Source organism: Gossypium hirsutum, chromosome A08 (assembly GCF_007990345.1).
Source record: "Gossypium hirsutum isolate 1008001.06 chromosome A08, Gossypium_hirsutum_v2.1, whole genome shotgun sequence".
NCBI lineage: Eukaryota > Viridiplantae > Streptophyta > Magnoliopsida > Malvales > Malvaceae > Gossypium > Gossypium hirsutum.
In genome coordinates, this window is record NC_053431.1 from 2,346,560 (window position 1) to 2,456,884 (window position 110,325).

The 110,325-nt window shown below is 29.2% G+C and overlaps 11 protein-coding genes and 1 long non-coding RNA gene across 18 annotated transcripts; 4 read left to right on the forward strand and 8 right to left on the reverse strand.

Annotated features, from left to right (window-relative positions):
- Window positions 1-2,176: 2,176 nt before the first annotated feature.
- On the reverse strand, window positions 2,177-3,674 carry LOC107926218 (defensin-like protein 181). Its single transcript, XM_016857005.2, has 2 exons — window positions 3,526-3,674; window positions 2,177-2,593 (listed from the first exon to the last, which is right to left on the reverse strand). Exons 1-2 carry the CDS (start codon window positions 3,578-3,580, stop codon window positions 2,229-2,231), a joined length of 420 nt encoding a protein of 139 aa, XP_016712494.1. The 5' UTR covers window positions 3,581-3,674; the 3' UTR covers window positions 2,177-2,228.
- Window positions 3,675-6,338: 2,664 nt separating this feature from the next.
- On the reverse strand, window positions 6,339-14,367 carry LOC107926160 (GDSL esterase/lipase At1g29660). Its single transcript, XM_016856961.2, has 5 exons — window positions 14,005-14,367; window positions 11,774-11,898; window positions 10,527-10,772; window positions 8,562-8,796; window positions 6,339-6,695 (listed from the first exon to the last, which is right to left on the reverse strand). The coding sequence occupies exons 1-5, from the start codon at window positions 14,252-14,254 to the stop codon at window positions 6,484-6,486; spliced, it is 1,068 nt and encodes a 355-aa protein (XP_016712450.1). The 5' UTR covers window positions 14,255-14,367; the 3' UTR covers window positions 6,339-6,483.
- Window positions 14,368-20,220: 5,853 nt separating this feature from the next.
- On the reverse strand, window positions 20,221-21,318 carry LOC121204876 (uncharacterized). Its single transcript, XR_005900025.1, has 2 exons — window positions 21,158-21,318; window positions 20,221-20,770 (listed from the first exon to the last, which is right to left on the reverse strand). It is a non-coding gene; the product is annotated as an uncharacterized lncRNA (long non-coding RNA).
- A 6,791-nt stretch (window positions 21,319-28,109) lies between these two features.
- On the forward strand, window positions 28,110-37,251 carry LOC107926230 (villin-4). Of its 2 annotated transcripts, XR_001692173.2 has the most exons (24): window positions 28,110-28,418; window positions 29,631-29,759; window positions 29,997-30,096; window positions 30,411-30,479; window positions 30,602-30,838; window positions 30,927-31,104; window positions 31,216-31,348; window positions 31,547-31,709; window positions 31,794-31,941; window positions 32,079-32,179; window positions 32,782-32,934; window positions 33,154-33,222; window positions 33,319-33,387; window positions 33,486-33,623; window positions 33,970-34,098; window positions 34,280-34,427; window positions 34,575-34,585; window positions 34,831-34,971; window positions 35,184-35,309; window positions 35,388-35,453; window positions 35,769-36,093; window positions 36,177-36,385; window positions 36,462-36,635; window positions 36,738-37,251. XR_001692173.2 is itself a non-coding variant. In XM_016857019.2 (23 exons), the coding sequence occupies exons 2-23, from the start codon at window positions 29,704-29,706 to the stop codon at window positions 36,573-36,575; spliced, it is 2,883 nt and encodes a 960-aa protein (XP_016712508.1). In that variant the 5' UTR covers window positions 28,110-28,418; window positions 29,631-29,703; the 3' UTR covers window positions 36,576-37,251. The 2 variants fall into 2 exon arrangements, 1 of the variants encoding a protein (XP_016712508.1); XM_016857019.2 differs by having other exon boundaries at window positions 36,462-37,251.
- A 1,037-nt stretch (window positions 37,252-38,288) lies between these two features.
- Window positions 38,289-40,223, reverse strand: LOC107926232 (uncharacterized). Its single transcript, XM_016857022.2, has 2 exons — window positions 40,032-40,223; window positions 38,289-39,127 (listed from the first exon to the last, which is right to left on the reverse strand). The coding sequence occupies exon 2, from the start codon at window positions 39,031-39,033 to the stop codon at window positions 38,434-38,436; it is 600 nt and encodes a 199-aa protein (XP_016712511.2). The 5' UTR covers window positions 39,034-39,127; window positions 40,032-40,223; the 3' UTR covers window positions 38,289-38,433.
- A 1,210-nt stretch (window positions 40,224-41,433) lies between these two features.
- On the forward strand, window positions 41,434-47,528 carry LOC107926231 (putative glucose-6-phosphate 1-epimerase). The gene is made up of 9 exons (XM_016857021.2): window positions 41,434-41,798; window positions 42,010-42,084; window positions 42,991-43,047; window positions 43,128-43,288; window positions 43,387-43,527; window positions 44,667-44,769; window positions 44,853-44,952; window positions 45,485-45,730; window positions 47,213-47,528. The coding sequence occupies exons 1-8, from the start codon at window positions 41,706-41,708 to the stop codon at window positions 45,697-45,699; spliced, it is 945 nt and encodes a 314-aa protein (XP_016712510.2). The 5' UTR covers window positions 41,434-41,705; the 3' UTR covers window positions 45,700-45,730; window positions 47,213-47,528.
- Window positions 47,529-50,426: 2,898 nt separating this feature from the next.
- LOC107926148 (uncharacterized) lies at window positions 50,427-54,815 on the reverse strand. Its single transcript, XM_016856951.2, has 3 exons — window positions 54,059-54,815; window positions 52,039-52,179; window positions 50,427-51,030 (listed from the first exon to the last, which is right to left on the reverse strand). Exons 2-3 carry the CDS (start codon window positions 52,174-52,176, stop codon window positions 50,524-50,526), a joined length of 645 nt encoding a protein of 214 aa, XP_016712440.1. The 5' UTR covers window positions 52,177-52,179; window positions 54,059-54,815; the 3' UTR covers window positions 50,427-50,523.
- A 5,824-nt stretch (window positions 54,816-60,639) lies between these two features.
- Window positions 60,640-62,928, reverse strand: LOC107926126 (uncharacterized). The gene is made up of 3 exons (XM_016856928.2): window positions 62,603-62,928; window positions 61,771-61,941; window positions 60,640-61,051 (listed from the first exon to the last, which is right to left on the reverse strand). Exons 1-3 carry the CDS (start codon window positions 62,743-62,745, stop codon window positions 60,805-60,807), a joined length of 561 nt encoding a protein of 186 aa, XP_016712417.1. The 5' UTR covers window positions 62,746-62,928; the 3' UTR covers window positions 60,640-60,804.
- A 1,804-nt stretch (window positions 62,929-64,732) lies between these two features.
- On the reverse strand, window positions 64,733-71,426 carry LOC107926312 (plasma membrane ATPase 4). The gene is made up of 16 exons (XM_016857146.2): window positions 71,058-71,426; window positions 69,591-69,710; window positions 69,260-69,496; window positions 67,789-68,550; window positions 67,590-67,712; window positions 67,402-67,506; window positions 67,168-67,312; window positions 66,905-67,069; window positions 66,572-66,810; window positions 66,445-66,477; window positions 66,261-66,342; window positions 65,999-66,159; window positions 65,721-65,894; window positions 65,458-65,640; window positions 65,203-65,384; window positions 64,733-65,105 (listed from the first exon to the last, which is right to left on the reverse strand). The coding sequence occupies exons 1-16, from the start codon at window positions 71,103-71,105 to the stop codon at window positions 65,009-65,011; spliced, it is 2,856 nt and encodes a 951-aa protein (XP_016712635.2). The 5' UTR covers window positions 71,106-71,426; the 3' UTR covers window positions 64,733-65,008.
- Window positions 71,427-86,408: 14,982 nt separating this feature from the next.
- Window positions 86,409-91,987, forward strand: LOC107926267 (adagio protein 1). The gene is made up of 2 exons (XM_016857068.2): window positions 86,409-86,919; window positions 89,776-91,987. Exons 1-2 carry the CDS (start codon window positions 86,696-86,698, stop codon window positions 91,382-91,384), a joined length of 1,833 nt encoding a protein of 610 aa, XP_016712557.1. The 5' UTR covers window positions 86,409-86,695; the 3' UTR covers window positions 91,385-91,987.
- A 1,103-nt stretch (window positions 91,988-93,090) lies between these two features.
- Window positions 93,091-95,220, forward strand: LOC107926101 (pectinesterase inhibitor 10). Its single transcript, XM_016856901.2, has 4 exons — window positions 93,091-93,494; window positions 93,604-93,701; window positions 94,798-94,868; window positions 94,958-95,220. Exons 1-3 carry the CDS (start codon window positions 93,218-93,220, stop codon window positions 94,849-94,851), a joined length of 429 nt encoding a protein of 142 aa, XP_016712390.2. The 5' UTR covers window positions 93,091-93,217; the 3' UTR covers window positions 94,852-94,868; window positions 94,958-95,220.
- Window positions 95,221-95,672: 452 nt separating this feature from the next.
- On the reverse strand, window positions 95,673-99,735 carry LOC107926269 (VIN3-like protein 2). 6 transcript variants are annotated; one of them, XM_016857072.2, is made up of 5 exons: window positions 99,550-99,735; window positions 99,361-99,441; window positions 97,553-98,231; window positions 97,178-97,482; window positions 95,673-97,106 (listed from the first exon to the last, which is right to left on the reverse strand). In XM_016857072.2, exons 2-5 carry the CDS (start codon window positions 99,377-99,379, stop codon window positions 95,914-95,916), a joined length of 2,196 nt encoding a protein of 731 aa, XP_016712561.2. In that variant the 5' UTR covers window positions 99,380-99,441; window positions 99,550-99,735; the 3' UTR covers window positions 95,673-95,913. The 6 variants fall into 6 exon arrangements, with proteins under 6 accessions (XP_016712561.2, XP_016712559.2, XP_040931535.1 ...); XM_016857070.2 differs by having other exon boundaries at window positions 95,673-97,109; window positions 99,597-99,715; XM_041075601.1 differs by having other exon boundaries at window positions 95,673-97,085; window positions 99,597-99,714.
- Between the last annotated feature and the right edge of the window lie 10,590 nt (window positions 99,736-110,325).

Sequence of the window (110,325 nt, forward strand, 5' to 3'; positions counted from 1 at the left end):
TTGGCCATTTGACTTGGTATGTTTTAAAGTGATCAATTGATGTGCTTAATATTAATATGTTGTATATGTGGGTATTACATGTTATAAACTTGATATTGGTTGGTTTGAATGTTTATTTAAGCCTTGGTTATATGTATATTGTGGAGCTTAGGTTGGTACCAACTTAGGTGAGAAATATGGCTTGGAAAATAGACTATTTTTGTCCACATGGGTAGAGACACGGGCGTGTGTGACACACGGCCAGGTGACACGGCTGTGTATCCCCTGATACTTCTATAGAAATCAAGTCAGTAGCTTCACACGACTTAGCACATGGGCGTGTGGCTTGGTCGTGTGGCTTAGCACATGAATGAATTTGAATGGTTATTAGTTTGAATGAAAATTGATTTTTGAGATGTATGATTGTTTGATCCATAAGTTCGGTAATGCTCCGTAACCATGTTCCAACGTCAAATATGGGTTAGGGGTGTTATATTAACATAATTTTTTTCTTGATTTTTTAAGCTATGAAATTTTAACTTATATTTAAAAAATTAAATTGCGTGACACGTGTTAACACAATAAATCTGGCATAATAAGATATTTTTGGAGAGAGAATAACTATCTTATTTTATAATTAATAAAAAATTACCCTATTTCTTTAAATAATTTTATTTTACAATATTTTTATAAAAAATCCAAAATGTTTACGGTCTTGGACTACTAATGCGAAGAAAGCACTCCACCGTACAATAATTGATGGAAATAATGGTAAAGCACGTGTACTAGGATTTGAATTATAATTTATCTTTTCTATTAATAAATAAGTAAATTAGTCTTTGTACATTAGATCAAAGAGTAAACTATTCATTCTATTAAAAATTTGGTCTATTTCTACTGTTAAGTGCTAATGTGGCTAACGGAGCAATCAGATAGTAACAAGATCAACCTATTAGCACTTTGGTCAAGGCAACTTTCAAAACTTGAACTCCAAGCCACGGCACGACGTGGAAATCCATCGTCGTGATAAGAAGGCCATTTGGTTAAGTCAATATGTTGCGTCGCAACGAGGAACCCCTTCATGTCACAACATCAACTCAAAATTTTGAAACTTCTACAAAATAGTTCTTATTTGATCTCAGGTTAATTTTAAAGCATTCGTATATTCATATAAAGCCTGAATAAGGTTGTATATGATATTAAAATGCATGTAATGTTGTTCTTTGCCCAGTATGATGATCTGTAATTATTATTTTATTGTGAATTTAACATAAGTTGCTCCAACAATAAATACGACATCTCATAACTTGGACTTGGTGATCATTTCAGATAATGGGGTGTTACATATATTCTTATTCATTGTCATTTAGCATAGATAAATAAAAATAAAAGTAAATTAGTTTTTGCACATAGATTCTTATTTCTACATCCAATTTTACAATTTACTCAGTTTGGTCTCTAATATATGAAATTATCAATTAAGCATTATAATTTAGTCCTTTTTCACATCCAAGCTTATAATCTATCAATTTAACACTTAAAACTTTCAATTCTTAACTAAGGCAACTTTCAAAATTTTAACAGTTTTACAAATTGATATACGAACTAGCTAGATTAAGCTCTCATTATCTCAGAAACATAAAAATTATAAGAAAATTACTAAATTGCACTAGCCAATTTTTTATTAAAAACTTTGAAACCCTCATTCAATGGCATCCAAGGTTTCTTCTTCTTCAATTTCGATTGGAAAAAAAGATGATAGTCTCTTTCCTTCCACCGAAAAATAATATATATACATATATTAATTTAGGTTTTTAACTTAATTAATTACGATTATCTATAGCGATTGGACTTTACAATTTAGTCCCTGAACATTAATTAACCACAATTTTGACTAAATTACTTATAAAAAATTTAATCCACCTACAACATAAGTACATTTATGGGCTCGATTTATAAAAAAAAGATCCCGAAATCACATTTTTTAGTATCACTAATTTTCATGTCATTACAATCTAAGATTTAGATATTATACCAAAAAAAAATTGAACAATGTATATTTAGTTCATTTTTTGTTCATATAAGAACTCAATATATCTTGTTCGAATTTTTTTTTGTAATAGCTTAATCTTAAATTCTCATTCATTGTCATTTTGCTTAGATAAATAAAAATAAATAAACACAAAGAAATCAATTTTTTTACTAATAATTGATCTAACACTTTTCTTTATTTCATTATAAATAGATGTTTAATGACAATGATAATAACAAACACAATTATATGCACTTGGTGTACCAATATCACCAATGCAAGTGCCATACCCATCATGGAACCTTTTTACACAATTATGGTTACAACAATCATCATTGCAAAACACACCGCATCGTCCAATTCCCATGTTGCATTCTGGATTTTTATGCTCTTCGTTATTGTCATCATTGTCGTTGTTGTTAACATTGCCATTACATTCATACAAACATTTGCATGTTCTGATACCATTTAGTGATGATTTCGCACATATTCCTTTCCCATTCTTTGATGCTTCACATTTTGAACTGCAGTTTTCATCACAAATTCCTATTTCTTCTTCACATTGTGCACCATTCACTTTAACTATTTTTACAATGGCAAAAATAAAATTATTATATGGACACATTCAAAAAAAATTATTTTAAAATATAGTGTAAAACTGTGCAACAAAACACGTATGAATGTAACATTTATGACATTTTTCAAATTCATAAATTCTTGAAAGCATCTTTCATTGTGAATTTGATATGCATATAAATATTTGTGAATTTAAAATCTATGCACTTGTACTTCTCAAATATCATATATATATATATATGTATATAATTACAATGCTCTATCTAATAAGTAATAACGTAAATAAATTGTCTTTTAAATTTTATTAAATAATTTATTTTAAGATTTACTTAATTATTATATGTATATTACAATTTATAAGACTCTGTTTTAAATTATTCTTATAGTTAATTGTACTAGACATTTCCAAAGTATGACCCTTATACTAATTGGTCCCCAAACATCAAAACATCTAATCACTTTCTAAACTATTGGTATTATATCAATCAAGTTCTTTTATTATTAAAACCATTAATTTAATCATTAAATGGTGCGCCATATCTTATATGGCTAAATTTAAAATAAAAATTTTAAGGAAATATATTTTTGTAGCATAACTTTTAAAAATTAAAATTAAAATAATTCAATTTGAAAGAGAGAGAGAGAAAACGATAAAATTTCTATAAAAATTTTGGGAACCTTAAAATAATTTATTTTTAAAAAAATCTATTTTTACAATATTCATATAAAATTTTGATTTTAAAGCATGTCATGTAAGATCCCTAATCACTAGAACTAAAAGATTGAATCATAACTATTTTATATATACTCTACACATTTCATTGTTAGAAATGAAATCTAAATCTAAATTTTTAATTAAGATATTTTTAAAAAGTTAATAGAGAATTAAATTTAAAAATTCAATAAAAAAATGCATAGTTAAAGTAGAAAAATAGTACCTGAAGTGAATACTAGGAGGGCCAAAATGAAAAATACTTTGAAGAATTTTATCATTTTCCAAGAAATTTCAATTTTCTTTTCTAGAATTTTATTCTTTTTCTTTTTTTTTTTAATTTTGGGTGGAGGATCTGTTTATATATGCAAAAAATACTGTGGACCAGTTTAAGAAATATAATTTTTATTTGGTATCTATTATTTTTGGTAAATTTTATCTAGCCTTGTTGTCAAATAGGACAAGGAGCACTTAATATTAACCATGTATAATAATGTAAAATATGTGGTAATAAATTTGTATTTTAATATTATTAAATACGCATTTAATTTTGGATTTTGGATTTTTAATTTTTAATTCTTTTATTTAAAGATGATATAAAAATATGAAAGAAGACAAAAAAATATCATAATTTAAAGGAAAGAATATTTTTGTAATTCTATTATTGAATTGGTGACCCAATTAAGGCCGTGTTTAAATAATAATATAAATATATAAAAATAATAATAAGTTGCCGATGAAGCTTTTAAACTTTACAAATATGATTCAAGATGTGACACGTGTCTCATTTAGGGTGTATGAAAAATATTAAAAATATTTAGTACAATGTTAGTGTAACTTTTAGACTCTAAAGTTGGGTTAAAGTGATGATGTGTGTCCAATTGAGTATAGTAAAATATTAAATATATAAATAAAATGTGACACGTACGTTACAAATTTTAACTTTGTTTGTGGAATTTAAAAAGTACATTGTCAATGTACCAAATATTAAAACTATTAATTTAATCATTAAATGACACACCATATATTATATAGTTAAATTTAAAATGAAAATTTTAAGGAAATATATGTTTTGTCCATAACTTTTAAAAGTAAAAATTAAAATAAAGTAAATTGAGAAAAAAAAAGAGTAACGATAAAATTTCTATATCTCAAAATAAATATTTTTTTTAAAAAATATATATTTTTACAATATTCATATAAAATTTTCATTTTAAAGTATGTCACATAAGTTCCGATGCGTCATTTAATAGTTTTAGTAACGAAAAGGACCTAATTAATATAACCTCGATAGTTTAGGGGTGTAGTTTGAATGATTTGAAATTAAAATTTCAATAAAAATTGCATAGTGAAGGTAGAAAAATAGTAACTGAAGTCAATACGAGGAGGGTAAAAGTGAAAAATACTTAGAAGAATTTAATCATTTTCCTAGAAATTTCAATTCTTCTTTTTTTTTTCTTTTTTTTTTTTGAAATTTTTGGGTGGAGGATCTGCTTATAAATGCAAAAAATACTGTGGTCCAATTTAATAAAATTAATTTTTAATTGGTATCTACTATTTTTGGTAAATTTTATCTAGCCTTGTTGTCAAATAGGACAAGGAGCATTTAATATTGGTGTATACAAGGAGAGTAATCTATATACCTTAATTATAATTCACTTTTTTTATATTCCGATTTAAAAGTTATGATGGTAGATTGAATCTTAACTCAATTAGTATAAATATTGTTGCCAATATAGGAGGACATAAGTTCGAGTACGCTGAAGCATATTATCCTCCTATTTATGGGTTGGGGAGGGGTTATGGATAGTTCTAGGTATTATTTTAAAAAGAGCAGATATGATCAGAACTTATAACTAAATTGTTAAAGAAAAAAGTTAAGATATGCATTTAGGGTGTATAAAAATACTTAGTACTCAAGTGAAATTTTTAGATTCCAAAAATTGGGCTAAAGTGAGGATAAGTGCCCAATTAGATATAATAAAATATTAAATATATAAAATGAAATGCAACACGTACGTAATAATTTTTAACTTTGTTTGTGGAATTTAAAAAGTAGACGGTCAATCTACTAAATATTAACCCAACCTATTTTGTGAAGCTAAAATATTCTAGTGTTAATATATCAAATACTAAATTAAATGGACAAGCTTTCGAAGGAAATTCAAAGGTACAAGCAATTTTGACTGTAACTAATGTTTTAAAAATTTGACCGATTCTTAATTTAACTGATTTGATGGATGATAATATTGATTGCTCTTTTGATTTGGTTTGTCTGGACGTTAATAACCTGTTGGTGTTAGGTTAATGTACTATATTTGGAACTTAAGTTTGGCTTCAATGCTTGTTCAATCTGGTATCGTAGTTTCTTTATCTCAATTTGGTACTTAAATTTGGTTTCAATGTTCAATTTAATACCTGAGTTTTTTCAATTTGTTACTTGAGTGGTTCTTTTTGTCCCAATTAAGCAAATAAATTTAGCTTCAATGTTCAATGTGATACATGAATTTCTCTTGTCCCAATTAAGTACCTATATTTTTTATTGGATTACATGTGTCAAATATTCATTGGACCACGCAATATCGTTTGATCTGGATATTAAATTAAGCATTGAAATCATGTTAGCATAAATAACGGTTTACAATATAGAGCAGCAGAAAAGATCGAACATAAATACTTTCAGCCATTGCCTATACCAAATGTCAAAATCCAAATGTTATGGCACCATTAACGAGTATGTCATACCACCAACGAGGATGTCAAATTTAATTGTACAAAAAACTAAAAACCGCCAAAGTCTTCTCAACACTCGAAAATCTTACTAGATGAATTTTTTTATTTTATTTTCTAGTGCTTAAGGACCTTAAGTTTAGTTCGTATTTGTAGTGATAGTTACCCGTAAAAAACCACCAACTATATGTCTCATTATCACAAAAAAAAAGGTGTGAAAGTAGTGGGCAACAAAACTGACCTACCATAAACCAAAAGCAAATCGAGCAAATTAAACTCGAATATAAATTAAAACAAAAAACTTAAATATCAAATCAAACATTAAATCTAGATTTCATTAAACAATATTATTACTACATTGATCCCTCCAAACAAAATAAGATTTTATTTTATCTCTTTCATTTTCAAAAAACTTTATTTGAATCATCATCTTCATTATTATTCTTATGAAGCTTTAGAGTTTTGCTAATTTATGAATGTTAAACGGATTAGCTTCGAGAGAAGATTCGGAGCTATAAGCCCTTTCGGCAACCTTCTCGTTCCAAGCCTCGGTAGGATGGAAACCGTCCCAAAATAGGAATCGCCCTCGATTACTGCATGGCTTCGAATTTTTGAGACAAAGCTCACCGCCGCCACCGCCAATTGTGCAACACGTACCATTCGTCACTATACAACAATAACACAACACATTTAAATTAGCTTTTCATTCAAACAACAATATTATACGCAAATCAAAGTTTATATATCGTATCTTAAAATCTTTGTAATAAATTCAAATTCGATAACACAGAATTTTATTAAGGAAACTATTTCGACAAAATTAAATTATTATTTTCCTCATGCTTTTTATAAAAAAAAATTAACCTTTGAATTATATCATAATTCTCGGATTGATACTTAAATTTTTTTAATTAAAAATAATACCTAAACTTTAAATTTGTCTTTATTCACCTAAAGAGCAATATTAATTAATAAGAATTTATTGGATGGTGTACACCTTTTGAATGAGAAAGGGATAAATTTATAATTTAAATATGAACTAGACGTACTCATGAGTTGAAACAGGTTCAAGTACATGTAAGATATTTAGACTAATTTTTTAACCATTAGCCCATCTCAACCTAAAAAATGAGCTTATTTTTTTACTCCCAAGCTCGATCCAATTTAAGAAAGGTAAACTCAGGCCCAAACCCGGCCCGCCCATATTTGATTTCTTTGAGATTTAATTTTTATTTAAAATATACTTTAAAAATATAATGCACTAAAAATGCTCAAATAAAAGTTTTTTAACATATTAAAAATACATTAGAAAGTATTTATATTAAACGACACTACCATAAATATAATAAATATTTTATTTTATTAAAAATTAAAAATTAAAAAAATAATAAATATTTTATTGTATTAAACATAATTTTAAAATATATATTATTTGGGTTGGGTTATTTAATTGGGTAAGGTTTTTTTAGGTTTTGAGTAATGAGTTAAATTATTACTAGGTTAGTGATTTAATATAAATATATATAATTATTACTTAACATACATAATTAATATAATATTTTTCATAACATAATATATTTCAGTCGGGTCAGACTCAAGCCAAAAGCATATTGCCCAAGGCTCAGCCCATATAGAAAATGGGTCTTAAATGTTACCCAAGCCCATTTTTTAGCATCGTATTTTGTCCAATCCCTCTTTTTTGGGGGGACTTCGAGCCTAGGCGGGTAACCTGACTCATGAGCAGGTCTAACCTAAACCTATCCATGTATCAACCCAATTCCAAAAACTTCATATACTATAAAATATTAAAAAAAATATTTTTATATATTTTTGTAATTAAATTCAAATTTAAAAATTATATTTAATTTGAATTATAGTTGAATCAATTCCAAATAAATGTCAATTTTTTTTCTAAACTCCATCAAAACTGAATAAATTGCCCAATTCATGAACAGATCTAAGGGTGTTCAAACGGTCGGTTCAGTTAATACCCAAATCAAATTACTATTAATTGAATTACCCGAAATATAAAAATCTTTAACCGTTAACCAAACTGAACTTTTTTTCAAATATATTAACCAAATCGAAATATTTAGGTTAATTCAGTTGGTTAGCCGAATTAACCGGAATTTATATATATTGTCTCTTGATTAAAATAAATATAAAACATATAAAAATATATTGCTAATGTTCATTTTCCCTTTTTTTTTAATAGTTCAAAAAATTTTGAATGGAGGTGAAAATAGAAAATAAGACATTAGAAACACCACATAAATATTAAAAGTCAACAACCAAACAAAAAGTTGACAATTATATATATTATTTCCGTTAATTGGTTAATTCAATTAATTATCCGATTTCGAACTAAATTAATCGATAACCGAAATTTCTAAAAAATCATTAATCGACCTCCGACCAAACTAAATTCAACTATTGATTGATTAACTGAATTAGATTAATTTGGTCAATTAGTTTTGTTTTAACAGAACTATGAACATTATTAAATGAACCTATATGAGATTAGTTATTTACCGAATGTCGTCGAATTTGGAGAAGGAGTAAGATAAGTAAATTTAGCATAGGGTAGATCATTGTTAAGTTGATGTATCAATGGCATAAGCATCTCGTTGAAAAGTGCAGCAGCGTTGTTTAATTTATCGACACAAAATGATCCATTGGTTCCGTACTCCGAAATTGCGAATGGGGCGCAACCAATAAGTGACAGTCCATACACCGCAAACTTCCTTGCGCCATTGTTGTACAAAGTCTGGTATGTTATTGTTATACAAGAATTAATTGAGAAAATACGGTTAGGTTAAATAAAAATATTAAATTTAAAAAATAATTTTAAATTAAATTTATTTAAAAAATAGGTGTTAACGTGCTAAATTAATTTAGATATAATCAGTGGTGGAGTTAAGGGGTTGGTAGGCACGTTGCCCCTAAAATGAAATTTTTTTTATTTATACTCTTTATAATTTATAAAATTTTAAATTAATAATAGTAAAATTATACTTTGACCCCTCAAAAAATAATAAAAATTTAATTTAATCTCTTAAAAATTATAAGATATAAACTATTAAAATAGTGAAATTACATTTTTACTGTTGTAAAAATATACAATTTAATTTCGACTCCCCAAAATAATTTTTTGGCTCCCCCATTGGGTATAATGATAAATTTAGTTTTTAATCTTTAAATATTTTTTTAGTTAAATTTGACCATCAACGTTTTAAAAGAAAGTTGAATTTGACTATAATCATTTCGAAAAGAGTTGAATTGTTATTTTTTTTACGAAAATACTTGCTAAAACATTAAATTTTTAAACACAGCTACTCAAATGGTAATCAACATGTACTTCATGTTAATTTTTGAATTTTTATGAATATTTTATAATTTTTAAATTATTTGTTGACGCCATATAAGACAAACAATGAAATGTCAACATAAAGTACATTGGACTCCCATGCAGATTGCCACACAAAAATCCTTAAAAAATAATGTTTTAGATAATATTTTTATTAAAAAAAGTGATTTGACTATTTTTAAAAAGTTAATGGCCACATTTAGCTCAAAATAAAAAGAATAAAGACGGCATTGACAAAAGATGTAAACATTGTGGGCTAATTTTATCATTATGCCATTAATTTATCAATCAATCATCTCAAAATAAATGATAACAAAATGGCAAATGATAAATTTAGCTGTCAACGTTTATATCTTTTGTCAATTTGGCCATTAATCTTTCCAAAAGAGTCAAATCGGTTTTTAACGAGAATATTAACTACAACATTAATTTTGTAATAATATTGGTATGAAAACCCGTGTGGCAACCCATGTTTGCTTCATGTTGACGTGACACTCTTTATCTTATATACTATATCGACAAATAATCTAAAATTACAAAATATTCAAAAAAATATATATTTAAAATTCAAAAAATATATAAAGTTCATAAATATTAAAAAAAGTGTGAAGTATACTAGGATTGTCATATGGTTTGCCATGTTAAAAAAATTTAACGTTTTAGTCAATATTTCCATTAAAAAATAGCAATTTGACTCTTTCTAAAAAGTTAATGATCAAATTCAACTTATTTTAAAATGTTGAGGGCCAATCTTAGCTTAAAAAATAATAATTAGGGTCAAATTAACAAAAAATACAAATGTTAAGGACTCAATTTATTATTATGCCAATAAAATTATAATATTTTGATGACTCTTAATTTAATTAGAAAAATAGTAGAAAATGGAATACTCCCTCATCCCAATAAAATTATAACATTTTGATTTTTAGTGGTAAAAATTTTCAACTTTGGCATATTATTATTTTAAATTTATTATTGAAAAATTTTATAATTTTTTTAAAAAAATATTTTTATTTTTATTTTTTACAAACATAATTGATTAAATTATTTAAAGTAATTCAAAAGTTCAAAAAAACTTGACAAAAAATCATTTATAACATTTTTATTGAGACAGAAGAAGTGTCGATCACCTTAAGTTGGTTCGAGAGTTGGTGAACGAGCAATGTAGCATATTGCATCTGAGTAAAGCGTCGACTAGTGTCATAGAACTCTGGCTTGAAATAATTGTTGATGTAGTCGTTGCTTCCGATTTGAATTGAATAAATACATCGGTTTAAGAGCAATATAGTCTCTATATTATTTCGCATTAACTTAGAAAGTCTCAATATTATAATTTTGTGATTTTGTATCTGCTTGTCCAAGGGTATTCGATCACCCTACACATCACATCAATAAGTGTATATCGTTATGTAATGTTGTGGGTTCGCACAAAAATGTGTTCAAGGGTTAGGTTGAACATGATTTAATATATAGTATTAAAGTTTTCATTGTCTGATTAAACGCTCGATATGGTTTAAGACTCCATGCATGCTTTGTTATATGAGAGATGTATCAATGTTGAATACGTATTTGACATTGAAACACCTTTTTATTATGCTCAAATTTAAGAGTTAGCTCATAATCTGATCTCTCTATTTTTATAATATTATTTATTACTCTCAATAGTTTATACTGTTACATATTTTGGTTAAAATGCTAGCACTGATTTTTCTTTAAAACACTTGGGGGCGGAATTAGAAAATTGTTTATCGGTCCAAAAATAATAAAAAAAATTGGGGGACAAAAATACAATTTTAATAGTATACTAACTTGTATTTTTCCTAAATATTAAAGGGACTAATAAAAAAATTCATTTTTTTGGGGGGTGCCATTGCTTGCCCCCCTCCCCTAAAAACATTTTTCCAACTTATCATGTTGACATGGATTTATTTGTGTCGGGGTGCTTAAAAAAAATTCCCTCTTCAGCCATTTAATTGAAATTGATTGTCGGTGCTAACTATTTGGACTAATTAATGTCTGATGGTATTATAAAAGTTAAATTTTGCTATTAGTCCCTATATTATGCATAAGTTATGAGTTTTATAAATGCACTCTGATTTGTTCATTTTGACCTGATAGATTCAATTACCACTACTTGGGCTAGGAATGAAATTCCAAAATTCAAATAGTACAAAGACTAAAATTAACCAAATGAGAGTATACAGATCAAATTCACAAATTACGCATAATATATTGACTGATAATAGAATTTGACCCGTTATGAAAAGTAGAGAAATCAAATTATGCAAAATAGTATAAGGACTAAATCCCCAATTTTAACATAATAGAAGGATCAAAATCAGAATTTGACATAAAAGAAAACAATTTTCATAATTACCAGATCTTTTCCAGTTTCGTCACGAATGCCGGCAGCACCAGACGCATAGTTCACACCATTCAAAATGTTTTCCCCTTTTGATTCGGCGAAAGGAGGCATAGAACGTGTGAACCCCAAATACTCAGCTAACATATAATATAAACAAATTAAATGTTAGTTACCGATGTCTTAGCTTACTGACAAAAGTATTATGCTGTAAGTATAAAAATTTGATATCGATCCTAAGCAATTTCAATACGGGTTGGACCCATACAAAATATTTAGATTAAATTTTTAAGTTTGGGTTTGACCCGAAAAATGAATTTATTTATTTTTATCCAAACTTAACTCAATTTAAGAAAGATAAACCCGACCCCGATGAGGCCTACCCATATTTCATTTCTTTTAGGTAGGTTTCATTTAAAAATAAAATTTTAAAAAATAGGAATAAATCCCAAAACTATACATTAATTATGGTTTAATGTGCAATTGTATACATGAAATTTCGATTTGATCCAATTATTGTAAATTATTAACATAATTATTGATATAACATTATTTTATGTTTATGTATTGCATACATAAATAATTATATTTTCTAATATAAAAATAGATTAATGTATTTATTTCTTTAAATGTGCATGATTAAATCAAAATTAAAGTTCATGTGTACAATTGCACATTAAATCAGAGTTCATGTATAATTTTGAGATTTATCTCTAAAAAGTATAATGTACTAAAAAACGCTAAAATAAAAGTTTTTTAACACATTAAAAATATATTAAAAAGTATTTTTATTAAAAAATTACCATAAATATAATAAATTTTTTATTATATTACAAAACACAAATAAAAAAATAAATATTTTATTGTATTAAATATAATTTTTTAAAATTTTAAATTTTTGGTTGGGTTATTAGTTGGGTAATTTTTTTTTTAAATTTTGGATAATGGGTTTAATTGTTGTTCTGTTAGTGATTTAATATAAATATAAATATATATAATAAAATATATATAATTAATATATTATTTTTTTATAACATAATATATTTTGGCTAGGCCTGGGCCAAATAAATATTGCCTAAGTTGGACCATGTAGAAAACGGGTCTTAAATTTTATCCAAACTTATTTTTCAAACCTCGTATTTTATCTAAACCCTCCTATTTTACTGACAGGCCTTCGGGCTTGGATGTGTGGTCTAGCCTATGAGCAGGTCTAGGTAACACTAGCGGCAGACAAGGAGATCCCCTCCCCAAAATTCTATTTACTTTAGTCCCTTTAAAAATTGAAAAAAAAAATTAAGCCAATACAATAGTAAAATTTCACTTTGCCCCTAAAATTTATAATTCAATTTTTACCCTTAAAAATAGAATATTTATATTTTAATCCTTTTAAAAACTATAAAAACTTTAAGCTAAGATAATTTTTACCCTTGAAAATTTATAATCTAACTTGCTCCCTCCCTCCTAAAAATAATTCTAACTTCACCTTTGGTTAGAATCAAGATGAGTAAAAAGCAACTTGCCTTACCCATCGTTATCCCTAATTTTGCTACACCAACAACAACGCTAAACGAGATCAATAAACCATTGAATGTAAACTATGAATATATATATATTTACACACACACGTGGTGCATGTGTACATGTTGAGGGGACCAAGTCTTTATGGATAAGTATTTAAAGTGTAGTTCACAGGGTAGTTGATCGATCCCTTAATAATAAATAGCATTGTCCCCATGGGATTTTGTCCCCAACCTTTGCAGAGAGCCGTGTACCTCAATTAGTGGTATCTACAAGACTCAAGAGAGATGTTAATATTGTGCATGAGAATAATTATGAAATTAGTTGAGTGCGAGGTGACTTGAACCACTAACCTAAGGCTTACACCCCCTTTTACGTGCAACCATAGTACCACTTGGACTACATAGTAAGTAAGGGTCATATAAGCCTCAGCTTAGTGATTTGAGCCGCCCCACACTTAGGTAGCTCCATAATTATTTTCACACACAATACTAACACCTCCGAATCTTGTAGTTACCATCAACTGAAGCACCCCTCTCTGTGAACCATACATAGCTCTCCCCATGAAAGTTGGGGACAAAACCTCGACACAAAGACAATATCTTCGGTTACTGAGAAACCAGACGACTACCTATTGAATAACACTTCAAAGACTCCTCCCAAAGCAGCTCCTCGATAATACATATATATAATATGAGCAAATGGAGAAGAGAGAGAGAAGGGCAAACCAATATAATCCTGCATGTTTTTGCCATTGCTGAACCTTCCTGTTGGTCCTTTGGGAAAATCAATGCCATAGGGTGAATAGTTGACTTTGGCCAAGGTGTTAAGGTTATTGTTGTTGCCATTATCGGATAAGGAGTCCCCAAAAATGAAATAGCATGGCACTTGGGGCTTTGCATTTGCCGAGTTTTGCAATATTACAAACAGCACTGAAATCGCCACCACCTCCAATGACTTAAGAAGCTTATATGCCATGGATGATATTTAAAAAGCAATGAAATTTAAAATAAATGACTACTTGAGGAGGGACTGGATTGGGAACTATATATATAGGGATGAAATGAGGGAGCAAGGGATTATGCCTTTTAGATATGAATGAGTGTTTGAAATAAATGTAAATTTAATGTGTAATATTTTTTAACCTTTTCTTTTTCTATAAATTGAAAAAAAAAATTTAACTCTTGTGTGTTAGATATAAATATCCAACATTAAAATTTTGGATAATATAAGAATTTTCAAAAGTCATGATCGAGTTTTATTTATAAAGTCGAAACATTAATTAGTATCTGGTAGTATTGATTAAAGTGTTATATATATATGGTTAAAATATATTATAAATTTATGTAATCTTTATAAATTTAGAATTTTTTTTTTAGATTCAAGTTTATTATAATTTTTTTTAGTTACATGGCTAGTAAGTCAGCATTAGTTTTTTTTTTCAAAATGTCAAATCAATAAATTGAAAAATAAAATAGTTGTATTAACGATCGAACTTGAATTTTGAATTATGTTATATGCATAAGATATTCGGTTCAATCCTAAACAACCCCATTCACCACCAACAATTATCAAAAGAAAAAGTTGAGGGATTAAATTCCTGAAAATAAAAGTATAGGGACTAATTTCTAAATTTTTGAAGAGTACATGGACTTACGATATATTTTAACCTATATATGGTTTTACACCCTTACGTATTTCTTGGATTAATATTTTAATAACTCAATTGTCATATTCCATATTCCCTTCTTATATAGATCATGCATGTCAAATTTATCGTAAATTAAAATTTTCCGACTACTTGTTTGAAGTAAAAAAAACCCAATTGTTCAATAAATATTAAGGTATACAATATTTCAAATATGATAGAGATATCTAATCAATTGAAAATCTTACATATATAAAAAATACAATTATATTAATAAATTAAATGGTTAGATCGTTAAAATATTAATCGTACAAAAATATACAAAATTGCGTAATATGTTATTTCTTTCTTCATTTGAGAAAAATAAAAAAAATAATTTAAATAACTTTTAAACGATGATTATAAATATCGATTAATGAGATCTGTAAAACAAAAATTCTAAAATGGTCAAATTAAGTTTTAGTCCTTCTACTATATTCAAATTTTAAATTTAATTTTTATATTTTAATTTGATATAATTTGATCCTCATATCAGAATTAATTAATCTGAATAATTAACACCATTAACTATTTTCAATTTTGATTTTTTAAACTCATTATGCTAATATGATTAATTAAAAATAAAAGAATTACATTACATCAAATTAAAGTAGAAGGACCAAATCATAAATTTAAGTATAGTAAACAGACCAAAATTATAATTTAACCTTGTAAATTTAAATCGTGCTATATAGGTTAGGGGCTCCAACTTAAATGTTTGGCAAGTAAATAAATAAATTAGGCACAAGATATTAATGCTTAACAAATAAGTAAACAAACCTTCCTTTATTTTTTTAGTAAAATATTTATTTTCAATATAATTTTATTGCATAAATTGATAAAATTCGACAATTTGAAGACTATTAAATTTGATAATTATTATTATTTTTTTATTTATCATGGTATGTATAGGAGCGAGCCAATAACTAATCTTTCACATTCTATAGGCACATTAAGGGGCAGATGCTGATCACAAGTTTTAAAATTGTTCCATACGTAAGACGAGGATCAACCCCTCGATTATCGATTAAGATAGGAGAGATCTTTACTATCTCACTTAACTCCAGTCATTAGATAATCATTTATTAATACACATATTGCATATTAATTGTTTATATGATTTTTTTATTATTAAATTGTTCACTTTTTTTTCATGTGAATGAAATTAGTTAAATGTTGGATTAGGTTGGAATACCTTAATCCAGGAACATCAATTTATGAATTGAGATTACTTCACAAGTCATCTGTAATTTAAATAATATATACAGAAGTTCGAGTTTAGAAAAAAAAATTAAATTGAAAAAAAAAGTATTATTTAGGTTTAAGAGTAAAAAAACTTAATAAAAATTAAAAAAATATATTTAAACTTAATTAATTTGCACCCAATTAATTCCTTATTAAACAAATTTAAATTTATTTAATTTCTCTTTTAATGCAAATTTTTGTTGACCGATTTAACTGTTAACTTTTAGTGATATTGTCACATGCCCAAATTAATGTCATGTGAGATGTTAATTATGCAAATATTAAAAAATAAAAATTCAAAAAATATAATACAAATTCTTAAATATTCAAAATATAAAAGACTAAAAAAATTAAAAGGAAATTGTTCCAAAATATTAAAAAAATATATAAAATGTTCCAAACAAGGAAAAAAATAGAAATTTAAAAGGAAATTATGTTGATCATAATTACTCTTTTTAATAGGGAGCTTAGAAATTACTATAGCTTCTCTTCAATTCATAAATAGGAGGACATTGTGTTTCAGCGCACTCGAACCTACGACTTTCTGCATTGGTAAGTGACAACAATACCCATATTAATTGAGCTAATGCTCAATCAGCAATATGTTAATATTTTTACACATCGATTACTTTTTATTACATATATTCTAATGTGTTTGTACATGTCTCTTACTTCATCTCATATTTCGCATAATTTATCATTATAATTCAATTTAATTTTTTATATTTTCATATCGTTTATTTATGCATTTAAATTTTTATTAATTTATTGAAAATTTTATACACTACTTAATAATTTGTTTTTTATATATTTTTTTATAAATCCAAGTAGTGATGCTATATTCATATGTTTTTGTGTGCTATGTGTTTTTTAATTATAAAATAATAACAATTACATATTAATCATAGTACTCTAAGCTAGAAGAAGAATTATCTCTTCGTAATTGATATATATCTTGAAAAATATGCGAGCCAATAGAAAATTGCTTCATCAATCCCACAATAGCATGTGCAATCGTATTAGCTCTAAATTCATTTACATGATGATCAAATTATTTAATTATATGTTAATACAAATATGTTTACAACTTATTATCTTTTTTAAGGACTAGAGGCGATTCTAGGGGGCTGTCATGTGCCCCGGCCCCCCTAAAATGAAGAATTTCCATTTAGGCCTTCTAAATTTTTTTAAAATTTTAAATTAGTAAAGATAAAATTGCACTTTGGCGCCCTTAAAATTGTAAAAATTTGATTTAATCCATTAAAAATTATAAAGATATAAACTATAAAAAATTAAAATTTCATTCGGCCCTAAAAAGTTGTTCTGGCTTTGTCCCTGTTAAGGACATTAACATTTATAAGGTTTTTATTAGAGAAACAGGGTCCTTGTCTAATAGAACAGTAAGCTAGGTCATTAATTACTTTTTAGCTTTAGGCTGTAATTAAATTATGTTTAACTTTAAAAGGTATGTTGGGTTTCGCTTAAATCATGATTATATGTTTAATTATGGAATTAATTTGCAGTCATTTTATAATTTTGGGTAAAAATATAATGGAGGCCCTTGTACTAATAGTCAAAGTTCATTTTATCCTATTTGCTCAAAATACAGGCAAATTAGTAAAAATACATTAGATCAAATAGCAAAATGATCATTCTATGAAAAATTCTATTTATTTCTACAATTTAAAACTGGTCCATATATGTTAGAGTAAGGTACACGTGACACACCACGTAACTGTTTGATTATTTTATTAGCCGCATAAGTTTTTAACAGTAGAAATGGATACAATTTTTAACAAAAATGGTCAGTTTGCTATTTGATCTAATATACAGAGGTTAATTTTCTCATTTTTTAAACAAATGGGCAAAATGCAATTTGACTCCTATTGCAAGAGCATATTAATATTATACCGTCCACTAATATAAATTTAATAGGGTCTAATTGCTATTTTGGACCTTTGATTAATTGCACTTTAAGTTCTCAATTCAATTTCTAATTAAAAATCTATAGCAATTGAACTTTATGATTTAGTCCCTAAACCTCAATTAAGCCCTAATTCGGCTAAATTATTTGTCCAACATTCAATTCATCTATAAAATAACTCCATAAATATTTACGGGCTCAGTTTACAGAAACAAGGTCCTGAAATCACCTTTTTCTGATACTATTAAAAATCGAGTCGTTACATGATGAATTAAAAAAAACATATAGCAAAAATAAATCTAGGAGGGTTATGTTTATTTCTTTTAAACATGTTGGATCGAAGCAATCTATTTTAATTTGATTCATGTGTTCTAAATATAATTAACTTCAAACCTAAGCTAATGGTTAAGTTGGTGGTTAGATTCATTGAAAGTTCTACAAGCAAGAAACAAAATGATGCTCCAAAGAGCTTGTATCGTAGGAAGATAAAGGAAATGAATGTGGCTCATTATAGTGTTGATAAATGATTAAAAATGATTTTTTAAATATATATTTTAAAATTGTTAGTACTAGAACTAAATTGATAAATTTTGTAAATTTTGAGGGCTGAATTTGTCGAATTTTTTTATATTTAAGATCAAATTGACAAAACGTGTAAACAATAGAGGCTAAATTTGCTATTAGACCAATAAAAAAAACTCATGTTAGATTTTCGTCACTCATATTACGACAACTAATGGGAGAGTGATTAAAATATTTAATTTCAAAAAATCTAATGACTAAGGGCCAGTTCTGCATTGCTTTTCAAAAGCACTTCTCGCTCCAAAAGCACTTCTGGAAGAAAAGCTGTGTAAAAGAAACTGCTTTTGGCTGAAATTTTTAGCTTTTCAGGAATGCTTTTGAAAAGCACTTCTGAAAAAGAGAAGCTAAAATTTTTAGCTTTTACTCTCCCAAAAACACTTTTAATGCTTAATTACATTTTCACCCCTCCAATAACATAGTACTTTCTCTTTTTTTTTTCTTGGTATTTAATTACAAATGTGTTAAAATCATTAATTAAAAACAAAAAAATATTTTTTAAAATACTAATTACAAATATTTAATAGTTATATTTAAATATTTAAAATATAGTTTATATAGTCTAATTAATTTTTATAAATAATTAATATTTATTGCTTAAAATATTTAAAATTTATATTTATATATTAAATATTAACAAGAAGTTATAATAATTTTTTTATATTCTTACTAAAATATAATAATATTAACTAATTTAAATATTATTTAAATGCATATTTGTTACTTTATAATAACATGTCTAAAATTTACATTTTATTTCTCAAAAGCACTTTTTAACAGCAATGCTAAACACTCAAATTTTAAACCAAACTTTTCAAAAGCACTTATCAAAAGCACTTTTTCACATCACTTTTCAAGAACACTTTTCAAAAGCATTGCCAAACTAGCCCTAAATAAAAGAAAATAATTGGGTGACCAAAATCGAAAGAAAGACATAGTTAAGTGACCATTTTTAAACTTTACCCTAAATTTTAATGATAATTATTAGTAACCATTAAAATTTATATGGATATAAAATAGATGATAAAATATAGAGACAATTATTTTATTTTTATTTTTTTTATCTTCCATGTTCTTTTTACGATCTATATGCAAAGTTTGTAACTACCATTCCCAACAACGTCTTCCCTAAGGTTTGAATAGATATCACAATTAGATACTTTTAGTGGGTTCGAATAGATAACACTATTAGTTGCTACCATTAAAATGATGTTCTTTTTTTTTATCTTTTACTATTATTAGTTCATGCAATTAGGAGTACCGACCACACGGAAATTCAATAAACCATATTCAACAAATAATAAATCCACATGTTAGCAGAATGCTTACCACTGTTTTAATTTTTACCTTTTTGCCATTTCAACACTTTAACAACAGCAACAACTAACAGTGTTATCAATTTGAATCTCCTAAATGAAAGCACCAATTTATGTCAAATTAAAAAAAAAAGTACTAAACTCAAAATTTAACATAATAAAATAATTAAAATTATAATTAGACCTAAATATATGGATTCAACACAAATATTTTTTTATTAAAGTTTCACTAATAATAAAGAACATAAAGTTACAAGTAGAAATATATGTCTGACAAGTTACAATATAGAATAAAACTAATATAATGCATAGCAAACAAAGAACCGAACATAACCCAAACAAGGCATATGTATAACGTAGGCCAGGGACTAACATGCACATTCAGGGATGGCACCAAGGGGGGAGGCAGGGACCCTAGCACCAAAATGAAAATTTGTTATTTTAGTCCCTTAAAGATTTTAAAATTATAAACTAGTTTACTTGGGTCCCATGTGTTAAAGGCCAATTTTGGGCCACCCTAAATTACTCAGCCCAATACATTAAATCTCAACAATTTTGAACCCAAACTAAACCTACCCATTACCCAAACCCAATACAAAACCCTTAGCCCAACTAAACACTAAGCCCAATACCACAAATCAGAAACAAAAAATACCTAAACCCTAATCCTAGCTTGTGACGCCGAATCCTCTAACATTCAGCCACCCACCGTTCACCCACTCTCTGCTCCACCGCCCCAGTACCTGCAAGAAGAGATAGAAACAATAAAAAAATGATTGAAAGAGGGTTATAAAACCCGAATCAAAATTGTAAAAAGGGAGGGGGAATATGGTTTAATACAAAAAACGAATGTAACGAAGGCATTTTTTTCTTTCTTTCTTTCAGAATATTCAAAAGAAAGAACAAAAACAATACAAGCACAAACAGATCGGAAACATATAAGGGGAAATACAAGAAATAAGATCGATCCAGCAACCAAATACCAACATCAAAACCTTAAGGAGAATATTTTTTTTTATCTCTGTTTTTACTTTCGAATTTATTCCTTGTACATTTATAAATACAAAAATATAAATAAACATAACAATTTTAAAAAACATAAATAAAAAGAAAAAAAATTATAAATTTACCTTCTCCGGCCACCGTGCGCTGTGGCTGGCGCCGGCGACAGACAGTGGCCGACGATCGGCCGGTGACCGGCCCCCAGGCTGAGAACCCCTTCCCCTCTCCCTCCCCTCTCTTCCTCTCCCTTCTTCTCTCATTTTTTTTTCTTCCTCCCCTTCCAAATAAATTTGTTTCAAAATTTTTTATCTTTTATAAGGGGGTCCCCCCCATTAAACGAAAAACAACATCGTTTTGGCCCCGGGTCGGGTCGACCCGACCCGCTCCTAACAAGACCCGCGTGTTTTTAAAAGCTGAAGGGCTAATTTCGCTTTTAGCCCTTCCTCTTTTCTGGGATTTTACAATCAAGTTTTTTTTTATTTTCAATTTGGCCCCATAATTTTCATCGCTTTTCAATTTGGTCCCCGTGCTGCGCTGTGTTTTGACCAAGGGGTTTATTGTGCTTTTAGCCCCTCCAGGTTAGGCGCGTTTTATAATTTCGTCCTATTCTTTTTATTTTTATTTCAAATCGGCCCTAACAACTAGTTTTTTCAATTCAATTTCGTCCTCTTTTTTTTACTTTTTCCGTTATTCTACTTTAATTTTATTATTGTTATAATTTTATTATTATTAGAGGTGATCATGGGCCGGTCCGGGCTGGGTTTAGGCCGGGCCCTGACAAAATTTTAGGCCCGTCTATTAGGCTCGGGCCCGGCCCGGCCCGAAATATGGGCCTAAAAATTTGTCCAAGCCCGGCCCGAAATAAAATTGCTAAGCCCGACCCCGGCCCGACCCGACCTATATTAATTTTTTTTACTTATTTCATTAAATAAAAAATTTTAAAAATATATAAATCAAATATATTTAAAAAACATAAAAACAAATATTAAAACAAATAAAAATAATACTAAAACAATTCTTAAAACAATACATAAATTGACAAAATAATAAAAAAAATGGTTATACTAAAAATTTAAAATGATTAAAAATAAAATAAAAATATATATTAATATATAATTTGGGCAGGGTCGGGCCGGGCCCGGGCCAAAAAACTCTTACCCGAGGCCCGGTCCGTTTTCTAAACGGGCCTCGTTTTTTTGCCCAAGCCTATTTTTCGGGCATATATTTTTACCCAAACCCTCTCATTTTTCGAGTGGGCCTTCGGGTCGGGCCGGGCCGCCCAACCCATGATCAGCTCTAATTATTATCATCATTATTATTTATTAGTGTATAGTTTATGTATATATGTATATATGTAGTAATGTTCTATTACTTTATTTTTATAATTTCATTATTATAGTAACTTTTTGTATCTCAATATTACTATCTATATTATTATTATTTTACCACATTATTATATTATTGCTGTTATCAATATACTATTATTATATTTATTAATAATATTATTAGTACTAATATATATTTTCACTTAATGTTTATGTATGTGTCTACGTGTATGTATTTATGTATTGTACTAATAGTTTTCTTTTTTCATATTATTATCTCTAATATATGTATATATTGTATATGTTTATATTATATATATTATTTCTTTACTATTCTATGTATATATTTTTATACCATATCGTGTATATATCTTCGTTACTCCTATCATCATTATTAATATTAGCATGTGCTTTATATATCAAATGTATGTATATATGTATCTCTAATGCTGTGTTTCTATTTTATTATATATGTATTGTAATACGCATATGTATGTATTTTAATTAATTGTATGTATTTCGCATACTATTTCATGTAGGTATTTTTATATAATCCTTATTATTGTTACCAATGTTAGTACATATATTTTATTATACGTATATATATTTTTATATACTATTATTTTCATATGTTATTATACTCATTAATTTACTTATTATTTTTCATATTGTCACTCATGATATTAATATTATTATATGTTATTTGGTGTACATATATCTTTTATTGTTACTATTTTTACTATTATTATTAGTACAGGTCTGTTATATATGTATATTGTATATATTCATTTTAAATATGTTATGTATATATATATATTATGTACCCATATTAGTATTATTATGTAAACCCTTTTCATTCCTATTTTACGTACACATTCTTAATGTCATTATTACGTATATACATTTATTGTTTCCATCTCATATTCAATTCTAGTATTACATTATATATTTATTGTTTATAATATTATTCTCACACTTATATTTGTTTCAATGTACTTTTAGATTTGTTGTTAATTTATTTTTATTTCATATCAATTCGCTTTACGTTCAAACGAAAATCTTTTTCTAATTAATTTCAATAATCAAGGCAACGCACCGATTTAACAATAAGTCATCAAATTTCATCGCTATGTTGGATGGAATTTGACGGCTCGTGTTAAAACTGTATATCCTTCTCAAAAACCAAAAAAACCAAAATTTATCATCTTTTCAATTGAATTACGACTAAATGTTACATTGAACTTGCATTTTTGAAAATCAAGATAACACGTGTTTATAATATACCAATTTTGGGCGTCGCGAGGGTGCTAATACCTTCATCGCGCGTAACCGACTCCCGAACCCTACTTTTTCTCTGGATTTGGACGTAGACCTAAACTCGGCCTTCCTTTTGTTTTAAAAATAAATTTATTAAGAGTCTGATCACACCTATAAAAAGGATCGGCGTTGACTCCCTTTCTTGTAAAATCAAACTTCAGTTTTCAAATTTTTAATAAATCGCCACAATTAGCGACCAAGCGAAACCAAAATTTTTACGTCGCTACACCATGAAAAAAAAAATCAGTTTAATCCTTTTAACACTCTAAAATAACAAATATATACAAAAATAAAATTATAATACTTAAATTTAGCTAAATGGGGACTAAAGAAACACCCAAATATTTTGCCTTTTGCCTTCGAGATATTAGAATCAAACTTTTTACTTAGCCACCCTGTCCAGGGTTGGCGGTGGTGGTCGGTGTTGACGGCGCTGGCGGTTGTGGTTGGCGCTGGACCAACAGAGTGACGGCAAAATTAGGATTTTGTATTTTTTCCATTTTCTTGTTCTATTGTCCACGTAATAGATTAGGGAAATTACGGTTGTACCCTTATGTTGCCTTTTAAGTAAGGTGAGAAAAAGGAATATTCCTTGGGAAAAGGGTATCACGAGATTACGACACCTAATAGAAGCCTTTTATTTTATTTTTTCTCTCGTAATAAAAATAAATAAAAACACTTGAATTTTGTTGGTGGTTCTTGAATTTGACGTTCACGATAAAATTAAACAAAATCCTCTCTTTTAAAAAAATTATATCTTATTTTTCGATTGAATTTTAGCTCGATTAGTACGAGTATTATTAATATAAAAAGATATAAATTCGACTGTGTTAAAACACATTATCTTCCTATTTATGGGTTGGAGAGAGATTATAGATAGTTCTAAATTTTATGTCAAAAAATAATAAATATGATTAGAATCTATAATAAAATTATTCAATATATATATTATTTTATTTTTTTAAATTAAAATTTGAAATTTTATACGAAGATTTGATTAATATAGTTTTTTCTTTAATTTCTTGTCTGTTAAATATAAAAAATTATATCATACATAATCAAAAGTTAGCCAACTTTGAAATTTTTGTTTAATTGAATTCTAGTTTGATTCAATTTAAAATTAATTTATCTTGAAAAATAAATAATTTAAATTTATGTTTCTTTTTGCCAACGAGACATTATAAATTTTTGTATGAAAGTGGAGGATTTAGTAATTGCGTGGTCAAATTTGAGTCAAATAATGCACAATTATTACGTGTGAGTTTTAATTTATAGGTCAATTTTAGTATGGATTATTTCAATTCTTAATTTGTTTACGCTTTATATTAGTTTGATTCCACTTTATAGTTGTTCGGACAAGTATTTTTTAGGTAAAAGGACATCTCCAAATGCTCAATTTCAACATCGAACAAATTAGCCTCTCTTTCAAAAAAAAAATTAGAGTAATTTAATCCTTGCCGATTTTGGAAATGAGTAATTAATGACAATTAATTACAATATTAATATATTGCGTCAATTTTACATAATTTCGATTGATATAATAACAAATTTATGGGATGAGAGAGACTAATTTGCTCATTATTAAAATTAAGAAAGACGAGAGAGATCAATTATATAATGATTAAATTGCTCTTTCTTTAGATAAATCAATTTACTCGATGTCGAAATTGAGAAAAACTATAAATGTGCTTTTAATTATTTTTTTTATTATATTATGATTAAATTTATATATATGTATTTTTATAAGAGAAAGAGGATAATATTATCTAGTAATCGAATCGAAACTTACGTCAATCAAAAATTTTAAAAAATATTTTTATCATTTCACTGATGATTTAATCGAAACGAGTTAAATATTTTAATAATTTAAATTTAAATTCTATTTAAATACTTTAAAATAATCTGAACACACATTCAAACTTAAAATTGTTCAAAATATTCGATTGGGTCACAATATTTATTCAATGTACCACTTTCAATTCAAATGCCACGAGGTGGGCATTAAAAAATAATTTAAAATTTAGCTAACTTATTTGATTATGATTGTAATATAATAATATACAATATAATATAAAAAATATATAATATAGTTAGTGATTGAAGAAAAGAAAAAGTAATGTGCTAGGCTAGAAATGGAAAATGGTCGGTAAAAGTGTTGAATGTTGGTACCTAATAATAATAGAAAATGGGAGAAGTCTATGGATCGAGTCGGGTGATATTTCGATTTAACTTGAATCAAAATTTATTATTTAAAATAATAAAATATTTTAAAAATTATTAAATTTAAATATAATTATTGTTAAAGTTTGAATTTTTGATAAATAAATAATAAAATTTTCTCATTTAAAATTTAATTAGTATACGTTAAAAGAATAACCCGACCCTAAATAGGACTAAAAAATAAAATAAATAAATAAGAGAAGCAAATTAGCATAATCAAAGCCCCCACCACCTAACTTTACATGCTGAATCATGGCCGGTGACAGACCTATAATGTATATTATTCTAAATAATCCATTTTCATGTTCATATTATTTTCTAGACTCTTATTATATTTTAATTATTTTTCTCCTATTAAAAATTTACTCTTTCAATGTTAATTGAATATTAACTCGATTGAGATCTTACATGTACATAGTTAAACATGTTAAATTAGTAGTTAGAACTTTAAGGATTTATAGGTAATATGTATTAAAAAATAATTAGTCTTTTCACTTCATTTTTCAGTAAAAAAATTATTTTTTGGACTTTTTTTTAATGCATAAAAATACTGATAATCAATCTTTACTTTTAAACTCGCGTTCTCCTATATTAACAACAAGATTAATATCAATTGACAAAAAAGCATGACATTAACAATTATCGAACAAATATAAGCAAATTAGTTTTATAAATAATTTAATCAATTACTTAAAAATAATTCAAATGTATATTTCATATATAAACATTTTAACAATGAATTACAATAAATTATTTTATTATAATTTAAGTTTATATATTTTATATATCATCAATTAATAATATTAACATATTTGAATATTTTTAAAATTCTCACTTATTATTTTAAAATTATCATGCTTAAAATTAACATTAATATTCTCGAAAAATATTTTATATATAATAAATTAAAAACAAAATTATAACCCAAAAATAAATATAGAATGATTGTAAATATATTCTTCATCGTATCATTAAAATTTAAATAAAACTAAAAGTTAAAAATATAAAAATAACATTTAACATAAAAATAAATATTTTATTATTTTTCTTCAAAATTTCCCCTTATTTAATTTTTTAATTTTTTTCCTTTCACTTTCACATATATATATTCAATTTTATAAATAATAATATTTTTTTATAGTGCCACGAATTTTCGGTATAAATAAAAATTATCAATTTCATAATTCATTAAATGTATTCTATAAATGAACTAATCCAACAAAAAAAAAAAACTATGATGATGTGTGGCAATTTATTGATTGCAGTAGTTGATTTGACCAATTAATTCTATTAACTGACTATTTGAAAATGTTTGGTAAAACTTAGTTAATAAGTGTAAAACGACAAATAAAAACATGTCACAAATAAGAACATGAGGTAAAGAAAATAATTTTTTAACAAATATGATCAGATATTCATTCCCAATCAACTGTGAAAAAAATTACTCATTCCTAGCGTTTTTTATTTTGAAAGTTTTAATTCAACAAGCTCTTGCAAATATCTATTTATCGAACCTTACAATTTAATTAAAAAGAGCCAAAAACTCTGTTTATCAAACACCATCTATATAAAACTATTTTATATTACAAGTTTTAATTTTTCTACTAAAGCGAATTAATATTTAAATTAAAATTTTATTTTTCAATAATAATTTCACATTAATATTAAAAAAATAATTAAATGACATATTAATCCAAAATTTATTTAATTATTATACAAATTACTATTTTTTGAAAAATTATAAAATTACTTGTTTAGAAATATTATATTATCAAAAAGAAAAAAAAACCTATTTAATTTCTTACAAAACACAAAGATTCCGGGACATCAACAGTAACAAAAACAATGAAATCTTTGTAAAACGATTAAAAAGCCGTAAAGAAAGGCAATAAGCCTTTTTAATCTTTTTTTTCATATATATATATGATATAAATATTCCATTTTTAAAGTTTATTTTTTTAATTTTTAACATTTGAAATAAAATTGACTTCAAATTTGTAATCAGTTAATTGATTTCAAAGGGAAATCAACCAACCCATCATCATCATCATCCATAAAATGTTTTCTTTTTTTTTTTTCAACTTTGTTTTCACTGTAGTTTTGATTGGTCTTTAAATATTTCTACCTGCATAAATTTAATTTAATTAATTATTAATGAGATTTTACAGTTCATTTTGAGTTATTTTTTTTTCTCTAAAAGAAAAAAAAAATTTGGGTTGCCATTAGTGATAAGCACGACTGGCAGTCATCATTCCCTTTCAATTCCTTCAAACCCCCTTTTTTTCTCTCTTTTGTTCCTTTCTCTCTCTAGCTTTTTCCCTCTCTACAATTCATGCTTTGTTTCGCTGTCTAAAGCTTCCATTCCAATTCTATTTTTTTTCCTTTCAATCTACTTTTTTTGAGGGTTCTTCTTAGCCTTTATTTTTTTAACTCTCAAAACACTCTCATATATATATATATATTTTTCTTTTTTCTTTTTTTGGATCTAGGTTCTGCTTGCTTTCTGATAATCATCTTCAACAACCAGGTAATTCTTTTTTTTCTTGAACATATTTTTACTTTTTGGGGATTTTTGGTGTCTGGGTTTTTTTTTGAACTAATGTTCTATCTACTAAATTCAAGAAGATTATAGAGTTTGAAGTATATATTTTCTGGGTTGTTGAGCTTTACAATATTGGGTTATTATTATTATTTTGCTATGACTTTGTTTTTGATTTTTTTTTTTAAGATTTGATCTATTGGTTGGTGATGTGTTGTTGCTTTAAAAGTTTCAAGCTTATGTTTTATGAATTTAACTTCATTTTAGTAGGCACTGACTATAAGGAGCATGAGTTAGCTATGTTTTTTCTCGGGGGGTTCATTTGATATGAATTTTCAATAAAATATGGTGTTTTTGTCACTTTCATGACATTGAATTTCGATATCTGGGAAACTGTAAAATCTAAAACACAGTGATCGAATGTTGTATTCCAATAAATTTAGAATTTTTTTTTCTGTGTTATGGCAAACATGGATCTAGTAGGACTGGACAGCTAAATCAACAGTCTGCTTTATCAAATGGATTTCATGAGATTCTAAGCTTGGTCTTAGCTGATTCAGCTTACCTGTATGCAGTTTTAGAAATTTGTCTTTTAGTTGACTGATAAAATTAGCTCTACAACTTAAAATTGGACTAAGAATTTCAAAGAGAGCTGATTAAGCAAAGAACAATTATAGCCGGTTAGAACTCAGGGTTATGAGTCTATAATGTCTGTACTAGTTCTAACTTAAGATCTAATTGTTTGAACTCTTATCAACTAGTAGCAATTTTTTGGGACCCTTAATGAAAATTTGTAGATAATTAAAGAAAAAGAAAGAAAAATAAAACTGAACTCTTGTCCTTTGCTGGCAATTGCTTCTGGAAAAATGTGAAAACTGCACCCTGAATTAGAGATGCAGGTGGTTTCTATTCATGTTGATAAAGTGTTCGATGTGAAAATGCAAAATAATGATCTATTTTGTAGGTCTAAGCATTGGCTTTGTAGAGTTTAGTGCAAGACATTCTTCTACTTAATGAATAACTAATCTAAGTACTGGTTCCATACTTAAGTGATGCTCAAATTTAATCATTTTGTCGACAGCAATACCATGAACGATGTTGTGAGAGAGCGATGCTTTTTTCGTTTCTTTAGATTCTTTTCCTGCAGTAATTTTATTTATCTATTTGATAATTCAAGTGATGGTGCTGATAATGTTTCAGGTTAAGTCTATTACTTGCTTCAAGCTTGGGACCTAGAAGATCAAAACATTAAATTTAAAGCTGTGTAATAAGTATGGCGGTTTCCATGAGAGATTTAGATCCAGCTTTTCAGGGAGCTGGGCAAAAAGCGTATCCTTCACTTTTTGAAACTTGCATTGTTATGTGGTTTATCACTCTGATTGTGTACTGTTCTTTAGATCGATAGTCGAAATAAATTTTTTATAGTAAATTTAGGTTGTACATTTAGTGTAGGGTGACAACAAATGTAGAAAGAGAACAACTATCACATCTGCTGCCATTTCAATCTTGGTATGTCTGCTTTTGAGTTGCTCTTCTTCATGAATTATTCTCCTTAATAGTTTGCAGTGGAATTGAAATCTGGCGCATTGAAAACTTCCGCCCTGTTCCAGTTCCAAAGTCATCTTATGGCAAATTTTTTACAGGGGATTCCTATGTTATTTTGAAGGCAAGTCTTTTCTATTTTACATATTGCTTGGTTGTATTAGCACCAAAATTTGAAGCTTGTGGATTTGTTAATAATATTTTTGATGCGATCGCTACCATGGAGAAAAGGATCTGCTGTGGCTTTTATTTATAATCTTTGCAAGGTTGTAAGCATTTGGCTGTTGTTGTTCTTTGCATTGGGGTTATTTATAAAAACTGAATACTCATATATTTACTAGATTATACTTGTAGTTTGAGGCTTTAAGATGCAACTAAGTTTTCCTTCTCAGATTAATGTTCTTTAATGTTACCTTCTTTTTTTTTTTTTTGGCTCAGACAACTGCCTTAAAAAGTGGTGCCTTGCGTCATGATATACACTATTGGCTTGGTAAAGACACATCCCAGGTAAACCTTGTTCCCACAAAAATCTTTTTACTTGTTCAATTCTTAACCTTTGAGAAAGTAATAGGTTGAATTTTGAACTAAGATATCAGATCAATTTTGTGACCACAACTTGTTTAACATAGGATGAAGCAGGTGCTGCTGCAGTCAAGACTGTTGAACTTGATGCTGCCCTTGGAGGGCGTGCTGTTCAATATCGTGAAGTGCAGGGCCATGAAACTGAGAAGTTCCTTTCCTATTTTAAGCCATGTATCATACCCCAGGAAGGTGGAGTAGCATCTGGATTCAAACATGTTCAGGAAGAGGAACATAAGATACGTATGTTTGTCTGTAGAGGCAAACATGTTGTCCATGTAAAAGAGGCAAGTCTTTCTAAGGACAAACGATACTCAATGTCAAGTGCGATTCAATACTTTTCATTCAAGAAGTTGATGACATGTTTCATGGCAGGTTCCTTTTGCTCGATCCTCACTTAACCATGATGATATCTTTATACTGGATACAAAGTCTAAAATCTTTCAATTTAATGGGTCCAATTCATCCATTCAAGAGAGGGCAAAAGCCTTAGAAGTTGTTCAATACATTAAAGATACTTATCATGATGGGAAATGTGAGGTAGCTGCCATTGGTGAGTAAACTAACAGATACAGATCATGAAGGAAGGGAAGAATAAGATAAATGGAGTGAGAAGTGGATATTGTTTATAAACTGATAGATTCTATCTTATTACTCTATGCAGAGGATGGAAAGTTGATGGCCGATGCTGAAACTGGAGAGTTTTGGGGATTCTTTGGTGGCTTTGCTCCACTTCCAAGGAAGACTGCCAGTGATGAGGATAGGACTGTTCAGTCTCATACAGCCAAGCTACTAAGGTAATTTTATCTTGGTTTGGCAATGGCGATGATGGTCAATTGCTTATGCAAATAAAATTTTCGCTTTCTCTAAATAGACCAATTAGTCATCTTTGAGTGAAAAGAAAAATACTTTTGCATTTGGTAAAAGGCCTTCTTTGTGTCCTATAATTTTGTGCTTTGAGAAATGCTCTCATTGGATTATATTTGCTTTTCAAGTGTTGAGAAGGGGCAGGCAAAGCCTGTTGATGCTGATTCCTTGACAAGGGAGTTGTTGGACACAAATAAATGCTATATATTGGATTGTGGGTTAGAAGTCTTTGTATGGATGGGAAGAAATACTTCTCTTGATGAAAGAAAGACTGCAAGTGGAGCGGCTGAGGTAATAGCTCTGTAAGGTGATTTAAACCAACTTTTATATGGATTTCTCATTCGCACCTTTTGCATTGTTGATGTTACCAAACAGGAGTTAATCCGTGGTTCTGATCGACCAAAATCCCAAATAATTCGTGTAATTGAGGGGTTTGAGACTGTTGTATTTAAGTCGAAGTTTGAGTCATGGCCCCAGACCACTAATGTTGCTGTTACCGAGGATGGTAGAAGCAAAGTTGCTGGTTAGTAACTGAAATATCTTGCAATTTTGTTGTTTTTGATTTATGAGTTGTCTTTTCTTAATCTTTATACTATTTTAGCCATCAAATAATCATCATTTGTCACCTTAAACATTAATATATTTCAATGGTTTCTGTAGCACTTTTACGACGTCAAGGGCTGAATGTCAAGGGCCTTGCAAAAGCTGCTCCTGCAAAGGAAGAGCCCCAACCTTATATTGATTGCACCGGAAATTTGCAGGTATATTTGTACTTGTGTAGCTATATTTTTCTAGGTACTGAATTTTTGAATGTATCATGCTCCCTTACTGCCATGCTTCCCAGACAGTGGAGCAAGAAATTTGATCTTGAGTATGTCGCACTGACATTAAAGTAATATATATATTCGAATATGATTAAAGTATTAAGTAAAAACTGAAAACACATTAAGAAACTGGTTGCCTAAATATTGTCAATTTGTTCATTTGATTTTATTGGAAAGAAAAATTCATGATGAGTTAAAAGGCCATGTGCAATGCTAGTTATAGTATACAAATGTACACGCACAATAAAACCTTTTAGGTTGGTAGACTGAATATCTGCATTCTGCGGCCATTCCAAGCTTCTTGAAGAATATTGCTAACTCATCCTTTTGGCTCTAATGATGGGTTTATGTTATTGTTAAGAGTTTCATTTGTTCTATCTTTAGGCTTGTTATCATGCTTAAACATATAGCCAGCTTAGTCCTTATGTAGCAGGTGGCAATGGTGCTCTTCTCTTCATGCATTGGACATAATATATGGTACATACTGTCTTTGGGTCTGAAGCCAGTTTACTGATGATGGCATTAATTTGGCTGTGCAGGTTTGGCGTGTGAATGGCCAGGAAAAAGTTCTTCCAGCTTCTGATCAGTCAAAATTTTACAGTGGGGATTGCTATATTTTTCAATATTCTTACCCTGGAGAAGACAAAGAAGAGTATCTTATAGGAACATGGATTGGAAAGCAGAGTGTTGAGGTGATTAAGCATTCTATTACTCTCTTTGGTCTTTCTGTTCCGAAAACTATTGAGTGCCTTAAGCTTTCAACCATAGTTGCAATGACAAAACTGTCTTTTTTCCCAAACAGGGAACACATATATGTACCATGGATGTGACTTGTCCTCATCATGCTACCTTTTCTTACAATGCGTGTACTATTTTTGTTGCTTTACTGATAATGAGTTTTTGCCTAACAGGATGACAGAGTTTCCGCAGTCTCTTTGGCAACCAAAATGGTTGAATCAATGAAGTTCCAGGCTACCCAGGTAGCTTTTTTTAAACTAGACCATTGTTCTTTTTCTGAAGTTACTGTTTGTATATGTTTGTATTTCCCTTCTGACGGTATTTTATCCGATCATCAGGCTTGCATCCACGAAGGAAGTGAACCCATTCAATTCTTTTCGATCTTCCAGAGCTTTATTGTGTTTAAGGTTTGAGGAATTTTGATTTGTAAATTTTACTTCAATGGATACTCTTATGTGTCCAAGTTCTCCTTAGATAACTGGTTCAATCATTTAAAATTCATCAGGGTGGTCTTAGTGATGGATACAAGAACTACATTGCTGAGAAGGAGATCCCAGAAGGGACATACACAGAAGATGGTCTTGCACTGTTCCGAGTACAAGGTTCTGGGCCTGATAATATGCAAGCGATACAAGTTGAAGCAGTATGTCCCAAATTTTTCTACTATATTTGTTTCGTTAAGAACTCGTAGCAAGTATGATCCTTATAAAACTAGTTTTTTGCTAGAGGTCTAACATCTTCCACGTGATAGCGGTCGGGTACTCATTTTTATTGTTTTTGATTTCTGGAAAAGGTTGACTGGACCATGTTCTGCCTTCCATGACTGGACAATCTGAAAGCACGAGTCCTGAGAAAGTTGCTAATAATTTTACCCCTATGCCGCTTATAAAATGAATAGATGGACTTCAAATTTATTTCGCTGTACATTTATTGTTTCCGAGATGGAACTTATGCACTTTTCCCTTTTTTCTTTATTTAACTTCTATCAGGTCGCATCATCTTTGAACTCCTCTTACTGCTACATTTTACATAGCGGTTCCACTGTCTTCACATGGGCTGGAAACCTAACTTCCCCTGATGACCATGAGCTTGTTGAGAGACAACTAGATATCATAAAGGTTCGATTTGTATTTTCAAGTGGCTTCCTTCCCGAAACTTGATTTAGGCTTGATGGAATAGTATGGCAAAGTGGATAGATTGCATCTGTTGTATTGAATATTTGTTCACTTTAGAAACAGCTATTTGAGTTTCCGATTTGATTCTCTAAGCTTCGATTCATACCCTTTTGATTATCTTCAGCCTAATTTACAATCCAAGCCACAAAAAGAAGGATCGGAATCTGAACAGTTTTGGGAGTTGCTTGGAGGAAAATCCGAATACCCAAGCCAAAAGATAGCATGGGAACCTGAAGGTGATCCTCACCTATTCTCCTGCACGTTCTCGAAAGGTATTGATAACTCTCTAATGGTTATAAGGTTTTTAATTTATGGTCTTAGTTCTACAAATGTAAAATGTTTATTCATAATTATAGTTTTCTAATTCCTTATCTTTCTTCATTGTCATGGTTCATTGCAAATTTCACTCCAATCTGTAGGGAATCTTAAGGTGCGTATCTACTTATCAGCTACTTCCAAATTTGAAAACTACGATTTTATCAAATGCGTTCATGACTTTTATATGTATGATCCATTTATTGGTCATGTTAGCACGCTCGTAAATGTTAAGCGCACTTATTTTTTTACTATATTGCAAAAAAAAAAGAAAAGAAAAGAAAAGAAAAAAGAAGCCCAAAGTAAGAAAAATCTCGTCTTTTATCTGCATCATTGGCTTAAACTGAAGTTCTTATGCAGGTTACGGAGATATATAACTTCAGTCAGGATGATTTGATGACTGAAGATATATTTATCCTAGATTGTCACTCAGATATCTTTGTCTGGGTTGGACAACAAGTCGATACCAAGAATAAATTGCAGGCCTTGACTATTGGTCAGGTAAGATCAACCGGTTATATAGGTGGAAACTATAGTTACACACTACTTTTTAAGGGTACTATTTTCACTCGTCAACATATTAAGGATGTCGAGTGTGCACATGTAAATGGACTAGTTCTTGGTTGGTTCGTACAATATCTATTAGGGATTAGGAATAGTTTGTGGTCTGTTCCACCTGGTGTGTTCTTACATTTCAATCTGTTGTTGGACAGAAATTTCTTGAGCATGATTTTCTCTTAGAAAAATTATCTCGTGAAGCTCCGATATACATAGTCATGGAAGGGAGTGAGCCACCCTTTTTCACGCGCTTTTTCTCATGGGACTCCGCAAAGTCTTCTGTAAGTATCTCTGCTACTGCATTGGAATCATGGTTGCTTTATCTGTGCAAGGATCTTAGTGTTTTTATTTGCTTGCAGATGCACGGAAATTCGTTTCAAAGGAAACTTACCATAGTGAAAACTGGGGGTACACCAACAGTCGATGTAAGACTTCACTTTAACTCTCTCATATTAGTTGAACTTTTGCCGCTTTTGGTATGGAGTGATCACTATCTATGTTGCTTGGACTCTTCATTTTTCTTGAAGTATCCATGCCTGACACCCGTGCCTAAGACATATCTGGGTATGGATATGAGAATATGACTCGGACTTTCAAAATACATGGAAAAACTTTTCAAAGGCATACCTGTAAGCTGGAGTCCCAGTAACATAGCATGTGTCCATTTTTGTGTTCTCGTTACCTCTTTGTCGGTTATCTTTAGAGTTAATTTTCGGATTAACATCTTATTGTATGTTTAGAAACCCAAGCGTAGAACGCCAGTATCATATGGTGGAAGGTCTAGTAGTGTGCCGGACAGATCACAACGTTCTAGAAGTATGTCCTTCAGCCCTGAGCGAGTTCGTGTGAGGGGAAGGTCTCCCGCTTTCAATGCACTAGCAGCTGCATTTGAGAACCCTAATGCTAGAAACCTTTCTACTCCGCCACCTGTGGTTAAAAAACTCTATCCAAAATCCGTGACTCCGGATTCTGCAAAAAAGTCTGCAGCTATAGCAGCTCTTACTGCATCGTTCGAAAAACAACCACCACCAGCTCGAGAGACCATCATACCTAGATCTGTGAAAGGTATGCATTTTCCGTGTTTCGAGACCAAATTTTATGTTATTTTCGTATTTGTACTCATAAACGAAGCATGTATCTTGATGAAGTGAGCCCACCGACACCCAAAACAACACCAACACCAGAGCCTAACTCCAAGGAGAATTCCATGAGTAGCAAACTAGAATCCCTCACTATACAAGAAGATGCTAAAGAGGGTGAAGCTGAAGACGAGGAAGGCCTTCCAATATACCCTTACGAACGTCTCAAAATAACCTCAACCGATCCTGTTTCTGAAATAGATGTGACCAAACGAGAGGTATGATTTAAGACTATGATTTTAAGATGGTATTACATTTGTTCTTCAAGACTCTTATAACCGGAAAAAAATGCAGACATACCTGTCATCTGAGGAGTTCAAGGAGAAGTTCGGGATGAAAAAAGATGCATTCTATAAATTGCCGAAGTGGAAACAAAACAAACTAAAAATGGCTCTTCAACTGTTCTAAGTCCCCCCTTTGATTCATCTGTGCTATTTATTCAAAACCCCCTTTCAAATGAGAGTGCAGGTGGAACAAAACATGCTTCCAAATCCGTACAAGTTTACCTCTTTCTTTTCTTAAATCGAATCCACAAATCGTTCTAACTATATTCATTTTGTTCGGCTGCAGTGGGAAGAACCCGAACCTGTTTTCTCAGGATCGAAAAAAAGGGACAGCATCAGTGCATATTTAGCTGCTTCTGCTCCCCTAAGAAGCTTTTGGTTTTTTTCTCTTTTTTGTGTCATTAATAGACAAATATCTGGATTTCAACCCCCCCCTTTTTTTTTCTCATCTGGTTGTTTGGATGTCTAGAAAATTTCTTCCTTTTTCTTCTTGGCTTTTCTTTGTTGTTTCTGGTTGAGTTTTAGCTTTTTCTTTTTATTGGTATTCTTTATGGTCACAGTGCTTTGTTGTGAGGTTTGCATTTTTGCATTTTTTAAATTTATTTTTTATTTATTTTTAATTTGGTTTTCCAAAATGATTAAAAAATTAGAACAAATATTGGGAGCTTGAAAATGCCAGACAATTTTAGGTGTATTTTGTATTTAACTTTTGAGGATGAAAAGTTTGTACAGCTGAGTGTAAGAACTAAGAACTAGTTCATTTTGCCTTTTGTTTTGGATAATAAAAGTGTGATCTTCTATTTTTCTTCTTCTCTTTAATTTAAAGAGAAAAAAATTTTGATCTTTATTAGTATTTACATTATTTCCCATCTTTAAACTTTTAGTAGGAAAGATTTTTTTAACATATATTATGTTAAAAGGAACTATGGATGAGCGATGAGTGTTTACTTTCACTGCGGCGTGTTTAGTTTTTTATTTTTATTCTATAGTATTATTATAATTTTTACTTTTATTACATTATTTTTAATAACAGGTAAACTTATCGTCCATCTTTATTGTTCTAATTCTTTTTCGTTATACATTATTTATTTGGTTCTTTTCATAATCGATGGAAACCTAAATTTTAATTTGATTTTATGTTATAATGTTAGCTACTTGATATTGATTAGCTTAATTCGAATATGAAAATAATTTAAATTTAAAATAATCTGAATTTGAAATGGTATAAATATAATCATAAGAAATTTGAATAACTTGAATAAAAAGAATCTATATTTGAATTCTCATTTTCATTTCTATTTTGGGTCTATAAAATGAAATATTTAACTTTTTGGTTTAATATATGATAAAATTGTATTTTAAATTTTTTTAAATGATAAAATTTTGATTTAGTTATTGAAAAGATTATCAGAATACAGATTATTAAATGGTGAAATTTATTTTAATTCTCATAAAAATATAACTTAATTTCGGCTTCTAAATATATATTCAAACAAAAATAAGGAAAACTATAAAAAATAGTTATTTTTGTTTATCTCAAATTATATTTTAGTCACTTATGTTATTATTTTGTCACGAAAATGTCACTTTACTGTTAAACTCTATTACCTCTCTAACGGTAGTCTTATGTTGTAGTCTAAATAAGTTTTAAACGCCAACTTGGATGTATAACTGTTGGGATGAAAATAGATTTTTAATTAAATAAATTTAATTTAGACTGTCACGTAAGATATCCAAATTGGCATTTAAAACCCATTTGGATTGCCATGTAAGACCACTATTAGGAAGGTAACGGAGTTTAACCGTAAAATGACCATTTCATAATAAAACGGTAACATAAGTGATTAAAATGTAACATTTTAAATATAAATAATTAATATATAATCTAAAACAAACAAAAGTGACTATTTTTGTAGTTTGCCCTAATGAATAAATATGACTTTTAACATCCAAATACATATTCATGTTAAGACTCATTTACCTCAATCATCACCATCAAAATCAGGCTCAACCGACTGCTCAAACTCTGCATCCATAATAACACCATCCATTACATGCACAACAAGCTTCCCTCTCTTCATATCAACACTCTCTGACTTCACTCCATTAACCACCAACACTCCTCCGGCATCCTTTGAAACAAACAACTCGAACCCTGACAATGAATCGTAGGACACCTCTTCGCCGCCTATCGGTACCATAGCCGTATCAAGAACACGAGGAATGGCCGAGAAACCTAACACACGAGAGATCACCACGTACGTGTCATTTATCTTTTCTTCGACTAGACTATTGTTCGCGCTTAACCTCAGATCGCGCTCGAAAGCGGTTTCTGAAGGGACGAAAACGGTGAAAGCGAGATCTTCAGGTAACATATCGATCATCATGTTCCCGAATGTACCGACCGATTTGTCATTGCCTGAGGATTTAAGCGACGTGTCATCATAAATGGACATTGCTCCGTTTCCGGTGTCAACATCCGGAACTCTGAGCATCGAAATGATCAACACCAGTATACAACAAAAGAACACTACCGAAAACACAAAAGCAACTGAGTTTTTGCAATAGAACCTTCTCCTCATCTCCTTCTATAGATTATTCATTAGATGCAATGAATTTTGGGCACTTTTTCTCCTCCCAAATCTATTTTACTTCATTGCCAAAATAAACTCAAATCTGGGATTTGGAAACATAGAGTAAATAAAATCAAAATATAAAAAATTCAAAGTTTAATGACTCGTAAAATATGTTATCAAGTAATACGAACAATTCATATATATATGCACTAATCATTCTCAAATTATTTTAAATTGAGTTATCAAAGTATCTGTATTGTAAAGACGAATGTCAATACGGATCTCAAGTGAAACATATTTAAACTATATATATCAACTTGTAAACACGATTGTGTTCATCTTATGCATAACTTGATTCTAAGGTGTTAAAAAAACACTTATCAATAAAATTTAACAGAACTATTTTTTAACGAGTGAGATCCAATGTATCTAACACACGATTAACAGCTGCAGTAATGGAATGATATGATACGATTCTATACTTTCAAAAATCAATCGAAACATGAAGTTGGAAACATGGAGAATTAAACCAACAAATTTACAATGAACTTAGAGTTTAACTTAATTAATTCAAACTCAGTAACAAATGATGTAAAGTTTGCTATTCAAATCCTAGAGCCTAGATGTTCCGGTTTAAGAATAGATGAAAGAGTAGTGATTTGAACTTTAAAATTAAACATAATCAAGTTTTCGATTCAGCATCTACAGACACGGAGAATTTGAAAAAAAAAAAAGGTTCAATCAAAATCAAAATATAGCCAACTGAAATTCAATTGAATATACTAAAGAAATACATGATATTTTATTTTCTCAAGAATCAAAACAATGACAGAAAAATTTAAAAAAAAATGCGAAACAGCTAATCATTTCAATCATTGTTTCTTTAATTCATCAGATTTAGAACCGGAAATCGTATTCAAACAAGAGATCAAAACTCAGGCTGAGAATCGATTGCTGAAATTAAATTGCTAAAAAGAGAAAGCAACCAGCGAAGAAGTATATACCTGGTTAGATGCAGGAAACTATGGCTATGAAAGAATCTGTAAAGCACGAAAACGCTTTCGAAAAATCAATGGAAGATCGCAAGCTACGGTTTCAATAATGGATTTGGCGATGAAAAACAGAGTCCCAAAAGCTCACTTTTTTTGAATGAAACGGATTTTTTTTTTGTTAAAAACGCACTAAGTTTATTGCATGTGAAATTGCCTTGAAAAATGCTCTTTTAACTTAAATTCTGTCGATGTTTATAAATTGGTTAAAATCTGCCATAAGTGTCTCTACTTTTTATAAGTTCGAATCTAGTCCTTATACTTTTACTTTTAGGAATTCAGTCCCTTTACTTTTTAAATTTCAAAATTTAAGTCCAAACGTTAAGACTGATAAAATTATTTTGTTAAATTTAGATTCCTTAAATATTATTTTTTAATTACATGGCTACTAAGTAAATATTTTTTTAACTTAACTACTAAAATATCCCTAGCAAAAATAATTAAAAAAAATCAATTGAGCCTCTTATTGAAAAGTACAATCAATTGAGTCCATTAAATATGGGTTTCCATCTATGTTCTTAACAGACCGTTAAGTACATACGTAACAATTAGCATGAAAAAAATGATGATGTGGTAATTGACATGAAAAAAATTAATATGCTCTTTTAACTTCTAAGCCCATTGAATGTTTTTGCCCAAGTTTGGCCCAAATTATAAATGCTAAATTCGGGCTAGGGTCGTATTAATTTTTTATTTTTTATATAAAATAAAAAATATAATATATCAAAAACACTAAAAATATTAAAATAAATATTTCCAACAAATTTTAAAAAATTTCAAAAAAATCTTTATACTTAAATAACACTAAAATAGGTGCAACTTAACAAGCAAATGCTTCTAAAATATTAGCAAAATTAATAATAAAACAAGAGTTATACAATATCCAAACAATAGTAATAAAATAGTAACAATATAATAATGAAATGATTGTAAAACAATGAGAAAAAAGTAGCAAAACATCATTTTTTTTAAAAAAAAAATCTTAACCAAAGCCTGACTCGTTTTCTAGATAATTTTTTTTGTCTAAATTTATTTTTAAGTCTATATTTTTATCTAACCCTTCTTATTTTTCGAACGGACTTTCGGGCCAAGTGGGAACTATGGACAAATCTAATATTAATTAATCTTTAATTATTTTACAAAGATTTAATTAATTTTAAATTATTTTACATTGTTGAATTTATTGTTATATATATATTTTCAAATTCAATATTAAAACAATTTAATTAAAAATTTTATGATTTCTTTAAAAAAAATATCGTGGCAGTGTGGATTGAGTAGGCTACACGGTATTGGGCCAATGGTGGTGTAGCAAATTATGGCCATTTAAACAATTTCGCCATACTACAATTGTTGTTGTGGATTCAACGCTTCGTCTTTATCGAGTAAAATCTAAAAAAGAAAAAAAAAGGACAGAAAATAAAATAAAAAGTGAAAGAGCGAAAAAGAGTAAAGCACAAAGAAACAGATTTGACACAGTTGAAAATCTTTTGAGTTTCCGTGCTTAAAAAATTCAACTAGTTTTAAAAGAGGGGAAAATCATTTGATTTTCCTTTTTTTTTTAATTTGAATTTTGCAGCAATAACTGAGAATCAATCACTTTCAGTGTTTTTTTTGGGAGAAAATTCTATGTCGAGCGAGAGAGTTCCCGTTGAGTTATCCAAGGGCGTTAACGGCCTTGAAAAAATCATCCTCCGCGAGACTCGAGGCAGCTCTGCCGAGGTAATTTTATAAAGGTTTCGGTTTCTTTATTTCTTGTTTTTTTTTTTTTTGAAATTTAGATTTTCATTTCACGATCTGTTCAATCTGATCTGAGTTAGTTTTCTTTCGTTTCTTTGGATTTAATTTTTGTTCTTCTTCTTCTTTTTTTGTTGTTATTTCGATAGATCTTTGATTTCGGGCTATTTAATTTTATTTCTGTTTTTTTTCCTAGGTGTATATGTATGGAGGACACGTGACATCTTGGAAGAATGAGCATGGAGAGGAGTTGCTTTTCGTCAGTAGTAAGGTGCTTTTTCAGTGACAGTAATTTTCTTGATTTGATGTGAAATATACTTCTTAGAACATTCCTTTGAATTGATGGTTCATTTAGACCTAATCTAATATTTCCCCTGAAATTTTGTATGTAGTGCCTAATAGTTGATATTGCAAAAGCTACTTTTTAGCAGTGGATTTATGCTTTTAATTAACCCATAGATGTCAGAATGATGGAATAGTTTGTGAAAAAACTAGATTTGGTTGAAATGGTTCTCGTAGGTGTCTTACGATTACTTAATTTGTACGAGAGCCTTTATGGATATAAATTTTCATCTTCAATGGAAGCAATTTTGCTTCTTATGTTTCCTTTGTCAACCTGAGATCTGTCTGTTTTGACTTTTGAGTGTGAGCAGTTGCAAAAGTTAGACATATTATGTGTTTTATAGATCATAAACCTTTCTGAACCATTTTTGAAAGATAAAGATCGGATTTGTTAGTATTTGCAATAAATTGAACCCATAGATTAACTGTCCAGAAAATCAAATTTAGAATAATGACATGTTTGAAGAAATTGAATAAAGTTGTAAGAGTTTGTTTGAAACTCTGCACACTATTATGAAATGAACTACTTCCGATACTAGTAGGAAAAATTGCTGTTCAGTAACTTGATTTTCTTCGCTTATCTTTCTTTTTGGTTCCATTCAGTGGTCATACGAGGTAAAGGAGAAGAAGAATTTTTTTGGTTTATGATGTCTATAATGATAAATGACCTGAATTATTCTGATGAATCTGTTTAACAAGTAACTAGAATTCATTTTTTTTATAGTTTTTCTCTAATGTGAATACTAGTATATGCGAATGCAAGTGTTTAAGAATATAACATTTAGAGGTCATGTGCATTTTTGTTTCTAACGTACTAGATATATTTCTTCTGCAGGCATTGTTCAAGCCTCCAAAAGCAATTCGTGGAGGAATTCCTATATGTTTTCCCCAAGTATGTGCAGATCTTCTATTGTCGTAGTTTGTTTAGACGATGATCATTGTGGTCATGAAAAACATGCTCTGTGTTTGCAGTTTTCAAATCATGGTCCTCTTGAGCCGCATGGGTTTGCCAGAAATAGACTTTGGAGCATTGACACTGACCCTCCTGCTTTTCCGACAAACTCATCCAACAAAGCTTACATTGATTTGATCCTTAAGCCTTCTGAAGAAGATATGAAGATTTGGCCTCACAGGTAATGTCAGTTCACAAAAAGACTTCCATATCTGAATCTTCACCACATTATTTTCTTGACCAATTAACTTGACTTCGTGGCTCTGTCTTCTATCTCAGTTATGAGTTCCGCCTGAGGGTAGCTTTGGGACCTGGAGGGGATCTAATGTTAACATCTCGCATCAGGAATACAAATACTGATGGAAAGCCGTTTACATTCACATTTGCATATCACACATATTTTTCCGTTTCTGATATCAGGTAACTCAAAAGGACTTGTTTTATATTTAATTCTTCGGTCATGTGATGTTCTGTAGTACTGCTACTTCCGGGTTTATAGTTGGATACATTTGAGTTAATCTTTTGACATGCACGGGTCACGCTATCTTCTTCCATTGTTACATTTGCATATCCCAGTTTATTAACATTAAATGTTGACAGCTAAGCTATCATAAGTGGCTAAATCTCTTCTCATGCTACTAGCTTCTAGATGTTATCAATAACAACATGGTTTGGTTTTTCCTTTTACTTGCGTAGCTTCTTTGTCTTCTCCCATCCACACGGTTTAAGTCTTCTACTTCAACATTATTAAGTTCTAACAAGTAAAATATCATTTCTGGTGACATCTGTCCTCTTCCTAGTTCTAGTTGATGTCTGGGTCTGAAATTCTGTTCACTATTGCAAGCATGTCTTGTGTTTGAGCAATTGAGCATTATTAATGAGTGGTTTGGATTTTGTTTGAACTGCTACTTCTTGATGATATAGGAGATGGGGAACTTTGTTTATCCTTACCTAATTTGCCCCAACCCCCTTTGAATTGTGTGTTGGATTGGATGGTCTTGATTGTGATTTCCAGTAGTGAAAGTAACGAATGTTCTTCTGCCTGCTCATCAAAGCCACTTGCTTTCCAATGATGAATTGTCACACAATTCTTAGTTTCAATAATAAGGTATATGATAATGTAACAATAACAATTCTTAGTTTTCACCCAAAAGAAATCTTAGGTTTGGATCACGTAAACTGAAATAAAGTAATATTTTAGTAATCTATTTTGCGATATAAGTTTTATTTGCTTGTTTTGTTTTCTTGAACCTTTATTTTGAAATTTTATATTCCGGAAGTAAACTGTGGATTTATAAAATTGTTGATTTTGTTCTTAACTTTTAACAGTTTTCTAATTATTGATATGGGTGCTAACTGAATTGCTGCTTACTTTTTCTCTTTTAGTATGATATTTGCACCTTAACTAGTAAAACTGATTCATGGTAGAATATGTTAGTCAATCACTCTATCTTTGTCCCATATCATGATTATAGTCAATCACTCTATCTTTGTCCCATATCATGATTATACCATTGCATATTATCAGGGTTTAAAAGACTTTAATTCCTTGTGTTCAGTGAAGTTCGTGTTGAAGGATTAGAGACACTTGATTATCTGGATAATTTACTGAACAAGCAGCGGTTTACTGAACAGGGAGATGCAATAACATTTGAAGCTGAAGTGAGTGCATAATGACTTTTTCTCTCAATCTGCTCATATCTAAATTTTGTTCTGCTGACATATTTTTATTTCTGCTTACAAAGGTGGACAAGATATACCTCAGTACTCCAACTAAAATTGCAATTCTGGATCATGAAAAGAAGAGAACCCTTGTATTACGCAAAGATGGGCTCCCTGATGCTGGTGAGGTTTATTTTCTCCAACTTTTTTATTAATGTCCATGCTATTTATATGGACCCTGACACCTTTTATGTATAAGATTTCTCTTCATACTCCGAAACACACAAACAAGAGTGTTTCCTATTTAGCTAGGACTTGGAAACAGTATCATGTTCTTCATTGCTGCTTAATAGTAGAGGAGCTACCTTGTCTTTTTTTCTTACTCTGAATTTTGTGTTCTCTGCTCAAGCTATATGACATTTCGCCAATCACTACCAACCTATGAAAACTGCTCATATGGAATTATGGATTATTGTTGGTTGATTTCAAGTAGTAGTGTGAACTACGTTTTCTTTCTCTTCTAAGATCTATATGCTTGATAAGTATTCTGAACTCGGGCTTGAGATTTTTACCAGGTAGATATAGTGAATTCTGGTAGTATTTGCATGTATGAAATGCAGTAAAACATTCCACCAAAGAGTATTCTGAAATGCCTTATCGTATGTTAATATTCCTAGGCTGTTCTTAGCTCTAATATTATTTCTTTTGCATGTAGTGGTGTGGAATCCCTGGGATAAAAAGGCAAAGGCTATGGCTGACTTTGGTGATGATGAATACAAACATATGCTCTGTGTGGAGGCTGCTGCCATCGAGAAACCTATCACATTGAAACCCGGTGAGGAATGGAGGGGAAGGCAAGAACTTTCTGCTGTTCCTTCCAGTTACTGCAGTGGGCAACTTGATCCTCGGAGAGTCCTCCAGGGTAGCTGAAGATCCTTTACCGTGGTCAATATATGTACAGGTAATTATGCTGAATGTTTAAAACCCATACTTTAAGTTATCTTTATTTTGTAATCATCATGTTGCTTATCGACCTCTATGGAATGGTTTGGGTCATTACTGTTATCTACATGCATTTATCGTGAAGGCCTGATACATGTGCCTTACTACTTCCATGCTTTTCTGTTTTTTGGTGTCTGGTCCTGAACTTGATTTTCAAACCCAAACTTTAAACTGCTCAACCACACATAAAGAAACAAAATTTTGTAGGATATACATACAACATCACGATTCTTATACTGCTGTAATTTTGGCTTTCCGGTCTTTGCATCTAGTATACTTTTTGTTTCTTTCTTTGCAGGTATGTATAAGTAGACTCAAGAACAGTTTTGTACAACCGTGATCTTGTTTTACTAGTATAGCTGGTGTTGTTTATTATTCCCTTCAATTAGGGCCAAACGAAAAGTTGGTTCAAACCAATTTAACTGATAGCTTTCGGTCAAGTTGTTTCAGCCAAGTAGTTTATGATGGTTAATTCGGTTTTGTGGGCAGTTAAACTAGGTTAAGGTTTTTTTTTTTTGGGGGGGGGTCAAGGTTAAAATAGGTTAAGTTGGTTTGTTATCAGGTCTAAATTTTTATAACCAAACTTACTGATTTAACCGACTTCTGATGTATATTATTTTCTTCAATATATTTATAATACATAATAAATATATATACCATATAAAATTTAACCAAAATCCGAACTGACCTTTATTTTGTGTTTTATTTTTCATACTAGGAAGAAAACAAGAGAGAAAAAGAAAAATGGCTTAACTGACTGGATTCAGGGATGTTAAGTCAGTTCGGTTAGGCGGGTTAGTCTGTTATCATATAGAGTTAGTCAATTAAGTCGATGTTTTTACTCAACCGATAGATTGGTTTCCTTTAGCTTGCAATTTATGCTACTTCGCTTACTCATTGCAAATCATGTCTTTTCGAATTATAATTATAATGCAACATACAGGTATCATGATGCAACATGATGTGTGGGTGAATCCTAGATTTTTTTTTGGATTTAATGAAATAAGTATAGCTTAAGACACGGTAAAAGACTATGGAAGTTCTTGTACTAGGAGTTGAATTGCATTTTGTCCTATTTACTAAAAAAATGGACAAGTTAGTCCTTGTATATTAAATCATTCTGTTAAAAATTTTATCCACTTTTATTGTTAAAAAATAGTCCATGTGTCTACCTGTTTGATTTTTTCATCAGCCACCCCGATGTTTAACAGAAAGAATTAGTTTGTTTTTTGATCTAACGTATAAAGATTAATTTGTTCGGTTTTTGAGTAAACGGGTAAAATGCAAATTGATTTCTAACCTCTATGATACTTTTACCCTTAAAACTCTATGATACTTTCACCCTTAAGACACGGCTGATCGATGTTGTTACTGTTTATTATTATTAGCAAACAATAAATATTGTTACTTGCTGATATGTTGAAGCACTGTTATTTTTCAGCTATGCTATGGATGAGCTATTATTTGTCTATGGGCTGTCTTTGAATTGTCTCTCAGAGCCTCTCTCTCTCAACACCAGCTTCCCCGTTTTGTAAGAATTTCCTTAATTCAATTTGAGTTGGATTATTTTCATCTTCTTTTTGTTTTATTTTGGGTTAAAGGGGCTTTGTATTAATTAAAGTTTACATATAGTGCAAAATTATGCCTTGTCCTATATGGGATTTATTTTCTTCACGAATTGGACTTGGATTAAATATTTTGTAATTTGAATTTATAATTGGGTTATTGTTCAATTAAACAAAAAAAAATTATTTTAATATTTAAGAATTTGTTTTTGTTTTAATCTATTTCAAATTTCATTAGCCAACATCTTCTATCATCTTCTTTCCACGAATTAACTAAATTATGGATAGGTTACACAGTTGAATTGTTTTGGAATTTAAAACCAACGCTGTGAACAAGCAACTAGTTTAGCAATGTTGGTTGGATTGGGAACCAGTTAGAGTATCGGTCTAAAGAGTAATTTTAAATCAGTTAAATTGAGAATTAGTATAGATTGATTGAATCGAGTTTTTATATATATTTTTTAATTTGATCAGTGAATTAGTGGCATGATTGATTCGACTATTGATCCGATTTAAGAAAACATAGGTAATTTGTATGTTGGTTGGTTTAAGTGTTGCTATGTTTTCAAAGTTAAATTCTTTGCTAAACCCTTTTCTCTTGGAAAATGTAAGTTTTGATTGTTAAATAAAAGGGGTAAATGTCAAAACAATATATTAACTTTCGTCTGAGATGTAATTTTATATATGAATTTTGATTTTGTATAAATTTTATATGAAATTTTGATATGATTTAATTCTCTTAAAATATTAATAAGATTATTAATACAACATCATTTTAAGTTTATATGTTGTATAGACAAATAATTATATTTATTCACTATAAAAATAATTGGATATATTTATTTTTTTAAATGTATGTAACTTAATCAAAATGAAAGATTAATGTATATATTTGAACCACATCCAAAGTTTCATGTGTATAATTACACCAAATCAAAATTCATGTATCAAATTGCACATTAAATCAAAATTTATGTATAATTTTGAGATTTTTCCCTTAAAAAATAAAAATAAAAAAAATTAGTTTTTATTTCTGTAGTATGTGTATTCTTTGACTAAATTTTTTCTTCGTATATTTTAGATTTTAAAATTTTAATCTCAACTTAAACAGTAACAATTAAATTTATTAGGTAAAAATTTAGTATTTACCACGTAATATGAGTAAGTTGGATTGAATATTTGTTATCAAATTTGATCAATTTAATCTTTATATTTCTCGAATTCAGTCCTAATTTAAATGACAGTTGTTAAATTTATTATTTAAAATAATATGACTTTTTTGTGAGTATTTCGTAAAAATAACAAGCTCACATCGCATTATGTGTGATAATATATTTGTTGCATAAGATTTTAAAAATATCAAAATTTAAAAACTATTGTTTGTATCAGGATTAAATTTTTAAAATTTAAGAGGTACAAGGATAAAAACGATCAAATTAATAGAGACTAAATTCACAATTTGCACATTAAATATTAATATTTTATCAATCAAGCTTTTCCGATAATTTAATTGTCAACTTAAACATTAAATATCAATTTGAATCTAGTAAAATGTTTTAAAAATAATACATAAATTAAATTGTAAAAATGTATATATTAAAAAAATTCTCTTCTAATATAAAAAAAAAAACTAGAAAGCAATGAATTGCTTCAAAATAATTGATTTTTACTTATTTTTTTTTTCTAATTTTAAGTTTAATGTGATTTACGAGTCATCTATGTTCTAAAAAAATGCTCTTTAAATATTTTTTATTTTGGTATTTAATGAATATAAAAAAAAAGTTTACATTGCTATTTGACTTCTGAGCTATATTAATTTCCTCATTTTCGTTTTTAAACTTTTTAATTATTTTGATAGTTAAACTATTCTTTCGATATATTCTTTTTTTTATTCAAAACATTGATGATGTTAAAAAAAAAAGTAACACGCAATCAAAAGAATACATCACATGTTAAACTTGTATGACTTGAAACCTATCACTTATTAAAGAAATAAAATACAGTGGCAAAATAAGGAATCTGTGAGGCGAACAAGTAGAATCCGTATAGAACTCAACTTATTTTATTTGATATTGATTAGAATAGGGTTTTTCAACCAGATATGGTCAAAACTCTTCTTATATCATTTGTTTTTCAACATTAATAAATATATTCTCCTCTGCCAGTAGTGTTTTTCTTAAAAGGATTTTCATGTAAAATTTGTGTGCTCTTATTTTTCTTATTTTGTGTTCATTATATTACTATTATCAGCGTCTATTATAACACCACGTGTGCCTTTTTCCATGTCATTGCTGATGCAACCATTAACCAATAGTGTGGTTGACTAATGATCGATCATTGATTAGAGGTGACCGGCTCTTACCTAAGGTTGAGCAGTCGTTTATTACTTTTGATCATTGATCTTTAATCATTTTAATATATATTTTATTTTTATTTTTTAAAATTAATAATTTTTAGACATTTTATATTTTTTTGAATTTTTAATATTTGTAACATGTGTAAAAAATTATATGTAAAAAGTTGTTAAAACTATGTGTTCGCATTAGACTTGATCATGGGTAAGACCATCCATCCAGATTTGAAGTCTCACCCTAAAAGGAGGAGTGTTTGAGTAAAAATATAAACTCAAAAAATAAGCTTGGACAAAAAATAAGACTTGTTTTTTAAATGGGTTAGGCCTCAAATAAGATTTTGGCCTCAAGACTTAAATTAGTCTAAACTTTCTTTTTTTTACTACCATTTTGTTATTGTTTTGCTATTATTTTAATATTATATTGCTACTATATTATTGTTATTATTTGGACATTCTATAACTTATATTTTATTGTTAATTTTACTATTATTTTAAAAATATTAGTAATATATTATATTTTTAAAATTATTTTAAAAAAAAATTAATACAAACATATTGAGTCTGGGTTCAAATTTAGTATTTTTAATCTAAACCAAACTTAAATTAAATTTTAAACCTATTTTTCAAATCAAGTTCCTAACTTTTAAAAAAAACCTAAAATTTTTCAGCAATCTAACTCGAATCCCACCCATGATGAGTTCTCGTTGGCACCTCGGGAGTTTAAGTAGCTTTGATTGTACCTAAAAGGAAGAAATTTAATTGGATTTTATCTATGAATGATACAAAACTTACAATACAAACTAATTAAAAGAAAGTGAAAAAGAAAAAGGAAAATTAAATATTGTTCAAAGGTAAGTGTAAGTCCTGTTTATGCTTAAGCCATGGAAAACTCAATAATGGAGGAGTGTTGGGGCCAATGAAATCATCTCCACTCTCTGATTTAAACGAACCCCTATTAGTAATTTCCCCACCTTTTGACTTCTTCTTCTTGCTTGCACCGCCGATACTCAGTGTGAGTTCAACTTCACTATCTTCATCCGAGTTTTCCCCGGCCGGTCTCTCCAGGTCGAATCCCTTTGCCGTTTTCATGGCGTGAATGTGATCGCCGGAGCAACTGCTAGTCCTTTCCCTTAAGGTCGGATCGGCTTCGAGATTGGGATTGTACCCACAGGTAATTTGCAGCGGTGTTGTTGAATGTTGGTGGTGGTTAATGAGTTGGGATTGGTTGATATGAGAGGAGGTAACCATTGGAGTTGCCCACAACCTGTTTGATTTAATTCCCTTTTTCAGTTCCTCCATTAGTGCCTTTTGAACGCTGTACACCCGATGAAGTTCTCGTACCTGCAAATTCAATTCTCAGTTTTAAAAAAGAAATAGTAATAATCCATCGAAAATTTCAAAAGAATATTATTGATTTAAATATTTACAAGATTATCCAAAACCAAGATTGAATTAATCGAATTATTTTGATTAATTTGATTTTAATCAAATTTTGTTATGACGAAAATATAGAATATAGATGTGTGTTCTGATTAAAGCTCTGCAAATTTGCATTTTCTCATACACATCGGATAATTTTAAGCTTTGCACCTATGTTACTCGGATTTAAGGTGAATATCGTATATAGATAGGGATAAAGTTGGAAATTTTTTCAGAAGGGTAAGATTTGAATTATAATTTTTTGAGAGAGCTAAAATGTAATTTTATCATTATATTAATATCAAAAAAATTACAATTTCAAAAAGGATTAAACTATAAACTTTTTTTAAAAGAGTTAAAATGTAATTTTACCGAACAAAATTTTAATGTAACTAACTCACCCTTATATATAGATATGTGTTCAATACAAATATATTTAATTCCATTTAAGGAGACCATATTCGTACTCATATTAGAATATGCCCTGGTTATATATATATATATCTTATGTTTTGAGAAAGATTAAAATATGTGTTAAGTCTTTCTGGTTTGACAAAATTTGAGATTTAGTCCATTTATTTATTTTGTTATTTAAAAACCTCGATCCAATTATTAAAATCGTAAGCATTTTCTGTCAAAATTTGTCAATTTCAAATTTTGATTAGATTATTCTCGTATAATATGTCATATGATTAACAAAATATAAACATAATAAATTGACAATTTTTGACAAAAACTACTAACAAAAATAAGGATTGGATTGGGATTTTTAAATTGAAATAGTAGAAGGATTAGATTTTTAATTTTCAAAATACATGGATTAAATCTCACATTCTATATAAGTACAAGGACTAACAACATTTTTTAACCATTAATGCAAATAATTGTAACAAAAAAAAAAAAAAGACTTGATGTTTTCACAGTCCATACCTGGTGTTTGAACATGTCTTCATGCATTTGCATTGTCTCTTTGATGGATTCCATGTTATTAACCCTAATTTCCGTGGAATTACTTTCTGAGCTTTCTATTATTGGGTTTATACCACAGTGCTCAAGTTCGGTTCCCATTGCCTGAAAATGGTTTAAACAATAAATTATTGCTTGGAGGGTCACAAAATATAGGTCTAATTATGATTTTAGTCCCTCTATTATGTTGAAATTTGAGAGTATATCGTTTTTACTTTAATTTAGCATAAGTTATGACATGGATGAATCTACATGAATTCGTTAGTACTATTAACGATGTTATCAATTTACAACTAATACCGCTAATACTTTAACAGCAAATTACGGTAAATTAAAGTAGAGAGATTAAATTCTAAATTTTAATATAATAGAGGGATTAAAATTAGAATTAGACCTATAGCATAAGAAAATAATTTCCTTTGGGAACTTTGTTTATTCTTACAACCTTCTTTTGTACTGATATATGTTACTTGGATTTAGATATGAATATACGGATATTTGAATAGTAATCGAAAAAAGATGTTAAAATTAAATACTTTAAGAAAAATAAAACGTTGAAACATGCTATTAATCTTTGTACTTTGACATATTTTGAAATTTAGTTCATGTACTTTAAAAGTTAAAAATTCAATCATATTTTTTTTTAATTTAAAATTCTAGTTCAATCATTATCATTGTTAGTAATTTTCCGTCAAAATCTATCAACTTGACATGTTGATTAAAGCATATGATTGATAGAAAATAAACCATGTTAAGTTGATAAATTTGGATGGAGATTACCAACAATGATAATTATTGGACTAGAATTTTAAATTGAAAAAAACAAGATGATTGAATTTTTAACTTTTAAAGTACAGAGATTATATCTAAAATTCGAGAGACTTACAAGGACTAATAACACATTTTAACCAAAATAAAAAGTCTATAGGAATTATATCTCAAATTCAGGTCTAACTGATAATATTGTTAAATTCAAGTTCATTACAACTAGAGATGAAGGTACAGGGTAGGCAAAGGCTTTGGTCCCCCAAAAATGAAAAATTGTTGTTTAAATCCCCAAAATTTATCAAATTTAAAGTTAATATATGATAAAATTATAATTTTCCCCCCAAAATGCTAGTATTTTGATTTATTCCTTTTGAAAACTATCAAGATATAAGCCAAAAAAAATATAAAATTATATTTTAGCTCTCATAGAAATATATAATTTAATCTCAATCCCTAAAAATATTTTTGGCTTTGGCATTGATTATATAGTCATTTTTCTAGCTACATTGCTACCAAATCAGTTATTATTATTATTTTAAAATGCCACTCCTGTAAATCTAAAGCAAAAAATTTAACTATGATAACAATTAAATCTAAATTTTGAAATCTGAAAAGTATGTAAAATTAAAATTCTAAAAATAAAAAATATAAGAATTAAATTCCAAATTTAAAAATATATACATTGAGAGACCTACCATATATTTTAACCTTAAAAAAATACCCAAACAATGAAGAAGGAAGGCAAAGAAGATGGGATATGAGCAATAAAGCTACCCAAAAATGGATTGTGGGTCTCTCAGTCACTAACTCTATCTGGTTTGTTCTAAAAAAGTGTCTTTTTATTTATTTATTAAAACTCATGATGGGATGTCATGTTACCCTGAAGATTGAAGCTAATATGTGATGAAATTTAGCATAAAGGCAACAAAAATCATTAAATAATTCACCCAAGAACATGATAATTTGAAGTAGAGAAAATTCAGTTTCATACAGTAATTTGCAGTATTAAGGTTAAACTGCAAATTTTTATCAAACATTTAATCAAACACCTTACAGGCAATTAATCAAACACTTACGGATCAATCAAAAAACTGCAAAAAGAGAATTCTACCATAATTTTTGGATATCAGCTAAACTATCCCATGAGAAAATCTAACAACGATTTACAAGATTAGATCGAAAATAAATTAGCAGAAGGAACTGAAATTTGTTTTACCTGAAAGAAAAAAGTTTCTTCAAAGAGGCTTTATATTCATCCAACATATTCTTCAAAGCTCAAAAGCGCATAGATGATCTTCGTATCTTGTAATCAAAATGCAAAATCCAAACAACACCCAAAGTAGAACAGCCAACGATCATGAAACCCTTTTTTTTTTTAATGGACGGAGTTATCTAAAACATCACCCCCCCCAAACAAATCTTCTCTTTGTTAAAGCCATGGAAATGTTTGTTAATAAATTTCAAAAAGCTTGACAGGCTGTGAAATGAAGGTGGCAAGAGCAAGAACAAAGCAAAAATAAAAATATAAAACTGGACTAGCAATGTGTTTGTAAATAAGAGTAATATTATATTTTTAGAGAGAGAAAGCCGAAATCATATATATATATTCCCTAGATTAGCTTGGTTCATCCAATTAGGAGAAAAAATAATTTTTTTTCCTATAAAAAATTCTATTAAAAAATAAACTTAAATTCAAGTGTTTTGAAACATATTATACTTCTACGTAAGAGCTAAAAAAGTTATGAGTAATTTTAAATATTATATCAAAAAACAGATATAATAATATCAAAAAAGTATATACATGTAATTATTTTTATGTTTTTTATACAAAAATATTATGTAGTTTATAATTTGGATTTGTATAATAAAGTTGTAAAACTCCATTATGAAGGAATATCAAAGAATGGGAGGCCATATCTATATATATGGAAACAAATGGTAGTCCCAAATATAAGGAAAGGGTTTATGAGTATGATCAAGACATTCTAGACAATGAGTATATATATGTGTTTTTGTGTTTAAAAAGGGACCACTTGGCCTAACTTATTGCTAATTTATAACCACATTTTTTTGCACATTCTTGATAAAAGCTGAAAATTATAAGTTAGGTACACAATTTCAAATATTTACTATTTTTTTAAATATTTGTATTTAGTTAAAAATTAATTTTATTGATTTATTTTATTAAGTTGGTATTTATTAAGTCGATTTAATTGTTTTAATCGGATATCATCTTGATTAATATGATTAAATTGATCGGTTATCAGTTATTAAAATTCATAATTGAACTTATCAATTTAACCAACTTCATCTATATTATAATTTTATTTATTTTAAATGTATTTATAATACAATAGATAATATAAATGTAATTTTTTTATAATAGATGAAAAATAAGTAGGTGGCCGCTCAATTGCTATTATAACAATTAATAATACGTGAGTTTAAATATGCTTAAATACGTTGTTTTTTTTTTTTTACTTTAGGGTTAGAGATTATGAGTAAAAATAATCATTGTATAAAAAATAAAGAAATAAAAAGGTTAATTAATTTAATCGAATTGATTAGGTCGGTTAAACTATAGTTTGGACAAGCAATTTGGTTTAATGTCTTAGATTGTTGGTTAAGTGAATTAAGTTTAAAAAATTGACCAAATCGATTAAAAAAAACCGAATACCCACTCTAAGATCACATGCTTTAAAATTAAAATTAGAGATAATTTCGATTTTGTATAATTTTATTCAATAAATTTTGAATTTAATTACATTAAAAAAATGGAATTTATTTTATATTTTAATCATCAAAGTGAAGATGATGTAGTGTTTCAGTTCATGATTTGACATTACCGGAGATAAGGAGATTAGTTAAGATTCTTCAAAAGGTTGCTGATTAAACAAGCAATTCAGTCCTGTAGATTAGCATGTTTTGTCTAAAATAATACATTTAATAAATAAAAATATGGGATATTTTAATAAATATATTATTTATAATTATAATGCTGAGTCTCTTTTTCATCTTGTGTGCATATTTTATATAAGTTTTATCCGAATTTTTTCGATTTATTTCGACTTTTACTTAGTTTTTTTGTTCATTGTGTAGCGTATTAATTGAATTTGATATTATAATTGATGGAATTTTTATTTATACTTATTCTGTATTTGTAATTTGTACTTGTAATTATATATATAAACTTTTTTTTTAGTATAAATGTATAAACAAAATATTGAATCTACATCCTTAGTTGAAAAAAGAAAGTTTTTTTTAGTTCTTTTTTAAAAATAAAATAAAATATTCAATTTAAGATGGATTAAAGGGTAAATGAAATTCAAGGTTATTAAATGATTAATAAGTTTATGTTTTGACCATTTAATTTTAAAAAATTACAAAATGATTATTGAATCTTTCGAATTTTTTCAAAAGCCAAGATGTAACTTCTTCAAATAATTTAATGATTATTTTATAATTTTTTTAAAATTAAGTGACTAAAATATAAATTTATTAATAATTTAGTGACCTAAAGTATAATTTACCCTTAATTAAATAAAAAATGCATTTTTTTTCCAAAACTTGAATCTAGTGAAGTTTTCACAAATCTAATATGTAATTCTTTAAGAACATGAAGGTCAGGGGCGAATTCCTGCCAGCTCCTTCAAAATGAAAATTTTTCTATTTTTTATTTTAAGCCTTTAATTTTTTAAAAAAAATTAAATTATTAAAGATAAAATTGTATTTTGTCTCCTAAAAAAAATAAAATTTTGATTTAATTTTTTAAAAATTACAAATTAATTTCAACCTCTAAAAATAATTTCTAAATTCACGCATGATAAAAGTCAAAACTAAAACTTCTTTTTTCTTTATTTAGAGTTTTAAAGCCCACAAATGCACTATTTATTAGTTGACTAATTATTTAATCTTATCAAGCTTTTTAAGCATCAACTTGTTTTTCAAAAGATAAAAAGTTAGCAAATGACTCTTGTTACCTATTAGTGGATACTTTAAGTATATTAATTAAGTAAACCCCGTTTATTTTTTTTGAATAATTTCATTATAGGTTCTGATTATATGTTCTTTTTTTTACACAATACTAAAATTATCTATAGCCCCTCCTCAATCCATAAATAGGAAGATAATGCGCTTCAGTGCAATCAAACCCACCTCCTCATGTATTGACAACAATACTCATACCAATCAAACTAAAACTCAATCAACAATAAACTTATGGCACAATTCTAATATAGATGAAAAAAAATTATGTAATAAATTTATAAAAATTAAATGTGTCTTGGTTGAACATTATATATATGTATTTTTTTCAAGATTTATCAAAATATATAAAAAAATACATTTGAAATGATATTTATTACTTTGTCGAACAAATAGATTTTTGATAAATTTACAACTGGATTGAGACCTAATTGATGCTATGACACATATCCGATCAAACTATTAATAGTAAGTATAAAATATTAGTGGGAGAGATTAAGGGAATTAAGAAATCATCCTATGTCTTTAATCGACTTTTAAAAATTTTAAAATACTTAATTTAATTTGGTCATATTTTATATTTACTTTATCAAATTTCAAATATAATTTAAATCAACAATAAAATAACTCAAAAATAGTAATTCCAAACATGTTATTACATTAGCTAAGACTTTATTATCAACTAAAAATGAACTTATGATGTGATGAAGCCATAGTTATTCATGAAAAATAAATCTAAAAAATTAAAAAGGTGTAAAAGATATCAACTAATCGCGTTACTGTTAGGATTTTGTCATCTTCTTATAATTCAGCAATATATATATATATATAAAGGTGAGCTAAAGTTAGGGTAGCTTAGATATGATAATTAATGTATTTTATTTTATATTATTTATACGATGTGTTTGAAGTATTTTATATTGATTTTAATACGTTAAAAATGACATATTTAAGTTTAAATTTAAAAACTAAACTTAATTAATTTAAATATGAATTTGACCTAATTCAATTTGATCATAAACCAAACACAAATTCGAAAATGACTTAGACCCAACAAAAGTTATTTGAAATGACTAAACTTAAGTGTCAAATCCGATACTCAATTGACAACTCAAAAAACTCATCTCAAAAAATTGACTAACAAAAATCAAACTACCTATAAAAGAAATGGTCTAAACCCAAAACAATCATATATATTTTTTTCAAATTTTAAATATAATTAAATGTGTTTTCATCTATTTTACTGTCTGAAATAAGCAAATAAGGAAAATATTCTTAAAACTCAAAAAAGGCATTATTCTTTTAAAAAAAGGGCTAAAAAACATGTTGCATCCACTTCACCAAATTGCATCAGATTCCAAATATGACTTCTTGACCAATAAAAAAAAATGTATATTCGATTATTTTAATTTAACAACAAACCAAAATATTTATAAAATAAAAATAAAATAAATTATCTTCTTGACATCGCATGCCATCATTTTAACAACAATATCTTCTCTTCCCACGTTGTTCCTACAATTTTTATTTTTCTTATTTTATATTTTGATCCTTCAATTATTGTTACCAAAACTCGTATGCTGTTTTTTTTATAAATATTGATTTTTTTTTTGGCATTTGACACAAACTACAAAGTGGATGCATTATGTTTGGGATAAAGTTTTTTTTAAAATAAAATTATAAGTATAATTAAGATTGTGAATATAGCGGATTGAGTTTTAGTTCGATCGGTATGGGTATTATTGTTAATGTAGGAGGACGTTGGTTCAAATGCGCTGAAACACATTATCATCTTATTTATAGGTTGGATAGGGACTATAAGTAGTTCTAGATATTGTGTCAAAAAGAACAGATACAATCTGGACAGAACTTAAATATGGTGACAATGACGAAGCTAAAGTTAAAACTTAAAATTTTCCCTTTTAACCTACCTATCCTACATTACGAGGCTTAAAACATAATAAAATCCAAACTTCAGACTCATGTATAATATTTACGCATGATAAAACTCGATATTGGATTAAAAGTTCAAATAAAACCCATCACAGGGCCGGTAAGGGCCCCAACCATCCTAAAATGTGGAGCTTTACTTTTAACCCTTTTAAATTCTACAATATATTAATTTAGTGAATGATAAGTTACATTTTGTCCATCCAAAATAATAAAATTTTGATTTAATCTTTTAAATTTTATAAAAATATAAATTATTAAAACTATAAAATTACATTTTAACCCTCATAAATTCGACCCGAATAAAAATATCTTAACAATGAACTAGGAAATTATTAGCTTCCAAAAGTAATTTTTGTTTTTATATTTATTTTTCTCATTTGAACTTAAATTTACAAGCAACCTATTATGGCACCGACATAAATATCAATATTATATTGGAATGGGAGTGTATTAAATGTGTAATATTGTTAGTTGTTTAATTAAAAATAATTAAAATATTTTACCAAAAAAATAATTAAAATAAATAGGACCACATGGAGGCCACATTGCTATCCACAATTATGTGTTAAAGAATTTAATTAGGGATCAATTCATCAAACAAAGAATCTTAAATTATGATCTCATTGTTCTTAATTGGGTATTTATTAATAAATATACGGTGTTATTTAAATTTTTAAATATTTTTTTTGGTAAATTATAAGAAAAGGGCAAAATCCTAACAACAACACGATTAGTATGACTTGAACCTAGGTCATACCTAAGGCGATAAACACACTGACCATCAGGCCAACCACAAGAGTTAGGTGATATATTAAGGGTCTCTCTTAGCTTAACTAGTGGTTAGGGATTCGATCTTCGCCTTAGGTATGGAGTAGCTTTAAAACTCGTGGCCAGCATCTATTCTCTTAATGAACCTACAGAATGCAGATGATTAGTTACTAAGCTTGCTCCGATAAATATATTGAGAAATAAAAAAAAAATTAACACATGTATAGAATACTTCAAAAAGAAAGAAGTAAAGAGTTTATATCATGCTACCTTAATTATTTTTATAAATTTTTTTAATATATATTTAACATTTATAAAATTTAACACAAAAAATTTATTCAACCTATCTTAAATTTTTAAATATAAAATTAATTTATTTCACTGTTTTTATTATAATATTATATATTTAATTTTCTTACGTTGTAAAAAAAAACATGTGAAATAAATAACATAATTTAGATAGATTTTGCTGTCGAATTTGGATTGTATTAATGTATGATGAAATGGTTATCTAAAATTGGATTAGGTCGTCACTTGAAAATTTATTTGTTTTTTATAATTTTTAATATTTTTTAAAAATTTTGACATAACACAATTTTAAAATCTTACATAATCACTCTTGAGGAAAATCCAAGTTCATGAACCAAATTAGAAAAAAATTCGACAAGCCTTTATATTAACGTGGAAAACGTCTAATGAGATCTTATTAGAGTGAGATTCTATGAGATTTTTTTTAAATCAACAACTGTGGTTAAAAGATAGAAATGAGAAGACTATAGTCGTTTGATCAAGCCATGTCAGAAACTAAAATATTGTGTTGATGACCTAGAATTTGTTAAATCGATTAATGAACGCGTTACTTTTCTCTAGAAATCAGTTTCTTTCCTTCTTTTGTGTTGAAACCGACTGAATTGGTTAAAAGGAAAACTCACATTTTTCAGTGTAAACCCGATGTGGCATGACCAATAGTGGATTGATTTTTTTTTTCTCACTTTTTATTTCTACCGTTAATTTAAAAAGATCCTTACTATAATGAGACCTTGCCTAAGCCCGCCCCAGCCCGAAGCACAAAAAATTGAAGAAAATTACAAATAAATTCCAAAGTTGTAAAACTAACTCATAAAATTATACATTTATACACAGAGTTAAAAACAACAATGGCTACCCATATGTAAATAGAAACATCTCTATTTTTATCATTTCATCTAAAAGTCTCAAAACTTCTTGTTGCTTTCAGTTATTTATTTATTTATTTCACTAATATTCATCTTCATCTTCATTTCTTGATCCAAAGAATCTCCTTACAACAGCTGCAAATGCACCCAAAAACATAAATAAGAGGAGTGTATCGAATCCGCCTCCGGTGCCGACCGCAACGCTAGGGCCGGGAGCAAAGAATGAGAATGGTGACCAGCCCCAACCACCATAGAACGGCACGCCGTAACCGTATCCGTAGCCTCCGACTAGAGGTGGGGCGACCCGCGGATTAATGTAAATGTTGGTCCTGGACAAACATTTAGGAGAACAGAATTTAAGATGAAATGTTGGCCCGACGTATATCCTAATATGAGTATGGGGATTGAGGGATATGAATTATGATACTCCGACTCTTCATTTCTAAATTAGAAGGTAGAACCACCTGTATTTTTAACCAGTAAAAGTATCATGGAGATCCTTTTTTCCAGTCAGACTACATTTTGCTCTATTTACTAAAAAATGAGCAAATTAATAATTATACGTTACATCAAAGAGCAAACTCATTATTTTCATTAAAAATTTTGTCTACTTCTAATGTTAAAAACTGATCTGGCTGATGAAATAACCGGTCCACTTGTACCTCTTGTTGACGTACAAGGACAAGTTTTTAATAATAAAAATAGGCGAAATGCAATCTAAATTGTAGTACAAGAGCCTCATGATATTTTTACCCTTTTAACCCTATATTACTTGGACTCGAGCATCAATATTGGATACAAATATATGTTTACACGAGTTTTTTTTTTTTTTAAATTCATATATTTAGAAAGATCTTGAAGAATCATATCTCCGTACATATATTTAGGAAGTTCTTCAAGAATCATATCTCCGTACTTAAATCCATATACCATATATGTAGAATGGAAAAAAATTTCCTAGGGTCAAAACATAAAATTAATCTCACAAACATAGTGATCTAAACAAAATCAACATTACAATTTACATAGCTAAAATTTGATGAATTACCTGGAATTGTTGTTGGCTCTTGGTGCTGAGCGAGGAGCCGCTGACCGGAAAGCTTGACCGCCAACTCTACCACCAGATTTGGCGGCTGATGCGTCACCCACCGAACCCAGAGTCACTACCCCGGCTGCCAATGTCACGATTGCTAGCTTTGCTAACTGTTTCTCATTTCTCCTATATGAAAAACAATCCAACACTATCAAAGAATACCCTCAATGTCATCACTTATGCTAAAATCAGCATATAATAAATTTACAAATCAATCGAATAGTTAAAAGTTATTTTCAAAAAGAAAATTTATATAATCACTTGCTAATAATTTTATAAAAATACTATTAAATTATACTAAATTAAAATAGATGTATTAATTTCGAAATTACCATAATTGAACCTATTTTAAAAATTTTACACCTAACAGTAACAATGATTATGGTTGTTTAAAAAGAAATTTCACCCTTAATTTGATCAATTAATAAAATTATATTATATAAAAGTAGAAGCCTATTGAGTTATTTCTGATGCTTTTGGAAAAAGTTTATGAAGTGTTGTCTATTCGAAACCGATAAATCTCTCAACAGGTCCAATATTATTGATAAACCTATTAATACTAAGTTGATTCACCTATTTAAGCATTCGAAAAGGCACTTTCACTCGTGAACTCATTTCTTATTCAAGTACTCAAACTTTTAGCCCCACCAAGGCAATCATTATGCCAAATTAAAGGGATTAAACCCAGAATTATACCAATATTAAGAATCTAGCCCTAAACCCCAAATTAACAGCAAGATTCTGAGAATAAAAGAACAAAATAACCATGGAAATGAACTATAATTACCAGGAGGAATCGTCGTGGTCGTCTGAGTGGAACCTGCAAGTAATGAAAGTAGGAGAATTGGGAAGCTTTGCTTTGGGTTTTCGATTAAATGAGAAAGCATTGGCTATGAAAGTTTGATGAGAAGAGGATAATGCTACCGACATGTTTACGGGAATAATCGGTGTTGCTGTGTTTTCGTTAGTATTTTGGTAATTTTATATGAACTGAGATTTTCGTTCATCTTTTTTTCATGATATGGGGATCACCACGTGTTCCAATTTTAATGGCTCTCCGTCCTAAATATCTCGTTTAGGCCTACATTTCCAAATTCTAAATGGTCTAACTCTGCTTTACAGGTGTGCCAGCCCGGCCTAGAAAATTGGGTATAAAATTTTACTCAAGTTAAACTCGTATAAAAATATTAAAATTTAAACCCGACTCAGCTCGCCTCAACCATATTAATATTTATATTATTTTTTATATAATTTTAAAATATATATAATATATCAAAAATACTAAAAATATTAAAATAAATATTTTTTAACAAATTAAAAATATATATTAAAAATATATATACTTAACAAGTAAATTCCTCTAAAATAATAATAAAATTAACAATAAAATAAGTTTTATACAATATTCAAATAATAACAACAAAATAGTAACATCATAGTAATAAAATAGTAGTAAAATAAGGAGAAAATAATAAGAAAATAATATTAAAAAATAAAAATAAAATATATTTTCTTGTCTTTAGTGAATTAGGGCAGGGTCTAGACAAAAAATATCTTATCCGAGATTCAGCCCATTTTGTAAACGGGCCTTATTTTTTTCTAAGCCTATTTTTCGAACTTATATTTTTGTCTAAATTCTCTCACATTTCGAACGGACCTTCTAGTAAGTTAATTAAGTAATTAACTCTACTTTCAGTCCCTACCTTTTTTGCATAGTTGAAATTTAACACTATTTTAAATCTCAATTATTCTCAAGAGTTAGATCTTTCTGCTCTTTATATTTCATAACGTCAATCGGATTATGTGAAATTGGAAGACTTTCACGTGTGTGATATTGCTTGTATGATTAATTTTTTATTTTAAAATTATCATATAATTTAATTTAATGGAATTCTCTTCCCATTGATATTAATTAAACTTCGATGAAAAATATTTAGAGGGCCGAATCCTTAATATTAAAATTAGAGGAAATATGCAAAGAGTATAGGGTTTGAGACCACTGCTATATATTCTAAATTTATTTGAAAACACGTTTTAAATATATTAAATTTATTTGATATACTAGTCTTATTTTTAGATTTTACAATCAAAGTTGATAAATGTCACTTATGGCTGAGGGTGCAGTAAAAGAATGGGTTAAATCAGCTATTTGAGGTATGAATTTGGTAATTTTTTTCATATTAGGATTAAATTTTTTTTTTCAAGTTTGGTCCTAAATTTAGTAATTATTTCCATATTAAGACTTAGACTTGGCAACTTTTCACACAATAGGGCTTGGACTATTTTTTAGTTTAAGTTTAGCCCTGAAGTTGACAATTATTCTCACATTAAGAATTGAATTTTAGGGTTTTCAATGACTAACTTAGATAAAAAAAAAAGTTAAAGTCCTGATGTAATAACATTTGTCAAGTTCCAGGCCTAACTTTAACAAAAAATGGAAAAAAAATTAGACCCTAATGTGTGAAATATTATCAAGTTTAAGACCTAACTTGAAAAAAAATAAAACCCAACATAAAAAATTACTAATTTCAAGGCTCAAAATATGATTTAACCTTAAAAGAATTTTTATGTATTAAAAAATGCACATTAGGAGTTAAAATATTACAACATTAGTATAACAATTATCAAATAATAATTCATGGTTAATTGTTATTAATACTATTGATATACGGAGGAGATTGTGGTGTCATATTTACCTTTTCTCATTGAGATCCCAATTTTATATACGAGAGTTGTTTCCTTATTTCGAGATTTCATATATTACTTTGTGATTAAGGTATTGGTTAATAAATGGTCTGTCTTAATTAGTTTGGGTAGGATACACTATAATGTGAAAGTGAGTTTCTCAATTTAGACAATAGGATAAATAAAATGGATATGAATAACAATTGAATTCAAAGATTAAAGCATATAAAAATATATAAATTCGAATATATAAATATATATATAGGCAAATATCCAATCCAGTCCCTAAATTTAACCCAATTTGAAAATGGGAAAAGACACCAAGCTTGAGTGCTCGATTGAAAAGCAAGAAACTGTAAAACACAGAACATTACATGATTGGCAAATTAAACCATAGACATGTTAAAATGTTCTTTTTTGAAAACTAAATTACTTTTTTTCTCTTCATCATCTGTAAATGTCAATGAACTGCCATCCTTTCGTTTTTCCGGCGTCGGTTTCCAGTGTTCTAAACAGTATAATGCTGCTGGATCGTATCGATATCCAGCCCCTTGAGTTTCACCACGGACTCGACGTGCCCTTTGAGTGTATGAAGCTCTCGAAGCCTATAAAACCGACATCAGAAATCCGTGATCGATTCATAAAATGAACAGTTATAGAGTTTAGTGTTAATGAATAAGGCATGATGGCTTAATCTGTTACCTTGCAACTTCCGCTCGTCTCTTGGCCTGCTCGGCGATCTCCGATAACTCCCGGTAACTGTTCTTGTCATTGAAGAGATTAGAAGTTTCCGGTGGTTGAAGTCCGTGCAATGTTCTTTGGGCAAGTGCCCATTGTGCTTCCCTTTCTTCTTTGCCATAATCTTTCTTTGTGGTGAATGCAGTCTGTGATGGAGGCTGGGTTAGTAAATACGAAAGCGACTCGACTAATATGCGTAAACCAAGTATGTATATATACCTTGTTTTCGAGTAGGTTGAGCCAAGCTTTTCCGCTTAAGATGTAACGGATGGCGAACTTCATTATATCCAATGGTACGTAGAAAACTATACTGTAGAGCCATATGACACCAGCCCATCCCCAACCAATTCCTTTGATCCTTGCAAATCCCCAGTTTGCATATACAGCAATCAAAGTTGCAACCTATAACCAACACGAGAATCGATTAATTCGATGCTTTATGACTCAGAAATGAGTGTAGGCATATAGGTACGTGTTCATACAAGCTGTGCAATGATGAAGGCAGTGACCAATAGTAGTCCGGGACGCTCAGCGTACGACCAGCTACGCGATCTAGTCACGAAGATCAGAGCCTGGCTCACAATGCTCACTTGTAAGTATAAAGCGCCCATCATCTCATGCTCTCGTTCCCGTAGAGATCGAACACCAAATTTGTCCTGCATTTTTCGATACAAACAGTTAAGAGACTAAGTTAAAATCAAAAACAAAGTTTGAATACTTTCAGCAGGTATAAATTGAAAAAATTTTCAGCACTGCGTACCGAGAAGAAGTCGGTATCATGCATGGCCCAGAAGAATATGACAGTCATCAATGCCAAGTAGCCTCCGAGCACGATTCCAGTGGCAAAAATTTCTTTCAGTTTCCAGCTATCAGGCAAGGGCGATGGCTTGACTCGATCCTTTGAGATTGTCATAATGGTTCCTGGAGTAATATTTGATTCAATTGATGTTAATACTCGGATTTAAAGCATGGAACACGAGAAGAAGATAAGTCATGTGTAAGTTATGTAATAATCTACGTACCATCATTAAGAATGGCAATGATCAAAACCATGAAAGGCGAGAAATCGAACTTCCAGATGAGAGCGATAAACAAAAATCCGAACTACGGAGAATCCGAGACAAAAGATCACATAAATGAATCAATACCTGTAGGTTCATGTAATCAATAATTAATTCGTATAAAGCCATTTTATAATGTACTAACCACAATACGGATCGTGATCGAAACTGCGTAGATCTGCGAAAGTAAACAAACACGAAAAGGTCATGCATCGCAAAGCATAATGCATATAAATCTTCAGAAATATGTTAAAGAGGGGAGATCCACTTACAGTATAGTTCTTCATCCTTTGGAAAATGGCTCTGCTAGTTAACACTGCACTTATAATAACACTCAGCCCCGGTTCTGTGAGAACAATGTCGGAAGCACTTCGTGCGGCATCTGTAGCATCAGCCACTGCAATACCTATATCTGCCTTCTTTAAAGCAGGAGCATCGTTAACACCATCTCCAGTCATTCCACAAATATGCTTCCTCTCTTGTAATTTCTTCACAATTTCGTATTTGTGCTCTGTAAAGTGTGATACAAAGGTTTTATGTTACTCGAGACCTCGAAGACAAAAGAGTTCACATTTGCGAATAGCCAGGATGTCAAAGCAAGTTACCTGGAAACACTCCCGCAAACCCATCGGCCTTCTCAATCAACTCTTCCACAGGAAGGGCAGCTATGCTTGCATCTTTGTCTTGACCTAGCAAAGAAGCAGAAGGATACATGTTCGTCCCCATTCCAAGTCTGCGGCCAGTCTCTTTTGCAATCGCAAGTTGATCACCTGGACATAAGTACAAAAGCATAAGTATTAAATTGCTGCAACGAATGAAGTAACAAATGGAATTATCCATTGGTGAACTCGGTTAGAGGATTCATTACCAGTAATCATCTTAACATTCACACCAAGATGAAGAGCTTGGCGAATGGTTTCCGCACTGTCATGCCTTGGAGGATCAAACAGAGGCAATAAGCCAACAAATTGCCATGGAGTGCCGGCGCTTTCTTTTGTTTTCTCCGGCACTTGCTGGAAAGTGTAGGAAATTTGGCAAGGAAACATTTTAATATTCAAACTACATAATAGGGATGAGAATATCATGATTTCAAGAAAGAAACCTGTCTGGCAACGGCTAAAGAACGAAGCCCACGATCCGCAAACTTGTCGATGATAGAATGAACTCTCTTCTTAAGATCTTCTTTTGCATTGCAAAGGGCCAAGATCTGTCAACAGATATGATAAATTAAATGACATGGAGGCCCTTCACAATGTTTATACCATCAGCAAATTGCGATAACATGGTTACCTGTTCGGGAGCACCTTTGCTTGCTCGATGCCAGTTGCCATTGGAATCAATGTAAGTCAATGCAGTTCTCTTGTCTACAGGATTGAAAGGCAAGAAATGCACCTCTCTAATACCAGCTCTCGCCTGTATGTACAACATATCGAACATAAATATTCTCCTTCGATAATGGGAGCAATATAGAGAAGAAAAGGTTATATACCTCCTTAGGGTCGGCAAGCATTCCAACAATGGCAGCATCGATAGCATCTTGATTTTCAGTTCTAGATGCCCTTGCAGCAAGCAAGACAACGTGCTCCTTATCAGCATCCTTTACAAACACCTCAATCAAGTTTTTATCGACACTCAGCTTATTGAGCGTCAATGTTCCTGTCTTATCACTGCAAAGGACATCCATACCGGCCATTTCTTCGATGGCGGTCATACGCTTGGTGATAGCACCCTGCTGAGACAGCCTGTGAGACCCAATGGCCATGGTGACAGACAAAACAGTCGGCATAGCAATGGGAATACCACCGATCAGGAGGACCAAAAGATTGTCGATCCCATCCCGGTACTTGCGGTGTTGAATCGGATACATGACAACGATCTCGACCAACATACCAATGGCAATAGAGCAAATACAAAAGTTTCCAATAGCAGTGAGCACCTTTTGGAAGTGTCCTACTTGGTTAGTGCTATCCACAAGATGTGCAGCCTTCCCGAAGAAGGTATGCACACCGGTAGCGATAACAACGGCTTCAATTTCACCCTGTTTACAAGTTGAACCTGAGAAGACTTCATCCCCGGGATTCTTCGTAACGGGAAGCGATTCTCCGGTTAAGGCGGATTGATCAACCTTTAATGGATCGCCTTCAAGAAGTCGAGCATCGGCCGGGATGATATCTCCCAATTTGATGCTAATGATGTCTCCAGGAACCAGAATTGCTGCTTCTTGCTCAGTCCATTTGCCATCCCTTAGCACCTATAATAATTTCGCAACCATATAAATTCAAGATCAATTCCATCATAAACATTAACTCTTAGCCATCGCAAAGATTCTATTATATGCATCAAAGTTTTCATGGGTCTAAGTTGATCTAGATTTCAATCAAGCTTATGTATTGTAGTAATATTATACCTAGATAAACAAATATTTCAAGTTTGAAAATATAGAACTTAGATTTTGTTTAAATCTACTCATACTTATAAATAATTAACTCAAACTCATTTAGTACAACATATAATTTTTTTAAAATATAATAAAATATATATTTATTTTTATTTAATATTTAATAATTTTATTTTTATTTTCACTTTTATTTAACTTGTAAGCATATAAACAACTAACATATTTTTTAATATTTACATTTTATAATATATATAAAAAGAAGAGAGAAATCAAATATTATAAAATCAAAAACTGAGCTGAGTCAAGTTTAAATTTTTTAATATTGATACTTAAACTCAACTTATATTACTTATTTAATTTTCAGATCTAAATTTTTTATTCAAACCTTTCAAATGTTAAATCAACCGTTAAATTTAAATGGATAATTTAAGTCTTGAACAACTACAGTACCACTGCTACTAAACAGCCCAAGGACGAACCCGAATCTCGACATAAGCATCGGAACTTACCCCGAAGCACCTTTCAACCCTATTTTCTTGGATGTAAATGTATTAAAAATTACCTTGGTTTTGGGAGCAAGACCAGCCATAAGAGCAGCAGCAGCATTACCAGCATTATTTTCTTCAATAAAACTGATGGTAGAGTTAATCACCAATAAACAAACGATACCGACGAAATCTTGCCAATCCGGCGGCTTCCCCTCACCATTGGCTAAAGCAATGGCCATGATTGCAGCAGCTTCCATGACCCATGACAATGGATTCCACATGAACCCCAAAAACTTGAGAATTTTGCTCTCCTGTTCATTTGAAAAGCATAATTTTAATATTTATTATGATTGCAGACGTAATAACTATCGAAATTAAATCCTTAGTAAAGCATCATAATAAGACCTTTTTCTCCTCGAGCTTGTTGGGGCCAAAAATCTGAATCCTGTTGACTCCCTCGTCTGAGCTTAAACCTTCTCTGGTACATTTCAGCTGCTCAAACACTTCCTCGATGGGGATTTTTTCCTAAAAATAAAGCAATTATCCAGAAATTAGAAACTATATTTTAGAAAAAAAGCAAAGGAAATTTTTTTTTTAAAGAGAAAAAAAAAGAAGAGGAAAAGGTGGTAAAGTACCTTAAAATTCCCAAACTATCAAAAAGAACAAATCGCTTTCAAATAAAAACACAAACAAAAAAACACTTTATTCAGTACAAGGAAAAGATTAAACCGTAGCCAACTCTGTAACCGTCTTGTCCAGTCCTCGGTTTTCACATTTTAATATATATTTTTTCTTTTAGAGATTATTACTTGAGGGTTTGTTTGGATAGAGAGAAAAAAACCGGAAAGAAAATTAAACACCCATTAGTATTTTACAATTTAATTGTTTATAGCATCAAAATTATATTTTAGCCTATTAGAAACTTTAGGATTACTCCTTTGTTTTCAATATTTTAAAATATATTTAATAAAGTACAAAAATAATTGTTTTTAAATATATTTGTCGCATGGTCAAAAGGTAGACGTTTCCGGTTTACTCGTACACAACACATGGGATGGATAAGTTGATTTGACTTTCTTTTCCATTTTCGAGGAAAATCGGTTTATTTGTCCTCTAATATTTCGATATAAAAACATTAGTTTTATAGAAAATTATTTTATTCTTGGATCTAATAATAATTCTAATTATCATGCAATTATATGGTTTAAATAGCATGTTATAAAATTATTAAAATATATAATAAAAATTATTTTATTGACTCTTAATTTAATTGGTAAAATTATTATGAATACAAGAATATATGAGATTGGTTTAGAAAACACTACAAATAATTCTAGAGATAGACCCAAAAAAAATAAATATTATCAAAATGAGATTTTAAGAAAAAAACTCATTTAAAGAACAAAAAATTATACCAAATAAATACTTCTAAATACAAACCAAATTAAAACTTCAAATTTAGAAGTGCCAATTGAAATCAAATCAAATACTATAAATTAAATTGATTTTCTAGATTTTTTTTTCTCAGCCTTACCTATATTTAATTTTAATTATTTTTTATAATTTTTTTCTCGTAATTTTGTAAGGCGCTCTCCACCATCAGGTATCAACTTTTTTTTTTGGACCTGATGTCAAATAAAGTAAAGAGTAAAATTCGCTAATTTTCTTTCTGTTACCAGCATGGCTTAGTCAAAAACTTTTCTCGGGAAAGTGACAAGGAAAAGCAGACCAGTGTAGATCTCATTTTAAAAAGATAAACAAAGCAAACAAGCTTAACAAAATGTAGAAGACGATTCATTTTAATAGTCGAAATTTTTTTAAAAAAATTTAAAACAATTTAAGAAAATACTAGAAAAATAAAAAGACTATTACCAGATCAACAGTCTCGTTCTTGATCTCTTCAAGACTAATACCGGCCATGTTTCAGTTTACGCGGCGATCACCACCAACGGCAACGGCGGCTTAAGAAAAAAAAAAGAGTACTCGAAATGAAGTAAAACAAAAAAAAAAACTCGAGAGAAGAGAGGAATCAAAAACTCCTGGAATTATGAAATAAATGAAGAGAGAGAGATTGGATTTGAGGTGGAAAAAGTAAAGACCATTGAATGAAACTTTCAGATTCCCGAGAAACAAACAGAAAATAGAGAGAGAAAAGGAGAGATTTTTGTGTATGTTTTTTTTTTCTTCTCCTCTGCGTAACACTGAAAGGCTAAGCTTTTTATATACTCTCAAATAAGAGAGAAGATGAGACTTTGTAAAATCACATTAGAATTATTATACTAGATTTTTATAATAATAATTTTCCCTATTTAAATGTGTTATTATTGTATTAAAATACTATATACTAAATTTAGCTCCAGTTGGCAAAAGCGGAATCGCACCCAAATTCAATCTTATGTAGTTATAATTTGCAGTTACTCGGGCAGTATGTATATGATGTAGTTGATAGACTTCTTGTTCGAATTAATTAAATCGAATTATTGTTAAAATAAAATATAATAGTAAAATAAAATAAAAATAAAATTCATATAATTTTTTTATTTTACATTGGTTAAAAACTCTCTCTTACATGGAGATGAATTTAGAGGCTGATAGGGGCACGCCCTCCAAAATAAAAAATTGTTATTTAGGTAATTTTTAAAAATTTTAAATTAGTAAAGATAAAATTACACTTTAGTATCCCTTAAAATTTTAAAAATTTAATTTAATTTTTTAAAAATTATAAAGATATAAACTATAAAAAATTAAAATTTCATTCGGTCCCCCCTAAAAAATTGTTCTGGCTTCGCCTCTATCATATTATATCATTTGAATTTGACATTAGTGAATTTTTTTTCTTCTCTGCTCGTGATTTTTCCCTAAAGGGTTTTTCACGTAAAATCTGTGTATTTTATTTTTCTTTTTCTTGTTGCTTTGCAATCGATTTATATTGTCATTATTGAAGTTAGTTTCTACATTTGTGATTACTCAGACATATTTATATTTATATTCGTATTCTAATTGTATTGTACTTTTAACACTTTCTAAAAAATAAATATTTAAAAAAAAGTTAATATTAAGAAAAATTGAATCAATTTTCAATTGAACCGTAAACGAAGTGGCTGAGAATTTGTATTTAAGTTTTCAGTTTTGGTACCCCTTATAAAAAAATTTAAGATATCTGACGTAGCAATGCACCCAACATTTATCGATATATATTTATTAATTTGGTAATTATCTGATACACATAGGAGAGTTTTTAGATTCCATAAATGAGTTACGGCGTGACAAGTGTCACATTCATTTATGTAATTCTTTTTTATTATATTTTATTATATACTTGTTAAACCATTAACCCGGTTGTAAAATTTTAAAAACTCGATTTTTTAAATAATTCTCTTTATTAATTTATATATATTAATATTTTATACATGAATAATATTAATTATACCATCACATTTTTATTTTTTAATTTAATTAATCAATAAATAATTTTCAATTTTACATTATATTCCTACCTTCTTCTTTTTTCAAAATTACCGGCCTGTAATCATGCCTTCACCGAATACTTACTATTTCAAAAGATACGTATACGGTAAATCGTTTTGAATTTTTTTGTAAATATTTTATTGAGATATTTATTAAATAATTTTTTCATTTGCAATGTATTTTTTATTTCACGAATAGTTTTAAAAAAATTGTCATGTATATATTTAAGTATTTTCTCTTTATTAAATATAGTGAGATATGTCGATTAAGTCTTAGTTTAATTAGTATGAACATTGTTGCTAATGCAGGAAGACGCGAGTTTAAGTGTGCTGAAACATATTATCCTCTTATTTATTGGTTGGAGGGGGGTTATAAGTAGTTCTAGATATTATGTAAAAAGAAAAAAAAAAAAGATATGATTAGAACCATGGATGAACCAGAAATTTTTTTATGGGGGGCCAAAATTTAAATTGTATATTTTTATGATAGCAAAAAATATTTCACCATTTTAATATCTATATCTTTATAATTTTTAAATAATTAAATCAAAATTTTATCATTTTTAGGGAGTAAAATATAATTTTACTTTTATTAATTTAAATGTTTATAAAACTTTCTATTTTAAGGAGTCAGGGCCAATCCTCTTACTATGCATCTTATTAAAATTTATAACGAGGTTATTAGATATTTTCTTGCTTTGAACAAATTTTCACTATTGAATGTCTGTACTTACCTATTCTATTTCTCTCCATATATATATATATCAAAATACCTGACAATTAATAATTTTATTATCAAATGACATGAGTTTGTTTTTTCATTTGTAATTTTGTTAAAATTTATTTTTTAATTTATTTTAATAGTATAATGACTAAATCGTTTCAAATTTTATCAGTATATTATTATTTTTTAAAGAGATTAAATTACAATTTTTATCATTTTTTGGAGCGGTTTGTCAATTGTCTTTTGGCAAACTCGCATCTCTCCTATATTTCTATGCCATATGAAATGTGGGTAACTGAATTACTATCACAAATTAATTTAACACAGCAGCCAGCTTTTAGAGTTAGACGATCAAACTTCCAAACGAAGCTTAATAGAATCCATCATTTCTAGGCCCCAGAATGATCGTACGTTTGCCAAAGCCAAAGATTCAGACCACTGGAGGCACTTCTACATCTGACAAAATGCCTCACCAGAGCATGATTTTCCTGCAACCAACCCGATTCCAAGGTACCTTCGCTTACCTACCCACTATTTATCTATAAGAAAAAATATAAAACAATTAAAAATTAAATGTTTAAAGATTGTACCCAATATTAATAAAAATGTTAAAACTCGGGTTTGGATCGGCTCACTCGTATTTAAATTTTTTTATATAATTTTTTTTTAAAATAAAATACATAAAAAAACACTAAAAATATTAAAATAAATGTTTCCCAACAAATTAAAAATAAATTTTTAAAAAAATTATACTTAAATAATACTAATGTAGGTGTAACTTAGTAAGTAAATACTTCTAAAATAGTAACAAAGAGTTACACAATACCCAAATAATAACAACAAAATAGTAACAACATAATAGTGAAATGGCATTAAAATGGTAAGAAAACAACATTTTTTTTTCTTTTTGCAAATTTGGGCCAATCCTGGTCAAGTGTAAGCCAAAAAGCCTTACTCGAAACTCAACCTATTTTTAAACCGAGACTTATATTTTTATCCAAACCTATTTTTAGGGTCTATATTTTTGCCCAAACTCTCTCATTTTTTAGGCTGAGCAATTATGAAAGTATTTTTCATCTTTTCATACTTTTATAAAAAACATTACTTGATAATCAAACACAAAACTATTTAATTCATATAAAATATCATTATTAATCCACTAATAATAAATTGTTGATATATTTTCATACATATTTTTCAATACAAAATATTTTCGATCGCCCATAATGAAATTTAATAGAAATTAGGGTAAACTATTAAAATAGTAATTTTTGTTTAGCTCTGATTATATTTTATTCACTTATGTTTTAAATGTTATGATTTAGTCACTTAAGTTATCATGTTGTAACATTTTAGTCACTGAGTCGTTAATTGCCATTAACGATGTAACGGTAAGCTGACGTGGCATGTTAAATCATCATTTCAAATAAAAATTTTAAGTTAATTTATAAAACTGGTCCCTATGTTTTTTATCGTTTTGAGCAATTTAAACAAGTTCGCCTCACTTGAAAAAATTAAATTGTTCAAAAAAATAAAAGTATAGGGACTAGTTTAACAAATGAAAAACTACGTTAAAAGAAACGAAGAATGGAGGAAAACAGAGGGAGAAGCAAAAGAGACTGGAAAAAGAAAAGTTAAAAGAGCATAAAAAAAAGAATTTACTCAAAATGAAAACAAATATAGGGACCAATTGTAGAATTTAACCTAAAAAGTTTCGTTTAAAGTGATGATTTAACGTGCCACGTCAGCTTCCCGCTACACCGTTAATGGCAATTAACAATTCAATCACTAAAATATTATAACATAATAACGTAAGTGGCTAAAACGTAACATTTAAAACATAAGTAACTAAAATATAACCTGAAGCAAATAAAAATGACTATTTTGATAATTTACCTTAAAAATTATATATTTGATCAACAATATAATTGGAGGCCATAGCCAATGTCTATATATATATATACATATATATATATTTGTACATTCCAATGTTAGATTTAACATTGAGATTCGATCATGAAGATACTATCATCCCATATTTATATAATAATAAAAAACCCTAATTTCTTATTAATATCAAACCCTAATCTTAACATCTAAGTAAAAATATATATAATAATTATTTTTTAGAAAAAAAATAAATTCACTTGTGGAAAAAGTATGAAACGATATTCAAAAAGTATAAAACGGCTTTGATTTTGTATTCCACAGTCAAAAGAAAACGTTAACGTGAAGCAAAATAATTTGTTAATTATAGTATATAATTTTACTTTATATTTCTTATTTTAAATACTATATAAATTAAGACATGTTTAATAAATTAAAACAAAAAAATTAAAGTCTAAGATTTGGTTATTATCTGTATAAAAAAAATCTCCAAAATACGAGTTTGAAAATTTTTTAAATTAACAAGAATACTTTTTTATTTTTTTATTATATTATTAAATTCACGTTTTACAATAAAAAAGATGAAACATATTTAAGAATTTCATTATAGGCTCTGATTATATCTATTTTTTTAAAATAATGTCTAGAACTACTCATTAACACATCTCCAACTTATAAATAAGAAGATAATGCATTTTAGTGTACTCGAACTCACGTTCTCCTACATTTACAACAATACTCATGTCAATCGAACTAAAACTCAATTGACTTTGTTTGAATAATATTAAAATATTTTTAAAATAAAATATAAATACATTAATAATTTATGTATTTAATATTAGAATGTCATGCATGTAGGCATTAATTGAGACATGTCAAGGTATAAAAAAAAGCAGGAGGCGATCGCACATGGAAGCATAATAATAATAATAATAATAATAATAATACTGAACCGTCAAAACTAAAAAAAAAATAAAAAAATAAAAAAAATAGAATGCATGACTATTGCCTATTTATTATTTTTTTTGTTGGTATTTTTTTTACATATTAATATTTAAGTAGTTTTTTTATCATATTTGTTTATTTTCAAACAATATCTAGAATTATTCATAGCCCTCCCTAACCTATAAATAGAAGTATAACAAGCTTTAGCGCACTAGAATCCACATCTTCTTGCATTGGTAACAATATCCATACTAATCGAACTGCTATTCAATCGACAATTGAAATATATTTAATTAAATATGTCACCAGCACGACCCTAACATATTTCTCGAATATGTAAACATAAAAAAATTATTATTAAATAGACAAATTACATTATAAAAAAATATAAATTTTTTATTTAAAATAATAATAAATAAATAATAAACAAAGTACTACTTGGTGGTAAGTTGACTTTGGACAGGGTAAATGTCTCTAATCGTTCCAGTTATTGTCCTTTCAATTTAATTAAATAACACATAATAAATGTTTTATTTTTGACCCAAATCCTTCAAAAAACTATTTCAAGTCCTTTCGAACCACTGTAGGGGCTAATATATAATTAATAGAAAAGATGCCTATTGCCTCTTATTTAGACAACGACATTCTTAATCTGTCATTTAATGCTAGTTTAGTTAATTAAGTTTATTTTTATTATTTTAAAGTAATTTTTGACTCGAGGTTCTTTAAGTATCATTTGTTAAAAGTCGATGAACTTCTTAATAGATTCGGTTTTGTGTTACTGATGAAAAGAAATAATTTCACAAGTAGGGTTAAGACGATGACATGTGTATATATATCATATTATATTTTGAGTAAATTGCATTCGAGGTCATTAAATTATTAGTAAATTTATATTCTAGTTACTCAACTTTAATAAATTACAAAATAATAATTGAGCTATTAAAATTGATGTTATATGACATTCTCCATTTACATCACTTGCATCAATTGAAAGCTTTTATTCCTATTTTTTTCTACAGTTCAAACTTTTTTTATGAAATAATTTTAAACTTTACGAATCCACAAACCAATATTCAAATAATGTTTTTGGAATGGGTATCGGTCCAACCATACCTGGCCCATGGACAACTCTAGGCTAAAGATGAATCATAAGTTATTGAGAGAGTAAAATGTAATTTTACCATTTTTTTTAAAATCAGTCATGTCGTCGGTTCTCGATCCAACTGGTTTTTTAGTCGGTTAATACTAATCTAATCGATTCAAAACCACCTTCCAAATCCAATTGATCCAATCGATTAATCTAATCTAATTCAAACAACATAAATATTTACTATTTTTTAAAGGGTCAAAATCACTACTTTCTGTTATCTCTATTTACGCCCCTGTTCAAATTAACCTATACCACATGATTTGTCAATAATAAAACTCGAACATAAAATCTCTAAAATTTCATAGCTGTTGTGGTGGTTCAGACCTCAGTTGTAGTCATTGAAAGCAAGGCAAAGAAGCAGTTGATGGCTGTTATCAACAAGATAATGTGGTTAGCTTGTGTGCTTGTTTCAGTGGCATACTTAGCGTTGTCATTCGTTGTGGTCGGAGATGAACGATGGTTAGCTATCGGAGTTACCATTATCGGATCGGTAATAATGTTTGCAACTTTAGGCACTATGTGTTATTGGGTGATCAGGCATCGAATTAAGGCTTCGAGCAAACGAAATATTCGAAGATCTTCAATGGAGAGCCAGTCACACTCTTATCCATTGTCAGATACTGAAATACTAAACAATGAGCTTAACAAAATGTATGCTATTTAATAAGTCCTGTTTTCCCAGTCCTATGTCCATTACAGATCTTGTCCCCTTCTACAAGTTAACCACTAAATGTATGTATATCTCTCAAATGATCATACTTTGGTTGCTTTTAAGAAACATAAGTATCTTGTCCCCTTTTTGTCTTGTTTTATTTATTTATTTATTTTGCCATTTTTAAGCTGCTGTTGAAATCTTACTGGTTTGTAAAGAATTTGCATAAGGAAGGCATATGATTAGAAACACAATTGGACCCCATACAATAATGCAAATCAACATAAACAGCATTCAACAATAATTTAAGTAAGTTTTTCCAATGTTAGAGATTGTGTGATTCGAATCCTTCACTTGTCAAAGAAATAAATACAGTGACAAAACAAGGGATATGTGGTACGGACCATATCGCATAAGTTGAGTCCGTATAGAACTATATTTTTATTATTTCACTTTGATTAGAACAATGTTTTTCAATGTTTTTCAACTCTTAATTAGTTGTAATCGAAACTCCTCTTATATCATTTGTTTTTTAATATTCTTATTTAATACAAAAATTAATGGTGAAATGATGTAGTAGCATGCATTATTCATGTGAAATGTCAATTATTTTCCATTTAATTCATTATCTTCACCTGGCGTGGGTTGTGAGCTTGCACTCACACTTGCTATTGCTTGATTGGAAATCGATAATATTAATTACTTTTTTTTCCTAAAAAAGTCAAAATATGATCAGAATATTATGAACCACAACTGGGATTTTTTATAATAATAATAATAATAATAAATAATAATAATATTATTATTATTAGAACATATATATTATATATAATTATTGAGGAGGCTAATAATAGAAACAAAGGGTTTGACTTCATATTGCTGATTTAATTAGATGTTTTAGTTATTATACATTATTAACCCAATCCAATATTTATTTAATTTGCTGCAAAGTCTTCAAGCGTGAAATTAGAAAAAATTGTAATTTTTATGATAATAAAAATATAATTGTATTATTTTAATAGTTTATATCTTTATAATTTTTAAATAATTAAATTAATCTTTTATTAATTTTAAAAGAATTAAAGTATAATTTTATTTTTATTAATTTAAAATTTTAAAACTTTCAAAGGATTTGAATCATAAATTTTATATTTGGGGCGGCCCTTGTCAGCCCCCAGAAAGTCCCTTTTTTTTTTGTTTGATTCGGTTTTTTTTTTAAACTATCGATTTAAAAAGAAGAAAACAGAACTAATCTATTTTATTATTGTTATTAACCTTAATCTCTATCATGATTAAGGCATCAGAAGTCAACTTTTGTAATTTTATTATCAATTATTATTAACATCAACCCCATCAATGACTCATTTAATGTTATTTTTCGAGTTTCCAGATAGCCGGAATTAAATTTGAAGTCGAAAAGATTTATAGTTGTTTAAATTGAATTGGATCAAGAACCGATTAGAGTATTAATTTAAAAGAAAAAAAACATTAGATTAATTGATTCAGGGATCGGTATGAATAAATTGACCACTATTTTTTTTTCTTATGGATCTTTAATGGTTCATTTAATCGAACTAGTTAAATCGACAAACCAGTGGCTTGATCGATTCTACCATTAATCTGGTTCTGGAGATTTTTTTTTCTTATTTATATGGCTTAAACCTCGTATCTTACTTAAGGAGCATCGAGTTATATGGCTCGTAAAATATTATTTATTTTGAAAATTACTTTTTTGGTATTTATAAGTAATTATTGATTATAAATATTGTTTACAAATAGTAATATTAATTTGATTTTTCAAAAAATAAAAATAAAAAAGCCTTACATTAATTTAAAATTTAGCACACCAATGCGAAATTTGATCGATTTCGTCAAGCATTAAAATTTGTCCAAATTGGACCATTGTTTTTTTCTTGTCTTTTTTTTCTTCTTCAATACTTCTTTCTTATTGACAATGAAGTTCAATTTTATTTTATTTTACTATTTAATTAAGAGTTTAATGACATGTTGAAAAAGAAAATCAATGATTTGATTTATATAATTGATAATGTAGAGTGTAATATCCCACATTGGTTGAGAAAAAGCTATTAAGAGAATTTAAATATTTTCTTGTTTTTTACATTTATTGAGTAATTGGGGCTAAAGATTCAACACATGTATGCGGCTATTATTGCCTGCCTAATTAAGTGTATAGTGATTATTTTATTTATTTACGCTCATTTCTTTTTTTTTTTGGTCAATATTAACTATTTAGTTTTGCAGAAATATATTTCTAATGCATATTAAATATTATTCACAAGTAAGATGAGATAAGTTTACGTGGAACTACTTATAACTATTTTTTTTTCAAAAAAATAATTTTAATTACAATTAATAAAAAATGAATTACTCTTAAATCCATAATTGTCTATATAATAATATAAAATGCTATGTCAATAAAATTAAAAGTTTTGAAATTTTGAATATATTTTTTTATTTCAAGTTTTGAGTTTCATTTTGTATAAATCGATTTCATTTATATATTGTACTAATTGATTCCGATTATAATTATATAGATATATTGAATGTTATTGTTATTAAAATTATAATTTAAAAAATATATATATATTTTTTTACAACTAAAAATATATTCACTTGAATTAACATGGGATAAATGTTATATAAGTTGGAATAAATTTAGAGAGAAAAAAAGAAGTAATTCTAAATTTAGAAATTTTAACCCATGTTACCAAAAAAGAAAAAAGGAAAAAAATTAAAACCAATAATTCATTAGAAATAATTACACTTAGAAAAAAAAAAGTATATTATGTCATTTACCACTAGTGTCTTTAGAGTATAAAATTGAAATACATAAAATGAAAATGTGTATAATATTAAAATTATTACTATTTATTAAGTGTTGTCTGGTGGACTGTACAGTCAATAGTAGCTTAACTGAGTTCCGTTTAATTCACAATTAAAATGCAATTGTTGATCGAATAGTCAAGTATGAGTTTAATAGTCTCTTGAATTTAATTTTATTTGAAGATCTCCTTCATCAGTTTAAGAGATTTTGTTACCGGATAGTACTCTCTTTGTATGGGTTTAATTAGTTTTGATGTTGGTTATTTTCTACCAAAAAAAACTTCAAACCTTATCCTATTGATGTATCAATTGTTTGACATGCCAATATATATTGAATAAATTTAATGCATAGTGGCATGCCAGTCAAATAAGCTAATCAAATATGATTGGCAAACCCTTTTTCTTTTCCTTGTCCCAACACAGTCAAATAAGCTAATCAAGATTCAGCTCAGCACCACCTTTTTTTTCACAACAATTGGACCGGTTTCATTGGATTCTACTTTGAAATTTCACCGTGAAAGTTCATTTCAAGGAACCCCCAATCACGCTCCAATTCTTTCAATTTGATTAACAGTGGAGAAGAAGGTCAAACCGAGAGTCGGGTTTCTTGTTTGAGCGTGATTTATTTGATTCTGTTTGAAGTTGGAGCTGCTTCGAATTGGTATGTTTAGTTTGTTGAAAGCTTTAGACCTTTCTGTGGATTGGGAAAGTGTTCTCTTGTTACTCCATTGGCTAATTTCGGGCATTTGGTCTGGTAATGTTAAGCACCATGTAATTGCAGCGAAACTGTTTGATTTTATTCCTGTATGGGGAATATTCGCTTGAAAGTTCGAGCTTATACCGTTGCACGACTGTTCTGCATGCGTGTCCGGGCTCTGGTATGTACATAAAAGGCAGTCTCTCCATGTTTGAGGTAATAAAGGGGACTGGCCTTTCTACTACTTCGGAAATGGTAGAAGCACATTATAACAAATTTATCAAATTATTATTCATTTTATTATTAAATGAATCAATTTACCGAATAAAAAAATAGATAAAATATTGTAGAGGTCGACTAAGAATTAGGTTTTATGTTAGATCAAAAATTAAACTGATTCTTAAAAATTTTATCTATTTTTACTGTAAAAAACATAGTCCATGTATGTTGATATGAGACACACGTAACACTCTAAGTGTAACTGTTTGATTATTCTGTAAGTTGCACCAGTTTTTAATAGTAGAAACTAGATGCAAATTTTAACTAAGGGACTAATTTGCTCTTTTATTTAATATACAATGACTAATTTACTCATTTTTTAAGTAAATGGAGTAGATAATAATTTAACTCATAATATAAGGGTTTTCATTATATTTTTACCTAAAAATGCCATTTATTGTTTAAAAATAAATAATATTTTGAAAGTTTTTATGGTTTTCAAACGAATGTTTGAAGTTGAGCTGCAAATGAAAAAAAATCATTTTTATGTCTTTTTTATTATCTTTATTACAATTTGACATTGTTTGATTTTTTTAATGTTATAATGGTTAAATTGATCCATTTAATAGTAGAAAGATTAATTTAATCCAGACCAAAATAGTCAATACAGTACTGGCGGGTGACCTTTTTCTACTAGAATTGATATGTATGGATACCGATTTGTTCCAATGTATTGTTTCGGATTTACTGATATTTTAAAAAACATTTAATATATCAAATGAATTAGACTAAATAATTTTAAATATAAAAATATTAATTAATTGCATAAAATATATATCAATAAACTTTATAAAGAAAATTTCACTATTTAAAAAATTTGAAATAAACATAGAAAAAAAATATCCCACACATTAAACAACAAATTTATCCATACCGTTATTTAAAAATGATCTATAGTAAGATCATCCCATACTAAATATATAAAACGAAAATTTAACAAAAACGTACTTAAAATGTTGTGTTGGCGAAGCATTTAAAAATTTTCTTTTTTGTTTTCTTTAGTTTGTTTGTTATATAAAATCTTTACTTTCTATTATCCATTAATTTTCTACTTAAAATTTTGAAGTTGTTCCTTTATGTTGGTTAAAGTTTAAAGTTTAAATTTGATTAATAAAAAATATTAAAGTTGGTTAAATAATAATTTTATGTATTTTTAACATTATTCATGCTCTAGTTGGTGCGTAATATCCCAATCAGTGTAATTAGAATTGGTCGGATCAAAATTGGTACAAATCAAAATTTATATGGATGCAGAAAAGATAAGTAATTGTTTTAGTTTATTACTAAAACGATGTGTACCGATTGATATAATTGGAATCAATGCGAAATCAATTATATTTACTTCTAGAAGGACTTGTTAAGTAATTTCACCCTCTATAAATGGAGGCAAACAAGTGCCCAATTGATTTTGTAAGATGAAGAAAAAAATTCTTTTGATGCATGGACTGCAATGTACCAAGTGACGTGGCAATGATAATCTGTCTTATTGATAATGGTCAGCCATTAAAGTGGATTAAGATTAGTTTTTGACATTCACAAAGACACTTTAAAGTGGATTAAAGTGAATTATTCTATTTATTTTTACGATAATAAAAATATAATTTTATTATTTTAATAATTTATATTTTTATAATTTAAAAAATAAATTAAATTTTATTAATTTTTGGAATGTTAGAGTATATTTTTTTCATTATTAATTAAAATATTTATAAACTATAAAAGAGTTTAATTAGAAAATTACATTATGTGTTATAACTAGATCAGTCAAGAGCTTACTCGACCCAACTCAAGTTAGGGTGTGAGTTTCTTCATCTTCGGCTAGGGTTTAATTTAGATAAATTTTGTTATAAAAAATAAATAATAATAGAGTAAATTACATTTAGGATCACAAAATTATTAGTAAATTTATATTTTGGTTAGTCAATTTTAAAAAAGTTATAAAATAGTTACTGAACTATTTGAAAGTTTTCATTTAAAGTCATTAAATTATTCGATTTTTTTTTTGTAAAGTCTAGTTAGCGAGCTCTAAATGATGATTTGACGTAGAACATACCTTAGATACAAGATAATCTAATAATTAGTCTCTAAGATAAGGGAAAAAAACTATTTGGATTTTAGTTTGTAGATTCATGATATACACAGTTGTTTCATGAAAAAAAACTGAACTGTGTAAAAGAAGGGAAATAAGAGGTTTTGATTGATGCAAGTGGTGTTAACGGAAAAAACAATACAACAATAATTTTAACAGTCTAATGATGTAAATAAAAACTTTCGATTAATCCAGTGACTATCTTATAACTTTTTAAAACTGAATAACCAAAAATGTGATTATGTGCATGTATGATAAATTACAAAAGAAATGATACGAAGCATGAATTATTGAATTTTTTTTGAACAATTTCAATATAAGTTCTGATCATATTTGTTCTTTGTGACACAATGCCTAAAACTGCCCATAACCCATCCTTAAACCATAAATTTGAGGACAAAGCGTTTCAATATACTCGAACTCATATTCTCCTGCATCAGTAACAATACCCATACTAATCGAATTAATACTCAATCTCCATGAATCATTATTTTTTTAATATCTATTTATTCTTTTTGCATTTCGATGCTCTTAGATTTTTTCCCCAATAACATGTACGAAAAGGTCCGTGAAATGCTATGTCTCGATTCGTGGAAGTGGGCCGACACCCTTATCTTGTCAGAGTTTGGAAATGTGAAGATCGAAGAAAATATCAACTATTTTGTTTATAGTAATTTATTTAATAATTAAATAATCAAAATATTCTTTCAACTTTTACTTTTTAAAATTTAAAATTTCTTAATTTTTTATTTTAAAATGTAAGATAAATTATTATTAATATTTTTTATCAATATTATTAATATATTTATATAATCATATCAACTCCAAGAACAATTTATAATGAAATTAGTAAATATAATATATGAGAATAAACAAAATTTAATAAAATTGTATCTGAATTAAAAAAATTATTTAATTTTAAGTTTTGAATTATATAGATGAAATTATCAATATTGTTTGTACCGAATCAGATTAATCGATTGGATAAAAAATTAATCAAGATATTAATTCGAAAAGAGATTTTGAAATGGTTGATCAAGAAACCAGTATGGACCAGTTGAATTGGGCGATTAAACTAAATTCTTTTATTAATTTTAAAATTTTTTAATAATATTTTTCTAACGAACTGATAATATAACCTGTTTAACCACTAATCCGATCCGATTTAAAGGAAATCCGCCATATTTTGAAATTGCCAATAAATATTTTATTTTAACCATTTAAAGGTAGAACTATCCCTATGGTAGGTCCAGCCTATCCAGGTAAGACCTTAAATTAAATTTCCTTCAAATTCAAATTAACCATAAATTATATATTAATGGTTCATACGAGATTTTAGTTTTTTTAAAGAATAAATTAATTGCATAAGACATCCTCAACTTATGTTTTAAATTTTAAATTGATCCTTAAATTTTAAAATATTATTATTTTATCAATTAAGTTTTTCTATCGACTTAATCATTATTAGCTTGAGCTTAAAATGTAAACTCAAATTTAATGTGAAACACATTTAACACACGAATCAAATGATAAATACATGTGTACTTACTTTTATGGCTAGTTTTAAAGTTGTTCACCTGCAAAGTTTGAACAAGATTTTGTTTTTTTTTAATCCACTTAGACATGGTTTGAATTTGATTTAAATGCATTTTTGAATTAAAATGTGAAACATAAAAATACTAATATAAAAATAATTTTTTTTTTATTAATCTTGTGAACAATGGAACAGATTATGGGTCAAGCCAACTTGAGAACGAACTTGGACAGTAATTTCTTTTGGAACTGGGTCGTGGCCTAGATTAGCTCGATCCAAGGAAAGCTCTAGATAGTTTTAATCCACTAAGAAAAGAAATAAGCATCCTAAATATTATTAGTACAATTTATCTTTTTAACGCGTCAAATTTAAGTTATTCCTTCAAAAAGTACAAGCGCCTTTATATTTTGATAACTCGACTTCAAAAAACCTCAAAATAATCATTAAATTATTTGAAAGTTTTCATTTATTTTATTGAACTATTCGAAAATTTTTATTAAATCATTGAACTATTAAGTTTTTATTTTTTAAGTTCAGCCAGCGAGCTTCAAATGATGATTCGACAATCGATACAGTGAATCAGTACTCATCGATGCGTAGAATAATATACCTTATATCCAAGTTGATCTAAAATTTAGTGTCGAAAATTAGAGAAGAAAGCTATTTGGATTTTAGTTTGCAGATTCGTGCATTCAAATTTGTTTCATGAAAATAAAAAACTGATATTTAGAAGAGAAGGGAAATGAAAGCTTTCAATTGGTGTAGACGGTACAAATAGAGAAGATCATACAACAGTGATTTAAATAGCCCAATGACTTAAATGAAGAGCTTTCAAATAGTTTAGTGACCAAAATATAAACTTATTAATAGTTTAGTGACCTTAAGTGAAATTTACCCATAATAGAAATGAATCACTGGATTTTTCTTTGGAAAAAGTTATAGCAGATTTTTTGACCGAAAGCAATAAAAGAAAGGCGGTGACGGAGGAGAGAGTGCACAAAATATTATGTACAACCTACTCTTTCTCTCCCATTTTCCTTTCTCCTTTGGCCTTTAGCTTAAAAATTCCCCCAAAACATTGCTCACCACTCAAATTATCTCTTCTCTTCCTCACTGAAACGCTTTTCTCTTCATTCTTTATCATCTCTTTCGTTTTCCCTTTTGTTTCTTTTCATCAGTTTCCATGGGTTTTCCACCTGGTTTCAAGCTTTCTTAGATTACAGAGATATATACGTGTTGATGGAGTGGGATAGTAATTCCGATCTGAGTGGGGATGAAGACGAAGGCTTCGTCTTTAACGATGGCAACCCACTACCTTTCCCTGTCCAGAATTTGCTGCAAACGGCTCCTTGTGGCTTTGTTGTCACCGATGCTATCGAACCCGACCACCCCATCGTTTATATCAACACCGTCTTCGAGATGGTTACTGGGTATCGTGCTGAAGAGGTTATTGGTCGCAATTGGTTAGTTCTTTGTTGCTTTTGTTTTCCTCCGTATTTTAGCTGACATTTTGAATGGTGTTTGGTTTAGGTTTTTTTTTTTAGTACTGTATAAAATGGGAGTAGATTACAATGTGTTATTAGGTGTCTGTGTCATGGAATTTAGGGGATAATGGAAACCCTTATTGGGTTTTTCTTTAATTCCCATCCAAAGGATGGGAATTTAGTTATGTAATAAAGATTGTTGAATTTATTCAAGATAGGAAGTATTAGTTTTCATGTTAACATGTTGTGCAACGAGAACGAGCAAATTTACTTTGCAGTTTAATGAATTTAGATCTGGGAATCCCTTTTTGAAGCTTATATTCAAGGGGTTTATGTTTTTTGGTTAAGAAATTGTTTAATGTTTCATGCAGACTAAACATTTATGTTGCTCCAATTCTTCATTTTGCTTGAGTCCAATTCTTCATTTTGCTTGAAGTACATACATTTGGATACGGGCATGGGGATATGGCTCTCTATATACATAGAAAAACTTAAAGAAAGTTGAGCACACTCGTCTAGACACACTTGTAAACTTACTGTTGAATCCGAGTGAACTTACCTCAACGGGTACATGATATTGAGGGTGCTGTGAAGCCCCTTATTATCTATCTGAACAACTGCAAAATTAACAATGCTGGAACTGATTTCCTTAAAATAGTGTGTTTAGTGGGGAGTATGCTACAAAGTGGATATTAACTAGAAAGTAATCTGCTGCAGGGGATTTTTTGGTGTGAACTTTGAGTTCCGTATAGACCTGGTTTCGGCCATAATTCACCAGAACATTCTGTAGTCTTAGTAAGAGAGGGAGGGTTAAGGATTACCCGGTGTGAGATATCACATTGTTTGAGGAACCCTAGATGCTGTTGCCTGTCGGCATGAAGGATCGCCAACAGGATGAGATGTTTTAGTTCTAGTGGAGCAGGCTAACATACACTAGAAAAGGGATCTGGATCTTGATTGAATCTTTCGTGTGTGGGTTCTTGTTTAGTTTGTCAGTAGGATTTTGCTTGAGAAGTGTAATATAGTTTTTTGACAGAAGGGCCTGTGTGGTTGGCATATTACTAGTTTTATGTTCGTGATACTGTGACTTGGGGTTGGAAGCTTGTATCAAGGGGGAGGCTGTTAATATCTTGTTGATTTATCTATATATTGGTCTCATACTTCCAACTTGATTGTATTAGACTTTCAAGCTTCAAATTTATTCTACATGGTGACAGTAAGGTTCCTGCTTAAGAGGGCATCTTCAGTTTTATATTTTGTTTCCTGTTGTTACTTTCAAAAGAAGCTACCTCTTGATGTTATGGTATCATAATCAAGTGTTCGTGTTTTTGAATAATCATTCTTTAAGTGGGATACTTTCCTGAATCATACCAACCCTAAAGAATTTTGAAATGCTTTGTCATTGTTCAAATGTTTCTGATATTTGTAAACTAAATCTCATATTATATTGACTAAAGATTGACTATTTACCCAATATACCAGCAATTAGTACAATGATGGGATGAGGAATGTTTCCATGCTATACAATTCTCTTTGGAAAGTTAGATGATATCTTCCTCTATTTCAGAAGTGCTCTCTAAAAGCACCAAAAATGCTCTGGTGTTTCGTTTGAATGCTGCACTAAGTTTAGCTCCTTGAACTATTGTGGTTACAAATTTGGATAGGATGTTTGGAAGCTTATCAATAGAATTAACGTTCTACATTATCATTTTGATGCCTATATGTTTATATGCTGAAGCTTTTCTGAAGGGAGACGTGAGCAGAATATGTCAATGGGACCATAACTACATCATGCTGACTTCTACAGCTTAGCATATAGATTTGATGCAGTGCATTTGAGGAAATTCAGTTTACTTCTTAATTTATGTAATATGATGAAAATATCTGTGTAGCCTTAGATGAGACTAATTTCTACTTGCTTCATATCTATCTTGGTAGCATCAGATGAGACTCAAATTCATGCTTCCCTGAGGAATCATATTGATGTGGCGAGATGCATTTTTTTTATAAATTTGGTCAGCCTGTTGTCATCAAAATAGTGTGGAATTCCTGGAAAAGCCTTTTGGTGAATTAGAGTTTGGCTTTGGTTTTGGACTGTAAAACAGAAATTGTTGGCTTGATACTTGAAAGCTTTAAATGACTCTAATCTATATTTATCCGACTTGGAAAAATTGAAAAAGAAAAAGTGCCTTCTTACTTGTCAGCCTGGGAGCTGATGGAATTTATAGTTGGGCCATGAGTTTTAGAGATGCTGCACATCCCTTGACCAGAGCCTTCCTTTTTCCTTGTAGAAGTTGTCAGCAAGCATCTGAAGCTATTAATCTTGAATCTTTTTTTTGTTTTTGCATATCCTAGTCATTGCTGTGTTAAATCTATTTTTTCTTTTACATGTTTACTTAACGAACCATTTGCATTTGGTTAATTTCTGCTTTCCTTGGTTATGCTGAGGCCTCTAAAGTTGCATGTCTGTTTGTGTTGGTAGTTTTATGCTTATTGGGGTCACAGCTGAACAATTGTACAAGGGTGGAGTTTAGAGGTGATAACTGTATGTTCTCTTGTAATGCTGGTTTTAGAAGGTCTTTTAAAGGTTCTTTGATAACCTTCCATGTTTTTTTGTTTCAGAGCACTGTTTTAATTGAAAGCCTATACCACCTACTGCCCCCTTTTCACCCCACTTCTCATATATTGCCGTAGTTACTGTAGATCATCATGAAAGTTGTTTATCATTATGCTCCTTGTTACCCTTAAATTTTCTTGTAGAAAGAAAATTAATATTTAATATTCATCTTCTGACAAGTTCTGCGTTGTTCTGGTATTTATGTGATTTTTTTTCAGCCGTTTCTTACAGTATAGAGGGCCATTTGCAAAAAGGCGGCATCCTTTGGTAGACTCCTCAGTAGTATCAGAAATACGGAGATGTCTTGAGGAGGGCATTGAGTTCCAAGGAGAGTTGTTGAACTTTAGAAAGGATGGATCTCCTTTGATGAACAAACTGCGTCTTACTCCTATTTATGGAGATGATGGTATAATCACTCATGTTATTGGTATCCAGTTCTTCACAGAAGTGAACATCGATCTAGGTCCAGTGCCTGGATCTTCAATAAAGGAGTCTATAAAGTCATCCACCCATTCTCATTCTGGTTTTCCTGTGTTTTGGCCTGGAGTAGTTGGGGACCGAAATGTCTACCGTGGGTTTTGCGGGATATTGCAATTGAGCGATGAGGTATTGTCTCTCAAGATACTATCGCGATTGACTCCAAGAGATATTGCGTCTGTTGGTTCTGTCTGTAGACGACTATATGACCTGACAAAAAACGAGGACCTTTGGCGGATGGTCTGTCAAAATGCATGGGGTTGTGAGACTACTCGTGTTTTAGAGACAGTTCCTGGTGCCAAGAGACTTGGGTGGGGTAGGCTGGCAAGGGAGTTGACCACTCTTGAAGCAGCTGCATGGAGGAAGCTTACTGTTGGAGGGGCTGTTGAACCTTCACGGTGCAACTTTAGTGCTTGTGCTGTTGGGAATCGAGTTGTACTTTTCGGTGGTGAAGGAGTAAATATGCAACCAATGAACGACACCTTTGTATTGGATCTGAATTCCAGTAACCCGGAGTGGCAACATGTCCAGGTGAGTTCTCCTCCACCTGGTCGTTGGGGTCATACACTTTCTTGCGTGAATGGGTCTCATCTGGTGGTATTTGGTGGCTGTGGAAGGCAGGGCCTGCTCAATGATGTTTTCGTGCTAGATTTGGATGCTAAGCCTCCGACTTGGCGAGAGATCTCAGGATTGGCTCCTCCGCTACCTAGATCATGGCACAGCTCCTGCACTCTTGATGGAACCAAGCTCATAGTTTCCGGTGGTTGTGCAGATTCGGGAGTACTTCTTAGTGACACTTTCCTGCTTGATCTTTCAATGGAGAAACCTGTCTGGAGAGAGATACCAGTAGCGTGGACCCCACCTTCTCGTTTGGGTCACACACTGTCGGTATACGGTGGTCGGAAAATATTGATGTTTGGAGGTCTTGCTAAGAGTGGTCCTCTACGGTTTCGTTCTAGTGATGTGTTCACAATGGATTTAAGTGAGGATGAACCCTGTTGGAGATGTGTAACTGGGAGTGGGATGCCTGGCGCTGGAAACCCCGGGGGCGTAGCTCCACCTCCAAGACTTGACCATGTCGCCGTGAGCCTACCTGGTGGAAGAATTCTCATCTTTGGCGGGTCTGTCGCTGGTCTTCACTCTGCTTCCCAACTTTATCTCCTGGATCCAACCGATGAGAAACCTACTTGGAGGATACTAAATGTGCCCGGGAGACCCCCGAGGTTTGCTTGGGGGCATAGTACTTGTGTTGTTGGTGGAACAAGGGCTATCGTACTTGGTGGTCAAACTGGCGAAGAGTGGATGCTGACCGAGCTCCATGAACTATCATTGGCAAGTTCTGCTATCTGATAAAGTTACTGTCATGGCTGAAAGATGAATCTGCAGATGCATATAACCCGTGTTTATAAACGAGTCTCAGCTCAAAAAACGAGCGACTCAAAAGTTGAGATTAAAATTCTGGGAAGGAACTGGATTGTTGAACATCATTGGAAAGTAACTATCCTGACAAAACATTCTTCTGGTCGTGAAGCATGTTCATGTACTGAGGCTGTTCCGGTCCGGCTGGCCGGCCCCGGACAGAACTCAGAAACGAGTTGGCTTGAAACATGTTTGGTTTTTTTGTAAGGTTTGGTATGAACCGTCTAACAATGCTGACAATGGTTTATTCTTGCTTCTTAGGATGCTAGTATTTGATACAGACAGACTGAAAACAAGCTAGGTTATTCATATATATATATATGCTATATATTATAGTATTTGTAGGCTCTGTAATTAAAAAAAAAAAAAGGATGTTGCATGTTTATAGTAACCTGTTGCTTTTTCTTTTTGGTCCAAACCTGTTGCTTCAGTATTTTATTTTGTGAAACCAGCTTTGGTGGTGTCCCTTCAATTTGAAATTTGGTTTGATTTTAATCCGACTTGATTTAAAATAAAATTGTAGTTTCTGTTTCATCTTCTTTGAAGTTTGAATTTATGTTTTCTTTTAAAAATTATGTGTCATATCACGTTTTCTTTTAGAGATTGTAATGTCTTATTATTGTATAAAAAATTGAATTATTTAATTTAATTTTTGTATATGTTCGTATATATAATAAAATATATAAAATGATTTGATTTTTACATTCACACTTAAAATTGAATAAATATAAAAATTTAAAAATTTAAAAAAAGATAATTAATTTTATAAATTATTGAAGTGTTAAAAGATATTTAAATTTGATAATAATTTCGAGTTAATTTAGTTTTAAATTTTTTGGCTTTGTTTTTTTTTGGAAAATTTTGATTAAGGGTTTAATTATTTAAATTAAATTTATTTTGATTTCAGAATTTTGAGTTATTTATTTGAATCATTTCAGCCAAGTTTTGAATTTTACAAGTTTAAGGGTGGATTTGACTGTGCGGTGCGATAAGTTTAGCTTATTTTTTGTCATATTTTACTGTATCGTTACAGTATCTAATTTTACTACCACTATTAATTTTACAATAACTGTAAGTAAATACAGTCTCATCCAAACCCACTCTAAATTACTAATTCTTTTTATAATTAAATCTAACACTTTTGGATATGGATTAAAATTATCACTTCTTAATTGGCTTTTTGTTTTGGGACCTGATTGGAACAGATTCGTTTTATGTTAACTTTTCCTGATAAAAACCATTAATTGTCTCTTTTCGGAAAAGAGGAAAAATTGACCTTTTATTCAGATAATTATTCTTTAAAACATAAATTATTGAGATAAATTAACATTTAATCCCTGAATCTGATAAAAGAATTTCAATTTAGTTTTTAATCTTTTTTTAATCCACATTAACTTTTAAATTTCACATTTTTTTCTTCAATTTTAATCCATGTTAGGGACTGATATGAATAAAAAAAGTATTATATAATCACAGACCAAAATTTAAAAAATATCAAGTCTAAAGCTAATATGAATAAAAAAAGTTTGAGGACCAAATTAAAATAAACTACAAAATTCAAGTCCCTAAATTATTCTTTAGATTGATTATTTTTCTGAATAATAAATATAATATTAAAAAAAAGGCATAAAAGTACAATGAGTGACAGAGAGACTAAAAACAAACAGCATCCATCTTCTCCCCCATTTGGGTTTCGTGACACTGACACTCTGCTTCTAAGCTTTACTTTTTCTCTTTTTTCTCTCAATACTGTTTCACTAAAAAATGCCAATCAAAAAAGATCCTTCGATTCCACCGCCGATGATCAGCAAGATCGGCCCTTACACCGTCTTCGTTACCCCTCCGTCAACCCCTTCTCCAACTGACCCTCCTGTTTTTCACTCTCCCAAGAAGGCCGCGCCGCCTTCTCCTTCTCCTTCTGCTCCGCCGCCTGTCCAGCCACCTCCCCAACAGTTCGACAAGTCTTTCCTTACTTCCCAATCCCTTTCCGACGGTTCATTTCTGGGTTTCTTCAAAAACGCTGCCTTCAAACTCCAAAACGGTATCTCTACTGTTTCTTTCCTTGTTTTTTTTTTGGTTCAATTATGGGTTTAAATCATAAACAATTCATTTTTTCTCCTTTGTTAATGTTTTTGTTTGTTTGTTTGTAGCTCATTCAAGCTTGGATGACCATTTAGCTCGTTGGTTCGGCTTAAATCAGTCCAAGTATCAATGGGCATTGGACGATTATTATGAGAGCAAGGGATTGGTAAGTGCTTATAAAATATTCCTTTTGTTGTTGCATTTTCTCGGGAAATTTTTTTGTTTTTTCCGGATCATGACTTTGGTATATTTATAATTTTAGTCCTTGTACTATGTTGAAATTTAGGATTTAACTCCTCTACTTTAATGCGAAATTTACTTTTATATTGCTATTTGGACTATTAGTAGAATTTTAGAAACAGTTTTAAGCATTTCAACATATCAATTTATTACTGATAGAATATGACTAATTGGATTTTCACATGGCCTAACTGTGTGATTAAGTTGAACCTACTAATAATATTATATTATAAAAGTAGAGGACCAAGTCATGATACATTAAAGTATTTGGATTAAATCTCTAATTTCATCATAGTAAAGGGACTAGAACCAACTTTTAAGCTCCTTTAAGTTTGGTAGTTTGGTGAAATGAAATCAAAGTATTTCTTAAGGTACTTTGTGAAGTAGCTTATAAGCAATTTGTTTCATTTGTTATAAACAATGGTATGTATTGTATTATAATAGAGATATAACCAAAAAAAAAAAAGGGGTCTAATTATGGTTCTAGTTCCCATACTATATTGAAATTTGTGATTCAATCCTTTATTTTAATTTGGCATAATTTGATCTACTTTTGTAATATTACTAGTAGGTCCAAATCGATAACACTGTCAACTGTTGAAGTGGATTTCCATGAATTTGTTAACATTATAAACATTGTTATGAATTAACAGTTAATATCGTTAGCACTTTAACAGTATTTTCAGTTTTGAGGATCACATTAAAGTAGAGGGATTAAATTCCAATTTTCAATATAGTAGAGAGACTAAAGCTATAATTAGATCTAACAACTTTATATAGTTTGCAATGCTTTTACATTATCGACTTAATGTCTATAGGTTCATTAAGCCTATTACAGTGCTTTGCTTTTAGTTATATCACAGACACAGCACGAAAGTAACATTGATGTGTCAATGCGAAAAAAGCTGTTCGTATTATCATTTTCGCTATGTTAAGTTCACTTCTTGTCGTTACTATCGCTCGTAGTTACTCAATACTTAGGATATCGACATCATTTAACATCTTGAATCGTTTTATTACAGGAAAAGGAAGGTGTAAAAGTGAAAGAAATATCTAGCAAAATACAGAGTGTGTAGCATACTTCTCGTCCCCGGTAATGAAGACCCTGAACCGTCTCGCCTTTTACATTTTCTAATGTTATCCTTTCTCGAGGTTATATCGTGGGTTTCGCTGTTTCTGCAGAACTTGCACTGAGTTAAGGATGGTTGTTGTTTGTGGTCGAAAGATGTCCGGGTCCAAAAAGGGAACTTCGTTTGATGTCTCGAGATCGGATCAGGATTGAATGTGCTTATGTTCTTCCTTATACTATAGTAGCTAACTGAGCTTGTTTGTGTATTAGGGTTACCAAGTTAATCTCTCTAGCATTTGAGATTTGCTATAAACTGTGGAGGACATGTTCTTGTATCTGTTGTTATGTTATTGAAATGCATCATTTTGTTGCTTAAGTTTCTCATTCATATGTATATGCATACAGGCAATTGATATGATGATCTTATTTTAAATTATTTCGGACCGGTTTAAAGAGATAATCGAGAACTAGACCGGGAATTCTGATCTAAACTCAAAAGTTCGACTTGATTAATTTGAAGAAAGTTGGGTGATAAAAAAATAAAATTAAATAGTTAAAACGATTATTTTGTAATTTTTTATAATTGAATGATCAAAAGAGAAATTTATTAATAGTTAAATGATAATTTTGTAAAAAAAAAAAACTCATAATTGAGTTTAATCAATCAAATCAATTGAACCGATACCGATAATCAATTCTGTCTGGTACATTGGAGATTATTTGAACCGGGGCAAAAATCGGTTCAACCAATAGAACCATAAAAACTGGTTTAAATTTATTTATTTTTTACTATAAAAAATTGAATATGTTAAAAGTTTTGCAACTCAATTAACATGAAATGGAAATACCATTAGAAAATAACTTAAAAAACCTGGGTGAATGAACCAACAAAGTGTTTTTGTAAAAAGATAAGAAGACGATTCTGGCAATTCTTACATGATCATAACAATGACAAAAGCAACTAACTCAAGAATGTTGTGGGTCTAAAGAATTATTGCCGAACACAGACTTTAATCCGGTTTTGCACTCGGAAACATGTAGCTCACTGCTCGGCAACAGTCTGTTCATGTCAATGCCAAAGCTTCATGCAAAAGCCAGCAGGTACTACGGATGATCCTTTGCTGGAGATACAATCGGAGAATGTGTCCACAAGCTGCTCCGCAAGAGATGCTGGATCAGAAATGAAGATATCAACGAATACTTTCACGATCCTCACTTCTTGCGGGGTTGCTCTTAAGCTGTACCAGGTGAGGAATTTCTGTCTGAAGTTCTTTTCGATATGTCCTTTGCATTCTAACCATCTGATTACCTTCACGTAATGCTCGAAATCTGTATCTGAGAGACCATTTTCCATGCATTCCTCGTCTTGTCGTTCTCCGGTTTTCTTCTTTGAGGTGCTTCCGTCTTGAGGGTCTTCTCCTTTCCCTGTCCCATTCTCGGCTTCCTTGTTGCTAGACTTCGATCTTCCACTTCTTCCTTGTATGTTTTTTATTATTTCCATCCTGCAGGGAGTGATTGGTAACCCAGCTTCGGAACAACCGACAAATGGTAAATGCTCGGTATCAGTCTCAACCAGGGTGTCAGAGCCATTATCAGTGCTTGTCTCCTCAGTAATTCGGTCCTCAGATGTGGGATTTTTCTCAACAATTAATGCATCGGAATCAAGAATCGGACCAACTATCTCCATTGCACGTTCCTCACCTAACATAGGAACTTCTTCCGGAATTCCATCTTCACCAAGGACAGTGCAGTTGATAGTACCTTTCGATAAACTTGTGGAAACAATTTTACCTGTGTCCTTGCAATACGTAATGTAATTGTCTGCCCGGTCATCATTCTGATCACTGTACGGAGTAATGTTATTAGTTTCGTCCTCCACTGAAGAAGGATTCGAAAGGCTGCTACAATTGGTTGTGGGGCTTTGGCTTCTCTCCATCATCGGGCAGCCTGGGCCTCCATCAACACTACATCTTGTTGAAATCGGAACTTCCCACGGACCGAACTCTCTTGTACCATCAAATGACACGATTTTGAAATGATATTCCGTAGCTGGAGTTAGCCCCATGACAACAAACCTGGTCTTCGGCACAAACATGATACAAGTCGATTTAGCAGGGTAATCCCGATCATGAGCCTTGCGATGCCATAAGGTGTAAGCGATAATAGTGCTCGCTAAAGGTCCTTCAGTACCCACAATCACAGTAACAGAAGTCGGACGAACATCTTCAAAACGTACTATTGCTGGTGAAGTCAAACATGAACCTGCTGAAAATGTCAGACGAGTTTATACACAAAAACGTGTTTAACTAAGAGTTCTACAAACTAAACATTACCTGGTATCGAATGTGAGATAGTATCGAAACACATTTTGTCCAGTGATTCCACAGCTAAAGAACATAGTTTTTGAACTTCAGGTCCTGAAGAAAGCCTATTGACTATACCCCTACCTATCTTAACGGGCAAACCAGTTAATGGACCAACCTCAGCTTCAAGCAACTTAACAGCTTCATCAACAATCTCCGAAATCTTACGATATTTTTCAGTCCTATTAAGAAGTTTCTGGCCTAAAGAAACACGATAACATAGAATGTCGACCCTCCTTGTATCTTTTGCAGCCATAAGTTGTTTTCTCCAGCACCTAAATGAATAAATAAGACATTAATAGTAAAAAAATACGTAATTATAGGTGGTTCGTTTGTAGTAATTACCCAAGCAAATCATTTACTTTCCCACATGCTACACAATAAAAGCTCCCATCAAGAACAGCATGTTGTTTATCTTTACCAATACCGGACTTTTCATGTTTTAAAGCACACTCGAGATGACACGACATGCCACAAGAGTTTCCCAGGAAAGGAGGCTCCGAGCTGCAAATTAACCATAGACTAGGATCCTTATTGTCATCGAACTTATAACAGATGCAGCATGAACACCTCTTGCAAAACGTATCGTCTTGTCTCAAGGTAGCTTTGCAAGCCGAGTTTTTGCAAAAAATAGCATTAATCATGTCATTGCTGCCATTACGGATTACAGGATCATTAACTGGAATAGGCAGTCGAGAAGGATAATCAGCTTTCCTTTGCCTTTTGGATAATCTCGAGCCACTTGATAGGGATGAATGTGATTCGGGATCCGTCACACCTTCATGATCCCCTGAATTCTTTTCGGCTACAATTTTCAACAAGTTTTCAATAATTTTAAGCTTAGTCAAACCGGTATATTTCCTTTCCTTCCCCATCTCGGCACATAGGACTTGTAAAATCTCTTGGCGGCTCCATGATTGTAGCATTTCAGAGGCTCTACTTGTCCTCTTTGATAATTCATATACAAGTTCTCGTTTTTCATCCATGCTCAATTTACTACATTTTGATGGATCGAGCGCAACTCCTAAAGCGAAAGGAAAAACATAAAATTGCGAGTTAACAAGAGTTAGCACAAGAAAGTCCTAAAGGGACAAAAGATCCTAATACTAATATCAACTCGACAAAATGTCAGAAAAATACAAGAAATTTGTCATGCACTTCACACACAACAACGGCAATACTGACAAGATTACCAAATTTAGAACAAGAAAAAGAAAATCAACAAGAACTCAGAGAATTGCCGTTACGTAGTCAGTGTTATCAACCAATTATGGAAGTCATTCAGGAAGGTCGAATGATCTATATTAATCGAAGTAAATTCCGATCCACTCTGTTCTAAAACAGGAAAACTCATAATTGACTTGCATTAGAAAAAGTACATTCTGAACTACACCGAACACCGTGGATTACTAACATCACAGTTCAAGGAAGGGATTGAACACAATGCTATTTGACCTTTTACAACCTATTGCCATTCACTTTTGTCTATATATATATATACACGGACACAAGTACGGGGACATGCCTTGGAGAGGATATATATATAGATATATACATACATATAAGTGTGAATGAACATGAGTACGAAGACGTGACTCTACAGGGGAAAAAATCAAACATACTCATGTCCAACACATAGCTGTATTCCGACATAAACCGAAGGCCAAGCATACATTAATATAATACAATGAATGAAAGTAAATGAACAGTCAAATTCATCCACCAGTTGACCAAAGTGAATTAGTAAGAAACTAATGTATCAAATATGATAAAGAAATGTCAAAAAAGACAATATGGTACCAAATATCCACAAAAGGAAAAAGAAAATTTAAAAAAAAGCATCTTTTAGCTGAAAACTAAGTTTAAAGAGAAAATCTTTACTGAAGTGAAAATAAAAATTAAAAAATTAAAAAATTAAAACTGAAACAATTTGACCAGCATGCAAAAGATCTAACCTTTAAGACCTTAAATAAACCATAGATGAGAAACAAAAAAAAAATTCAAATCCCAGATTACATATCACTAAGAAAATCCAAAGAAGGAAAAAAAATTACATTCAAAAGAGGAATCCTTAGAAATAATAGCTAAAGCAATAAGAAAGCACTAAAACCCAGATTACATATCACTCAAAAAAAAACCCAAATTCTCTTTACCTTCAAAAGAGGAATCCATGGCAATAGGAAAGCACTCAACACAAAACCCACATTACAATCAAAACCCCAAATTTTCTAAGCCTGAAACCACAACAAAAAAGGAACTTTCAATTAAAAAAAAACCCCACTATAATTAGAACAAAGAAATAGTAGTGAAAATAAAATAAAGAAATCAATAAATATTTCCACCAAGAAAAGAGGCTTGAAATTCAGCCACACCAAAAAAGAATCCATGCCTGAAAGTTTGGGGATTGGTTGAGTGTTTAAAAGCCTCTCTTTTCTTTTTTTTATCTATTCCTTCACCCTTTCTTTTTCTACTTATTAATATAATTTTTTTTCTGCAAAAAAATGGAAACAGATAATATTTTATATTATATTATACTATTAAATGGGTCCTAGCTTTTCGTTGTGGGTTTTATATATATATATATATATATTTTTTTTTTTAATTTCATGGGAGATTTGAGGAGGAGAAGACGTGATAATTATAATTATAATAATAATAATAATATTATTATTATTTATTATTTCGAGTTGGTGTTTGAAGTCTTTAAAATAAAATTTTTAATTTCGAGTTTTGTCTATTAAGAAAAATGGTCGTGGTATAATTTTGCCTTAGTTTAAAATTCAAGTCAGCTAGTCAAAATTTTATGTAATTATCAAATATAATTTAAAAAAAAATAAGATTATGGCATAGCAAAAAATAATTAATGAATAATTTATTTATTTAAAATTTACATAAAAATCAATTGATATTTTGATCATAGTGATAAAATTATTTATTTATCATGTGCGGTGTTCGTGATTAACATCGATATTATTGTCAGTATATAAAGATGTGAGTTCAAGTGCGTTGAAGCGCATTATCTTTTTATTTATAAGTTGGAGAGAGGTTACGGGTAATTCTAGACGTTGTGCTAAAAAGAACATATATGATCAAAATCTATAATGAGATTGTTCAAAAAAAATTTCTCGTAAAAATATAACTTAATTTATATATGGATGGTATTTTAGTAATTTATAATTATGTGACAACAATTCAGTAAAACACTTAAGTGGGTTTGGATGAGCGGTGGGGTACGGTGTGGTTTGTTTAACTTACTTTTTATTTCACACTACAGAATCATTATAGTATCTAATATCACCATCACCGCTGTTTTTACACTAATCGCAAATAAATATATCTCCCATCCAAATCGACCTAAAATAAACTAAAAATCTCATCACACGTGTATGTGTGTGGAATCCATAAATATAGAATACAAATGTGTATTTAAAAAACACATAATAAATAATAAAATGTATGATTTTGAACTAATTAATAAAATAATACATAAAATATGTACGATATTAAAATTAAAAAATTACATTAAATTGTTTATGAGTCGGTGTCGAATTAACTTGTAACACCAACTCAATCAAATACATTATTAATACTATAAATTCTATACGCGTGGGGAAATCACAAATTTTGAACACAAATGTGTGTTTAAAAATAACAAACAAAAAATAACTATCAAGTGTGTAGCCCGAAGAACTCATCAACTGTTGGAGTGCTTTAGTCATGGCATATTCGTCATCTCTAGATAGGAAAACTAATATGCAGATAGACTGGTTAAACTTACTCACCATAATTCATATGATATGTGCTTGTATGAGGTCTCCCTGCTACGAGAGATAAGTTAGTTTTTGTAACTAGCTTGAGTATCATTTCTTTTCATAAAAAAAAACAATAAATAACAAAATATAAGGTTTGAAACTAATTGAAATATGTACGTTATTAAAAAAATTAGATTAAATTGTTAATTATGGTGTTGTCATCAATGTCAAGTTAACATTTGATGCCAACTCAGTCAAATGCATTATTAAAATATAGAGCCGATTGATGTAATAAAATGTGCATAATAAAATTAAAATGTATAAAATTATCAAAATAAAGTTTTAATTGAATAGTAAATTAAATATTTTTCTAATGTAATTGGTGATGGTTCAAGTTTCACTATATATATTATTTATTTTTTAAAGTGAAAAGGTTATAATACATTCGAATAATATCGTTAAAATAATATTACTTTTTTAATTATAAAAGAGAATTCACTTAATTACCTAACCGAGTTGGTCTTCAGTTAACCCGTGATATCAACTTAGTCAGGGTTTTATTAATAATATAGATACGATTGGTGGAGATAATAAATTGTGCATATTAAAAAATGTGAAAAAAAAAACAATTCAAAATCAAGCTTTAATTAAGTGGTAAATTTAAGGTTTTACTACTCCATTTGGTGAGGGTCTAAATCCCACTATATATATATATATAAATGAATAGACTAAAATACCTTAAATAAGACTAAAATACCTTAAATAATATACTTATTTTAATTACGGAATGACATTTTCTATTTCTTGAACCGAGTTGGTATCCGGTTATCTTGTAATACCAACTCAATCAATGGTTTTATTAATAATATAGTCAATATTTACAACTGATGAAGATAAAAAAAATGTGCATAATAAAATTAAAATGTATAAAAAATATATATAAATTTTTTTAGTTGAATGGTAAATTAAATATTTTATTAATGCAATTTTTGTGGGTACAAATATTTTTAGCAATCAGAAGTCTAAATAATAGTATAAATATAGATATACAACTAATGAAGGTAATAAAGTATGCGAACTAAAATTAAAATTGTATAAAATATAAAAAATAAAAAACTTTAGTTAAATGGTAAATTAAATGGTTTATTAATGTAATTGGTGTGGGTTCAAATCTTATCGTGCGTATATTTTAATTGATTTTTTAAAATGAAAAGATTAAAATACTCTTAAATAATATTACTTATTTTAATTACAAAAGGGCATTCTTATAACTTCTTAATCCAGTTGCTGACCCGGTTGAGACTAACACCAACTCGATCAAGAGCTTAAATAATAGTATAGACATACAATTGATGGAGATAATTAAAATGTATAAAAAAATATCTAAATGAAGCTTTAGATGTGTGGTAAATTAAAAATTTTACTAATACAATTTGTTCGGGTTGATTTTTTTATTGATTTTTCTAAATAAAAAAATTAAAATACCATCAAATAATATAACTTATTTTAATTAGGGAAGACATTTTCATAATTTTTCTAATCGAATTGACAACCTGATTGAAGATGGCATTAATTCAATAAAAAATTTAAATAATAATATAAATATATTAAATAATAAAGGAAATAAATAGTGTGGAATTTTTCTTTGACAAAACCATAAAAGAAAATCTAATGATATTTTCCCATTTCTAATCAATTGTTTCATTAAATACAATGAATGGATTAATTCTTTACTTTTTAACATTTAATAACATGAGGGTGATATAATAAGTGGCTAAAGTGATGATAGACCGGGTTAGGTTTAATAATGATATTAATATATTTTATACTTATTTAAGTTCGGTTCGGTTTAAAATTTACCTAAATTCACTTATATTTATAAAAGATTAATCCAAAACGAGCTTTGTTTTCTAACAATTGGATATTAATTTTTAAAGTTTCAAAAAAATTCATAAATACCTCTAAAAAGTTTCATGTAAATAAAAAACAATTGATAATTCACATATAGTGTTTAAAAATGATTTTCACTATTGTAAATAAAATTATTTACTTTAAATCATAAAAAGTTAAATCAATAAATTGGATAAAAATAATTAGATTAGGTTTGTGTAAATGTAAATTTTTTTTTACTTGTGAACAAAAAATCATTCAAACATTTCGATTCGGATTGTTTTTTTTTCTTGATCCTAATTTTATCTCATATAGGGAAGATGGAAAACTAAAGGAGGAAAAAAAAGGAAAAATTGAAAAGAGGTGGGGGACCAAAAAAAGAAAACCTCAAAACTGAGTTTTGCAAGTTGCTTTGAAGTACGTACTCAACATGCCACTTTTTTGTGGTTCACTTTGATACAATTAATCAATTAGTTTATTCATTTTCATAGAAATCTTATTAAAAAAATAAGTCTAATTGAATTGAAAATTAAGTTTATCCAATTCTCTTTATATATGTTAAAATGAAAAAAAATAATATTTTATAGACTCTTCCTAACACATCATCGATAGTCACTTTTTAATTATTTAATGATATTTCAATAATTTTTTTATGCCATTGACACATAATTTAAATTTTTTTAACCCTGAACTTAAATCCAAACCCTAAACTTTGAGTTTGAGTTTTTATGGTTCAAGATCAAGGTGGGATTCAGGGCCCAGGTTTTGGGTTTAAGGTCATTTTTGAAAAAAGACCATGGATGATGTGGTAAGAATGGTCCATAAAATAATTTCTGGTTAAAATGTGTTATTAGTCTTTATATTCGTATAAAATTTGAGATTTGATCCTTATACTTTAAAAGTTAAGAATTCAATCCTCCTATTTCTTCAATTTAAAAACCCCAAACTAATTATTATTGTTGTTGGTAATTTCTGTTAAAATTTGTCAATTTAACATGTTTGGTTTTCATCAATCATATACAATGTCATATGGAGAGAACCTAATCAAACTTTCAAGTTGACAATTTTTGACCGAAAATGCTTACAAAATTAATAACTGGACTGAGATTTTTAAATTAAAAAAAAATTAAAATTTAAAATTTTAATTTTTTAGATATAATGATTAAATCTCAAATTTTATCAAAGTACATGAATTAATAACATATTTTAATCATACATAAATAAATCACAGGTTAAATAATTGGTAGAAATTGTGATCCTTTTGCTCCCACCATTAAGAAGTGTGAGCAGCTAATATCGTTGTTGTCTTTATGTAACGTCATCCACATTTTTCGAGAGGGAAACTGCTGTGCTGATTTTCTTACTACTTAGGCACCAAGACATGGGTTTGTAACAGAAAGTATTAGGGTCCCTCCTCCTACTTCCATGAGATTAATCGAGGATGATATTATTGAAGTGGCAAGGCCAAGAACTTGTCGTCTATAAGCGGTTAGCCCCTTATTTTCTCAAAAAATAGAAAAAAATGATTTAATCGATATAATAATAATTACTAATTTTTTTATTGTAAATAGTGAGCTTTGGATCTTTGAGCTCTTAATTAAATAACCTTAAGTCAAAACAGGTTTAATAATTAACTAATTAATATTTATTTAATATCACAATCACATTTTTAATTAATTTAACTTGTAGTGGATTTATTCAATTAAAAAATTATCAATAATTGAATCTATAATTCGATTTTCCCTTTTCAAACACTTTCTTGAATTTATATTATAATATTTACGCATAATTATCAATATTTATTTATTTTTTTCTTCACTAACAATTAATTATTTTACGACATGCCATTCATGTGTATTTCATTAATAATATAAATAATGTTTTTTACAAAATATTAAAATTTTAATGATTGAATTAAGTTTTTTCATTAAAAAATAAATTAAAATATCCCGAAAAAGAATTTGATGTTAAATAATAAACTAAATTTATCAAGAAATAGGTAGTAAAGTATTCAATTCATTCATATATTTTGTTGGGAAAAATCCGAATTAAGCAATGAACAATAACAAAAAATAGAAAAGAAAAAATGGTCACACAAATATTTACGTGGAAAAATCTTTCTAAAGAAGATAAAAATTACGGGTAAAGAAAACTTCACTAAAACGACAAACCACCGAAGACGGGTACGAGATGGAGAAAAAAAAAACCCGAACCTAAAATAAAAAATTTTCTCAAAATTCTCACAAAGCTCTCTATTAATTGTGTTGTTGAATCAATCTCTTTAGTGTTAGTAAAAGCCATGTAAATATATGACTAAAATATTCCTAAAATAATAAGAATTAGATTGAGAAAATATAGTAGAGTTTAATTAGAAAAAAAAACTCAGTTTAGTAGAGAACACATCACCACGTTATTTATCAACTCTTTCTCATCAAGACTTAAGCTCTATTTCATCTAAAATATGAGTCACACTCCGCATATTTATATATACTAAATTGAAGAGATAAAAGTGGTTGATTTGTACCACTTCTACATATAGCATGGTACCTGTCAAATTTAATTAATGTACTATTTTTTTTTGTTATGTTAGAAAAATCAGATTGGACAGTTTATTTAAAAATTAAGAATTTCTTTTTCTAATATTAATTTTTATATATTTTTTCTAAACTGATTTTTAATTTTTTTAATTAATTCGATCGTTTTTTATTAACCCAAATAAATTCATAGTTCTTTTTTAAAAAATATACAAATATAATCACCAATACAAATTTAGGTAATTATAGTATGCAATTGGACCAATGATCCGACATATATACGTACATATATTAAAATAAATTTAGATATATTCACACATGATGAATTATTAATTAATATAATTTTTTTAAAATTATACAAAATAATATTTCAACATGCTATCTAGAGTTGTTTATAAGCTGGGTCATGCCAGGTTCGCCCAAAAAGTGAGAGAGTTTGGACAAAAATATAAACTCAAAAAAATGTGCTTGAGAAAAAATAAGACTCATTTAGAAAACAGGTCAGGTCTCGAGTAATGTTTATTTGCCCAGGCCCAACCCAATCGAGTTTGTAACAAAAATTTCTACTGTTTTCCCACTGTTTTGCTATTATTTCACTATTATGTTGTTATTGTTTGGATATTGTATAACTCTAATTCTATTGTTAATTTTGCTACTATTTTAGAAGCATTTAGTTAGTAAGTTGCACCTATCTTAGTATTATTTAAGTATAAAGTTTTTTTCAAATTTATTTTCAATTTGCTAGAAAATATTATTTTAATGTTTTTAATGTATTATTATATTTTTTAAAAATTTTATATCAAAAGTAAAATAAAATAATTTTAATACGGTTGAGTCCAGATTTTAGTATTTTTATCTGGACCGAGCTTAGATATAAAATTAACTCTATTTTTCAGATCGAATCGGGTCCAAACCTATCAATTAAACTTAAATTTTTGTTAGAGCCGACCTGATTATGGATAACTCTAATAATATGTGAAGAAATAAATTGATATAGAAGTGAATAAAATGGATTTTTGAGCATAAAAACAAGGGTTGATTTAACATTCATGGATGGCCTATTGCATGGGTCGCATTTCTGTTTTATGTCACGTACCTTTCTCATCCATCCATAATGGGTTCCCACTTCAATTTCAATTTCAACTTCACGTGTATATAATAATTAATAATCAATAATAATATTTAGATTTTAGTATTTTTTTTTAGATTTTATATAATTTTATAAATTTTAAGTGATAATATAATATAATTTCAAAATGTCGTGTCATCACTCTTTTAACATTGTTTAACTGGATAAAATGTGTAATAAAATACAAGTTTGGGTATTAATTTTGATCGAAAAAAATATTATGCACCAACATGAAAAAGCAGTCAAGTTCAAGAACTAAACTATGACTCAAACCAAAAGTAATCTTAAAAAAGGGTAAATTACACTTACGATCATTAAAATTATTAATAAATTTACGTTTTGATCACTCATCTTTAAAAAACTACAAAATAGTCACTACTCGAAAGTTTTCATGTAAGTCATTGAACTATTTAAAAGTTTTATTTAAGTCACTGGGCTGCTAAGGTTCCCCCCTTAAAAGTCTAAAAAACTGGATTGTAGAAAAAAAAGGGAATGAGAGCTTCTGATTGATTCAGATAATGCGAATAGAAAAGCCATAAAGTAACGATTTTAACAGTTCAGTGACTTAAATAAAAAGTTTCGAATAATTCAGTGATCATTTTGTAACTTTTTAAAGTTAAATAACTATAATGCAAACTTATTTACAGCTATGCATATTTCATTCATTCATTTATTTAGGGTAAATTGGTACTTTATTATTTATTATTAAATAATAATTAAATATAATTAACTAGATTTTCACGTAATTTTAATTTTATTAACCAAATATTTAAAAAATTTAAAGTTATTATAGATTTGAATATATTAATAAAAAATTAAATAGATGAATTAAAATGTAATTTACCAGTAAAACAAGAATTAAACCTTTAATTAGTGAAATGATAAAGAAAATTCAAAATAAATCTATATTAATTTTTATTTACAATAAAAAGAAAATAAAAAACAATATAGTAAAATGGATTTGAAATATTTGAATCTGTGTTGGAATCCGATACCTATAGTACAAATATTAATTTTCAGAGAAAGCAACCCATGATTTTTATTTTAAGCACCGACTATCTTCATAAAAATAAGATAAAATATAGAATATGGTCACATTAACATTAACTTTACCAACTTGCTCATTTATTTAATTAATTAAATTTTTAGGTATAATTAATTTATTTTCATATCATAAGAGATTTATTTTATTTTATTTTATTTTATTTTACGAGAACTGACACACAAATTAATATATATATATATATGGATAATACGAGAAAAGCATTTTGGTGATGGTTGAATATATGGATGGTTAAAAAAGAACATGAATATATATATATATTAAAATGTTTTTTAATTTTAATTTTAAAATAATAAAATACATTAGATTTTGTGGCGAATGTTAAAAATATTTTCTTTTAAAAATAATGAATTTGTATTTTAGAAAAGCACTTCTTTGGGTAAATTTTAAATTAAAATTTTTAGTTGCTTAAATTCATTTTTAAAATTTTATATAAAATTGGTTCGATTGGAATAGGTATTGTTGCCAATACATGAGGACGTGAGATCGATTGCACTGAAACACATTATCCTCCTATACATCATTGATGAATAATAACATGCCATCTCATCATTAAATAAAACAAAAAAAAAAGTAGAAGACTTATAAATAAATACGGATAAATTTTATTTAAAAACAATTAATTATAAAAATACTAAAGCCTTGAACACTAAATTTGAGATCGTACATCTAAACACGAGAGTAATTAATATTTATTTATAATAGTTATGATTAATATTTAATTATGTTTAAATATTTTAGTATTTATTTACAAGTTCTTTGCATTTTTTGTTTAATTTAATAATGATGTGTAATATTATTACTCATTGATTGTGCATGAGACTTATGCACCAATGGTACATCAAATATTATTCCTAAATTAACAAGGGAGGAGAGGAAAGAGGAGGTAGGGAGGAGTAAGTGGTGGTTCTGTGGAAGCCGATTTACTTAAAGAGGCGGAAAGTTGAAAAGGAAAAAAAGGACATGTTGATTGAGAGAGAGGAGGGATTTGCTAAGAGTAACTTTAGGGTTGGAAAATTGACCTATTCTTTATTGTTGGGAGGGTATTTACAGGAAAGGTCCTCTTGTCCACTAGCGTTACATGACTAGTTGACACAAGGAAATTTGCCATCATGTAGAGCGTGAAGGACGTGCAATGTGTGGCCCATTTTGTTATGTATTCAATTACTATGAAGTTGCTATGCCCAATTGGACCCATTATTGCATTCAATATGTGTTAACGCCCAAAACGGGTGCCTTAAGAGCAGGAGCTCATCTTATTATCAAGGACCTAGAGGGCTTGCGTATCGAACGACTGTCCTTGATAATGGAAGGAAGTCATTCCTCTGGTCAGGGACAGGTGGTCAACCGAGACATTGTCTTAGGTGGAATCAAAGGGAGGTCAACACTTTCTATCTTGATGACACATATCCAAGTGGCGGAGGAATATAACAAGTAGGTGTTTTGATGCCCCTTCTTTTTTATTGACCATCCCCGATGGCTACTCGACCGATTGATGGTCAATAACCTTTTTACCACTTGTTCCTTCTCCTTCACCCCGGTCATTTTTCAGTTTAAAGGAGTCTTTTTTAGAATAATAAATCCTCTTGAGTTAGTAGTGGCCTGAGTTTCTCGAATTCATGGTGACTCATTCTTGTTTATGTTTAACTTGTGATTTTTATATTTTTACATGATTTGCAAGGTGCACTAGAAATGACATGGTTGTTGTATTCATATCTCACATACGAACACATGAAGATCTAGTGGATTATGCCTAATGACGAGACTTGTGTTTGAAATGTTCGAGTTTCTTTAGTTGTTTCCTTCAAAGTGATGGGTTTAAGTTAGACATTTTTTTACGATATAATTTGACTTTCAATCAAATATTTATACTACTTTCTTTTGATTGTAAAAATTTACATATCAATAAATTATCCATTTTAGAAAGAAAAAAACTCCAAAGAAATTGAATTTTTTTTGGGTAAACTACATTCAATGTCATTAAACTATTACTAAGTTTACGTTTTGGTCATTCAACTTCAAAAAGTTACAAAATGGTCATTGAACTTTTCAAGTCACTAGGTTGTTAAATTGTTGTTGTTTGCCCTTTTTTGTTTGCTCAATTTACACTAATTGAAAGCTTTCATTCTTCTTCTCTTCTACAACTTAGTTTTTTTTTTCTTGAAACAGCTTTGAATATTACAAATCTATGAATCAAAGTCCAAACAACTTCATTCTTTGATTTTTGACACTGATCGTTAGATCAACTTGCATTCAATGTATGTTATTCTACTCGTCGATGGATACTAATCCAAAAAACTCAACAACCTATTGATTTAAATAAAAACATTTGAAGAGTTCAATGATTTTAATGAAAATTTTTAAATAATTCAATTATTAACTTTTAACTTTCCGAAATTGAGCGACCAAAACGTAAACTTACTAATGATTTAGTCACTTTCATCACATTCATGCATTGGGAATTTAAGATAATATTAATTTCATAATTGCTTCCTTAGCTACCTATCCATTCAATTGGTCCAACAAAATCATAGAGTATCCGGATTCAACGACTTTAAACGAGCTACGTTATTAAAAAAAAATCAAATAACTCCAATTTTTAAACAATAAATATTTAATTCTATTCCAATTTAGTCTTATTTGATTCTTTTTTAATAGTATAGATATTAAACTAATTCCATTTAATAGTAGAAGAATTAATTTGATCAGGTCCCTATAATAGATGGACCTCTAAGGTACATTCACCCGAG

Bases quoted from the DNA above. Each gene is read 5' to 3' on its own strand.
- LOC107926218 (XM_016857005.2), bottom strand. From the start codon at position 3,580: ATGATAAAATTCTTCAAAGTATTTTTCATTTTGGCCCTCCTAGTATTC. The intron at 2,594-3,525 runs GTACTATTTTTC...TTGTAAAAATAG, and splicing joins CCTCCTAGTATTCACTTCAG to TTAAAGTGAATGGTGCACAA.
- LOC107926160 (XM_016856961.2), bottom strand. From the start codon at position 14,254: ATGGCATATAAGCTTCTTAAGTCATTGGAGGTGGTGGCGATTTCAGTG. The intron at 11,899-14,004 runs GTTTGCCCTTCT...ATTATATGTTAG, and splicing joins AAACATGCAGGATTATATTG to CTGAGTATTTGGGGTTCACA. The intron at 8,797-10,526 runs GTGATCGACACT...ATAACATACCAG, and splicing joins AACTCTCGAACCAACTTAAG to ACTTTGTACAACAATGGCGC.
- LOC107926230 (XM_016857019.2), top strand. From the start codon at position 29,704: ATGGCGGTTTCCATGAGAGATTTAGATCCAGCTTTTCAGGGAGCTGGG. The intron at 30,839-30,926 runs GCAAGTCTTTCT...GTTTCATGGCAG, and splicing joins ATGTTGTCCATGTAAAAGAG to GTTCCTTTTGCTCGATCCTC. The intron at 33,388-33,485 runs GTTTGAGGAATT...AAAATTCATCAG, and splicing joins AGAGCTTTATTGTGTTTAAG to GGTGGTCTTAGTGATGGATA.
- LOC107926232 (XM_016857022.2), bottom strand. From the start codon at position 39,033: ATGAGGAGAAGGTTCTATTGCAAAAACTCAGTTGCTTTTGTGTTTTCG.
- LOC107926231 (XM_016857021.2), top strand. From the start codon at position 41,706: ATGTCGAGCGAGAGAGTTCCCGTTGAGTTATCCAAGGGCGTTAACGGC. The intron at 43,048-43,127 runs GTATGTGCAGAT...CTGTGTTTGCAG, and splicing joins TTCCTATATGTTTTCCCCAA to TTTTCAAATCATGGTCCTCT. The intron at 43,289-43,386 runs GTAATGTCAGTT...CTTCTATCTCAG, and splicing joins ATGAAGATTTGGCCTCACAG to TTATGAGTTCCGCCTGAGGG.
- LOC107926148 (XM_016856951.2), bottom strand. From the start codon at position 52,176: ATGGGAACCGAACTTGAGCACTGTGGTATAAACCCAATAATAGAAAGC. The intron at 51,031-52,038 runs GTATGGACTGTG...TTGAATTTGCAG, and splicing joins AAGACATGTTCAAACACCAG to GTACGAGAACTTCATCGGGT.
- LOC107926126 (XM_016856928.2), bottom strand. From the start codon at position 62,745: ATGTCGGTAGCATTATCCTCTTCTCATCAAACTTTCATAGCCAATGCT. The intron at 61,942-62,602 runs GTAATTATAGTT...TTTTTCATATAG, and splicing joins GACCACGACGATTCCTCCTG to GAGAAATGAGAAACAGTTAG. The intron at 61,052-61,770 runs GTAATTCATCAA...ATGTTTGTCCAG, and splicing joins AGAGCCAACAACAATTCCAG to GACCAACATTTACATTAATC.
- LOC107926312 (XM_016857146.2), bottom strand. From the start codon at position 71,105: ATGGCCGGTATTAGTCTTGAAGAGATCAAGAACGAGACTGTTGATCTG. The intron at 66,811-66,904 runs GTAACTTGCTTT...CACACTTTACAG, and splicing joins GTTTGCGGGAGTGTTTCCAG to AGCACAAATACGAAATTGTG. The intron at 66,343-66,444 runs GTTAGTACATTA...GATTCTCCGTAG, and splicing joins CGATCACGATCCGTATTGTG to TTCGGATTTTTGTTTATCGC.
- LOC107926267 (XM_016857068.2), top strand. From the start codon at position 86,696: ATGGAGTGGGATAGTAATTCCGATCTGAGTGGGGATGAAGACGAAGGC. The intron at 86,920-89,775 runs GTTAGTTCTTTG...ATTTTTTTTCAG, and splicing joins GAGGTTATTGGTCGCAATTG to CCGTTTCTTACAGTATAGAG.
- LOC107926101 (XM_016856901.2), top strand. From the start codon at position 93,218: ATGCCAATCAAAAAAGATCCTTCGATTCCACCGCCGATGATCAGCAAG. The intron at 93,495-93,603 runs GTATCTCTACTG...GTTTGTTTGTAG, and splicing joins TGCCTTCAAACTCCAAAACG to CTCATTCAAGCTTGGATGAC. The intron at 93,702-94,797 runs GTAAGTGCTTAT...GTTTTATTACAG, and splicing joins ATTATGAGAGCAAGGGATTG to GAAAAGGAAGGTGTAAAAGT.
- LOC107926269 (XM_016857070.2), bottom strand. The intron at 97,483-97,552 runs GTAATTACTACA...TTATTCATTTAG, and splicing joins AAAGTAAATGATTTGCTTGG to GTGCTGGAGAAAACAACTTA. The intron at 97,110-97,177 runs GTAATGTTTAGT...TGACATTTTCAG, and splicing joins TATCTCACATTCGATACCAG to CAGGTTCATGTTTGACTTCA.